A 128216-nucleotide genomic window follows, 5' to 3' on the forward strand; every position below is an offset into this window, starting at 1 on the left:
CCTCTGAGTGACAATGGTCAATGAAATTCAATGACAGTGAACTTAAAGCATTCATTCATCTGATCCTCTACAGAGGAATTCACCATCCTGGAAACCTGACATTTAGCTGGAGGTTTTGGCTATTTATTGTAGTGGAATCACACTGTGGACATTAAAGTGCTAGGACAGAAACAGCTTACCAGGGAAGCACCTGAATTCATTTCTTTCCAGACAGTTTCCTCTTCTAATGTAAAATTAAAGGCAACTTCCTTTAAGGAACCACATGCATGTACTTGAAGGTATTTCTTTTTTTTTTTTTTTAAACAAGGGGAGTTCAGCTCTTTTTTTTAAGATTTTATTTATTTATTTATTTATTTATTTATTTTAGAGAGGGAAGGGAGGGAGGGAGGGAGAGAGAGAGAGAGGGAGGGGGGAGAGAGAGAGAGAAACATCAATGTGCGGTTGCTGGGGGTTATGGCCTGCAACCCAGGAATGTACCCTGGCTGGGAATCGAACCTGGGACACTTTGGTTCCCAGCCCGCGCTCAATGCACTGAGCTACGCCAGCCGGGGGGAAGGTATTTCTTTACATCCAAAGCTGGGTCACCTCGGCACTGTTCATCAGCTGGTGCAAAAGCTTATGCATGTTGTTTTAGGGGGCGCCACCCGTGGGGGCAGCCAGCAGGGTTGTTGTAGCCTAAAGGCAGGCTAAGCTACTGCCAACAGCAGCAGGAGACATTTGGTTCCATTTCTATTCTCTGTACACCCTGAATTTGATGTCTTCTGCTTGGCATTTCCATTAGGTTTATTAGAAACTGGAAGTTACAGATGAAATATCCTCCAGTGGAAGAAATAGCATTTTTCACTTAAATTGGTAAGACATTCTCATTTTCAAAGCAGTGGGGAATCATTGCAAACTTGACTATTGCTTTGACCTTCAGTCAGAAGCAACAACTCCCTTCCTGTTGTCTGGTGACTCACAAGCTAGCACGACCATGTTGGTCAAGCAGCCAGCCCAGCCTGGATGTGCTGATGACCCTATGGGGGGTCATGTCTGTGGCCAGGCGAGTCGCACTCCTCTGAAGTGGGCATCTGCCCGCAGAGCTCGGTGAGAGAGGGACTATACCCAGACCCAGCAAGCGGGCTGGCTGGGGTCATGCTCCCACGCAGGCCAAGAAATCCATCCCTCTTCAGATGGACTGCAGGGGAGTAATTAGACCAGGGTACAAAGACCACTTCTTGTCAGCTCCACACCCCAATGATCAGTGGGAACTTCAGTGGCCCCAAAGGCCACAGAGCCAAACTCATGCGCCCTTCCCATCAGCCCCAAACTCCTCTCCATCTAATGGTTTTCCTGGCCTAACTGCCCTTGTTTCCAGGTGCCCACCCCTCTCCCACTGCAGACCAAGAGCTGTGGATGAGACCTACACATGGTTATGGCTTTCTGGAAGATCAAGATTACTTCGGGCTTAGGAAGTTCTGTGTGAACAGCAAAGTTATTGCTCAGTTCCACACACGCGTTTATCCACTAACATGCACATACTCTCGAGAAGATTCACAACCTCTACAATCCATTTCTAAAAAAGAAAGATTTAGGCCCAAATTTTTCTGCTCCCAAGTTCACTCCATCTATTAAATGTCAACCTTATTTTTTTTAAAGGGAAATCTGTGGACGAGTGAAAAAAGACCCTGGATAGAAAGCCAACTGCATACTTTACCTGCTTGAGAACTCAGTTCCCTCTACTATAAACTCCTACAAAACTGCTGTAAGAATTGACCACATTATGAGGGAAAGTGCTTGGCAAACCCAAAATTATCATGTGGACTTTACATGTCATTTTTACTATTACTGGAAAAGTTATATTTTAACTGGCTTTCATTAGAACGCACTTGGTTAAAGGCTCAGACTGAACAATTATAATGACCTTGTAGTCATGTATTGACTTTCTATCTCCAATCCCCAACTTTGCGTCAATGAACCAAACTTACTGACCTTCCCTCCACTCCCTCAGATATAGGGAATGCAGGAGTGTGAGACTCGTCTCCTTTCATACAGGAACTCAGAAGACAAGGAAAGTGCACAGAAACCAGCAACAACTGAGTGGAGACCAAAGACATCTAAATGCTAAACTGCAGGGCAGACATTGTATAACCAGAAGATTCCTAACTGATAACCAGGGAAATTTTTACAGCGTAAGTCAGGTTTGAGCTACAGTTGGGCAAGAGGAAAGGACAGGTATAGAAATGGGGGAGGGCTGAGGTCCCTGAATAGAGGGCATGGTCTCTGTCCATACTGGCCATTGAGGGAGAAGTGGGCAGTTCCTTGCCACTTCTCACCTGCAGAGACCCTGCCTGTGGATATGCAGGATGCAGTCCAGCTTCACAGCCTAACATGGCAATAGGGCTGGCCCCTTACCTAAGAATTATATCCCAGTGTTTTATCTGAACAACATGCAGAATCTAAATAGAATTTGCTGTCTGGAGAAGTAGAACTGGCTTGCTAGTTCAGAGAAAGGCAGAATCATCGGGAGGCCACTTAGTCTGGACTTCAGACACTCTACAGTGGAGGAAATAAGCTAAGAGAGGTTGAGTGGTTTTTCCAAAGTCAGCTGGAGGAACAAGCCAAGTCCTCTCTCTTGCTGGTGCTGTTTGATCTTCCATGATACCACCCATGAACCATTCAGCAATTCCCATGGTCCACATCCTTAGCCCAGGGCTGAGTTAGTGGAGCCACAAGTCTTCCAAGCTGGCTGGGAAACACCCAAAGTGATCCATTATGTGTAGAAAGCAAGTTGGTGCAAAGAGCAGAGCTTCCACTCCTGACTGCTTCGGGAAAGCTGTGGTGAGGGACTTAAACCTCAGCCCATGGGATCACAGTCAGTATTTGTTTTTTCCCCCAAAGTCATTAAGATAATATACAGCTTTGTTCCTTGGCTTTATGCTGTGTTCTACCTTATCATTCTGATTTTGGCAGGCTCTAGTTTACATAGTATTGAGTATCACTCAGTCCCAGGGCCCACCTGACCTGCAGAATGTAGTCAACAGACTGAACAGGCCAAATAAACATGGTTGACATCCAGGAAGGCAATGAGCAATGTTAGCCTCTTTCCAGAGGAAGCACAGGAGCGAAGTGTCCTGGCCAAAGAGACGTAATCAAAGCAGAGTGTGTGAATGGAATATAAATCCAAAGGGAAGCAAGATTTTATTTCAAGGTCCTAACAGGGCTAGACAAATAGAATGAATTGGGGGAGCCAGCTTCCAGGGTCATCCCCTTGGGTCACTACGGTAGTATGTGGTGAAGGAATGAATACCTGCACTGCCTCCCACCACTGATTAACTCTGACACTTCCCTCTTCCTCTACTGGAGGCAAATTAAGTGGCTGTCCTCCTCTGTAGACAGGCAATCACTTTGCACCGGTATATCTCCGGCAACTCTGGTGATCACACTCATTGAGCTAAAATAGAGCTGCCGTAACTTGATGTTCTAGGTTTTGTTCCTGCGTGCCTCCCCGACTGATGTGACTTTATGCCATGAACATTGTCGCCATATCACCATGGTAGACTGCTGATCTACATACTGTGGGCTACTATAAACTTTCTGACTCTCACCACAATTGTGGCTTTGGTGTACACCTTTTCCAAAGCTGTCCTATTCTGTGGTCCTCAGGAGGGAAAGGGGAAAATTGCAGGTGCCATGAAGTAAATAGGAAAGAAATGTCAATTATTGGAAGAGGGTGAATGCAGGAGTCAAGTAGTCTAGAGACACTGTCCTAATTGGAAAGACAAGGATTCTCAAAACAAAGACTTTAAAACCAATAAATGTCTTTCCATGCAATGTTTGTTGTGCCCTTGCATGCTTTATGTGCAGTATCTGTTGGAATTCCTTATGGTTTCCGTGTGCATTATCCTCTGTGAGTGGCTTTATATCACGCGGTGCCCTCTGACCTTTTGTGCTTTGATTTATTTGTGTTTTAAAGCATGCCATGAATATTTTCCATAAAAGTCAATGAAATGTAACTGACCTGAATCTAATTAAGCATTAGTGTGATTTAGAAGATTTCTCCTTCAGCCTCCATTTGCATTATAAAGATTTATTAATCTGTTTGCCAAAGATCCCCATTAAAGTTTCTCAATGTAATTGAAACTGTGTGCTTAGCACAACACTGTAGCCTAAACTAATAAGGTTTACAGAGATACTTCTCTGTAAATTGCCATAAAGCAGTAATTCTGCAAAGTGACAATTTTACATCCCTAAGCTCAACCTACTTAAAGGGTACCTCAGCTAACTTTTTATATGAATATAGAAGCTGGCTTTCAGTTTTATTTTAAACTGTTTATCAGAGGAATTTCTCCACCCTTCTGTCAATACTTGGGATTATTTTCCAACCAAGAGCCCATTTTTTATTTAAAATCTGAGACTGTGATGATTTTCCTATTGAATAGACATAGGGTTTGAAATCACCAGCCTTGAATTCCCTCTGCCTCTTATCACCTGCAGATAAGAAACCGAGGCTCCAAGACATTTAGTTTTCACTTTCCAGACTAAACTTATGAAGCCAATGTCTACTGTTGAGGGTTTCTGTGACAAGACAGGCAATGTGTGGGAATCGTGAAGCCCCACGTGGGGCATGTAACTGATACTCAACTACTCAACACATGATTTGGGAAATAACAGTGAGAGTGGTCTGGCACCGGCAAGTGGACAGCTGGAGCTGCCGTTCAGCTCTGCTTCAGGTTGTTCATTTCATACGCAGCGGATCTGCATCCTTTTCTTTGGTTGAAGACACGGCAGATCCACCACCAACAGGGCGCTGGCTCTGAATTTCTCTTGGGCGACAGAGATGGATGAGTGACTCACTCCCCCCAGGTCATGTCCAGCCCTAGCTGGAGGTGACTGCACTGGCTTGGGCTTGGTTAATCTATGTTCAGGACCATAGTTTTCTTTTTTAAAAGATTTAATTTATTTACTCCTAGCAAGAGAGGTGGGGATGGAGAAAGAGAGGGGGAGAAACCCATAACCCAGACATGTGTCCCTGCCAGGAATCAAACCAGCAAACTTTCGCTTTACAGAACAATGCCCAACCAACTAAGCCGCACTGGTCACAGCCAGAGACATAGTTTCTTAAGGCAAAAGTAAAAGAGCCAACAGGATTGCACCTGGATCCTAAAGCTGAGAATTCAAGGTGTGGTCTCTGCATCATCGCTAGACTAGCGACTGGTCAAAACTACAGAAAATGCATACTGGTGAGCTCTGCCTGTCATTCCATATTTGTCTTAATAAATTTTATTTCTATGCCAGAATAAGAGCTAAATATTAAACACAGGGAAATAATAGGGCTATTGAGGTAGTTGGATATACAATCTGTTGGCACAAATGAAGTTAAAGTTGACCTGTTCAGCCTTCTGTAGAGACCGTGTATAAGAGTACATGGGTTGGCCAGGAGCGAAGCAACAGGGTCAGGATTCAGTGACTTTAAAATACAACTATTTTTGTTTGAACATATGCCAGAGCATTTTTAAAAGGTTTTTTTTTTTTTTTGGTCATGAAAGATTTTCTTACAAATAATTTTGAAGGTTAAATACAATCAAATAATTCTAAACAACATTCCCATGGAAAACCACTCCTGTTTTGTTTTCTTTTTCTACATTTGTGAAGTTTGAAATTTCTCAAAGCCCTTTTAGAGCATAGGCAATGCTCCCAGGTAGAGCACTATGCCAAGCTTGTAGAGAGGAAACAGGCATTTAAAGCATAATTGATTTTTCTAATGTGATTTTCTTCCACATGGTCAATTACTTTCCTGTCACCAAAGCCACTTTGAAACCTCTGACTACAGGGAATATTTGCAGTGACAACTTTTTAGACTTCATCCCTTTTAAATACTGAAGATCATTTTGCATTCGACAGTACTTCGAGAGCAAATTCTGTGCATCTACACACACACACACACACACACACACACACACGCAGCCCATTTAACTACTCTTATTCTCATTGTTTCAAGGATTTTCTTCTCACTTTACTCTAGTTTCTACATTTTACAGTGTTGCTTTTCCATGAAATATAGTTTCTGGAACAACACACCGTTCCATGCAATGCTGCCTCCTCTGTCCTCCTCTCGTCCATGACCCAGAGCTTCTAGGGGGTCTCCGTTCTCACCTGCCAGGGGCTTGTGCCCTGTCAGCTGCCCCCAGAGTCCTGGACTTCATGGCATCCAGTGTCCCCAACCTTCCCACAACATTTAAATGGTGGGACTACACGCTGCTTTTGGCAAATGATAGCTTGGAGCTTGCTAAAATGTACTTTAGAAAGTTAATGTGGGAAACAAGAGCAAAGGCTCTGACTTCCCGTCTCCGTGCCAATTATTTATTTAATAAATGAGCTGGAAAGGGCCTCAGAGGTCAGTGGAAATGACCCTGCCATTTAATTTGGTTCAGACTGCCTCAGGCTGAGAGTCCCAAACTCAGAGCCTGTTCAAACATGCTTTCTTCCCGTCACATAGAAGGTTTTAAAACTCTCCTGTTCCATTGACTTCTAACAGTGAAAGGATTCTTTGTGACAAGGGAACTGTAACCTCGAGATCTCATTTTTTCATAAGGGTGTTTTAAAGTACAGGAAATTAAATTCGGGAGCCAGGGGCCTCATCTAATCTATTATAAACCTGGGACCAGAAATGGGGACCTTGTCTCTTTCAGTCACGTGGCCTTAGAGTAGAAAGTATATCTACACACACAAATTCATGTGATGCCTTTCAGAACTGGGCACTATCTTGGAACATGGAGAGAGAAAGAATACATGTATATAGTACTGGGTTGAATAGCGGTGCCCAAAAATTATGTCTTTGCCCTAACTCCAGGAGCATGTAAATGTGAAGCCATTTTTTAAGAGTCTTTACAGATGAAATTAAGTTAGGGATCTCAAGATGGGGTCCTTTGGGATTTAAGCTGGGTCCTGATTTCTATGACAAGAGTGCTTGTGAGAGAGAGGCCAAGGGAGACTTGAAAACAGAAGCACAGGGCAATGCTGATGGGAATGCAGAAGCAGGGATTAGAATGATGAGTCTACAAGCCCACTAGGCATCATTGTCAACATGGAAATTTGTACGCACACCGAAATCACAGCGCTTTCTGCCATGGGCTCCACAGCAAAGCCTTTCCCTCCTCCCTGATCTATAGATCCTTCTCTCCAGGGAGTTCTGTCCATGTTGGCTTCTCCACAAGCATTGGACCTGGAAGCCGAGGTCCCTCTTCTCAGCATCCCAGCGCTGGGGTGGGGGATGGGGTGCAGGACTGGCAGTGCCTCTCCCCACTCACCTGGGTCAGTTCACCCAAGGCCCTGCAATAGGAGGGACACTGGGCCCACAGCTTCTCCAGTGGAGGCTGTGAGGAGAAAGCAGGAGGCACAGCCAGCATGATTCCGCCCCGTGATAAGCCCTCTCCAGATCCGCTCACATCTGCTGGAGTCCCCACGATGACTCCTTTGGGGAGTGAATCACCACCTACCCGGGGCACCTTTCCCTTAACTATATCTCCCTCTGTCACATTTGCTCTCAGTAACAAACACCTGGCAGGAGGTATGTGCTAACTCACCAGCAATGGGGTCCTGCAGATACCTCCTCCCAGTCCTGACTCATCACCCTCCCTCCTACCACCCTCCTAGCTATGAGCACACATCTTCTGGGGCAATTAGAGCATCGGGAGGAAGAGAAAGGAACGTTCAATTTTGGTGTAAAAAGGTGGATCTTCTCTGGGAAGGGAAACCGCCAGCCCTGTAAATCCATCACCAACAACTAGGAGGACATATATCGCTACCCACTGAGGAAAAAAAAAACACCCTAACTGCCCTTCTGCCCACAGCAGACCCACCGCTGGGGCCTAAACACACTGAGAAAAAGGCTGCTCCCTTCCGCAGGGTCTCCTGGCCACCTGGGGTACTTGCCCCTCTCTCTCTCCACCAGCAGAAGGTTTGATCTCCCAAAATGAATCTGTGCAGGATTTGTTCCCGCCACTACATAACCCTAATGTTTGTCATTCTCCTAGCCACTGCCGGTTCTCACCTGCCTGCCAGGATTCAGTCCCACCCACAGTTCTGCCTGACTTGTGTGTAGCAGGTGCTGTAAGGCCTGGTGAAGGGTTAACTAGAAAGAGAACATTTTAATTAGAGGCAGACAGGGACTAGGAACCAGGAAAGAGGGAGGCTCGGCTCCAGCCACTTTCTAAGCTGGCAGCTTCTGAACGGTGTGTGCCGATGTGTGGGTGGTTCTGGAAAAGGTTAATTACTTTTCTTCCCAAAGTCGATCCAGGCAGGGACTACAGGAGCCTGGGGTGAGGGGTGTGAAATCATCAAGCTGCAGTGGGATTGGCTTCTGCCACCAAGATAAGGAGGGGCAGACGTGCCTCCTGACTTGGACCTGGTTCTCATGGTTCCCATGGGAGGGTGGTCCCAGAGACCTCGCTGCTCAGAGCCCTGGGGCTGGCCAGGTCAGGGTTCTGCTGCTGGGCGCGGCCCGCGGGAGGACACGTTCCTTCTGATTCCCAGCCTAAAACAGAAGACAGCACTTCTCACCGCAAACAGTACACGAGCCAGCCACACAATCAGGACCTGGGCAAAAATATCCGTCTAGAGCTCACCCTGTAATTTACTTTCCCTCTCATATGGAGAACTATATATTTTTTCTTTTCAAAGCTTCCTTTCCTCCCCTGCAATTCTGAACATTGGGCGGAAGTAGGAGATGCATCAATTAAAGGTTCCTGTCCTGCTCCAGGTGCCTGGTAGAGATGTGCATTTCCAGGGGACCCAGCGGGGCCATCGGGACAAAGAGCTGGGAGCGAGGCTGCGTGGGCCCTGAAACTGCAAAATTCGCACAGAATGGGCCCAAATTGACCACTTGAGCTTTCTAACGTTCCATTTGTGCGGGTTCTCTTTTTTATTTCTTTCCATTTCAGGAGGGGAAAAGATACATATTTCCCGTAAATTTTTACTTAAAAAAAAAAAGTGGCCAGGGAGCCATGAGAAAACAGAAAAGGAAACTGTGCAGTCATGAGCCTCCAGAGACTGTCCGTGCGAGCAAGGCCCACGGGGTGGGGTGGGGTGGGGCAATGGGGGAACTAAAACACTGAGGATGCTGTTGCTCTGTCAGGCCAATAAAGAGGCGTGAGGGATGGGAGACTCCAGATTTACGTTGAGGCTGGTAAAGGGGGGTGCGAGGAACAAGGGAATAAAGGAAGGCTCCAAAAGTTTCCAGCAAAATCATTCCTCCAATTTCCCCAGGGGCCTCTGCAGGAAGCACATCAGCTCCACCAGTGCACTTGGCAGGGGTTGGAGTCAGCCTCAGGCAAGCTCCTGACATCCCTGACAGAGGGTGGGGCTGGCCTGGAGGCCGCAGGTCACAGCACCTCACTTAGCCAGGAGCTGCCATTCTTCAGGGGACTCAGGAGAAGAATTCTCAGCTATGAGGATGAATTTGAAAAGACAGCTTACACACCGGGATTGGGCTCATGTTGGGGTGGAGGAGCGGGGGAAGAGGACACACCTGTACCACATGCAGGCACTACCTGCCCACGGGTGGATACTCACGAGGGTCAGTGAAAACAGAGGCCTGACTGAGTGTGGAGGGCAGGCTCATGGCCCCAAAAGGCTAGAACCTGGGACACTGCTGTCTTTACTGCCCATTAGGTCTTCTAATGCAGGGCTGCTGGCCCCACAGTCCAGCCTTCATTAAGACCTCCACTGTACCTATTAACATCTCAGTTTTTACTTGGCATCCAGAGCTGTCTACCCAGTGCCTTATAAATCCCCTACAGGGACTCACTCTCTTCATCCCACCTCCGATCACCCGGGTCCTCCATTTCTCCACTGCCCCCGTTGAAATGCTGTAGGATCCACCAAATGAGAGATTCTCCTTTCTCTGGGACAGCCTGAACTTAGAGCTGTGGTCACCACAATGATGGACGATTTGGAGGATACCAAGAGGCAAAGACCAGTCCAGTGGTCCTCTTTACCCTGGACCTATTCCTACAGAATTCTGTGTACAGCGACACCTGGTTATGGCTGGCTGTGCTCCTGCCCTGTGCCCAAAGGTGCAGATTCTCAGTCCTAGAGCTGTCCGGGGCCTCTAAACGAGCTCTGTCACTCAGCCTTTGGGGGAAAGTGACAAATGGCCCCCAGGCCATGGCTGAGCCTCTGCTGGTGTCACCAGGTGGCAATTCCACAGGGTTAGCATTCTGCTCTTTCCCTGCTCTCCAACCTTCCAATCCAGAGCTGGCTTAATGAGGGTGGGCAATCACCATGGGCATATTTTTTTTCCTGTTCTTTAAAAACAAAAACACAATGCTTCCTGGTCTAATTTCTAGGCAAGCAGGATTCTTGATGGAAATTTATAAATGTGAATTATCCCCTTCCCTGTGCAGCATTTATTATTTATATTCTCCAGGGAGGAACATGTTGGACCTTGCAGATTTTTGGTAACTCTTCTGGAGTGACTTTTTTCTTTGAACTAAACTGGACGTGTGCAGCAGGGGAGGAGCAGATAGCTGCCCAGCTATTCTGAGACTGCTGACACAGCAGTTCTGCCCAGGGTTCCTCTGAGGACTGGCCCTGGGACTGTGTGATTTTCTACTTCCCAGCAGGGACACACTTCCTGGGGAGGTGATGACAGGGACCTGTGCTCCTCTGCCAGGGCTGTAAAGGGGAGACAGCTGGGGGTGACCACCACGACGTGCTCAGAAGACGCTGGATAAACACTACTTGTCAATTTCACTTTCTGCCAACCAGCGAATGAAAATTCATTGAATAAATAAGTTTATTTCTCTCTTGCCAGACAAGATCAGCTGTTTCAGGAACCTGTTTATTTTCCAGATTAAAAGTTAAGAAAAGTGTCCAGGTGTCGAGTTAAAGGGACCCTGGGGCTCATCTAGCCTGTGGTTCCCTGCCCCGGCTGCACAGGGGAGCCTTTGAAATGCTGATGCCCAGGCCTTACCAGGCCCAAGACATAACGTTCTCAGGTAAGGGTGGGAAGGGTGGGGTGTATCATCTAAAGGCTCCCGGGTGGCTCTAAGGTGCAATGCCAACACCATCCACCATAAAGAGGGAGGAAGTGGGGCCCAGACAGGACAAGGACTTGCTGATGGGCAGCTGGGATGGGGTCTCCGGTCTTGACTTCCTGTCCAGTGGTCCTCCTAACTCAGTTGGTGCAGAGACAAGGGGGCTACATAGATGCCACCCATGAGGCAGTGAGCCACAATCTACTCTCCCAGTCAACCTTCATGGCCTCTTCACACAGAATGTGCTGTGCCCCCGGGGGCAGGAGCCAAGGCAGCTGAAACCTCAGCCCCTTTGTTCCTCGGGACTCTGCAAAGAGCCACCACACACAACCACCAACAAACAATCCAAAATCCATGGATCTCAGGAGCACAGAACATCGGGCAGACACAGCCCTGGGTAGTCCGGGCATTTACAGAAGCAGCCCAGGAACAAGGAAGCAGCGGTGCCAGACCATTGCTCTCCCAGGACGGCAAGGCCAGAGTGCCAGACAAAAGAGGTGTCTGCCCACCGCAGCTTGCATTAACCCATGGCAGAGTGTCTACTTTTAACCGACGATGAAATGGAAGTGCACTGTGGGTGCAGAGCTGGAACCTGGCCCAGCGCTCTGGATGGGCAACCGCACAGCGTTGGCTGGGGCCAACATGAAGAAGAGGGATGGCTTCTTGAGTCCCTTCCACTTTTTATGCTGAGACTGAGGGTGTGAACAAGAAAGCAGGTGGCAGAGGTGACGTGGGGAGGAGGAAGCCTGGCAAGGCGGACCACCGGGCTTTGCATTTGACTCCACTGCCACTTGCTGTGTGACCTACTGAAGCATCTACACCCCCTGTGTCTTAGTTTCTTTATTTGTCAAAGGAGGCTGAGGTAAGTTCTGCCAAAGGCTACTCTCCATGTCAAATAATCGAATTTGCATGAAGTGGGTAAAGCAGTGCTTGGCACCTGGGTGACCTTGAATGTCAGCTGTGACCAGGAAACCCTCCCTTTTCTGCTTCACTTCCTCTTGTTTCCAGCAGTTCAAATCTCTGCAGCACTGTAGTTGGCTTCCTTCACAGAATCATTTATTTGTCCCAGAGCATATCTGACCCTGCTAGGTGCAGGTGCTGGGGGTGCTGTGGGTGCAGTGGTGAGCAGGACACACAGAACAGGGAAATCTGTAGAGACAAAAGTATATTGGTGTGGCTCAGGCAGGCCCAGGGGGCAGGCAGGTGCTCACTAAAGGCTATGGGCTTCTTTCTGAAGTGATGAAATGTTCTAAAACTTACCGTGGTCGCACATATCTGAATATATTGAAACTAATGGAGTTTACACTTTAAAAGGTGAATTGTAGGGTATGTGAGTCATAGCTCAATAAAATTGCTTTAAAATGTCATTTCAATAGAAGCATTATTAGAGTCATGTGAAAAACTGGATACAGGAAATAAATGAAAAAAATGAAAGACTAATCCCACTGGGATGTAGGTGCAGCACCTTGGTCGCAGGAATTTGCTGTGTTCTGTGCCTACTCTCCTCCATTCCTGGGCCTTGTCAGCCTCCCCGGCTCCAAAGTACCCCACACTCAGGGTGGGAGGAGAGAGCTCGGAGCACCTGGACCCCTCCCCCCACAAACACAGCCAGGAAACACGTAACAATGAACTTGCTGAAAGGGAATTGCAAGCCTGAGGCTTTAAAAGCAGAATTTAAGCATTTTAAAAGCTAGAGTGAGAAAAAAATTCATCTTCAACTCTGAGTGTATATCTCCAGGTCTCTCCATTCGTCTGAGATGTTTTCCAGATTTGGGCAGAATGGCAAGAAGATTTATGAGCCTGAGCGGGATGGAGCCCGCGTGCAGCCATGTCACCACTCGCTGTCAACCGGAAACAAGCGATTCTGGCTCCCACCACATCCTTCTCAGCTTCGAAGTGAAGGTCACAGACACAGATATTTAGAAACTTGTTTCTGCTAAAATGCAATAAAAAGTTATTGTAAAGCATTTATATCTGTCAAGTCTGTGAAAACTGCTGAGTGCCCATAAAACAGCCATGGCAAGGTTAGGGTGGCCCCTCTGCGACGATGCCTTTTCCAGGCCAGCCCAGCAGGGAAAAGCACAGAAAACGTTATAAAAAACTGGACATGGGCAGGCATGGAATTTCCCCCCAGCATTTTCCAAATTGCAAAGTTTCCTTTTCTATTGCAGCGATTGAACAAAGCTTAGTTAGTCAAGTGAAGAGTGTTTGTTCCTGGGAAAACAGCTTTCTCTCCATGTTCTTACTATTTCTGTACACCCTCCTTTGATGCGGACAGAGGGAAACGCCCAGCAGTGATGGACATCTTCGTGATCCCGCATGCGACCCTGATGACAGACGGAGACCAGCAGGAGACAGAGAAGCAGACACCCCCACCCATCTCCCCAGTTTTCTCCCCACGTATCTAGGGAAGAGGGGCCAGCTAGTCCAGGGTATGCACATGGTGAGTGCTTGAGGCCTTGCTTGCAGGCCAGCTCCCCATCTATTTCTAACCTGACAAATAAAAACAAGAGAAGTGAGATGCAAGAAAGGATGCAAGGGAGGGTGTGGAGAAGAGAATTGTTGTGAACAGCTGATGGGAATGTAAATTGGCTCAGCCACTGCAGAAAACAGTGTGGAGATTCCTCAAAAAACTAAAAATAGATCTACCATGTGATCCAGCAATCCCACTTCTGGCTATTTATCTGAAGGAAATAAAAATACTACCCGGGACTTCATGGGCCTCCCCTGAGTCCTTGGCATCCAGTGCTGCAAGCCGACCCTACCACAGGGACAAACCCGTGTGCCTGGGGCGCATGCTGTCCCAGCTGTGACTCAGCTGTTAGTCAACTCTACCCCAGTGGGCAGTCCTTGGGTGACAGTGATGAGGCTTCAAATTCCAAATTGCAAATGTCCCCATCCAGGTAGCTCTCTGCCTTGGCCTGCTAGGATATTGTGGGTTCCCTTAGGAATAGTCAGCCCCAGGAAGGGGGATGGGGTTCCCTCCCCACTTCCCTGCAGGCCATAAAGAAGCTGCCTGCAGCCTCCCACTGTGGCCAGCCCGGAGGGAGGAGGACTGTTTCTGGGCAAGGTGCGGGGGTCAGGTGAGGCCCTAGCTGAGCATAGCATGGGGCAGCCGGGGAACTGAGGAGATGATAAGATCTCAGCCCCCAGCACCCATTTTTGCCTCCTCTGCTGTCTGAGTCTCCCAAAGCCACAGAATGACCGTTTCCTACATTCACCTCTCCCTGGGGGAGCCAGACTTCGAGCCCAGAGGGCTCCTGGAAACGCCTGCACTGACTGAACCCCAAGTGAGCCATGGTGTCCAGGGGCTTCCCGCTAACACGGGGAGTCTGAGCCCTCACCAGCGTGGGCTGGTCTCCCGCAGACATGGATGGAGAATGCCCCTCCCTGGGAGAGGAGGCAGCCCTCCAGGATGCCTATCCCAGCCTGGAGGGTTCGGGGCGAGTCAGCATGGAGAGCTCTGTGACCAAACCTGTCTGCCACCTCCCGAGTTCCACTTGATGCAGGCCCTGGGGCTTGGCAAGCTGGCCGTCTAGACGCCAGGGCTCTGGCCAAGATGAGCTGTTTTTCCAAAAGAGCTTGTGGCATTCTTGGCAGAGATGACAGAGAATGGCCTTCTCAGCACGGCTGGCCCATAACACTCTGAAGAGTAATGACGCTGAAACTAACTTGCAGGGTTTTCCTCCAGCAAAGCCTTTCGGAAGCCCAGTGGCCCTGGGAGTGGTGCCTTGGCTCAGACAGTCCGTGAGGCAACAAACTGAAGCAGTGAAACCTGAACAGTCACCAAACCCCTGCAGGGACCTTGTCACTTTCCCTCTGATTGGTGCCTCGTATGATGGATGGACAGGGGTGTCTGCAAAAAAGCCCTTGGGCTGAAGCCCCTGGTGGCTGAAAGCTTAGCCCCTCCTTCAAAAAATACTCCATAGCTTTTGAGGGAGGAATCCAGGGGCCTTGCTCCTTTTCCATGGGACAGCATGGGGGTGATCAGCATCCCTCCCACCTTAGCTTCAGGGAGCACCGGGAACATTCATTTTTCCAAGGAACATAGTGTTGCCTCAGATAAAACTGGGTTTCCGTTGGTAAGGAAGGGGGATGAACTCTGGACAGGCAAGCAGCAGCATCTGGCCCAAACACAGAGAGAGGTCCATTTCAGGGAAATGGGTGACTCAGTGACCCCAGGGCAGTGAAGGGGCAGGGATGCCAGGCTCCCGGGCTGAGCAGTGAACAGGTGAGCTAAGGGCAGGCGGTAGGTATAGGCTACATTCTCAGGTTGCAAAGGGACAGAGAGAAAGAAGTTTTTAAGTTTTCCTTCCTCCAGCTAAGAGGAATGTATAGTCACAGCATGAAGGAGCTGGGGTAAATTAAGGGATGGGGAGGTGATAAATTGATGAGTAACATCCCAAGGACAGAGTCCTGTGGAGCCCACTCCGCAAGGGAGGTCAGGAGATGGAGCCTGGAGAGGAGGCAGGAGCATCTGCTGGTGACCCCATGTGTGATCTCACAAGCCCAACCACAGGAGGCTGTGATGGGCTATGGGCGAGCTGCCCCCGCCAGACTTGGTGGATAGTAAGTGCATCATAGTTCTCTGGAGGGAGCCACAGCTAGGATTGAAGCCCCGAAACCAGCCAGGCTCACACACATGCTTGTGTGTTCACATGCCATGCATGGAGCCACAGTGTGACCCTGGTGCCAGTTTCCAAGCCCAGGCCTTGAGAAAGAGGAAGCTTCCCCTTCCTATATCCTGTGGCTCAGTCTTACCCAGCCGCCATGCTGGGAGGAAGCCCAGGCCGCATGGAATGTCCTGGCTAACAGCCCAGCTGAGGTTCGAGCTAACAACCAGCACCAGCCACCAGACGTGTGAGTGAGGACAGCTTTGAGGGACACTTGTCCCGATCACCACCTGAGTGCCATCATGTGAGAGAACCCAAGGACAACCCAGCTGAGCCCAGTCAACCCCCAAAAGGAGGAGAAGAGAAAACAATATGAATTTGAAAGTAATAAAGTCATTGTTTTTGCTTTAAGCCACTAAGTTTTAGGATGATTAGATATTTGGCAGTAACTGGAACAAGTAGTAACTAATAAGCATTGTTGAGATTGTAGCAATTGCTATCACCTCTCTATCCTAGAGCACGAGCACTCAGGTGTTCTACTTTCCTTTCCTTTATCACTGTGAATTTCTTCTGAGAGGCAGGCATCACCAGCCCTGTGTGGCACAGCAGAGAGAAGCTAGATCACTGAAGAGGTCCTTAAATTTTAAACCGTCCGCTTGCAACACATAACTCCTAAGAGACCTCAGCGGGGCTGCTCAGTTGGTTCATTAATACAGTACTTTCTGGCGGGTTCTCTCTTTGACTAACATAAAATTGTTTGCTCAAGAACCCAGTATTTGAGCATGAACACATTTCTTTAATAATTGATAATTAAGTAACTTCCATATAGAATAAGTTCAAGTAAAACAGAAGAGAAATGCGTGAGTGAAAATGAACTGGGTTAATAGCATCTCTGTAGAAAAGACCTCCTAAGGCCCAGCAGGTTGATGTTTGCTCAAAAAGAAAAGCCAAAAGTCACAGCAGGTCAGCCAAGGGCAGGAACAGGTAGGGGCCAGTTTAATGTCTGGGATGGAAGTTCTTTGAATGTCAACAGAGACTTCTTCAAGGAGTGTGTACAGAGCAGACTCTGGGCCTCATCTACAACAAGCTCTAGGGAACATAATGCTACTTTCCTGTCTACTGGGGAAGGAAACAGAAAAAAACAATGGATAACAGTGACTGCCTCCAGGGAGGGGATCTAGGTGGGCCGAGGCCAAGGTGAGGATAGAGATGTTGAGTATTAGACTACAGGAGTGCAGGACCCATTCAATAAATGAGTATGTGACGTAAAACATGTGCTGAAGTGAGACCACAGAGCACAGCTCCCCGTGGACACCCATGACCTCTGGATGATACCTGTTTTATATCAGTAAATGCAGACCTTTCCTCAGAGCACTTCTCAGGAAACGGCACTCTGGTCTGTCCTTCTGTCCCTGCTTATGATGCCTTTGGCAAATGGTGAGCAGCTTGGTGTGGAGGGTAGGAGCCTGGCCCCTGGAGCCCACAGTTCACATTGCGTCCTGGTTCTGCTGTCTGGTGGCAGCCTTCCTAAATGACCCCCAGTGATCCCCACCACCATGGAGTCAAGCCCTTGGGTATTCTCTGTGTGTGTGTATGTGTGTGTGTGTGCGTGCACTCGTGGGTGGACTGGACCTAGCAACTTGCTTCCAAGGCACAGATGGCTGCAAATGTACTTCCAAGATAAGGTTATAGAAGACGGTGACTTCTGTCTTGCTGGGTCAGGTGTCCCTGACCATCCCTAGGTTTGATAGTTCCTTAGAAGAACTCAGATTAGACTTGGACTCACGGCTCTGACTTATTAGAGTGAATGTATTACAAACTCACAAAAAAGTAAAAGGCACAGGGGGAGACATCCAGAGGAAAGTAGGCTTGACCTTCCAAGAGGCCTCTCGCAGAGGTGCTGCACAGGAGGCACCTGATTCACCCAGTGAGTTGTAACAACACGTGAGAAATGTTGCCCACTGGGATGCTCAGTAGAGACTCAGCACCCAGGGTTTTTACTGGGGCTGGTCACATAGTGGCCCTCCGTGATTTGAGACTTCCACAAGGGAAGCAGGTATTCAGTTCATCGGTTGCATAAACCATTTGGTGCAGTGAACCCTCCTTAACAGTTAAGGTGGGGGGAACACTCCCAAAATCCCAGTTTCAAGAAGCCAGCCAGTGGCCTACCTGCGCTCATCTCAGGCCTGTTGTGTTAACTCTTCCCTGTACCCCTGCTGCCCTGGCTTAGTCACTTCCGGGAGACGTGAATTCTGTGTTGGAGAAGCCAGGAGCTGAGGGCCACTCAGTATATCAACTCCCCCAGAACTGACTCCTATTAACCATGTAAGCAAGCTTGGAAACTGACTTCTCCTTCCTGCCTCAAGGTGTCAGATCCGATTCAGAAAATGCTCTCGAGGCGTCTACCCTGTGGGTGATTCCCCACTTGAATCCCCCACTTGAATCCCCCCATCGCCTCCTTAGCCAATATCCACTGAGCGTCTGCTGTCTCATCTCAACATGGACACGTGCTATGAAGTGGCCATCGTTAGCTATACCCACGTTTGAGGACAAGGAAGCAGGAGGAAACTTCAAAAGGTTTGCTCATGGCGGGCTATCGCTGGGTTTCTCTCCTGCCTTCCAAAGACAGCATTAGGGGGAGCAGGGACACTCCCTGTGGAGTCTTGTGGGGATGTAGTTTTAAAAGCATACTTATTCAGCATTATGAATGCATAATTTATATTTGGAAGTTTACACTAAGAACATTTTAAAAATATTAATTGCGGAAAATTAAGCTCATCAGGATCTTCTTGGCAGGTTGAGCTATATATTGTAGAAGACACTCTTCCCGGCCTGGGTCACCCCACTCACACAAGGGGTGGACCAACATCCCTGGGAAGTGGGTGTGGAGGGAGAGATGCTAACTTTCATGGAAAGGGTTTTACAAGGTCTGGGAACACCTCTGAGCTGGAGGACAGGAAGGCCAGCTGGGGTTTTGCAAGCAGGCCCGGTGGGTCTCAGAGGCTCTCACTACTGACTCTTTGTCATCTGGAAGGGGCAAATGGGGGATGTGCAAATGCCCCCACATCTGGTGTGCCTGCTGGGGGTTGCTACCTATAACTAACGTCCAAAGCCCGCTGCTTTTCCCCTCGACCCGGCACTCTTGTGCAGTTGTCAGCAGTAGGCTTTGAAACCTGAGTCTCTGGGGACAAAGGACAATGTACCAACCACAGGAACTGCAGAAGCACATAAAACCACAGTCCACTGGGACCCCTCTGCCTGGATCCTGTCCCTGTTCCCATGGGTCCCTGCAGCTGCGAGCTTGGCTTTACCTGACTGGCCACTCTCCGGCTCTCAGCCCAGGAGACAGCAGGTGGCAGTTCAGAATCTTGACGAGATGAGCTGGATTGGAGGAGGGACCCACTCGCCAGGTACCCTGGGCTACTTTTTAGAGAGAGAGGTGCCAGGCAAGCCAGGAGCTGGATGGTTGCCTATTCATGGGCTGCAGCAGTGGTGGGGGTAAAGGGTGAGCTCCTGGTGCCTGGGAAGGTGAGATCCTGGCAGGGGTGGTGGGGACTGTGCACCCCCAGCTTAGGAGGCCACATGGGTATGTGTTCTTGTATGGGGCTAACTCTAGCCACAGGCCACATGGCACCCTGGTGTATGGTGAATAACAGAGACCAGACCCCAGAGGGGGTTGATATGCCCTCTGACCAAACCCTCCCCTTCCCCACATACTGCTCCCACCCCCTCACCCCTTCAGTCTGCCTTCCCACTTCCATCTTCGCCTGGTGGGAGCAGAGCCATGGAGAATCACAAAAGATGCCTCTCTCCAAGGCCTGACTGCCCCCCCACCTGATTCACAATGGCTGGCTCCCTGCTGTGGGTGGTGGCTTTGCCCTCCCCTAAATGGAGCTGGGGTGCTGTGCCCATGCTCTGAGTCCTGGGCCCCAAGGACTTACAGTGTGAGTGGAAGGCCACGTGGATCTGTTTGAGATCATGGACCAGGTGGTTAAAAAACACAGCTTTTTGATTTAGAGGCATTGGGAGGCGATTTGCCCCATGAGATGGGTAATGAATGACTCCAGTTCACAGAGAGGAGGAAGGAAAAGCTTGCCAGCAAGGCAGCCACCTTCCAACCCCGGTCCAGGGGCTTCTCTAAGATCAAAGTTGGGTGACAGGTGGGCTGGGTTCCACTGAACTGCCAACCAGCAATTAACATCCCAATGTCCAAAAAGAGCTTCAAAGGCCACTGTCCCTCCATTCTCACCCCCAGTTCCTGCTGCCAACTGGTCAGGCACCCAGGTATCTCCCACCGGGTTCTCCCCAAGGGGTGGCAGGCACAGTGTGGCCCCTCTTCTCTAAGCTCTTAATCCTGTGTCACTCTCCCAGGGAAGCCCACAGCTAGAATGAGCTGTTGCAAAAACTTGTTTCTTTTTAATCCCCCTGAAAAAGAATTGGCAGGAAAAGAATTTCTCTTCTTTGTTCCCTGGAATTCCATCTGTATCTCAAAATTCCTGCCAAATCCCACCACTTAAGGCATTGCTTTATTTTAAAATCAATTGAATTTCAACTTGAAGCTGTATGTGAAGATTACAAAGTAGAAGCCATAGTTCAGCTCATCTCCTGCATTCCCCGGAGACAGCAGGTATGGGGGTGATGAGGGCTGCGCAGAATTCAGAGGACAGAAGGCGGCTTCCTTGTGGCCTGTGCTCACATAGCCACATGGCCAGCTACCTATGTGATGTCAGGTGATAACTGTCACTTCACGCATCTTGGTTATCTCACTGCTAAAACAAGAGGCTCCATATGATGATCTTTGATCTCCCTTCCAGCTCAGAAGCTCACTAATTGTATGAGTGAATATTGAGTAATGTAACTGTGGTAGAGTTACATTTAATACATACAGTGTGTGCGGGCATGTGTGTATGGACAGGGGTATAAAGTCAGCTGATTTTTAGTCTTGGACTGGGGAAGGTTATTTCAAATACGACCTCAAATTCATGAACCCAAAAGAAAAGATTCATAAATCCAGCTACATAAAAACTCTTGTATGAAAAAAAGCAATAAAATAGTTAAGGTGATAGACAAATTGAAAGGCTTGCCAAATCAAATGGCTCAGTTCTCTGATAAATAGTGCTGCCAAATCACAAAGTAAAAGATTAGCAAGCAGAGAAATAGGAAAAACTATGCAAATACTAATAGCCAATAAACATGTGAAGCATGCTCTATCTCACGAGAGAATGCAAATTTAAGCGGTGAACTACAATTCATCTTTCCCTCTGCAGCATGGTACTGGTAAGGCCCCCTGGCACACTGCTGATGGGGGTCCACACAGACCTCACTCTCTGGCCAGTGACAGTTGGACAATGCCCATCAAACTTAAAGTGCCATATACTTTCACTGCACAAACCCTGGAATTATACTTCCAGTGACTTATCCAACAGATAGTTTGGTGAGCGTAAAAGGATGTGAGCAATGTCCATCGCCTCAGGAAGGTAAGAGCAGAAGATCGGAAACCACCAGCTAACAGGGAATTGATGCAACAGATCACCACGTGTCCCTGATGAAGCACTACTATGCAGTCGCTAAAAGGATGAGGCAGCTCTGTATTTACCGATGCGGGCCTTCAACATATGCTGGTCAGTTCAAAAAAGCAAGGTGAAGAATGGCTCAGATAGCCTGCCAGCATTTGCATTTTGACACGGATACCTCTGGAAGGAGAGATATCCGTGGAACTTGTCATGGCTCTTGTCCCCTGGAGGAGCCTGGGCATCTCGGGGGACAGGAATCATAGAGGAAAGTGTTGTATATCTTTACATTTTTTTCTGCTGCATGTATTACTTGTTAGGAATAAATAGAATACTTAGAAATAATAATGTTACTGTGGACTGAATGTTTATATCCTCCCATAATTCATGGGTTGAAACCTTACTCCCCAGTGTGATGGTGTCAGGAGATAAGGACTTTGGGAGGTAATTAGGTTAGGAGGTGGGGCCCCCCCGTGAGGGATTAGAGCCTTTCCAGGAGAGACTAGAGAGAGCTTGCTTCCTCTCTGCTCTCTGTCATGTGAAAATACAGCTGGAAGGTGGCTGCCTGTGCGTCAGGAAAAGAGCTAGAACCGAACCATGCCAGCACCCTAGTCTTGGACTTCCAGCCCCCAAAACTCAGAGGAATTAATGTCTGCTATTTAAGTCACCCTGTCTATGATATTCTGTTATAGCAACCTAAGCAGACTGAGACAAAAGTTCTCATATGCAAACCATTTTATGGGACCAACATGACATATGCCAGGGAAGGCGCAGTGTAGGAGATGGAACAGATCACTTCTTCAGCTGAGCCTCAGATGAAGGAGCTGGCTTAGGGGTTAAAAAAAACCAATATGTCTTCAAACTCTAGAACAATCTCCCAGGCAGCTTGATGTCCATGTAGGCACTGGGACTCGTTCTGCTTTCCCGTGCCACGCTCACACCAAGTGCCTGCTCCAGAGTCCCACGGTGGGTGACATTGCTGTGCACTGTTGAACTGGCTCCTCTGCCTCTTAGAGAGATGTTGGCAAATTCCTGTAGTGCATATGCTCACCCCGCAGTCCTGTGCCTTGTCAACCTCCTGGCCACCTGTGCCTGGCCTGGGATGGGCTGCCTGGCCCACCACAGGCACCAGACTCGCCCGTGGCCCGGATCACTGGTAACAGACACAACATAAAATATGAGTGGAAGACACTGAAGAACCGCAGGACCCCTGAGCCACAGTCCTTCCCTCACTGGCTGACCCGCCGCACCACCTGTTTCCACCCAAATCCAAGACACCCATTAACCTCACTCTGGTGATGAACACCAGCTGCTGTGCAAGGCCCCTCCTTGTGCTGGGACTGGCATGCACTATGGCTGAGGGAGAGCTTCCTGTTTTGTGGAAGATAACTTTGTTTTTGCTGGATCTTGCCTTTCTTCTAAGGATAAGCCCATGCTGACATTCCAGCAGCTTCCAGAACATGTGTGACTTGATCTCTTGGACTGGATCTCTTGGAGCCACATGGACCAATCTCTTTTGTAACAAGTATGGTGGTTTGAGAAGTACTTGCAGACATTTGAAATGCTTTAAGCTGAGTCCACTCAGTGCCCCACTTCCCCATCACAGCATCCGAGGGACAGGAGGTGACTTGGAGGGCCTTGTAACCTTGACCTTCTTCTCCCCCCAGCCCCTACATTGCTGTGTGTCTTCAGAACCCCTGCCGGGGGCATCACCCACAGCAGAGAACCCTCAAACTGACCCTGACTGTAACTGAAGCTCCGTCACCCAGGTGACCAGGAGAGGCAGGCACACACAACACCGGCATTTGCTGCAGTGCACTCCTAGACGTGCTTTGAAAAGCAGGCAGCACTTGCCTAAAGGAACAATGGGAATAACAGATAGTGCAACATTACTGGGAGTTGCCTATTACAGCAGGGACTTTGCATCAAACAAATCATAGCTAACACCAAAAAGATGTCATGAAAACAAAAATATGACAACTATAAACCTCTGTAATTACAGGAGAGAATATCATCCACCAAGACACAGAATTTCAAAGCTTTCTTATCCCTCCTTCCTCGTCTGTAGGCAAGGCAATGACATTCTGGGGAGATAAGGGCATTCATTCAAAGTCACAGAGATGGATGACGGGGTGGGAGCCCAGGACACGCAGGTCTCCTCCACACTCACAGCCATTTCCACGTGGCACCTGGCCTTCCAGTGAAAGGGTGCTGGGCACACGTGCAGGGGAGCCCATCTACCACAAACCCATCTTCTCCCCTCCCTCCTTCTCTCTCTCCCTGCCTTCATTCCTTTCACAATGTACCACCCAGCGTGGTGAGGCCTGCTCTGCCCTGTGGAGTTCACCTCTCAGCAAAGACTTTTAGTATGCCTCCCACAAGGCTCGCCCCGATTTCCAAACCCATTTGTCTTCTGCAGGGTGCCCTATGGAGAAACAGACAGTCACTGTGCTCATCCAGACTGTCACAGACTTCGGCACTCATGCTGTTTGTCTTTGCCCCAAGGCTAAGACCTATTTTCCTCAATATTGTGACCCCCTCGGCTATGTTTACATCCTCCAGAAACGGGGATCCCCAAATTGGAAGGGTTTTCCACAAGGACCTGATCAGACCTAGTAGGAGAAGAAAAAAATTGAATTCTTGTATTGGTTCATTTCAGTTCTATCAATATCCATTGATTTTCAGGCACTTCTCTGTGCCAGAGGACGTGCCGAGCACTGGGGATGCAAAGAGGACCGCACTCTGACCCTCCACCCTGTGAGCACTTGTCGGAGGGGTGGCCCACAGCTGAAGGGGTGATCCCTGTGTCAAGAGCCACTGGGTCGTGGCAGCTCCGAGGTGGGGACAGGGCTCCCAGCGCAACGTGGATTTCATATTTGTGTCAAGTAATAATGCCCAGCGGTTAGAGCTCAGCATTGCTGAGGGTCTTCTTGTACAGCAGCAATCCTCTGCCCCGCTTTGACCTCAGCTTTTTCCTTTTTTAATTTTTGATACATGATCAAACCAACAGTTTTCCCTTGTCTCTTGATTTGTAGATTCAATTTTAAATTTTTATTATAAAATACTTCAAACCTACAAAAGTGGGGAGAACAGTACAATGAACCCTCCTCACACAGCCATCACTTAACTCCAATAAGAAACACAGACTCTTTCCCGACACACTCTCTTTCTCTCTCTCTCTCTCACACACACACTCCAGATTATTTTAAAGCTACTGCAAGTTGCTCTACCATTTCATTCATAAATTTCTAAGCGAAGAAGAGATGTGCTTTCCCTTAACACACCGTGATCTGATTTTCTCACCTCAGAAGTGTAAGACACAGAGTTGAACGCCGTTGTGCTTCAGTTAAGAAAAAAAAAAAGCCAGGATCTTAGCAGCTTTAAGGACACATCATGTTGCTACTGCGCGTCCCCAGGGGGACCTCAGCTCCACCAGGCCCCGTCAATCTGGGGCACAACTGGCTGTGTCTCCACCGCCTGCGCTGGGGGAGCTCCGTAAATCCTCGCGGAACGACTGCGGGAATAACTGTGAATGTGCCGCAACAAGCCGCTTCCTCCCCGTTTGCAGGGAACCAATTTCTCTCCAGGCTGCGCTCCCACCCCCCGCGGGGTTCCACTTCTTGCTCTAATAAGCTAAATATCCCTGCAATAAAATCGGCTTGCATCCTAATTTTTATCTTATTAGAAGTTGTTCCCCAAATGATTATCCAGCCTAGTGGTTCTCCACGCTGGCCACCCATTTGAATCCCCAGAGCAGCTCTGAGAACACCCGGGGGCCCAGCGGAGAGAGTGGGAGGGTCTGAGTGGGTGGGGCCCAGGCGCTGAGGCTTCTTCAGGGTCTCCAGTGGTTCCAGCGAGCAGCCTGGGTGGAGACCACTGTCCGGCCATCCTCCTAGCACGGACAGTGGCCAGAGCACAGACACAATGATCAGCAGAAATACTAACTACTCCGGATTCTCCAAATCATTTGTTTGACCCAGTTTTTTTTTTTTCTTTCAAGTCGAGGCAACAGCTGGAGCCAGACTATTAAGCCAGCAAGCGCAGCTAATTGGAAACCACGAGGGGCTCTCTTTCCCAGGGTGATGGAGCGGCTCGCACTGGCCCTTCAGGTCACCCGTGTTTTGCAAATGTTGCTCCTGAGGTCTTCAATGCCGGCTGGGCCCTTCGGAAGGGTAAAGACTCATTTTTATCCCTTTTCTCTCCTGCAGTAAAACCTTTCCCAGGAGGTTCTACAAGCCAAGTGGAGAACTCAGTGGGCAACCACTGGTTATTGCAGGTTAAATCTGATGCAGTGAGACTTGCTAATATACACAGGAAGCTGTGGTAGGCAGAATTTGAGGTGACCCCCCCAGATTCCCATCCCCTAAAGTACATGCCCCTTATAACCCCATCACAGGACAGCAGGCAGAGCCTGTGACTGATGGGACATCAAGCTTTTGAGGAGGTTATGCCTATCCCGGTTTATGTCTGAGTCCATCCTCCATATCTCCTCCGGCCATAAAATCCAGGCTTGTGGTGACAGATCAGTGATGGCAAAGGCGTAGGGGTGGCCACTGCCCTTTGCAGCCTCATGCCCAGGAAGGGCTTTGGGTCCTGCTCCTCCCACCCCCAGCTCTTCTGCTTCATTTCCAGGAGCCATCCTGCCAGCTGCCCCCTCTCCACTGAGCTTCAGCCTCCCTCCGCGCTGGCTCTCCTGGACAGACAGTGTCGGTCCCTCCTGTTGTGGCCCCCCAGAGTGTCCACTTTCCCCTCTTCCCACTGGGAAATGCTCAGGCTTAACTGCACTTCTTCAGTGATTAATAACACATTTTATAGTGAACACTTGCCAAACATTTTGATGCAATAGGTACTTTGCTAGAGATTTTATTCTCAAGTATTTAAAGTCTTTCTACTAGACCCCCACTTACAAATGACAAACTAAGTCTTAGGGAGGTTTAGCAACTTGCCTCGAGGGACCACGTTGGATTCCAAAGATCATGTGGTCATGACTTATGTGTGAGGCCCTGCCTGGGAAACTACGCACTTGGGCAGACTGAACTTTGGGGAGACTCAGGCAGGAGAGGCAGGTCCTCAGAGAGACAGAGACAGGAGCCCAGAGAAGGGCTCCCCCTGAATTTCCAGGTCCTCCTTTCGCGCTGGTTTGACTGAATTCAGTTCCTGATATCTGTGCAAATCCAAAGAAAATCCTGCTCCCTAACACTAGAGATAAAATGAGCAAATGTGGGGTTTTTTTGTAAGAAAAGTGCCTTGAATAAAATAAGCTACTATTTAAGTATCTTATTATATTTTGCATATTTTTGTATAAGCAATTCCTATGCATTTCAAACAGGCTAGGGGGGAAACCCATAAAGGCAAATTAAAACACTTTCTACTTTCAACACAAAGCAGTAAACATGGTTGCTGCTTACCTATGCAACTTCATTCTCTATCTAAACACAGTACTTTATGAAATGTTATAATCAGCACCTACTGTTATGTCATCTGCATAAGCTCTAGATCACTCACGTCTTTATTGAACTTGTTTTTGGTGGCTGCTTACATTTCACAGAATAAATGAGCCACAGTTCATTTGACTGTATATTGTTGAGCGTGTGTGTTGTTTTTGCTGTGATCAGCACTAGGGTGACCACATAGGAATAAGTCAGCAGTTGGCAAATACTCACTGGTTGATAAATTGACAGTCCAGTCCATTAATAAGATGAAGATCTGTGAGACTGCTTCATGGGAAAAAAAACTTAGATTCTTATGTGCCAGTTTTTTAAATCCTGGCTGCAGATTAGATGAACTCAGGGGGCTTTTAATAAATACAATGGCTGGGCCCACCCTGGAGATTCGAATTTAATTGGCCTGCGAGTGACTTTCATAAGCACTTTTTTTTAAAGCTCTCCATGTGATTCTAATTTTCAGCCAGGGTTGAAAAGCACTGAAATAGGACTCTACGAAACAGGTGTTTATATTTTAATATCTTATAAAGATCCCTCTTGCTTCTTTCTGAACTCCTTCCTATCTTGCTTATGGAGGTGGCCAGGTTAACTTGAGTAGGCCAGTCAGTGGACACAGAAAAGTAATTTATTTGAGACCTAGGCTTTGCTCCTCTTGTGCGGTAGGAATAGCCTTGAAACCCAAACTAAACCAGGAGTACCAGAAAACCAAACTGCAGGCCCATATTACTTATGAAGATGAAATATTACCAAACTGGATGCCAGACTGTGTAAAAATGACAATAATCAACACCTAGGAACTGCCTAGGAATGTAAGATTTAATATTAGAAAATCTGAACATTGTCATTGTGTTGAAAGAGAAAGTCATCTAAGTAGATGTAGAAATAGTTCTGATAAAATGAACCATTCGTGATGAAAAATAAAACTTTTCTTATTACAAGAAGATAACAGTAACGTTCTTAACTGACAAAGAACACCTGAAAATAACAAATCATTCGAATGGTGAAACATTGTGAGCATCGCTTTAAGATCAGCAACAATACTAGATTGTCTCATACCTCTGTGCTTTTTGACATTATATGTAAGGAAAAGATGTGATAGAAAATGAGGGAAATTTGTCTCTTTTTTGCAGATGGTATTATTATCTACTGAGATAACACTAAAGTCTATAATCATTAGAAAAAATAGGTGTTCAGTAAAGTGGCTGGATATATAAAGCTGACATACAAAAGTTAGTATCTAAAAATGTATAACAGGAAAAAATCTGTAAGTTACTTTGGAACACATCTAAGAAATCATTTGTAAAACCCATACACAGAAATCCTGCATCCACAGAGACATTAAAGAAAGACCAAATACATTGATGGATATCCTGTGTTCATGAATAAGGCAACCTAATTGCTTGGAAATACAAATCCTTTCCAAATAGATCTCTAGATTTCGTGTAGTTCCCTTCAGAATTACAGCAAGGTTTTCACGAACTTGACCTGAATTCTAACATACAGGGGGAAAATCAAAGGACCGAGAGTATCTGTGAATATTCTGAAGATGAACAAGGGGGAGGAAGATTTACCTGCAGATGTCGTCTTATCATGAAACTGTGGTAATTAAGACTGTGCGGTGATGGAAGGAGCCTCGACTTGAGAAGCTCCGGAGCCAGTGTGCTGTTTATCAATCTTGTGGCCTGGTCTCAGCTTCCAAATCTCTCCTCCAAGATTGACAGACACTCCGGATTCAAGAGGTACATCGTGTAGGACTGAAAGCTCTTAAAATATGGTGCTATTAGGTGTTTCAGGCTCTCTGGGTTATCCCCACTCTGAGCAAATACAGTTTTTTCTGTGCTGCTGTGGAATCTGGGTACAGAGGCTGAAGGGGCCTGTCAGCAATTTCCTGGGTGGACACTGAGGGTCTCCCCAGTGCTCTGCTAGATAAACAATGTTGCACCAAAAGATGTTGTAGACACACATTATATACCTCAGCCACTCTAGGAAGTGGACTTGCTAGGCCCAAGGGATGTATATTTGCCATACTTTTTCAGAAAATTTATTTTATTCATTTTTCTCAATAGGTATTTCAAAGTCCAAAGGAAGCAGAGGGTTTTAGGTGAAAAATGTCTCCCTTATTGCTCACCCACCACGAGGTAACTGGTCAGTGGGTCTGCTTCAGAGATGGGCCTGCAATTGGGTGGGAAGCCCTTCTTCAACCAAAGCTGTGTTTTCTTGCCCAGTAGCTTCATTTCAGAGCAGAGACCCCTTGTCAAGATGTTGACTAAAATTGTAGAAAAGAACTTGCAGTGTAATTGTTCATGTTTGGAACTTTTTTTTCTTTTTGGTTTTTAAAAATTGTCTCATCAGGCTTAGCTACACACCATTGTCATCTAGCTTATGTTTACTAAGAGGGATTTTCAAGTTTCCTCCCTGTGCAGCCTGTGCTTCCTCCTAGCTGCTTTTTCCTGTTTGCGCTGATCCCTGTCTTCAATGCCAGAGGCTGCTTTCAGATGCCTGGCAATCCTAGCTTTTCTTCTCTTAAGCCAGTGCTGCAAGGCAGGTTGGCAGCACCATCATCTCTGAGGCGGGTGTGAGTGGGCCATTTCTTGGGAGCCCTGAGGCCGTGAGCTTTATTTAGATCTTTGTTCTGGACCTGCACAAGTTCCCCAGCGAAGTGTCTTCTAATGAACTCCTTCTGGAGACCAAGGTCTGGCTGCCCCAAGCATTCCGGGAGCCGAGGAAAGGGCAGGGTGTGGGCAGTCCTAACCCACCTTGAACAAGTTAACCACCTGTGTGGCATCCAAACGTTCCACCGTGCTCAGCGCCCTGGTCTGGCAGCTCGGGTGAGGGAAACCTGGGATTTAGCTGCTTCTCGGACCACTTCAACAATCCCGATTCAGCCAGGGGGCTGCACTTGTAAGAATTCTGTGGAGCACAATGCGCTGCTTGTCGGCTGTTCTCGCCGCTGGCTTAGGGTTTTGCTCTCCTGGTTCTATTGTTACCACCTGTCCACTGGCCTTCCAGCCGTCAAATCATGCTGCTTCTGTACTCCCTTTCCTTCTGTTTTTGTCTGTTAAAACACTGTTAGTGTTGGTTTACCAGGGGCTGGGAAACTGTGAAGTGCGGTGTATGGATTCAATCCATAGCTCAATCCACACAGGCCCTCCTGATTACCCTCACTGTAAGAAAAGTTCCTAAGTGTACATTTAAAAAAAAAAGAAAGCTTATAGGCTTTAAATACTGTTAATTTTAAAAGAAGCAAGAAAACATACACTCAAATACCATATTTGTTCCTCTGGAGTCTCACTCGTTTCCTGAAATTTGGAAAAGCTGCTAAAATCATGAGAATGAGTCACTGAAAAGCAGCTGCTGCACTGCAAGCGCCGGATGGGGGGACGGTGTCCCGGGGCAGAGCCTCCCACGCACCATGAACTCCAGGCTCTGCTCCTGCGGGCCAGGACTTCTGAACAAGGGAATCCTGGCTTTGTCACTTCCTCTGTGATGTCTACTTACTTCCTGTTTGCTTCGTTTTTCTTATCTTTAAGTGTGGGTAGTAATGGCTCCCCTCCACTGGGTTAAATGAGTCACCTGTCAGTTATCAATTTACTGTCTCGTGGGTCCACATTCATCTGTCATTACCCTCTCGGCCAGAACGGATCTGGGCCCTTGGACAACCTTTTGCCCGCTGGCACCATGCTATGCGTATGTGGGTGGAGGGCACTAGAGTCAAGGGAAGACGTGGTTTTCCTTCTTGGTGCTTGGTGCCCATTCCCCAGGCTACTTCACTCTATGCGGCTTCCCAGGGCTGGGCTCTTGTAGCACTCCAGCTAGCGGCACCCAGCGGCCAGCGGCCACCCACCGTGCCCCCTGATGCTCTCATAGCAGTGTCTCTGCTGAGGTACCTCTCCATAAAAACATCCCCCCAGCACCCTGGAAGGTGGGTTTCCGGCAAGTTCAGCCCATGCAGCACCACAGCAACATCTGTCATTCACTGAGTGGTGGTCAGACCCACCCCAACACTTCCCAGGATGGGGGTGGCAAGTTCCTCCAGAGGTGCTCTACTGCAACCCTGGGGTCATGGCTGGTTTTCTATCTGTTGTGCCTACATCCTTCAGCATTCTCTTCTTTTTTACTGGCCAAGCCCTTGTTACTCCAACCCCACTTAAACTGGTATCCTGTTCAATTTTCCCTGTTCAAATTGTGTGGTTTCTCCTGATCAGACCCTGACTGATAGGAGTCAATATAAGTAAATCACTTAATTCAATATCCTTTGCAATGCCAGATGTCCTGTTAGATGTCTGTTGTTATCTAGGCCCGGTTTGCTGGTATGTCAAATTGGGATGAGATCTGTCTGAATACACAAGCGTATTTTGTTGTCCAAATGAGCCCACGGTAATTAGGATGCAGTGTGGACATTCCTGGATTTGAATCCTGGCTCTGCTCTGAGGCATTTGGTCTTGACAATCTGACCATGGCTACAGTTAGATTAGAACTACACAAAATGATGTTTGTAAGGCATCTCAACCCAACAAACATTAGCCATCCTTACTAGAAAATAAGCACCAAGGGTTATAATTTGCCATTACAGATGATCCAGTTATTTAAATCAAAGGTCCCACAACCTGGATGGATACACATCAGAACCACATGGGGTGTACACTCCAGCCCAGCCATACAAAATAGGATCTTCAAGGAGTAGGGCCAGAGATCCCATTTTAAAGATGCCCTGGAGAAACTTGAACTAAGAACTTTTTTTTTTTTTAGATTCTACATGTGATACCACGCAGTACTCTCTCTCTGGCCTACATCACTTAGCATTAACACCCTCAAGGTCCTTCCGTGCTGCACTAATTTACAATCCCACCAACAGTGCACCAGGGTTCTCTTCTCCCACACTCACCAACCTTTGTTTATTGGTGGTGGCTGTTCGGTCAGGTGTGAGGTGGTATCTTATTGTGGTTTTGCATTTCCCTGATCAGTGATGTTGAGTATCTTTTCATGTTGTATCTGTTGGCTATCTGTCCTCTTTGGAAAAATACCTATTCAGATCCTCTGCTCATTTTTAACTGTTTTGTTTTTCCTTGTATTGTATGAGTTCCCTGCATTATATTGGGTATCAGCCCCTTATCAGATACTGTATTTTTCGGACCATAAGACACACCTAGGTTTTAGAGGAAAATAGAAAAATTTTGAAGCAAAAAATGTGGTAAAATATTTAAAACATGAGCCCTGGCTGGCGTAGCTCAGTGGATTGAGCGTGGGCTGTGAACCAAAGTGTCGCAGGTTCGATTCCCAGTTAGGGTACATGCCTGGGTTGCAGGTCATACCCCCAGCAACCGCACATTGATGTTTCTCTCTCTCTCTCTCTTTATCCCTCCCTTCTCTCTCTAAAAAAGTAAATAAATCTTTAAAAAATATTTAAAACATAAATAATATTTCACCAATGTAAATGTAAACAGAACTCAACAGCAGCATTAACAACCATTATTCCTCCCAAATTTGGGGGGTGGGGATGGGAAGGTGCATCTTATAGTCCAAAAATACGGTGTGTGGTTTGCAAATATTTTCTCCCAAGTTGCCCTTTCATTTTGTTGGTTTCCTTTGCTAAGCAGCTTTTAATTTTTAGTGTGGACACTATTGCAGATGTGCCATTCCTCCCACCCTCTGTGGAGCAGCTTTTTAACCTCACAGAGCCCCGCTTATTTTTGTTCATGTGTATGAAATCCAGGAAAGTCATTGCCAAGGAGCTTACCCACTATGTTTCCTTCTAGTCTGATATCAGGTCTTACACCTAAGTCTTTAATCCATTTTGAGTTTTTCTGTATACGCCGTTAAGTCAGAGACTGCTTTATTCTTTTGCACGTGGCTATCCAGCTTTCCCAACACCACTGAAGAGACTCTCCTTTTCCATCGTATATTCCTGGCTCACTTGTTGACAACTGACCATACAGGCACGGGTGTGTGCCTGAGCGAGCTGTTCTCTACCACTGGTGTGTGCTGGTTTTATGCCAGCAGCACACTGCTCTGTTCACCACAGCTTTCTAAGAAAATACAGTTTGAGCCAGGAAATATGATGCCTCTAGCTTTATTCTCTTTTCAGGATTACTTTGGCTATTAGGAATCTGTGGTTTTTAAGGTTCTTTTTTTCTATTTCTTTGAAAACCACCCCCTGGAATTTTTATCGGTATTGCGTTGACTCTGTGGATCACATTGGGTAGCACGGACATTTTAACAATATTAATTCTTCCAGCCTATGAGCACAGAGTACTTTTCCATCTAATTGTCTTCAACATTTTCATCCACGTTTCATAATTTTCAGTGGATAGATCAGGGGAGTCAAACTCCTATTCACCAGGGGCCACATCAGCCTCGCAGTTGCCTTCAAAGGGCAGAATGTAATTCTAGGACCATATAAATGTAACTACTCCTCAACTAGGGGCAAGGAGCTCGGCACTGCTGCCGGGTAGAAACAAGGTGCCAGGCCGGATAAAACGAGGTGGAGGGTCGGATTCAGCCCGCGGGCCTTGTGTTTGCCACCTGTGGTATAGATAGTTCATGTAAGCTATTTAATATTAAGAAACTGTTATTTGGCGTAAAGTTGCTAGGTTATTTTTTTTTTTGTCATTATCTTTTGAAATGTTTATTAGATACAATACACTATAAAACAGTACAAATAGGTGGATGGGGTGGAGAAATAAGGAGCAGAATTTAATAAAACAAGATTCTGTTAATAAGTATGAAAGAAAGTGAAAGGGACATGAAGGTCCACCATACTAGATTCTTCTTTTTCAAAAGTTTGAAATGGTCTGTGTTGATCAGCTGCCCAGAACCCTGGCTGGCACACAACAGGAACTGAATCAGTAAGTGATAAACTGAAATGGTCGTGCACCTTGGGCCTGATTAACATCACTTGCGGGTTCTCCAACAGTGCCCAAGGGAGTCCGTTCAAATTGCTAAGCGACCCCTGATCTGCCCAGATCGGTCTCACTATAGCTTAGCTGCTGCACTGATACCACCCTCTAGCAGGGGTATCCACCCTGCAGCCCACAGGCCACATGCAGCCCAGGGTGGGTACGAATGCAGCCCAACACAAAATCGTAGATTAAAACACCAGGAGGTTTTGTCTGTGATTTCATGTCACAATGTGTTTAATGTGTGGCCAAAGACAAAAGGTGGACAGGGACCCCTGCCTAGAGGATACAAGGTCAGCCACACAGGGAAGACCTTCAGGAACTTCCACACAGAACCACTCATGTTACTCAAAGGCAGTCTTCCCATTAACACCCCTTCTACTGGCAAAGGTACGGATGCTGTAATTCTAACATTTCCACTCAACCCAAAATAAGTCTGTTCCTTCTGCTTCATGAAGGATAAAGTCAAACACACGTATATGTTTATTAATAATTATTTATTTGAACGTTTCAAGGATCCCAAACACCATTTAAAATTAAAATTGCAAAGCATTCCATTCAATAAAAGCACATAAAACCCTCATAACGAGTATCACAATTCATGATATAGCTTTTACTCTGACAAAATTTATTTTACCCTTTATTACAAAGGCACAGAAATCATCTGAGACCTCAGATATTTACTCTGCTGCATATTAATGCTGCACTGCTATTGTGCAACTTAATACAATTATTAAAGCTCAGGGTACAGTTTTCCAATGTCTCATCAGGAGATAAAGACTCTATAAATAATTAAAAGAAACAGTGGACTTTAAGAGCAATATAGGTATAACAAAAGGGACGTGAAAACTTCTGCAAGGGCAGCTGTGTTTCTTGATGGAGGTTAAGACTTTAACTGTGAAAGTCTACTACCTGCAACAGGCACACTGGACTCAGCTTTGCCAAAGAGCAAAGTAAAATGAGCGACTTCTAACAAACTAAAAACAAACTTTAGTAAGCTCGTATGAAATCAGTACTGAGATCATTCATAGATGCTCCCATCATTCCGTCAGTGGCCAGTCTTTAAAAACACATACCTTACAGGTCATTTCTGGATTCACTTGTAGACACCAAGGTGGCAGCCCCTGCAGTGCTGCCGGCCCCAGAGTCTCCCTGGGTCTCCTTGCCGGGCAGTGGGGCCCCGGCCGAGTCACTGCCTGTGCTGGCGGCATCCGGACTGGCAGTCTGTTCTGCTCCCTGGTCAGCATTCACCTCGTCTTCTGGCAGTCCCGAGCTGGCTGCGCTCTCGTCGCTCTCATTTGTCCCGGCAGTCCTCTCTTTCCTCTTTTCTGCCAACACCTCCAGCCCCATCATCCTGAGATAATGCAGCCTTTCGTTCTTGGGCACAAAAGTTCGAATTGAGGCCTTTCCCCGCCACCCACATAACACAATGGGACACTGCAGGGTATCTGGTTTCCTACAAACAAAATAGCTTTGTGTAAATATTAGAAGTCCTCATAATTGCCTCTAAAGAGGTATTAATATGCAAACTCTCTCAAAATCATACCACTGAACCACTGGGAAGCACTTCAGTCTGTTATCCTATGAAGGGTGTTCTCAAAGGAAGATCAGCTTCCTCCTTCGTGCCCTGAATATTATCAACACCCTCAGCTTGGCCAGTTTTTCCTTCTAAATGCTCACAGTGGAATGGCCCCCAAATCTGCAGATTTCACATTTTCAGTGTCACAATTCCATACATATTTACTCTCCTCAAATTTGAAGACCTATCTGTGAAGCCTCATCCTACCCACCACCAGACATCTCCGTCCCCTTACTGCACGGCCCCTCACACGTCGCCCTCCATTTTCACAAACGGAGGCTCCCTGAGGCTGGATAACTTCACCCAAAGAAACAGCGCCAGCAGACTGGGGAACCAGCACTGCGACCCAGGACGGTCCATGGGTTTTGAGACTCAGTGCTTCACATAACTTGGTCCGAGTGACCTAAGTCTTCTTGGTTCCACACCCACGCAACAGTACAACTTCCTGGGGAACAGCGCCCGTTCCCAGCAGGCAGCGTTGCCTAGGTCCAGAGCACTCCCGTCTGCCCCAGCCTGCGCAATCCCTCACAGATGTGCCCTCTGCTCGCCAGGCAGCATCAGCTCTCTTTCCTGAACTGAGAGGGCAGTTACTGTTTCCATCACTCGTGCACCACTTATCAAGTACTATGAACATTACTTACTACACGTATCATACAATTCCCTTCAGAGTCAGAAGTGACTCTGGTGTACTTTTTAGGCTTCTAAAGGCTCCATATAATTAAGTGTATGTCCCAAACCTACTTGATGCCAGAAATTAGTGACACAGGCTGAGAAAGAACAAATACAGAAGGTGGGGGATGGGGGGGGCTCAGTTATGTCTTTAAAAAACAAACAGAAAAGGAGAAGGGCCTGAACTAAGAGAAATAAACATTAAAAAGAAGGAAACACATCAGCACCTTTTCATTTTCCCTAGGGTAAAGCATGGACAGTAAATTGATAAAAAATGAGAGAAAAACACAAGCTTCCCAACTTCCACTTTCAACTATTAGAAACTAGCACAAAATATCCTAAGGTTTTCTATGTGAGCCACATAGTACCATGATTTTCAAATTACCATTTCTAGGTCACTGTCCCCATGGTTTTGTAAAACCCTCACGTTCCCGACACACTGGCAGTCCTTCCTTGTTTTCCTATCAGCAGGAAGCACACCCCAACACCTTCCACTTTAAAGCTTCTCTTGACCCGTCCACTGGCCCTAGGAAGCCCCATGCACTGTGCTTCACAGCAAGCATCTCGAAATGAACTCTCCACTGTGCTGTCCCAGCTGCCATGCCCAGTCCCGCCACCATCACCCAGCCAATGCCAAGAGCCTTCACCAGAAACACCCTCTTTCCTCCCAGCTGAGTTCCCACAGCCCCCTTCCCCTGGCTTCTGCAGTATTCTCTCTCCTGCTTCATCTGCCACCTCCCCCGCAGCTCCCACTTACTGCTCCTCCAGGGCTGACACATTCCAGGGCAGGGTCCTGCAGACCCCTCTTCTCCACCTATAACTACTCAAGTCTATTTGATGTCCATTCCAGCACTTCAAATTCCTATGTTCGTGCTTCCCTCACTTCCCTCTTTAGGTGGCAACTGCTCAACACAAACACCCAAAAGCCAACACTGAGTGCTCCTGCCCCTTCCCTGCCCACAATCCATCTCGTCGGATCTACTCCAACACACCCCAGAGAGACCCCGTACACCACACTGCCCTCGTTTCCCTGCCGTCTTCCTCTTGCCCCACACCCCTTGCCCCGCCCCCCCCCCCAAACACAGACTGCTCTCCACAGCACCCAGAGACCGTGTGAAATCTGAAGCTGCGTGGGCCTGTCAGACCTGCAGGGTGCCTGGCCTGCCCTCCGCCAAGCTCCACAGACCGCCTTCCAGCTCCTCCTGCCCCAAGCCTGTGCTTCTCAGCTTCCTTCTCACCTTTCAGACTCAGGTTTAATGCTACCTTCCCAGACAACCTGCCATGGCTCCACCTAAACCCTTCCCCAAATTCTTCTGTAGTCTGTACTATTGCATTTTACTTCCTCCTCCCAGAAAGTAATTTCACAAAGACCGGACTCCTGGGAGCAAATGCTGATTCTGCCATGCACCAGCTGAGGCACTGTGGGCACCCACCTGAGTTCTCTGTCCCATTTCTGCAAAGTACTGACAATCTGGAACCTACTCCTGGCAGTATTCCTGTCAGACACTGTGGTTACACGAAAGCAGGGCTGGTCAATTGGTGGCTGTCAGTGTGAGCCACAGGGACCCTCATACCCAACCCTAGAAGACTGCCTGATGCCTAACTGGTAATCCTCACAGTGAACCAACAAAGCGAGACAGAGCTCAACCTCTCTTAACTGTTCAATCTTTACATTTATTCTGTTTAAGACAGACATTAGCATTAGATTCTAAAGCACACAAAACACATACTATGCATTTTATACTCTCAATAAAAATACATTTGGCCTGAGCTGAATGTTCTACTAAAAAATATCTTCATGGTGATACACAAGACTGGTATTTCAGTTCTAAATTCCCCATCACTGTTTTCAAGGAGAGTTAATAAAATAAAAGGTTTCTAAGGGCACCATGGCCCCCACCCCCACCCCACAAGAACACTGAGGCCCAATGGCAAGAGTGCCCTCACTTACGTAGGGTCCGGCTCATACTTCAGGACGACGCTCCCCTTGGCTAGAAGAAAAACAGATAAGCATTGGCCAAGCTTTCTGGTCAGGGAACACCTCTGTTGAGCAAATTTAATTGCCCAGAATTGTGGCAAGAGAGCAACACATAATCTACACTCTTGGATTCAAGGATATTGATGGAGAAAGACCTTTCTGAAAACATGAAGCCACCAGCCAGGCAAGCACCAAGCAGGGAGGGCCATCAGGACAGTGTGCGTGGTTCAGGACTACGTGGAAGAGGACCGAGTAGGACCATCAGGGATTTAGGCAAAGCCACTCAACAAGTCTCTCTCAGCGCAGGGAGGTGGGAACTGGCTTCTGGTTAATTCTCCAAACTCCCAGAAACAGCACATAAAAAAATCTCTAAAATTATACCACAATCATCTATGTGCAGGTTAAAACAGTATGTGTTATGTTCCTTAGGCCTACGGCTTTAGACATAAGACACACGATTAAACAACCACAATAACTAATTTGTTTGGTCCTTGTCAAATTGAGCCACAAATATCAAACAATGATGTAAAAACTGGTAAGAATGAAGGTAAAGAGATTAAGCAAATTAAAAACAACTCCCGGGGCGGAGGGGGGTGGGTGCGGGGGGGTGTTGGCTGGGATGGGAGTAAAAGACAGAAAACTATACTTGAACAATTAAATACAAATTAAAAGAAAAAAACAAACAACCCCCCCCCGCCCAGATAGGCAACAGTATGGTGATCACTAGAGGAAAAAGGGGTGGGGGAGGGGGTAAAGAGATTAATGGTAACAGAGGGAGACTGGACTTGCAGTGGTGAACGCACAATACCCAGATGATTACAGAACTGTACACCTAAAAACCTATGTAATTTTATTAACCAACATTACCCGAATAAATTCAATAAATAGTAAGAAATTTTTTGAAACTATATTTTGTTGATGCTACTAGTTGTCCTGATTTTTCCTTTGCCCGCCTCCACCCAGCACTCCTCACTCCCCGAGGCAACCCCCCCACCAGTGTTCATGTCCACGGGTCATGCGTGTAAGTTCTGTGGCAACTCCATTTCCTATCCTGATCTTTACATCCCCACGGCTATTCTGCAACTGTCTTCTGTACTTCTTAATCCCCTCACCTCTTCACTAATTCCCCGATACCTCCCTCCCATCTGGCCAACAAAATGCTCTCTGTATCCATGATTCTGTCTCCGGTCTTGTCTAGTTTGTTTTTTAGATTCAACTGTTGATAGATTTTTACTTTTTGCCATTTTATTGTTTATGGCTTTGATCTTTTTTAAAAAAAGATTTTATTTTTAGGGAGAGGGAGAGAAGATCAATGTGTGGTTCCCTCTCACAGATACCCACAACTGGAGACCTGGCCAGCAACGCAGGCATGTGCCCCGACTAGGAATCGACCTGCAACCCTTTGCTTCACAGGCTCGTGTTCAATCTGAGCTACACCAGCCAGAGCTGATCTTTTTTAAAAAGTAAATTCCTTTACCATTTCATGTAATAATGGTATTTTGACAATGAACTTTAGTTTTTTGTCTGGGGAGCTTTTCATCTGCCCTTCCATTCTAAATGACAGCTTTGTTGGGTAGAGCAATCTTGGCTGTAGGTCCCTGCTTTTCATGACTTTGAGTACTTCTTACCAATCCCTTCTAGTCTGCAAAGTTTGAGAACTCAGCAGAGTTATGGGGATTCCCCTATAGGTAACTAACTTCTTTTCTCTTGCTGCTTTTAAGATCCTCTTTATCTTTAACCTTTGAGCTTTTAATTATGATGTGTCTTGGCGTGGGCCTCTTTGCATCCATCTGGTTTAGGACTCTGTGTTTAGGACCTTTCACCAAATTATGGAAGTTTTCTTTTATTATTTTTTCAAACAGATTTCCAATTTCTTGCTCTTTTTCTTCTCCTTCGGGCACCCCTATGATGCAAATGTTGGACCTCTGGAGGTTGTCCTAGAGGCTGCTTATACTGTCCTCAATTTTTGGCTGTTTTTCCTTGTTCTGATTGTTTTGCTTCCTTATGTTCCAAATCACTTTTTGAACCTTGGCTTCATCCACTCCACTGTTGATTCCCTATAAATTATTTCAGTTAGTATATCCTTTGTTTCTGACTGGATCTTTTTTATGCTGCTGAGGTCCTTACTAAGTTCCTTGAGCATCCTTATAACCAGTGTTTCCAATTCAGCATCTGATAGATTGCTTATCTCCATTTCATTTAGCTTTTTCCCTGGAGTTTTGATCTTTCATTTGGGCCACACTCTTGTCTCATTTTGGCAGTTTCTGTGTTTCTATGTATTAGGTAGAGTTGCTTTAGTTCCATGTCTTGGTAGTGTGGCCTAATGTAATAGGTGTTCCCCAGAGGGCATAGCCGCCCCTATCACCCAAACTAGGTATTTTGTGTGGACCGAGTACACCCTCCTCTTATAGTTGAGCCTTGGTTGCTGTCGGCAGGTCAATGGGAGGGATTTACCCAGGCCAGTCAGCTGCGAGTATTGGCTGTTTACCACCAACCTCCACCCTCCGTGGAGGATCGGCTATGCAGGAGCAAAGTGGTGGTGCTTCAACACCGTCTGTGGTTGTCTACTGGTTGCGCTGACCCTGGGGTTTCCTGGGTGATGCAGGCCAAGGTCAGCCCTAACCTGTTTTGCCTGCGGCCACCCTTCCTGAGCTATAAGGCAATCTGAGATGGCTGCTGCTTGTGCTGGGCTTATAAATTACCAAGCAAGCCAAGCTGTGAGCCAGTGCAGTGCCCAGGTCTCACTGAGGCAAGATATTGCTTATTTGAAAGGATTTAAAAAGTCGTGAGGCATGACCCAAGACCAGTTGTTCATGTGGAAAAACATCTTCAGTCATTTAGGAAACGAGAAATAAGGGGTCTGGGTGGGACCTTAATTGGGAATCTCCAGGCAGAACAGAGAGTTTGGTCTCATGTTCTCTTCCTTATTCACTAAATCTTTGCATGTATTCATCAGAGCAGGCATTTAACATTGTCTTGTGGATAACTAGCCCTTTAAATACGTTTGTAAAACTGTCTCTTCAAACATCTCTAAAGCAGTGTTCTCAACTCCCTATCCATGCAGTAGCTGTTGAGGGACAGGCCCGTAAGTTGTGTGGGACAGAGTCTCTGGGGATCTCCAAGGTAGGTCAAACAGTGTTAGCCAGGCTGATGGAGTCTCAGATATGGCACCAGCTTGCCGATCTGTCGGGGGAGGGTTTAGAAAAGAGACAACAGCCTCTGTTTGCCTCGATACTAGATACTTCAGTTTCTCCCTGTATGCCACTGGTGCCTTTTGAGCTGCTACCCTGGTGCTGCAGCTCAGAGCGTGTGAGTCTGAGTAGATGAGTCCGTGTGTGGGTTCTTTAAGAGGAACTGCTTGGGACTCCTGAACTTTCTTCTACTAACAATCCTGGCTGGTTTTTGCCGCCAGAAGTTTTAGGGACTTATCTTCCTGGCACTGGAACCTTGGGCTGTGGGGCCTAGTATGGGGCTGGGACTCCTGAGATAACCCTCCCAAATTTTTATCCACCACACGTGGATGAAGGACTAGCCTGTTCCCCATCTGCGTCCCTCCTACCAGTCTCAATGATTGTGGTTTCTTTCGTTCTGTAGCTGTCAGACTTCCATTCAACTTGATTTCTGATGGCTCTGAGTGATGGTTGTTCTGTACTTTAGTTTTAATTTTGATGTGGTTGTGCAAGGAAGCAAGCTCTGTCTGCCTATGCTACCATCTTGACCAGAAGTCAAAAAACCAGCATTCTTAGTACAATTATTTTTATCCTTAGATAAAAACATCACTAGAATGATTTGAAGTGGAGATTTATGAAATATAAAATCAACAATATGACCAAGAATCTATGCCGATGAGAATCTCTCTTGGCTGGCTAGCAAAACCGTCGCAACTGGTGGCAAGGCTGCATATTCTGCTTTAACAGCATTGATCAAAATGCCAAACCACCCAACAACCTGTGCTAGCTGGTGTCCTGCACCTCCTGACGCAAGCAAACTCAAGCCCCTCACTCTCTTTACTTCCACACATGTCCCTTTCCTGGCTGGCTGCTCGGTGGTGGGCAGGGGAAATGGAGCTCTGGCTGGTTGGCTGGCCAGGTTCTAACACCTGCTGACCACTGGTGGGAGCTGGGAGATACAGGGTCTCTACCAGGGTCTGGGTAGTAGGGCAACCCCAGGAGTGCATCTGATTCTCAAAACACTGAGACATATCTTATGTCCCCACAAAACCCTCTGGAAACGGACAGTCAGTAAAAGAAAGCCAGAATGTACTGAACGTAAGATTGAGAAAGATCCTGTAAGAGGGAACATCCACAGCTGTACTGTCTCTGTAAGAACTAGTTATGCCTCTATGCAAGTCAGACTGCTTACCCAGGTCCTTGGCTTGGCTGTAAGTCTCACTACTAAGTTTTCTGAAAAATGGATTTTCCTGGGTTAATAGAATTTTAACATCTTCCAATGATACACTGATAATTCTTGAATTAATAAATGGATACAATGTATAGATTCCCTGTGGGAACAAAGAAAGGTCACAGTTACGAACAGTAAAGTGAGAGCCCTGCCCTCAGGGCTTTCCCAGTCCCCATGTCAAGCCCTCCCCCAACCATAGGTCCCAGGCAGGTGCAGCACCCCACCTGGAAACTGTATTAATCTGTAAGCAAATACTCCCCGAGCAGAAAACCAGCCTTGGAGAGCTCAACAACGGTGAGGGTCGAAGGGCTGGTAGGTGCCAGTCCAGCTCTGAGCTGTCCAGACCTGTCGGGCTGGCTCGGAAGCTCCTACTTGTGCCCAGCTACTTCCCACTTATTTGCGGCCAGTGCTATCCAAGTCCGTTCCCCAAATTACCTCCTGTGCTAACCGGAAAGCACAGTCAAACTCTTCTCCGCTGTTATTTCGACACCAGACTTTTATCCCGGTGTTAATAACCTAGAAGGGAAAAAATAAAGTCAGGATAAGCACTTAAAATAATCCCTTCTACTTTGAGGAGGCTGAGCTGTAACTGATGAAAAGAAGGAAAAGAGAAATGGAAAACCTTTGAAGAGTCATCTGACTAAAACTGGGTTGAACAGCAGTTCTCAAAGCCCAACTGATGGGCTCCTCTTTTCAAATGGCTTTGGTTGATGTGGCTTATACTGACTAATAACACGAAACCAGCAATCTTCGCAAATACAAGAATATGCCAGCACATTCCACAGACCATCAGGAGCAAGGGTGCTGTCGCCCTGGAAACCACTGTGGACACCCACTATGGAGATAATGTTCTAATACTGTCAGGAAAATACTTTGACCTCATGGACCTCTAGGTAAACATGCAAAAGGAAAAACAAGCTGGGAAAACAGTAAAGCAAATGAAAACAGGGCCTTAAAATAGGAAAACTGTATAGAAAATGGAAATGACAAATAACACCAAGCCACAGCAGCAGTACCCAATGTCTCCAAACCCATAGCACCTTCCTCCTATGATACACACAGTGTGAGGGACAGTGGAACAGAAGGGACAGAGGCCACACAGCATGGGCCTGCTAAGGACTCTGACAGCACACAGCAGGCTCAGGGACCTCACCTTGGCCCACACTAGACACACGAGAGCCAGCGCCAGGATCTGTTTCTTCCAGGGAAACCTGAGCAGGGGCCCTCTATTATGCATTAGTCCCCAACTGTGACCTATACCTTCATCCGCTCACTGTTGTTCAGCAGCACGTTTCTCAGCTCCTTGGAAACCATGTAGAGTTGTCTTTTCTTCCCTTCTGTAGTTCGAGTTAATAAATTCATCCTTGGGAATGAAGGATCTAGAGCATAAAATTTCCTATAAATAGGAGCAAGGTGTTTATAAGAGTACATATAGTTCAAAACTTAACAGACTGTCCTTAAGCACCCTATTCTTTCCTACAGAACTGCATTTCTCAAACTCAGTGTGGTTTAAGGGCACTCAAACTCTAAGCTCCGTCTATTTCACATGAAACCTCCAGCAATGTTTATTGAAGGCACAACCAGAACAAGGCCCTACACTAACATGGGCAATTTCTCTCCCTCAATGGCGACTCTATGGACAAGGACTTGAGAACACCGCCTTAGGGGGTTTTACAAACGTATTCAAAGGGCTAGTTATCCGCAAGACAATGTTAAGTGCCCACTCCAATGAATTCATACAAAGATTTAATGAATAAGGAAGAGAACATGAGACCAGACTCTCTGTTCTGCCTGGAGATTCCCAATTAAGGTCCCACCCAGACCCCTTATTTCTCATTTCCTAAAGCAGAACTGAGTAACACAGTTCTGTCCATTTATCTTGTAACTCAACTAAGTAAGTTATACTCAGGACCAGAGTCCAGAGCTGTTCCATCTCTTAACCAATGTCTTTATCTTGTGCAGCTTATTTTGTCTGATTACTGCTCACTTTAAATTGAAGGGTTCAGAAAACACACTCTAAAGTTTCACCCAGCTCTAACATGCAATTAAAGAGGAAAAATGCTATACAGAGCTAAATAAAAAACTATGGTTAAATGTGACCAGTTATGCTTTTATAACCCTACAGGAAGTTCCTTTAAAGAATTAAAAAAGGTTGAATTAATCCTTACTGGATAGGTGGAAATAAAGGGTCATCTTCAGGAATAAAGACAAATGGATCTTCTTTAAACCCAAATAACTTCATTTTCTTCGATGGAGGAGGACTAAGAAGGAATTGGGATGGAATCAGTCAGTCTGGAACCTGAGGAATATTGCTAATTACCAACAGCACACTCTCCCCTGCCCACTCAACCCTCACCCCAACTCTGTGCATCACGGGGTTTTTTATACATGTAGCCTCTTCAGGCCTTAAATCTCTCTCTTCAGACAACAGACAGCAGCACTCGCACTGCAAGTTCATTACACTGAACCGAGCACTCAGCCAGCCAAAGGTGTTTTCACACTGCCTGCTGGAAAACCACTACAGGAAAGGCTCTGGGGTCCCAGCCCATCTACACTGCTGGGAAGACACTGGGAATGTCGTCGTTATGCTCAAAACATAACTGTGTTTCTTACCCACACACGCCATCTTTCTTATTTCCATTTTTCTCTAAATCCTCAGTCCTTTCTATTATTTCTGCATCACCAATTCCAGGAACCAGCTTCCTTTCTAGCTCTGAGGGACTTGCAGCTTTCTCTCCCGTGGGACCTGCAGGGCTGGACTGCACAGGGTCTCTTGGCTTTGCAGACTCCCCCTGCAGCTGTCAGAGGGAATAACAAGTCCACTTACACTCAAAGCATAACCTGCTTTGCACTGCTACAAAACAAAACAAAACTGAGAACACTGAGCTCACAAAATCAATCTTAACTAATTTTCTATAGCATTTAATATATAAAAGACAATAGAGTTTTTCAAAACCAGTATTTTAAGTATTCTTGCTATTATATACAGAATTCATGGACACTTTCTTTGAAGTTAAAATCAATTCTACTGTAACCCTATACAAAGCATAGACATCGGGCGTACAATGCCAGCCTGTCTTTGAATGCTACTGGCATCCACTATTGCACAATGAGGCATGCAAGCAAGTCAACACCATCCCTAAAATTGTAAGGAGGGCTGAAAAGGCAAGTACGGGAATAAGCACAACATAGGAAAGGATAGTAACACAGTTCCAGGGCACCTGGAGAAACTGCTGTGGAAATCAGAAGACTGTGCCTCCAGGACCCAAGGAAATAACAGCTGAATAATAAACTGGGGCAATGGTACAAATGAAGTTTTGACAAGCAAACTTTTATATATTTTTTATGACATAAAACCTTATATAAAAAATTATTTAAAACTACATGTCCTCTCTAATGAACTTCCAAGACTGGTAAAAGTAGTAATGCCCAGTCCCTATGAAGTGAGTTTACAAATTGGTCCCTTGAGCACAGAGAAGTTAGGCATGTCCCGCAGCTCATGAAGCTGTCAAGGGGACGAGCTGGTGAAATGCTAAAGCTGTTAACATTATCCAACACTGCCTCCTACAGAATACAGTTTATTTAAATGTAGAAAATAGCAAAAAACAAACACCACCATCTAAAACCTCTTGACGAGGCCAGCGATGGAATGTGTCTCTTCCTACCCCCTTCTCTGCTTCCTGAAACGCTGCCCTCTTTTTCAGACTCCATCTCCAATGTCCCTTTCTCCAGGAAGTGTTCTTCGCTCCATCACAATCACCTAATCTTGCCTTCCCCCAAATACCAGCCGCACTGTGTCAGTGTGGCTTTCGCTGACTCAAATTCTGATCAGAGTCTACGTGCCTTCACCTCCACCAGATTCCGGCCTCCTGAAGACAAAGAATCTCAGGATGGGCCTAGCAGAACAGGCAACCAAGATATACTGGCTCAACGAAATGAGTAACAAACTGATATAACGATAGAAAAGTGGAGCAGTAATATTTAAATAACACACAGTTGTTCTAAAAAGCATGACGCCACCTCAAAGGAGGCAAACTTAAGGAAAAGTTCAAAACCCACTTACATAGGTGGTTATGTGACAAAGTATCAACATAACCCCAAAGCCAAGTGAATCTAAAGTATGCTTGTAGGTAACTGGCTCTCAACCTGCGCCATACGGTACAGTAGCCACCAGCCATGTGCTTTCTGACCCCTGCAAAAGTGACTAGGTAGGTAAAGGTATATCCTAGAGTGTAAAATTGACACTATTTTTAAAAAACAGTATGAAAGCATATACAATACCCCAATAACTTATTTTGATTACATGGAAACAACATTTTAAGTATACCGGGATTAAAAAAAAAGTTTTACTTTTCTTTTTTTTTACCTTCTAAAGATGACTGCAAAAACCCTCAAATCACCCGTGTCTGGGGCTCCATTTGTTAGCAGTGCTCTGAGCAGCCACAGCTCTGCTCCCGATCAGGGAGTCAGGATCCACTCGAGTAAAAAATACCATGTAGAGACTTTCGCTCTCTAAGCGAAGCACTCTCCAGCCTAACACCAAGACCACGGTGACTGCCCAGAAAAGCCAGCGTCAGTCCTGGGCTAGTTTGAGGTTGTACACTCATATGTATGTCTGGATTAGCCATATCCCAGAAAATGTTTACTTACTATTTCTCCAAAGTCGAAGCATTATCTGTCCTAATTTTTTTTAAGCATGCATCTGAAAGAAACACAGACCTTCAGACTGTGACTCCAGGCCATGTTCTATGCTTACGGAAGGCTGATGCACACACTAACAAAACACCACCACATTGATGAGGAGGACAGCACGCATTAGAGCACAGCTTTGTGTTGAGTTTCCAAAGGCAGCCCTCTTTCCCAACCGCTCTGCTCCACGGCCGCCCTTACAGCGACCCAGGAGGGAGTTTAGATTCACTACAACAGATCAGGGCTTATTTATTCATTTCCTTCCAGCTAGGTTTGGACAAATTCTGCAACTGTCCCTCACAGCCAAGGTGAAGACAGGTTTGACATCAGCAGAGTTCCATCAACCTGAAATAGGCTAAACTGAACCAACCCACAGAGAACTGGAGTTCAGAGCCAGTGTGGGGTAGGGTGAAGTCAGGGGAGGTTTTAATTTTGAGCCACAGAACCATCTTCATGTTCTTCCAATTCTTATTAATGAACTAGGTATGAGATGTAGAAGAAATGCATTCTCCAGAGTCTACCTTTTCCAATCACCTATCTAAGGAACTGCTTTTTGTTTAGAAAACTCAAATTTAAATGAATCCCTACACATATCATCAGGCTCAACCACCCTCCACCCCCCAAAAAAGTTCCACTGACCTCTGTCAGCTTCTGCTTTTAATGCACAAAGAGATCACATGGTATGCTGTGGTATTTTGGAAGATGTTTACCTTTGGATGACGCTTATTCCATGGCATTGAAGACTTTTTCACTAATACTGCCACAAAGAACCCTCCAGTATTTTGATGATGTGGTAATATTCTAAGACTAAAAAAAACACAATTCTCACGTTTTAAGTGATCCAAAATACATTCTTTTAGTATTAAATATTAAAACAAATACCACAAAGTCAACCTGTGACAGAGAAGTCATGTCTTCTAAGTATTCACACAGCCCTCATTCAGGAAATGGCCAATGTGTGATGTGTAGAAAGTTAATGCAGTATCCAATGTATTAACATTAGGTTCTAACCACCTTCATTATTCACAAAGGCTTGATGCCAGCAACTAACAGGTAAGAAGTTCTCATGTGCTGAAAAGCTCGCATACCTGACGTCAGCCATGGGCACAGCCCAGGCCTCACAGGAGTGCCCAAGGGCCCAACCTCCCCACCATCCCCTAACTCTGACAGTTCCAGAAACCTACCACCGCTCCAGACGCATCGCCTGTAACTTCTCCGGGTCCTTTGGTGGGAACATGGTCGGCCGAATCTGGGTATGTCTGCTGTGAGGAACCTCATCCCACTCTGCAAACCACTGTCCATCTTTCGTCATTACCTGCCAAGCAAGAGGAGAAGGTTCTGAATCACCAGCACTAATAAGAAAGATCACAGGGTGCCGGTGTACAGGTCTCAAACCCGATAAATGGCGATTCGCATTTCTCTCCAAAGAGAGGAAGACTATTTGCAGAGATAAAAATTCCATAAAACAGGAGAGTTATTTTATAAAGCACTTTCCATTTGGGAATTTAAAAAAAAGCCTCAGACTGTTTCTAGTTTAAAACTAAAAAAATTATTCTTTCATATTAGAAGTGGAGATTGAATCCCAGCCAATAAAAAAAATAAAGCAAAGTTGTACTTATATAGATGAGAATAAGCAAAGCTGATGTCTAATTGGACAACAAAGGCAGGAAAAAGTTTTTCACTGCCAGAGAAAAATGTTTGTATAATCATACCATTTAATAAGTACAATTGTGACACTGATTTTAAACTTCATAACCAAATGCAGTATTATTCAAGTTACCCAAATGTGGATGCTTTAAAACCGTCACAACAGCCAGGTATGTTGTGCCAGCTCTTTTGAGCCAGGGTCCTCACAGAAATTTTACCTTCCACTGTGTGAGTCCAGGCATCCACTTCAGGCCTGGCAATTCAGAAGACACATCAGCCAGCTCCAAAGCACCTATGTACCAAAAATTAAAAAAAAGTAAAAATCCTTTTCCACAACATGCCCACGAAAGAAAGAAGATGCAAAAGATCACATACTGTGTTACTCTACACATTAGAAATGTCTGAGAAAGGAAGAACCACACAGACAGACAGACAGAAGGCACGTTCCTGGTTCCCAGGTGAGGGTGGGAACAGGGAATACCAGCCAAAGGGCAGAAGGGTTCCGCTTGGTCTAAAACTGGACTATGGTTAGGGCTATGCAGAGTGTGGTAAGTACAAAAAAATCACTAAACCATACACCTAAACCAAGTGAGCGTTATGGTGTTAGCTGGAGCTCACTCCAGCTCCTGGAGGAGGAAGAGCTGCAGAGTCCTGGGATGAGCCGAGTCTGACTCCATGACCAAACTTACCTTGAAGGCAACTCCGGGCGAGAACTCAGAAGTCTGCCCCTGGTTTTTAGACACATGCCAGTCTTTTCCATGCCTTTATGGCTAACAAACATCCCAGAACTAAAAAGCAACATTTTAAAGGAAACTATGGGGACTTTTAAACATTCAGTTTTAGGCCCAAGTTAGTTTCTAGAACTGCACATCTGGACAACAGTCTGGTTTTAAAAACAACACGTCTACAGCAGCAGTATTACCCAAAGCTGTGGGATGGGCCAGGAAACCCTTCACATAAACCACCACTCACAGGTCCCAGATACAAGTCTGACGGCCTCACAGAAGGGGAAACACCTACAAAACCCCATAGAAGCCATGAAACCCCACAGACAATCACGACAACAAAATAAGAGACTCCACAAGGGGGGATCTAGCAGTGAGACACCTTTGGCAAAAACTGACCTCCACTAGTATATCTGAGCCATCTTACTTTCAAAAGTGAACACCAAATAACAGTGTTTCCAGAACCTGGTTTTCTCAAATACTGCTCAGCGTGCCTTCCTGCCCGCATCTGGATCAGAAGCTGCCAACCACGGCCTAGGGTCTGCAGACTGAATCTTCGTTTTCAGCTGCCATTCCTCCAGCTAAGTCTCCGGGTGCTTTCAGGTGGGGATCACACCCCATCCAGTCCAAGTCGCCAGCAACTGTCAAGCACAAAGCTCGGCAAGAGTCTGAGCTCCCGTGAAGCCATGTCTGCAGAGGGAGCCTGCGCCGGAGCACTGAGACGAGGAGTCCACAGTGAGGTCTCAAACACCCACATGCAGAATGGTGGCTGTGAAAGCAAAATCTAGACTGGAAACCCAGCTGCCTACTGGGAAATCATCACCCAGTGGGACGCCCAGTTCATTTACTATTCAGTTACATCACCCATAATCCTCCTTTTCACATGCCTTCTGAGACAAAGTACCACCAAAACTGTGAACATGTGACCATGCAAAAAAACACCATCCAGAAAGCACCCTTTCTATAGACCACCGTGAGTACAGAAAAAATTAAACAAATCCATCAAATTCAGACCTAAAGGACAACGATGAGGGCTGACTACACGGCACAGGCCATCCAGCCACTCAGAAAGCCCCTGGAAGCCCAGATGGTTGCGGACACCACCTCAGGAAATGCGCACTTGTCTTAACTTACTTCACAAACACTCAGGCAGTAAATTTGGTGGTGTTCTACTCTGAAGGTCGAAATTTCTCATGATTTGTTTTAAGGAAACTATGACGGGAAAGGTTATCATTTCAGTGAAAACATGAAAAAAAGTAACACTTTACACCAAAATATTATGGAAATTGCTGTTTCAAAACATTTCATTGAACAGAGCTGTAAGATCTCACGCCCTTTAGAACGGATACCCTCAGAAACACAGGAAATAACAAGTACTGGCAAGGACACAGACGGCTGGAACCCTGGGTAGTGCTGGTGGAACTGTAAAATGGTGCAGCCACTGTGGAAAACAGCACGGCAGGCCCTGAAACAGAATGATCACATCACGCCAAAGAACTGAAAGCAGGGCTTCAAAGTTACTGCCCACCACGGCGGCGGCAGCATTATAATGAAGAAGCAACCCAAGTGTCCATCGATGGATGACTGGATAAACATGACGTGGTCTACAGTGGAATGCCACTCAGCCTGGAAAAGGAAGGAGACTGACACCTGCTGCAACATTGACAAACCTTGAATACATTATTATAAGTGAGGTAAGCCAGTCGCAAAAAGACAAGCGCTGTGGTTCCACTCACAGGGGACACCTAGACCGGTCAAACTCACAGAGACAGAGAACACAGTAGCGGGAGGGGACAATGGGGAGTCATTTAACGGGTTCAGAATTCAGTTTGCAGAAGGAAGAACTCTGGAGACTGGCTACACGACAATGTGAATGTACTTAACACTACTGAACTGTGTATTTAAATACCATTAAACGATAAATATTAAGTTATGTGTGTTTTACCACATTTACATTTTAAAAAATTGTGATAGGATCTAACTGTTCACACTTGATAAACAAAGTGGGCAGAAAGCTTGCAGTTCATGAAAGAACAACAGATCCACTACATAAACTTGTTTTCCATTAAAGATATCTCATTTTAGGGTTTACAGGCTAGAAATATAAGCAAGTACCCAGGCAAAAAATCTAAAGGAGCAATTTTCAACCTCTTTCATCTCATGACCCACATAAATTAATTACTAAAATTGTGTGCCACACCAAAAATTACATTTTTTGCCTAACAAAAAAAGGTGTAATTTTGATTCATTCTTACCAGATGACTATTGTTGTGTCGTCTGTTTTCAAGTTTTGGACACTCTAAGGGAAAAAGGATCAGTGTCCCCGACTAAGTTAGTCAGGCACAAGAGCTGAAAATCACTGCACTGCAGCAATGAAGATTCTGAAAAGTACATACTTTCATTAAAAGACTAATCCAGCATGCTTACCTTCACTTTTTTCCAGTAGAGATGCTATGACTGCTTCATCTTCAATGGGGTTCAGGGAACATGTGGAATACACCATCCTACCGCCCTCCACCAGCTGCTCGGCACCCCGCGTGGCAATCCGCAGCTGTAAGCTAAGGGTTGGACACACTCAGTCGGAGACCTAACACGGCCAGACAGCACACACTTCAGAAGCACCCACTGTATCACGTACTTATCACAGGTTTTTAGGACAGACTTAAATGACTCTAAGTAAAATACATAATCCCCATAAAACAAAACAAAACAAAAAACCCTTACGGTTCTAAGTGAAGTTAGGAAAAACCTAAAAAAGATGTGTCATGTAAATAAAAAAGCACCCAGAGTTCTATAAAACTTGTTTGGATGTTCTGTGTACCTTTCCCAGCATCTCATCAAGAAAGCATAAACTGATTAACTTAATTCAACATCAAATTTCACTATTAAAAAGCCTCCATACTTATATACAAATACCTGATTTTTCTTTCCATGAACATCTTGTATCCCTTAATATATTCCAATCCTAATGCCTGTTTCACAAAAACAGTGGTAGTATTTAACAGAGAAATAAAATCTCATGAAGTTATTAATGGTGAATATTCATTAATACACTTACACTTAATCATGCATTGCTCTTTTAAGAATACATAATTTTGCCCTGGCTGGCGTAGCTCAGTGGATTGAGCGCGGGCTGCGAACCAAAGTGTTGTAGGTTCGATTCCCAGCCAGGGTACATGCCTGGGTTGCAGGCCATAACCCCCAGCAACCACACATTGATGTTTCTCTCTCTCTCTCTCCCCTTCCCTTCCCTCTCTAAAAATAAAAATAAATAAAATCTTAAAAAAATACATAATTTTAATTTAAAATAAAAAAAATACAAAGCTCTACAGATCATACAATCAAAACTGTACAAAACCTGTACTTAAGAAACCCAGAGGCCCCGAAAACTACTGTAATGCACTAGACATGACAGAGGTTATCTTTGAGGTACGAGATTCTTTTCCCTTTTAAGAATTCTCAAAAAATCTTTAAAAGACAGTAAAATATTTCTGAGATCAAAATACTGAACAAAATAATTCAACACAAAAGAACAAAACAGGAAAAAGGTAAGACAGTAAGGTAAATGTTCATTTCATAAAAAAATGTTTGAAATGACAGGAAATTCTTACAAAAGGCATTTTAAATCGATATTTATCTAATATGTGTACAATCTTCAGTTTTAAAAGCAACTACATCTGACGCTTGAGCAAGCTCCCATGAAGGTGACCCTCACTGATGCTTGCTTAAGAGTTGGTCAAAGACCTGGGCGCTCAGTTAGGTGATTCAACAATAAACCCTGACCAACCTACTTGTCTAACAGTGCTGTCAGCTACAAAGGTTTACCTACCCATGCAGCTGCAAGCTATTTAGGGTGGTCCACTTTTTCCAAACATCAATGTTTTTTCTCATAGTGCCATCTCCACTGAAAAGAAAGATATTAAAAAACTTAAAACTCTCTACAGGTAGAATCAGAGTTTAACAAATATGTCACATTCAAGCAAAATTATAAACAGCTATTGTTATTATTATCATACACACCAACTAGAAAACAATCTAAATTCTTACAAACTACAATCACCTTCCTATTTGTTTGGGGGACATTCTAGTACATTAAGTTCTTTAATTACACTTCAATTTTCAATTCAGTAAGAAAATAAAAACTTCTTCCAACACTTACAGAGACAGTAATTTGGTTCCATTTGACAGACATACTAGCAAAATTTATTTTCAATCCTGGGACAGAAGCAGGAATACACATACGATATTTTGGTCTTGTTACTTAGAAATTTGGTGAGTCAAGAGTGGTATTTTCATCAGAATTACATGAATATGTAAACTTACACTCATAAAGGACTTTCCACAGCAAATTAATTTAATTTCTTTACCAAGATTTTTCCATGTATCAGTTAAACATTTCTGATTCCCTACTTTATTCAATGAAAATTATTTCACAAACTTTATAACACAGACTTGATTCATTAATCTTTCTGTCCATGTCCAATTTTATCCACCCAGTTTTTCTTTATTAATTCCTGCATCTGCTGCTTTCTCTGTAAAGTTTAATTCTTCTTGTGGTCTCATCGCATGTCCTTGAGACACAGGGTCTGCAGGATGGAAATGTCCTGTGACACGTAATGGCTATCAAATGATGTCCCTCACTTGTATGGTGGTGGCTTAAAATTCTGCCATAATTTTAGGAATTTTTTTCTCAGCTTACAACTTAGTGCTCATAAGATCACTTCATCCTCACAATATATGGAAACAAGAAACAAGTGATACTTCTGATCAAAAGATCAAGGGTAGGAAAATATCTGATCCAAAGGAAAATTAGAAAATTGTAACCCAGAAAAAAAAGGAATGCACTTCATGATCGATTTTAAATTTTACTTTAAAAGGGAATTGTTCCAGGTATTTAAAAACTCAGCCATACTCAGTACTACTGGCTACAAACTGAGTTCTGCTCCTAGCGGTAAATCTGCCACCTGTTTAAACACGATGAATTTAATATGGATGTATCAGAGTTAAGCACTGTTCAGTGCTAACAAGACTTTGTGGAAGTTTTTGTATTCTAGTCTCACCAAATTCATGAGTTCAAACGGTACTAAATAAACCTTTGTGACCATTACCTATGTCACCACCTCTGGGAACTTAACGACCATCTTTAGTTTGAGTCACATCTTTTTGGAAAAACTCATCCAGTTGTGTCATGAAATTCTCTTAAAGGTAAACTATAAAATTAATTTCTCTAAAGTCTGAACTCCTACACTGTGCTAAACAATGTAAGACTCAAAATGGAAACCTGATGTGATTATCTGATGACTGTTTTACATACTCACTGAAGTACAAACATAAAACACTTGGATGAGCAACTCATGCCAAGTGATCACATTTCGAAATGTATGAGTTTACGATGCTTCTTTCCTCTCAGGTATTTTCTTCATCTCTTTAGACTAGCAGAACCACTCCTTTCCTTATCTGTGTTCCACATGCTCAGTCCGCTGCACCACTAAAATTCTGTGCCTATCTTCTACCTTAGGTCACAATGTCCCTCTTCACATCAGTTTACACAAGAATCATATGTACCATTGTGTGTTCATGTGCACCTTCATTTTAGTCTGTATGTGATTTACTTCCTTAGTGGATTCTGGGCTTTCTGGCTTCTTGATAATACAAATACCTGCAAGGGACATCACATAAGATACGATCGTAGAAGAGAACCTCTTTCCTTCCGTTCACATCGATCGTGAGTCTTGGTATGCTGGATGCATCGTGGTTGACCACCATGATGCAGGGACTGCTCAACCTTTTGGCCTGATGAACAAGCAGATAGCAGCGCTTGTTGTCCACGTCATTCGCGATGACGAATCCCTCTGGGAACATAAAATTGTAGTGTGGGGTGACATGCAGCACAAGTAACCTCCTGAAATACATGACCTGCAGCCTGGCCTGTGAGAAGCGAGGCTCCACCAACCTTCTGAGTGTGAGATTGGATAGGACGACAAAAATGGTCCCCAAAAAAGAGATCTAGTGGCTCAGCATGATTTCATAGTCACTAAAAATTCTGAAACTTCAGGATTCACTTGTTCAACAATTATTCACTTTGTATCAATTATTATGCAAAAAATGTCTTTCCTATTAGTTAACTATTAACTAAAAAAGGAGGATGAAGGCAGAGAGAAAGGTGTAGAAAACAAGAGAATCACCCAACAAATGTTTAAAACGCTGCATTTGTGCTGGACCACATTCTAGGCTCTGTGAATCAGACTCCTGGGGTGGGGTCTAATGCTCCTGAAGATTCCCTGGGAGGTTCTGAGCTGAACCACAGTTAAGAACCCGGTGGAAACTTTCCTGGGTGCCACCTGCTCTCACTCTGCTTCCTCTCTCATCTCCAGCAAAATGGCAAATATGCCTAGGAACATTTTATGGTCAATATCACTCTCTCTTAAAGGAAGTAAAGGAGATAAGGGTACAGTAAAACTAACAAACGCTATGAACAGTATTTTCATATCTTTATAAAATCCCTATAAAGGAGCATCAGTGATACTATAATAGCTCCCATTTTCTGAGCACTTTGCAATCTCCTATCACATCCTCCAGTTCAGAACGGATGGCTCCTTTCATTCGTGATGACTAGTAATGTCACCTAACTCGCTTCATCAATGTGGTGCTGGGATATGAACCTGGATAGTTGGACAGCAGCTCTTAACATAATTCCAAACTAAAGGCTGGTTGGAAAACTAATCAATGATGGTGGTGTGAAAACGCCCTATTCTCTTTTCAGGGAGGCTTCGGGCAATGTTCTAATCTTTTCCTGGCTACAACCCACCAAAGTAGCATTTCTACCCCCAAACCCCCAGTCCAAAGCATACCTGGGAAAGGGACATTCATGTCGGCATGGAGCATTTCAATTAATTGTGTGGTCTTTGATCCAGGTGCTGCACACATATCTAAGATCTATTAAAAAGCAAGAAAATGTTTGAGACTTTTAAGAAATCAAACAATCTACATTAATTTAAAAGTTCAAGTCCTTCTAGTATTTTGATTTCTATTCAAAAACCTAAATATATTTCCTTATAGAATGAATTTACACATATTTAACTGATGGGGAGCTCATAATATAGAACGCCCACAAATCACAGTGATAAAGACACTCTCTCCACAGGGAACGGGAACAGATGGCACTGGAAACAGTAAGGCAATACACTTAGGGACGAATGAGTACAGATACTAAATGCAAGAGCACTGTAATATTCTGCTCAGGAGAGAGCTACCTGGACTCAAATCTCACAGCTTGGCCAATGACTGACTAGTCCTCTGACCTTGGGCCAGTTACTTGAACTTTTCCTTGTCTCCTTTCCTCATCTGGGGACAGCGGCAGCATCTACTCCCCCAGAGATGTGGGGACAACAAAATGAATTAATTCATGAAAACAATGCAGAACAATGGTTGGCATATAGCCACCTCTCAGTACATGTTCATTGTAATTTTCAATCTAATTTAGTCAATTGAGACCACTGAAGATAATCTGTATAGTAAGTAAACAATTTAAGAAACAAACTAAAAGGAAAGAAAATAGTTAAGTGATTTATAAAAATTAAATAGGACAAAAATGCAAAAAAGAACCCAGAAGGAAATATATCCCTTTCTACTTTATCCAAAGTGACAGAAAACAAAAATTCATTATATTAAGAAAAAAGGTCTCACCAAAACAGAGCACAACACACACAGGCAGCACCCTGCCCACCACAACATTCTGTACAATACACAATACCTTATGGTGAGGCTGAGCATTAAGCAACAATGGTGGAATCATACTAACAGCTTCTTGCCGACTGATATTTCCCTTGGAAAATAAAATTAACAAAATGTCAAGGATAACACTGAAAAGGCAGAAAATTTCAAATGCAACAGGAAAATATCATATAATCAACTGTACACAGAACAAGAGTTGGGACTATCACCCAAACATTATAGGCTAGATTTTCATACTACTGGATAAATGGTTACTGCTTGAGGGCTAAGTGAGGATGAGCATTCACACCAAAACCCACTGTTAGAAAAACACTGAATTTTAAAATTTCATAAAGGGGGTTGTAAGCTGACATAGCCCCTACTCCCCACTCTCAGAACATCCAGAAGCTGGATGGGCATGTCTCAAAGGCAGAAAGGCCACTTAGATACCTTCCACAACAGGAGCAATCAAAGGGAGCACAGGACAAACTCATAGTTAGTAAGCTTTTCCCTCTCAGCTAAAACTGTAACTTCTATTTCTCAGTTCCCATTTTCAGGTACAGCCCATGTCTGCTTTCTATTCCAGAGAACTGCCTCTGACAAAGATGCACACATCAACCACTGCTCCCTTCTTTCCTTCTCCAAGATAAACTATCTAAAATTCCTCACTAAATTGCCCTCAAGATCTTCACTAGTGGGCCAGGGCATCTGTTAAAATGTACAGCTGTTCAGATTCAAACAAAAGTTTCTTTTTTCTTACCTTTTTTAAAATTTAATTTTATTTTAATTGTTGTTCAAGGACAGTTTTCTGTCTTTTACTCCCATCCCAGCCCACCGCCCCACCTCCCTCCCATTTCCACCCCACCCTAGTTTTTGTCCAGGTGTCCTTTATACTAGTTCCTGTGAACCCTTCCCCTTTTCCCCTGAAATTCCCTCCCCTCTCCCCTCTGAACACTGTCAGCCTATTCTCTATTTCAGTGCCTTTGGTTATATTTTGCTCAAACAAAAAGTTTCTTGATGAAATCCAGCACTTGCCTCAATCACAACTCTACCTTAACAGCCTGAAGAATGAACGCCTACAAAGGAGGGAGCTGGCTACCAAACGCTGGCCACCAGGAGGCTTCGGCCCCATTTCAACAAGGGTCTTTTGTACTTGAACAACCATCACTCATCTTATGCACCTGTCTGTCAGAATCTAAACATAGACTTGTACGTTCATACCCGCTAATTTTCATCTTACGGGTTTCAGGCCAGCAATGAGTCTGTGAAGACTGAATCTTTGACGAGCTCACTAGGCACACTAACTCCAAGCTTTGTGATTCTGATAAGCCTGCCTTCTGCTTTCATCCTAGTTTTCAATTAAAGCATTAGAGTGGGGAAACTCTAATTAGAGTGGCCCTTGACTACAGACATCCTGGCAATTAGTCTTGTTTCCTAAACACATCCTAAAGAGGTTTGACAGCCACCTTTAAATAATCCAGAGAGCATCTCATCCTGCTCACTTCTGATAAAAAACTGGACCGTTTCCCTATAATACATGCTACCGACATTAAACTCCCATAACCTCCGCCTTCCTAAGCTGCCAAAATCTGGCTCTTTACAACCTGTCCACCTGTTATCACTCCATTCTCCACAAACCCTCTGCTTGTAACAAGGTGTAACTTGCTCTTTGGCAGTTAGTTGATATTCATCTGACCTTGCTTCTCAATGGAAGTTGACTTAGAGAACGCTTCTTAATACAGACCCAAGTACAGAATCATAAACGAGGCGGTACTCAGTTCTGTATATTCCTAATAGTAGGAGGTGGGGTGGGAAGCCAGGCAAACAGGAGCCCAGTTTACCAGGTTACCTAAGTGAGCACCAAGCCACAATGGTAGGAAACAGCTGTGAGACAAGGCAAGGTTAGAACTGGGTGAGGTGAAGGATTTTTCTGCATTGGTTGTGGCTCTGGGGGAAAAACCATGAAAACCATGTTAACTCTGTTGAGAGAATACATAAAGGAGAAAAAGAAGTACTAGCGCCTGTTGACACACAGGTGTCTCCTTGGCTAGATTAGAAAACAGGAAGGGAGAAATCCTGATTGAAAATGTGAGACTGTTAAGAATTCCAGAAGAATAAAAACGGAACAGCAAAGCTTACAATATCAAAAGTTTATGAGCATTTATTTAATCATGTATTGTGTGAGAAAAATAGCTATTTTGTTAGGAAAAGTTGGATGCTAAAGGTAAAAAGTTCAGTGACCATAATGATAAATGTTCTCTGTAATCAGGAATCTGGGATGGCATAGAAACCAAGAAGGTGAAGACAGTGTCATTCAAGAACTAAAGCTGTCCTATTTAGGTTGTTTTTTTGATTACTGTTGTTATGTATGCATGTTTGTTACGGCAAAGGTGGAGTATAGACAGGAACAAGAAAGAAACAGAAATGGTAACAAGTGAGTTTAAAAGTCTGTTTTAGTAAAATAAGTAACACAGCCATAAAAACAAGAGACTTTCTCAGTGCAAGCACCCAGCATGTGCACCTAAGAAAGAGGAGGGAGTGGGCTGAGTGGCTGCCTCCCGAATAGCACGCTGTATGGCAGAATGCCGTGTGCACCTCAGTTCCGTAGCCATCCAAACCCAGCAGTAGCAAGACACAACCAAACTGACAGCTGTGATAATATCGCTCTTCAAGTTCATGGTTAGTACAACCAAACAAGGTAATAGCTATATAATTATGAATTACAGGTGGAATATACAGTTAAATGAGTCTTTCTTACATGCTTTGCCCACTTGATTGTTCCCAGTGACAAGCATGGTTAAAAATATAACTAATGTGTATTTAAAGCTTTAACTAAACTTGTCTTAAATTTATCCTCTACATAAATTCATCTAAAGAACTCTACTCACAGATTCCGTTTCGCTAACCAGAAACTGGTGAAACTTTTCCAGTTGTGGAGACTTTCTCAAGATTTTTCGGCTCAAATTTGTGTGCCAGGCAAGTTCTTCAGGATACCTGACCAAAAAGAAAGCAAAACATTTATGGATTGTATGTATACATTCAAGTGCTCCCTGAACAACTTCTTGCTTATCCAGATCATAGAGCCAACGAAACACCCCATTTTTTTCACCTGTTCATGGGTAAACCTCTCCAGCACACTCAGCCAGCACTGCATGATGTCCCCCAGGACACGGGAACACAGTTCTAACTGGATCATGTCCCAGCAGAAACTGGGGAGCCTCAGGGGTCACGGGAGACACGTGCATGTGACAGCACAGTAAAACCATGACGACGAATGTGTAAGATCTGATGAAAAACTGGAGAGTTCTCTGCTCTTCACTATGTATGCTAAGTTAACAGTGCAAAGGTCATCAGAAAAAAGACCTAACAAATTTCTTAAATTTAAAGAAGTGCGTATCACACAAAAATCAAAATAATGTAGTAGGGCAGGTATCAAAATATTTGGCAAACAATTTATTACAATTTTGTTACTACATTTTTCCCTATTTCTAAAACAAGCCAGTCTAATAATGTACTGAAATGCTTTACATATCTAAAATCCTTGGAAATTACCAATGCATTAATTTGAACTCCCAGCTTGTTATTTATTCAGAGTTAAGAATGAAACATCTCCATAAATATGTATATTTGAACTTTCTATAAATGATAACATCACTGATGAGGAATTGTTATTTTTTAACTCTGCTTGCACCTTTCCACTGATGACCGATTGCATAAGTCAGAACACTGATGACACACTGACTGTACCATGTTCACTTCACCCAATGCCATCCTAAGCATAACATGGCATTCAGTGATAAAATTTTATTTCCATTTTAGTACTTTTATTAAGTCTCAGGTGCAATAATGAGCTCAATTTAACAATACAAGGTCACGATGTTTCCATGCCTCAAATGCAGCTCAGGTAACAGCCATGAAAATGGAATCGGAAAGTCTGAAAAAGAATGCATTTGACTGCTTTGAAACATTGAGCGATTATTTGACAGAAACAACCTCAGGCATTAAGATACTAAGAGTTCTCTCTACCAAAGAAAGAAGTTAAAAATTAAACTGGCTATATCTGTTCACAGCCACCCTACAAATGCCCCCAGCACTTTGGATCTATGCCTGTTTCCTTCTTTAACACTCAACCCGCTTCAAAAATATAAAATCAAAATACAATCCTACTTATCAGGCAATTTTTAAAAAAAGACTTTAATTTTAAATACTCCCTTTGGTCTCATTAGAGATGAAATGGTAGGAAAACATTCAAATTTGCCTTATCTGCGTACTATTCCACAAAATCTGCCACCCCCTTGCAGCCTTCACCAAGTTGAATACCTAAATGTTACTTCTGTGTAACTTGTGGCAAGGCTGGAATAGCTGCGATCAATGACAGATGTGTTACCGGGCGCACCAAATCACCAACACCATGAATTTGAACTCTGCACATCACTGCAGATTTTCAAATATAAATAAGCAGTTTAGCTATAACTTGAGCAAACATTCCCTTGTGTGCCTTATGGATTGAATTTCTTAATAGGAAAAAATGTAAATTTATTATAGGACCAAAATTCTACTCTAAGTAATGATGGTTGTAAAAGCTGTTAATCTTATGAAAGAGTGTATTTTAAAGTGTTCAAATAATTAAACACAAAAACAGTCTGTTAAAAAATATTTCCAATACAGCTTTAGAAACAACTTTTTTGAGCCAACAAATATTAATTAAACTCAACAAAATAGTCACAAAGAACTATATTTTTTAGTTACATAATTCAAATTTAGTTCACAAGACTCTAAAGTCTGTTTTGACTTTGAGGATCAATTTAAAGCACCACTGTCACCTTTACACCTCAAAAATTGTTAAGGGGAAAAAAATCTAAGTATATACAACATCCATGGGAAAATCATCTTCAATCCACACATGAAAAAGAACAAAAAGAATGATAATGGGGTGTTCTCTACAACTGTCAAAATGACTTCCATAGAAAACTCTTTAGAAAAATTTCTTATAGTCCTGAGACTGTGAAAAGAAAAAAAATGAAATCCACACAAGATATAAGACCAATATTTAAAATTCCTAACAGCAGGGTTCCCACAAACTAACATATACTTTATTCCACTATGTACCAAAAGGTTAAAAAGATTATATATTTCTGCATTATGAGCAATACAGAAAACCATCAGACATCTTGGTAAGTTTCTGCTTTGCTTGCTGAGATGTAGGGTATCCCACACCTGACCAGGGAATTTGATTAAATAAACATTTATACAGTGAAACTGTCATGCAGTTATCACTAGTAATGAAAAAGACTAAGTATTAGGGACTCAAATCTTATACCATATGTTGTTCACACACTTCAGCTGCTGCGTTCAGAAAATCAAAGCAAACAATAATGTGAAGAGAATGGTTGGCTATGATTATTAGACAGTGATTCACTTTTATTCTCCAATTAACCTCGGCTGTATATTGACTTTAGCAGTGGCCATTCATCCTTCATTAGAAATTCGTATGCTGTGTACATCTGTGATGTGGACACTGAAATTTCAAATGGCAATGAAAGAAAAGCAAGCACACCTACAGCTCAAATGAATGAAAACCTGACCCTGGAGGGTATCTAAAAAGGAGAAGTAACATCATTCACTTGAATAGTCAAACTGCCAAATAATGTCAGTTAAGTTCATCTTTTTATAGCAATCATTAAAAAATTTTTTTTTGGTTTTGTGAGAATTTTAACTGCCTCAAAGTTGACAGTCTAAAACGTAGATCTATAACAATTTATTTTAACAACTCCCCAGTGTTTGGCTCTATGGTTTGTGCTTGAATACTCAAGGCATTTTTAAGACAAGACTAAAAATTAGGTTGTCAACATAAGGGATCATCTTTAGACAACTAAGAGTTGAACTGGGCCATGAAACAAGTAACCTACAGAACAGGTTAAAAAAAGGGGGGGGGGTGCTTAGCAAGTAGGGCAGGAGTGTGCTGGGGTACCAGAGACAGTAAACACAAAATCAGCTGGAACAGTCTGTTGCACATTTGCCCGGCTAAGTCATTTTTCTGAAAGTAGGGAAGCCACTCAGCAAGTTTTGAAGTCAGAAAACAGGGGGCTTAAGTGGAAATGGTAGAAGTGGTAACATCAAGGAAGCAAAGGGGTTGAATTCACTGGGAAACATTAATTGAACTCAATGACTCAGACAAAGAGAGCTGCAAATCATACATGAAAACTTGCACACCAGTGTAAAGTAATCATTAGGTAAAAAACATGAAGATGTCTCAGAAGTACATTCAGGTTCTTTTGTGCTAATAACAGATGCATTACTAAGGGGTACACTCAAGTGACAAAAAATTAAAATCCCAAAGACACATCCAACAACATGATGCCTTGTACCTACCAACTCAGGGGTTGTGGAACTTCAACTTTCTGACCATCCACCTCCAGGTTCTCCAATTCCTTGAAATACTTGTTCTTTAAGCAATGTAAAATTTCTTTTGCATGGCTATTAGAAAAAATAAGCAAGTTTCAAAACAACTTCAAAGGCTACTAATAACTTATCTTTTTACGAATTTAAGATTTTAAGTGATTTAAAACAAAACCATACTTATATGGAGAGAAAACATTCTTTAATCACTGTCTTTTCACTCTTCTTTCAAAGCTTAAACAATCCTGTTTAATCACTAAAGGATGATAAACTAATGCAATATTACTGCATTCCTTCCCTTCTAAATATTCCTACAGTTCCATTTTTACTTGCAACTCATCTTGGGAAGATATAACTACAAATGTACAAAAGGAAAGAACCAGAAGCTTTACCCAAACTCGGTAATGTCACAAATTTTCATGTGTTCCAAAGGATAGGCGTCCTCGAAGACCCACCCACCCTTTCTCAGACTGCGTTTTCCTGTATTTTAGCTTCCCACTGACCTGTTCCACTGGACCCAGTGCTCTCTCCTGTACATTTCCAGGCTCTAGGATGCACACCGCTGACCTGTAGCGGTTCTGTAGCACTGTAACACCTCTCAGGCAAAACACCCTCGTTACTCTCAACTCGAGAGAAAATATATGCAAGGCCTCTTACCTTTTATAACCAGTAATTCTTAAAGTGGCCGGGAGGGGCTCCCTGAGCGCTTCCATGAACTGATCCCACTCGCCCTCCGGTACAATCTTGAGCTCCTGGTAGTACTGCTCAAAGAGCTTGTTCTCCTTGACGATCTCGGGGTACCCGCCTTCCCAGCCCTGAGGAACAAAAGGGGAATCTGCTCAGGACTCAAGGAGCTGTCCCTCCCCGCCCCGCAGGTCTCGGGGTCCGGGAGGCCCTCTCGGAGAGCCGGCCCGCCCTCGCTCCAGCTCCTACCGTGTCATTACGCTTCCCGCAGCCCTCGGCTCCGTCCTCCGAGTCCTCGGGCCGCCGCTGTTGCGGCTGCTGGAGCCGCCGGGCCCGCGCTCGCCGCCCCATGGTCCACGCGGTTGCACACGCCGTCCGCAACAACCGAGCCGCCACCTTCGGCTGCGCGCACTTCCGTGCTGCCGCTCGAGGACCCCGTAAGTCCGCGCCCCCACTTCTCCTGGACCTGTAAGGACCTGCAAGAGGTAAGAGGACCTGCGGCGGCCGGTACTCCCAGAAAACAGCGGCCAACGAGATCCGCTGACAACCTGAGTGGGCAAGTGGCAACAGAAAGCAGCCGCAGAGGCGTCTCCGCGTGGACTGCCAGGGTTTCCCGCGCGACTTCAGGCAAAGCCGGGGACAACCCGCGATCGCGCACGCGCAGAATGGGGCGGGCGCGGCAGGCTCCGGGTGGAGTTCCGTTGCGTGGGTGGAGTGGAGGAATTGCACACCCGCCTCCCGCCGCGCCGCCGGCGTAAGACGCGGGCGCTAGTGACTGGTGCAACTCGTCCGAGGGGTGTACGTGCGGCCTCGGAACCGCTCCAAAAGAACCGATCAGGGCTTGTGCGCTGGCTGCCCACGCCTGACTCTGGGAACCCCGCCTCGCGCCCTCTCACTGTATGGGGCGTCACGGCCGCCGGGCGATGGGGCGCGCCTGCAGTCTTCCGCAATGGAGCTGGCGGAGCCGTCCCTGCTGGACGCGCTCTCCTACTTGGAGTGTGCCCTAGGCATCCTGACCTTCGTGCTGCTCAAACTGGTGGGCTCGCCTTATGGGCGCTACGCGTCGCAGCACTCAGCCTGGCGACTGGCGGCTCCCACCGCCTGGGCGTTGCAGGAGCTGCCCTCCTTGGCCGTGCCGCTCTTTTTGTGCGCTGGCACACCTGCCGAGCGCTTACGCTGGTGGCCCAACCGCATCCTCCTGGCTATGTTCATCGTCCACTATGTGCAACGGTAAGGAGCCGCGGTCCCACGCCCCTCTCTGCGCCCCCAGCCCGGCTCCTTTTGCCTGCGTCCCCTCGGCTTGCTGCTCTTTCCCGGCTATGAGAGTCCCCTCCCTCCTTGCTAGCCCCTTCCCACCCATTCATCCTTGGCGCCTCTACTCTGCGCTCTCCTCCGCCCGCCCCCACCCGCCAGGCACCCTCTCCCTGCTGACCCTTTCCTGGCATCCTTTCCCTGAGGGATCCCCACTCCTCATTCCTGTTGTCCTCTCCCTACACATCCTGCCCTCCCCCTACCCGCCCCCCCCCACCCCCGGCGCGGGGAATTAGCTTAGAAATAAGAATTAGTCTGGAAAAGTAGGGAAGAGAGAGAGGACTTAAAGGGTGGGGGTAATAGAAGAGAGTTCTTTGTAAAATTTCGGCCTAGAATGTATTAGCTATACAATAATACTGGACTTTGTTGAAGACTAGAGTGGCCAAAGGTAAAACTCCTACACAATATGTGTCTGACTCCTTTTCTACCTTTTCCTTTTGGTGTTCTTGCCAGTGGGGTGGTTTTCTGCTGGCTAGGAGATCACCTGGAAAGCTGCTTTTCTGAAAGTACTTTGTGAATTCCCCTGTACAATATCCATGGCCAGAAATTGGTCACTTCTGAGACTTTCACCTCCACATTATGCATGGTGCCAATGACTGGGAGTGGCTTTCCAAGCAATGACTATTTTAAACACAGATAAAATCTTAAAGATGATTCCCAAATTGTTTGGCTTTTGATAAGAATTTTGTGGGTTTTTTTAATACTTTGTTTATTTACTTTTAGAGAGGGGAAGGGAGGGGGAAAGACAGGGAGAGAAACATCTGATGTATGGTTGCCTGTCACATGCCCCCCTGCCCCCAGCTGAGGACTAGACCCCAGGCATGGGCTCTAGGTTGGGAATGGAACTGGCGGCCCTTTGGTTCTTAGGCCTGCACTGAGCCACACCAGCTGGGGCTTGAGGAGAATTTTTTAGTGGCTGTGTCTGAGATTTTCAGGTTCTTCTGATAAGTTGGGCTCTCTCCAGTTCTTAGGCTTTGGTTTTTACAGTTAAGACAAATGGCTGAATAAAAGCTGGAAATAAAAATTTTTATTCAGATTTCAGAAGGCTGTATAGTTAAAAAGAAAGCTCTCTGCATCAGGAGAGCTGGTCTAAATTATTCTGTAACTGTGGGCAGGTTACTGAACCTTTCTGATTTCAGGTGCCACCTTACCACCCCCACTGCCTAAAGAGGTAGGAAGAAGTAAGCATACTTGCACATGTGTGTGTTTGTCTGTCTGTGAGCCTCTCTTTGGTATGATTATTAGGACACAGGAGTCCTGCCTGGTTCAATGGGTCCTCACTTGCTTTTATGCGGGCACTTAAAATAGCCAGAATCCATGTTCAATGAAGCATTTCTGAGACCGATGCTCCTGACACTCCAAGAATATTTCATTAAGCAAAGTTTCTGTCATTATGCTGGATTTTTTAGTAATGGGGTTGAGCATCACCAAATTTGTGGATGCAATTTGAATATCAGTAGCTCTCTCATGTCTGTATATATTTACTCATACATATACCAGAACCTGTGTCTGACCATCTGTCTGTTTCTCTAGTGGCTAAGAGCAAGCTTTGGAGTTGTATTGCCAGGTGTTACCTAACCCCCATCACTTGGGACTTGAGATAAGTTACTAAGCTTCTCTCCATCATGTTTCCCCATCTATGAACCAGCCACAGTGCCGATACCAGCTCATGGGACTGGCATTAAAGGAGGCTCCGTTAAATGCTTTCAAGGTGTTGGCAAATCTCAGTGCTTAATACATGATAAATAATACCGTTTTAGATTGCCACACAAGTGGACAGATCCACGTCCATACTCTGTGTGTCTTCCACACACACTGCTTCCAGCTTCAAGTGCCAATCAAGAACTTTTGAAGAAATGGCATTGGAAATGAAGAGAACGCTTTACAGAGTTTTGCTTGAAAGCCTGGAACAGAAGATTTTGAACTTAAGGCATGATGTTAAAGCCTTTCTAGGCCCACTCTAGTGAAAGAACGAACGCAGCCTTCCAAAGGGCCAGAGTCACTTGTGGGGTTTCCCACAAGGCCGTTGGACTAGAGACTGCAGGGACTACAACCCTTGGTGCCTAGACAAGTGGCTTTAGAAACTCTGCCCTTGAGGATTTGCCCAGTCAGGTGCAGTTTTTGAACTGCTGGGTTGTTTTTTATTTTTTAAGTCACACGTATTACTGTACACATAGCCTGTCCAGTTTGAGGACATTGAAGATTTCCAAATAGAAAAGAAACATTTTCCATTCTACCCAAGCAACTAATTTATTAAACAGTCATCTGACCTAAGTCGGTGAGCACTTGGAAGAGAACAGAAGCACCAGCTGCATTTAGTACTTGTTACAAACCATACGGCCAAACTGGGAAACAGTTGATGGAGTCCCTCGTTTATATGGGACAATGCAGGTGTTACAGGCCTGAATAAGAGCGGAGACTGTAGGAATGAAGCTGGAATTGGGCTGGTGGCAGAAGAAGCATGAACCAGGTGGTGTTTTCCAAAGAGAGACTCTGACCAGGACCAAGTGGGGGCAACTTGACAGAGTTTGGCAAATGTCTGTGCGGGCCCAGGTGCTAAACTCAGAGGAGGGTGGCCAGGCCCTGCCCTAGGTGAGCTTTAGCTTCTTGAGAGAGTTGGGGAGGACTGAAGCCAGATGGAGGGGCTTCTCACAGTCAGTAGAAGGGGTATTTGCTTAAAGGAGAGGGGAGACCTAGAGGTCTTTATGTATTCATCCAGAAAACATTTACTGAGGATTGATTCGTGTACCTGGCACTGTACACAGTATTAGGGATAAGAAGACAGTTGTCCATAAGGAGTCAAGGAGTGGGAGACAAACCGCAGAGAATATGTGGGATCTTTTTGGCAGAAGAGCCAGGGAGGGAAGAAAAGTCCTGACTAGAAAGGGAAGAGGAGACGGTTGTGGGAAAGAATGCCCCACAACTGACCAGTTTCCTGGTGGATAGGGAAGCACATCTGTGCGAACGTTTTGATCCACGACAAGCAACGATGTCCCACTTAAGCATATGCTGTCACTGTCTTTACCATGACCAGTTGGGATCTACAGAGGGAGAGTATTGAATGGCTGCCAGATTGCAGACTTTCAAAAGCCCACAAGGCCTCCTCACAGCTGCTCCGAAGTGTGTGCTCAGCAGAGCCACGACCTGGTGGGATTCCTCATTATGATGCCTCAGAGAACCTCACCTACTTCACATGCATGTTTCTCCTGCTCAATTCTATTAATGGCCCCTTGGGGAGAGCCTGGTCCAGCCTCACTTTTAAATGTGTCATGTGGCAGGTATAAAGTTAAAAGACAGAGACCTGGAGGGAGTGAAGGGCACACTGATCCATGGCCCATGCTTTGTGGATTCAAATAATCTGAGGAAGGAAAAACTTGTGTGCAAAAGTGTAGAATGACAGTGAAATATCCGTTGAGATCCTAACCTTGCCTTGAAAATGCAAAATACTTATTTACCTATGTAGCATTATTGGGAACTGTGTAATTTGGTCATCATTGCAAAAGAGTGTTTTATAGAAGGAAAGATGAGAAAAAGGAACTGACCCAAATCTAGGAAGTAGTGTACATTTCAGTGATCTCAAATTGTTGATTAAAAAGTCAAAATCATTTATTAAAATTATTTTCAGTTGTGAAAATTTAAAAATAGCATATGATTGCATCTGCTATTATCCATATTATTCCCAAGTCATCAAATTAGATATTTCCTTGTTTCCCAAATTTGGGTGTCCAGTGTTGTGTTGTCCTGGAAGGTAATGTCCAGTTTCTTTTTGATGCAGACACTGGCCCGCAGTGTCTATGTCATTATGGATGAAATGATACATTCACAAGGACTGCCAAGTCCAGTGGAGGAAAAGGGACAGCATGGCTTTTCTCTCAAGGGGAGCAAAAACCTTGGCCCTTGCTGTGACCGGCCTTTATTGGGTTTCCTGGCACATGATGGTCCTCATTTACTATGCACAGGTTCCCTTTAGGTGGTTCCTTGGAAGGTTTAGCATGGATTTTAGGGAGTTACTTTGCAGTAAATGTCCTCATTTCAGGGTGAGGGAGTTTTTTAGCAAGAGCAAGACTCATAGCAGCCTAGGTACATTGCAGGCCTGGTTCCCCACAGAAGAATCTATCCATGGGCATGGGTCCTGTGCATCTCCAAGTGGGAGCTGGGCCCACGCCACGCAGAACAGTCTCCTACATCTTTTATTTTGAGAATTAACTCATTTGCTGGATGAATGCCCTATTTTCTCTCTGGCAGAAAACTGGGGTATTATTCCAGTTTGTTGGGGAAACATTTCAAGAGATGATTCTTATAGTTTACTCTGTGACTTAAGCAGACATTGAACTTATTTCTGGGATTATGAAATCTGACTTGAAATGTTTAAGGAATAGTTATTCCAAGTGGTTGGCTGCATTCGACCTCTGAAAGGAATGCTTTCCCTCAAGTCTCTGCCCTTTAAGCAGATCACCTCCAGAAGGCAGGCACAGTGTTTGTTAACCAGCTAGGTGGTTTCATGTAGGTGTTGCTCCTGGTTCCTTGCAAAGTCAGAGAAACCACTCATTACTGCCCAGGAGGCTGAGATGGAGGCCGAGAACTCCAGGCGTCACTCTGCAGTGAGAACAGACACGGAGTCCAGCTTTGGTGACTTCCGTTCTTTCAGTGATTCGCTCGCTGTCCTTTCTGGGCGCTCATAGGATACTTTTTTTCCTCTTAAAATTCACAGATGTCCCCACAAATATTCTCTGTGTTTGCTTACTACTTAATTTTGCCAGAGTCTCTCTAAGCCCTTCCATTAAGCAACTGCAGGTCTTCAGCCCAGGGAATCCCATTCCTCCCTCTTGCTCACCTGGTCTGCGCCAAATGTGGTAGGTCAGCACTGACTTAAAGGATTGGTCAGTGTTGTGTGTAAACAAACCTATGGTTGAAACAAACCTATGGTGCATGCTCGCTGTAGAAAACTTAGAAAATGCAGAGTGATTCAGGAAAGAAAATGAAAACCACCTAAAATTCCATTACTGAAAGGTAACGATGACAGTGTTTTGGGTGTACCTCATTCCCGTCTCTCCTTGTTCTTAATAAATGTTTTATTTTTTCTAAGCAGTAAAGATACACAAACATAAAAATATGCAAAATCTCCTATCCCACTTTTGTCATTTAATATAGTTAGTATTTTTCTGGCTTAGCAGAGACACTTAATAAAAGTGACTCCTAACAACTATTTAATATGTCATGGCGTGGATAGACAGTGCCAGCTCTGCCCCCGTCCTACTTCTCACCGGGTCCTTGTGATGTGACTACCTGGGAAGGTGGCCTTGCCTTCAAGCCTGCCACATCTGTCTCCAATGCCAGTGCCTCCATGTTCCTCAGAACCTCCAGGTCCTGATCTGTTAAATAGGGTAGTAGTAATAGTTTTGAACTGTGGGAAAAGGCATGAAGTGTGAGATTAGAAATTATTGGAAACATTGTAATCAGGAACTACGGAGAAGCACTTTTTCGACATGCCTAACCTTGTAAACTCACCCCAAAGGAGACACGCAGCAAACTGCTCTGGCCATCAAAGCTCCACAGAGATTCAGGCTTCTGGAAGCCCTTGGTTCACCCCTTCATCAAACGTGTTCCACATTCCCCATTGCCTTGCAGATACAAAGACGCGCACGTTTCCATGAGTAATTAAAAATAACTTGGTGAAAAGTAAATCTGTTTGTTTACCTGGAACAGAAGGAAAGCAAAATGGGAACACTGCAGCATGATGGAGGACGAGTGTTGACTTCCATCCCACACCCAGCCTGATGAGTAGTTCCCTGGGACCTGGCTGACACTGTGTAGGCTTCAGCTCACTGTCAGCGACCAAGATGGATGTATGACACATTACCCAAATAAACTGCTTTCAAGTCCAAGTGCTTCATAGTTACTTTTAAAGCTGGTTTCCACGTGAAGGGACTTTCAGCTTCTGACTTAACTCCTTTTCTGAAAGGGGAAATGCACGTTTCCCATAGTTCCTAGATGAAAGGGTGGCTGTGAGTGCAGATGAGACAACTTGTGAGAAAAGGCTTGTGAATATCCAGACCCGCTGTAACTGAGACACCCTGGTCCCTGCACCATGGATTGTGACAGGTATGTTAGTCCAGCAGGTGTGCCACCTTTTTTACTATCTAAGCCTGATCCTGCATCCCCAAGTGACTCTTCACCATGTGATATTACTTGGCATCCACTTTGATCCTTGAGCTGCTGCTGTCCCTCTGTCTACCTGAAGTCTCAGATAAAAGCCATGTCTGGAAGCCACCCTCTCTACCTCCATTCTGGCTCCTAATTGGCCCAAGTCAAAGGAAAACCTTTCTGATAACAGCTGCATGGACTTCCAAGGAAAAGCACTAAAATCAAAGGTAGTGACACAAAGGGAGAAAAACCAATCTGAAAGCCGCAGAGAGTAAGCAGAGTGCTCCCCTCTGGAAGGCGTGCTGCATCTGGATGTCTGTCTGCTTGAAGACCTGGCCTCGTGTGTCGTCAGAGCCAGGAGTACTTGGTCTACCTGGGGTGCTCACACCTGGAGAGGGACAGGATGGGGTGGAGTACCTTCTCTCCCTCCTGGAGCTCTGAAGGCATAGGCAACATTGCTGGAGCCCGCCTTTTCTCCACCTGACCTTGACGATGGCATCAGGGCCACCACTATCCTCTTCACAGTTAGATGTTAGAGAGCAGTACAAAACACCTGTGTCACCCTTTATGAAGGCATTTCAGTTCATGGTCACTTTTCTGGCATTTACATGAGAGCAAAGAGAGATGAATCTTCTTTCCTGGTTCTTCATGAATGTCTTTTCCAGGTCCCCCCAGGATGTACGCTGGGGCAGAAGGCAGACAACTCTGTGTAGCTGAGGACATTGATGCACATGGGTGCGTGGTCTCTACCACAAGCACCAACAAGTCCCAGGCTGCAGCATCTGCCTGCAACCCAAGTGGAGGGTCCTGAGCAAGAGTATTTTTCTAAGAAAGTCAAAGTGATGTTTCCAGAACATAACTGTTTTATTCTAGGCTGAGAATGGGCAAACTTTTTAAAGAAAGCGGCCAGATAGTGCATATTATAAGCTTTGTGGGCCAACAGGCAAAACAGGGGCTATTGCATAGGTATTTATAACAAAAGAGAAAACAAATGGTCACAAAATTTTTATTGACAAAATTCAAAATATAATATCTCAGACAGTTTTGTCATGCAGGTGTAATGAGAAGGATGGAATTTTCCTTTTGGTGGGGGATGACATGTTACTTCATTGGGCTTCAGAGTTAGTGTTCCCTATTCCCTAGATCTCAGAGTTAGTGTTCCCTATTCCCTAAATCTGTTGTAAGTGTTCACCTGTTGGTGCTGATCTGCAATGAGATTTTATCTCAGAGAATGTCTTTTCACACAGATAGGCATTGCCAAATACGGATGTCAGCCCATGAGTTTATGACTTTAATTGAGCTCATTCATTGCTCCAGAGACATTTATCAAGTTCTATTAGATGCTCCTCTTGGTATTTTCCTTTTAGGTGTCATTGTTTTTTAGATTAATATCTTCCAATTGAAGATTAGGTGGCAGCTTCCCAATTATACAGTTAAATGACTTTTGAAATATGGAAATCATGGTTGAAAAAAACTGTAGCTTGAGCTTAGAAATTATATCCACTGCTAATTTCTGTAAGAATGGAGACCTTACCCCTTCTTTTAACTTGAACAGCGTAGAAAGGAAATAAAGCTGTTTGACATGACTTGTGATTCAAACAATGTCAGTTGCCATTGAAATGCCTTTAGTACAGTATAAGTTTTGCACATAAGTGTTTTTTTACCTTATAATTTTGGGTTGAATTCACTAAGAAACATTATCGAGTCCACAGCAAAAGCTAATTTCCAAAGCCCTTCAGAACAGGAATAGTGGATGAGGACAATTTTTCTCATTGAGAGTTTTTGTTTCAGTTCTGAGCTCAAAATAGGGTGAAGTCTAGAGGAAGTGTCAAATTCTCTGTTAACCCTGGTGGTTCAGTCACACACCCTAGAGTGTTCTGGAAAGTACCATATGATACAGGGAGCAGCATTAAACACCTTACATCTTTACAAGTTTTGTACATTTGTAATGGGTCTGTTTTTCTCTTCTATACATTTTTACCATCAGTTGTCACATCTTAGCAGGTTCCACTTTGGGTTGTACAGAATTTGTGTTTTCTCAACTTCTTTGGAAATACTCTCACCTTCAGTTGTTCCATGCAGACTATTTTGAGCCTCATTTCTCAGTCACGTCAACCTTGGCATTGAGTCCTTGAATAAACAACTAAGCAGTATCAGTGACATCCGCGGACCCAACGAGCCAAGGAAGACTGCTTGCTCGATCTCATGCCCTGTTTTTTAACTGACTGTTGGCGTTGCTTCTGGTGCCCCAAGTCCAGTAGCTGCCCTCACTGAAAGGCTGGTTGTGCCAAACAAGTTTGTATCATCCGGACATGTTCCTGTGCTTGCTGCTGCAGCTAATTAATTCCCCACTGGCGTGCGGCTTTCCTTGCTTGCCTGACTGATGAACCACTTCTCGCTGCCTGTGGTTGTGGTCTCATTTTCACTTTTCATGTGTAAAAAAATTCTGTGATGAGATTCTGTTTCAGATTCTCGATTTTTTTTACCTTTCCTGTGAGTTGGGGATACCATGATGAGCACGTAATGCGGTCTGGTAATGCCAACCTCTAGTGTGTTCTTTTGGCACAGCTGTCATGCCATTGCGGACCAAAGAATGCTTTGTCTCCTGCAGTAACTCTCACACTCCACTGTGCCGTCAGGCCGTGAAGAGTTAGCTCACTTGTTTTGACACAATAGGTACCAGTGATACTAAAATTAATTAAATGTGTGCTACAAGGATATGCCTGGCACTCAAAACACAGTGTCACGGCGGTTTGCAGCGCACCGAGCAGCCATGCAGAGGGATGAATTTGCTGCTCCAGGCTCTGTCGCAGGCACTCAAGTCTGCAGGGGCAGCTGCAGAGCAGCCGCAGGCAGTGTATAAACAGGTGACCAGATCGTGTTCCAATACCACTTTATTTACGGACACTGAAACTTGAATTTCATATGATTTTCATGTGTCATAAAATAGTCTTTTGATTTTTTTGCTCCTACTATTTAAAAAATATAAAAACCATCCTTAGCTCACATGCTGTACAAAAACAGGTGGTAAACTGGATTTGCTGATCTGAACTCAGGTCACTACACAGCACAGGACACTTGTGACAGAGGAGGAAAGGGGCGTGAGGGAGACACAAGGGAGGTTTGGGTTTCACCTTTAAAAGCTGCCAACAGATGTTTACCAGCATGCAGAATTCAGCCCTGGACTTGAAACTGAATTGGGAGAACTGCCAAACTGTAGCCACCCTACGTGATTCTCATATCCTGGAGGGAAATGCTGCTTTTGCAGAATGTGTCCTCAAAGTCACTTCTTGAACACTTCATTCGTCTGTAATTTAGAAACATGTGCGTCCTCTTTTCTTCATAAGTTTGTGATTTATTGTTCTTCTATTTTCTCTCTTTAAACTTGTAGTAGTATGCACCTAAGCCACTGTGGTATAGCAGAAGAACATAATCTTTGAATTACCAGATTGACACTTAGATATGTGGCCACTCACTAACCCTGTGACCTTGACCAGATTACTTAGCTGCTCAGAGTCATAATCTCATCCTCTGTGGAGTGTGTATGAAGTGTCTGCTATGCAGGTAGCTGTGAGGCCTTATAGGTGCTTAGTCACTGAGAGCCATTTGTGACAGTGATGGGTGGTAAAGTGGTGTCCCCCAAATTGTATTGCTCATACTAGAAGGAGCTGTGGGTTTTAGGATAGTGAAGATCTTGAGAGTTTCTTGAAACATTGTTTTCTCTCATTTGATGTGCCTGTTTCACAGTCCGTATAATGAGAATCCTGAGTTTGTGCACCAGGGTGTATGTTATTGAAACATGGTTAATTTTTTAAATCTAGAAATTGTGCCTTTAACAGATAGAGTAAATCAGTATGAGTGTTACTGAGAATGATTTTTGTGCAAGGAAGCAAGATTTTAACCCCCAGAAACTTAAAACAGAATTGTAGGAATATATTCTTTATTATTCTTTTTAATTTGTTTCTATTTCTTGTTTCCTAAGGTCCTTGATTTTTCCATTCCTGATCCGAGGAGGGAAGCCTACACCACTGTACTCATGTGTAATTGCGTTCGTGTTCTGTACCTATAATGGCTACGTGCAAAGCAGATACTTAAGCCAATATGCAGAGTATGCTGATGACTGGGTCACTGACCCCCGATTCCTAACAGGTGAATGACCTCAGTGTTGTTTTGGTCATTTTTCAGTTAGAAAGCCCGTACTTCTTGAAAGAGGGAAAAGTCTGAAGATCCATGACCCAGCTGCCAGGGGACTGGAACTGGAGTGCTGAGGATGGAGTCCTGCCCTCCCACCGCACCTGCGCCCACTCAGACACTGAAAGCACAAATACCTGTTCTTGAGGCAAACCTGAGTATAGTAACAAGCTCCAGCAGCTTGAGCAGCTGGGAGACTTGTGGAGAGTCGGGCACAGATTGGCCATGTTGTCTCAGTCAGCCGTGCACCTCCTGCAGTGTCTTCTGGATCGTGAGGAAAAATCAGACAGGGGCATCTTCCAACAAAGCAATTAGATATTTACGATTATACTAAGTTAAACTTTTACCTTTGGGAAGTTCTGGAACTTTTAAATTTTTATCAATTACTGTAAATTAATGTACCTTTTCAAGTTCTAATTATAACTTAAGTTCTGAGCAAAAAGGAAAATAAAACATTAGCCATCAAAAATATTTGCAAGAGTGGTAAACATACATGATCTTAGGGCTCATTTTTAAAGACAATTCTTGTAGATGTTTATGTTGTTTATCCTCCTGGCATTTAGAAATTCTAGCACATTAAGGTGGAACTTGCCCCTATGACTGCATACTAAGAGGTATGAAATTATCCCTCACATTTTTAAGCTACCCCACAGCCTTTTACCCTGAACTCCATAAAGTTACCTTATATTTCATTTGGCTTTTTCTCTGAATAAATTCATAGTAGCAGTAAAAACGAACATTTAATAGTACTTTGTTGTTGACAGAGTGCTCTTCCATTTCTCAGTCATGGGTTTTTTTTTTTCTGTAAATTAAAGTTTTATTCCCAGGGCAGTGCCCTGTCATCCCGGAGAATTCTTACCAGGAGGGATCTGCTGCTTCACCTTCAAAGGAAGGGTGGACAAGGAGGTTCTTTAAGACCCTTTTCTAGATCCACAAATCAGTGCCTGCATGAAACACTAGACTAAATTATGTTGTCTGTATACTACCCCCAAATATCTTCTCGTTGTACCTGATTTTCTTCTGCCCCACCCATCAGAAGCAGCGGAAAGAACAGCCTGGCCATCAGCCAGGAGCTGCACACGTACGCGCCTTATGTTTCCGCAATATCCTAAGGAGGTAGAAATTAGGTCCTTTCACAGGAGAAAGGGAGGCTCACAGGGTTAAGCAGCTGGTTCATCTAAATTGAGTAAATAGCAGAGCAGGGGTTTAAACCTGCTCACCACACTGGAAGTGGACAGAGGGACAAGAGAAAAGGGATTTTTTAATCTAAAAGGTCAGGGTTTTAATGTTTGTGATTCTCACAGGACTCATTTCTGTGATGAACTGTTTGAATAATTTTGATGAACAATAAAACAAAAGAATCATTTTGGTCTGTGCATGCGAATGCTATTTAAAGTAGCACTACAGACAGACCAAATCACCTGCAGATACTTGGAAGCTGGTGTAAAATTTAAGACACCAATAAATTGTATATAAACCTCTTGGTTCTTTGTGGTTGAACGGAAGGAATCAAAAGTGAAAAAAAATGCCAATTGAGAAACAAACTAGGTCACTCTTTTTGCATTATGTTTATTTCATAGAGTTTATAGTTTTTGTAAGGAGACAAACATGAAATTACTTGAATAATTAATTGATTACATTTATAATACTTAAGAGCTAAGCATATAATGATGATGATATGTTAACAAAAAGTTTTCCAGAGCAGTAGAACTTGTTAGTCTAAAAGATTTTATACAAAAATTTTAAAATCCCCAGAAATGGAATTAAAGGTTTAGCTAGATGAGCACAAATACTAGTTTTCCTGCCAATCTAGGCTATAAAGGGAGCTTGTCTCTCAAAAGAGGAATGAAGTAAGCATGAAATTTTGAGAACATTCTTTCTGGAACCTCACACTGGGGACCACATCACTTAGAGGAGACAACTGAAATGCAAAAAAGGTGGTGGATCAGCCATAAATTTATGGATTCGATAAATGACTTATAAAACATTAAAGAATGTGGTGTGACCTGTTTAGAAGGAAGGCAGCCTACAGTGGTAAAATCAGGAGGAGGAGCTCTTGAGACCCTTACCGGAGACCAGGGTGCTTCATGTGACCCTCCTTCCTGGAGAAACTACTTAATGCCATCAGGATGACTGCTGAGTAATTGATAATGTTACTCCAAGTGTACATTGCTTTCCTGTTGAATGAAATGCCACCATAAAGCAGCATCTGCCTTTTACATTTTTAAATATCTCAGAATAACAACTCTTTTTTTTTTAATCAAAATCAAGTTATTTTGTAAAACACTATTTTGGCATTTTGCCTTTTCTTGTTGGCACTAATTGATGTCATACTGATACATCTCCTGTAAGTGATGTATCACTTACAGAATGGGAGAGACAGCCTTCAGGGAGCTAGGGAGTGTCTAGAAGAACATGCAGCGGCCTTGGAAGGTTTTGTTGGGAGCTGAGGCAGGCGAACAGACCTAGGAATGCTGACTGAAGGGTGACAGGACACCAGTGGTGGGGAAAGCTGTGGATGTGCATGGAAATACTCCAGCAGGGTTATAAAGAGAGAAGGACCAGAGGTTAGATCCTGGGAGCCAGCACCCCTCAAAGCCCTGTGTGCATCGGGACGGAGCACGCCCTGAGACGTCCCCTCTCCTCTGCCAAAAGGAGGGGGCGGCCATGCCTCACATGGTGGTTATGACGGAAGTCATGTTTCTTAATCATACCAGTCATTCTAAAAAACAGATTGTGCTATTAGGTCAAAGTATCTTGACTAGATCAGATAATTAATATTATTAGAAAAACAAAGGCTTATTGAGTATATCTGAGAGCAGTAATTATCCCTGTAAATAAAGGACAATATGTATTATATTGGTTTTTACTATCTATTATGGCTTATGTGTCATATTAATACAATATAAAGAATTAGTGATACTGTTCATTCAAGCATGGGTTTGTAAATTTTGTAGTTTCTCAGTTAATACTCTTGTGTATTTTTTTTTCTTCAGGTTTTGCCCTGTGGTTAGCAGGCATGCTGATCAACATTCACTCAGATCACATCCTAAGGAATCTCAGGCAGCCAGGGGAGACTGGATACAAAATTCCAAGGGGTATGTACTGAAAATGGAGAATTAATTCCAAAATTGCATTGCATGATGCCTTGCTGTTTTAAACTAAAGTGTAACATGTATTAGCCGTAATTTTGTTTGTTTGGTTTTAATCCTCACCCAAGGACATGCTCATTGATTTTTAGAGAGAGGGGGATGGAAGAAGAGAAACATGAATATGAGAGAGAAACATTGATTGGTTGCCTCTCGTACACATCCGCACCAGGGACTGAACCCACAACCTAGGTGTGTGCCCTGATGGAGAATTGAACTTACAGCGTTGTGGCACATGGGACAACGCTCAAACCAACCAAGCCCCACTGGCCAGGACTCAGCTATAGTTTTTAATATGAGTCACTATTATTAATAGCAATCATTATGATTATTATTTTATTAAAATGATAAAGTTTGGCTAACTAAATGCTTATTAACCAAAAAGGAAACTCTACTTATCTCAGGAAAGAGAGAGTATGAGGAAGAATTTATGGTTTACAAGGGGTATCTTATACTTCATTTTTAAAAGTATTATAGGATAGATACCTCGACTGACCCTCCCTCTGAAAACAATTAAAAATGTTGGATGAAATTTGGGAGGGGGGTGGCTCAAGTTTTTATACATGAAATGGAGATAATAAAATCTGCTTTCTTAGGTTAGTTGAGAGCTATTATTATTGCTCATAACATATAAAGGGTTAAATTAAATCAACAAGAAAAAGGCAAGCGAACCAGTAGATGCTCAACATCAATAAAAACCTGACTGCCCTTTTCATCTTATTTTCAGCTATTTCTTGGCACATTTTCAATATACCAAGTTTCTTAGTCCATATTATCTGTAAATTGGCTTTACAGATAATATTTACAGTCCTGTATTTCTTTACTCCATGCTTTGCTGTCCCTGGTTGAATTTTTAAAAGGTCTTTTTTAATGTATTAGTGTGGTATCAGAGAAGGAAGTCATCCTCAGAGGGCAAAGTCCGAGTCCTAGCATCCAGAGCACAACTGTGGGAATCTGGCCACCAGCTGCGCTCATGCCACTTTGCAGCCCAAATTCACACCGCTTGGAGGGTCAGGAAAACCTCAAGCCATGAATTACGATCCACACGGTCCTGGTGAGTGGGGCCCTCATACGTGGGCCAGGGCACACCCAGATCCCCAAAGGGACCTGCCATCTACTAAGGCCTGAGAGAGCCCCACAAACCATGTGCCATGGAGTAAGAGCCATACTCAAAGGTTGCAGACCATTGAAGAAATCCAGTGCCACGAGTTGTAGCACAATTAACCATGAGAGACCTCAGGCCTTAGCATTAATAGGACAGATTATACAGTGAATACTTAAATGTTTAAAAAAATAAAAAAGGATTGAAATTATGAGTAAAAAAAGTATATACTATAAAAAGGACTAAACAAATATGTTAGAAACCAGTAGAGCTTCTAAAAAAGAAATCAAGTAGGTAAAACTAAAACCTCAATAGAGCTGGGAAGTACGCAGCCATACTTAGTTTGGAACCCTTCTACTTACCTATCCAGAAACTATACGAGGAGAATAGCAACCTAAGGAACAAATGACAAAAAATTTTTACAAATCTGCCCTCTGGCCTCAGGGCCTTTGCTTTTCCTGCCTGGAGGGCTCCCACCCCCACAACTGTAGCCCGACCCTCCCAGGAAGTCTGAGATCAACCTCATCTGCCGAGGGGGGGCCAGGGGGAGGGGGCCTGTTCCTAGGCACTGTTTGTGACCATGACCTCCCTCTACTCCCAGCTCAACTTCTGGGCCCTCCTGCCCTGCTCTGCTCCCCAGAGGACTCCACACCCTCTGCCATACTCTGTGCTGTCCTTGTTTAGTACACTGAGATTTAAAGTTCCAGATTTGGGGGGCGGGGGGCATCTAATCCACAGTACAACCCAAGTGCCTCTACCATAATCTGTCCTATAATGTAGACTTGACGATTGGTACGGATTTGATGAGTGGTGAATAAATGAATGAGTGAGTGAATGAATGAAGAACCTGTCCTTGAAAATTAACATTGTCTTCAATTCTTAGTCTAGAGTTTTATACACATCCATTTTATTGAGCTAGTTCATTAATTGTTTTTGTATATTCTCTGTCCTTGCTCAGATTTTCTCAGTTTGATACATTAACTAATGAAATGGTATATATTGAAGCATATGAAAACTGTAGCATTTTCTATTCAGATAAATAGGTAGATATTAGTACAGGTAGATAGTTACTACCAGAAATTGTGATATGAAATAGTAAAACTAGAAATATTGGATGTGCTTCATTGATTACTGTTCTGTAAAAGTTGTATTTTCCCATAATTGAATTTATGTTCCCCAAGTAGGTATTCACCCTTATCTCTTAAGTCAGGTGTTTTCTGGGCATCACTTTGTAGTCACTGCACCACTGGGTCTGTGCTTTCTTCTAGGAGGCTTATTTGAATACGTAAGTGCAGCCAACTACTTCGGAGAACTGGTTGAGTGGTGTGGCTATGGCCTGGCCAGCTGGTCCGTTCAAGGCGGGGCTTTCGCTCTGTTTACCTTTTGTGTTTTACTCCCCAGAGCACAAGAGCACCACCAGTAAGTTTCAAAACACTTTACAATATTTTAAATTTGTTTTCTGACCTTATTATACCTGTGTTAAGGTTAGATTTTTGAAATGTTAATATTAATTTGAATTGCAGAATCTCATTTTATGTCATGCTTTGGCTAAAAAGCTCAAAACCACACAAACATCTGAAGAATAACTCAGCTATAAGTGATCATGAGATACATGTCAGCTTACTTTGTTCACCTTGTTCTGATCCTCCTTGAATTTCTGTGCTAGACTCTGGACTCAATGGTCAAATTCAATGTCAAGCAGGGCTAACCAGCAATGTGCTACTTACAAGGAGGAATGCTGACTGCGCAGTAACGGGAGCCCAGAAGGCCCACAGCTGAAGGGAAGGGCCAGTGCATCAGCCCTCACGGAGCCCTTTCACCCAGGCACCCCCCACCGTGCTGACCTGGGGCCTGTGCACCCCCCACGTCACGTTCATATGCCTTCCTTAGAAGCAGGAAGATTCATACTCTAAGCAGGCTTGGCTGAAATAACGTGTCAGCACTTCAGACTATATACACGTTACAAAGTCCTAGAAAATGAATAAAAACCGAAGCCAGATTTCGGGCATCAACAATGACGACCACAGCCCGCTGATCTCAGCCCAGCAGGAGTCCCTGCCTGTCAGAGAATCTGCGCTCCCCCTCCTCCTGCTTGACCACCTTCTCCTGGCTGCCGTGGCCTCTGGGGGAAGGTGCTACTCCTGGGCATTTGTCGTGTTACATTTTAAGAAGCAAGTATTGGCTAGCTTCTAGTAATGAAAACAAACAAGTTGATGCTGATATTTTAAGAAACTGGATCAGGGGAAGATAGAACAAGAGCATGCAAGGCCACTTGTAAAGATCTTTCCTCAAATGAAAATGGAACAGGAAAATCCCTCACAACATCTGAATATGAAACATCTGAAATTAGAAAACACATAATTCCATTTTTTGAGATATTCTTTGCATTAAGATTCATGAATTGAAAGGGCTCTTTGTTATTTGTTGTTTAAATTAATGGTGCAAAACCAATTTTAATTGCTGAATAGTGGATCAATTCAGTTTAATGGAAGTATGTTTACAAATGTTGGTTTTACAAGCTGAAGACAAAATGAAAGCTATTTTTTTAAATAATCCAATGAACCCAACTAATTAGCCCACCAGATACACTGATTCCAAGAGAAAACAGTCCATGGGGCTCATCCTGCAGCAGAGCAGCATTTTTTTTTACAAAAGATTTTTGTCTGTAACTGCCTGATGCAAAGTATTTAATTCACAAACGATTGTCTTGATCATTGAGCCCCAAGTTGGACACACTGGGTCAGCTGTGCTGGGTGCTAACAGATATTCTGGTGGGAGGGCAACATTTCCAGGAGTTGTGAGAGGCCTTTTTTAGCAGGGTTTCCTTCCCGCCAGCCTTGGGCAGCACACTCATGCACTGGACCAGACAGACCGTGGCCGCATACACTTCTGCAGCTGCTAGGTGACAGGCCGAGTACAGGCATGGACTTGTCACGTCCCAGAGCTGCACCTTGGGTCCTGGCCAGCGAGCACAGCCTCTGAGAAGGGCCTCTGTTGCAATAAAGAATGATCCCATGCTTACCTATTCATTAAGTTTAGTGTCACTGAAAAAATGAATTCAAAGTGTCTTTAAGGCGCTCTGATGGGTAGTGTAATGATTTAAAGAATAAGGACACGCAGGAATATGTTTATGAAGCGCTGCCTTGGTTTCACAGCCCCATTCCTCAGTGTCAGACACAAAGAGCATGACTTGTGAGCACTTGCAAATGTGTATTCAGCTGTCACTGACCTGTCCCCACCAGAGCAAGACTTCCACGAGAGAGATTTGGGAACACGAAGCTGTTGGTGAGCCAGAAACACAGGAACCGCTTTGAAGAATAACTTGAAGAATTATCTCAGATTTAGCATAACCTGAATGTGATGAAGTGGGTGGTCCTTGGCTAGGGTTCATTTCATGGTTAACCAGAAGGCAAGGGGGCGTTAGGTCAGGCCCTACAATAAAAAAAGACAAAAAATTGACATCCAGCTGTGATCTTTGTCACATAAGTGACAGCTTTTTGATTCTAGACATAGAAAAAAATGAGAGAAAAATCATAGAAATCACGCTGCTTATTCCCTTTTTAAAATATTTACACATCTACCCACAATTGTAAATCTTTAAATATAACTTCCTAATCTCAGTGATTAAATAATTGAGAAAATTTTACTCTTAGTCATATAGCAAAGTATATTTTATTTCTGTAAGATAATTTCTGTGAAATAAGTTTAACATATTTGACAAACATAGCCTCACTAGGTGAGAAAGCTCTGCTCCAGTAAAGGCTCTTTGCAGCAGCACAGGGAATCCAGCCTGCTGTACAGCAAGCACATCATCACTGCATGGCTGTCTCGGGTCCCCTGATACCCTCCTGCAGGTGCATGTGGGTGTGGCTGTCCTGCTTTTTTGAGTTTTAAGCTGTCCTTTGCTACCTCTCTTGCCATTTTGAGGCTAATGTGTCCCTTTTCAATGGGCAGTTTCTAGGAGCTCACCTCCTGCCTCTCCCAACACCATGCCCAGTGCTGTTGACTCATGGGGAAGCTCTTAGAAACTTGCTCATGGTCCCTGTCGTAGGTCCGCAACAGGCTGTCTTAGCCCATTCAGGCTGCTGTAACAAAAAGCACTGTAAAGTAGGTGCATTAAGCCCCTCTTCTGGGTTGCAGAGAGTACCTTCTCCTTGTGTCCTTATGTGGCAGGAGCAAGGAGCTCTTTGGGCCTCTCATCAGGGCACTAATCCCATCATGTGACTCCAGCCTCAGAACCTAATCACCTCCCAAATCCTCACCTCCGGATACCCATCACCTTGGGGTTAGGTTTTTTTAACATAAGATTTGGGGTGAGTACACATTATACAGTTCACAGACCTATAAAAACTTTCGGTGGCTAATGAGTCAATATGTGTATTATGCATGTTTACATATTTTGCACTGCTATTGTCTGTGGCCGCATCTGCCACAGCATGCTTGTCTGCAGCATGTCACTCTGCTGGAAAAGGCTGTCATTGCTGTGACTGATCCGCAGGTTCACTGCCCAGCTTCTCAGGACTATTCTCATCTCGTGTCCTTTTGGGTGTACAGACAGCTTCTGAAAGTAACACGGTGGTCTCTCATAGTCCTCTGTTTGGGGATTATAGCATTAATAAGCCTCTCCAAGATCTAAGATCGACAGGACTTTGTTCACTCACTTTGTGTCCTGTTGTCAGGTATTGCTGCCATGTTAACAGGTAGCTAATCATTTTCTGTCATGGCTTTTATTCTGTTTAACCTTCTTTTGTGCTTATGGAAATTCCATTTTTCTACTTCTTCATCTTGTCAAAATATTTAAAATTGTTACTCTATCCACTTAGTTTCCACCCTTCCCAAATAGCTGTTATCCAAAAACAAATGAATATACCTTTGTTGATGTAATTTATATCAAAATGGAAAATACCTGTTTGTTCTCAGTACAGGGCCCAACTGTGAATGACCCCATGTTGCATTTTCTCAGGTCGGTTTGACAGTCAGCTGGTTGGGTGCCCTTCCCACAGACCCACCGACCCTGGGTCTGAGGCAGTGGTTCTCTCCTGGGCTCTGGAGAGAACTGCCAGAGTCACCAGGAGATAATTAAGACACACCTACGGGTTCCTCTCCTGTCCCCTCGTCTGCATGCTTCCTGGGTCTGGGAAGATGGCTCCACCGAATGCTCTTCAGCATCTTTATCACACGTCAGTAATTATTCTTGCCAACTAGGGGTGAATTATATGGGCCACTTCTTGTGAATCACACTTTATAATCACTAATTATTTAGTTATTCATGATACAGACAAAATCAACCTATGTATCGGAAATGTCAAAGTTTTTATGACTACTTTTTAAAACTCTCTGTGCCTTTATGATAAAAAATATTGTTCCTTTTGTTAGTGTTTTGTTACATGTTTAAGTCACAAAATTATTTTCTTTTTTAATGTATTTTTTCTTATTGTAGGTGGTACCTTCAGAAATTTGAAGATTATCCGAAATTCAGAAAAATTCTAATTCCATTTTTGTTTTAAGTCCATTGGCAGTGGAATTATCTTTGACTTGAAGCATTTTGATTATGTTTCTTTAGGGATTGTATAAATGAATTCTTTGTGATTTTCCTGCTACTGCATCTTTTTCAAGATTGGCCCTAAGAATTGTTTTCCTAGTAAATTTGTAAGCTACTAACTGATCAAACTGAAATACAGGTTGAAGTATTCTACTGCATACCAGAGCGGGGATCTGGAGCTATGGGCAGTTACTGCCGATCATGTCTCTGATTTTGGACTTACTCCTGTTGGTTCTGTCCAGTGAAGTGTGCACAACACCGGGATGTACATGCCGTATTTGAAGACCACTCTGGATCAAAACCTTCCACTACCCCTAGAACAGTTCTTTCAAGGTGAAAGGCAATGTTGTCTCTTCCCGCCACAGAGGCATGATCTGTCTTCTTGGTCCCTCCCCTTCCACCGGGTCAGAGAGGTCTGGGGTACCACAGTGTGGTCAGGAACTCGGGGAAACACGTGGGCTCTCCCCGTGGGGTACCGTGTAGGCAGAGGTTTTCGGGATGGAGAAAGGAGATGCAGGAGGCCCAGGTGAGGCCTGGACAAAAGGCCTGCTCCAGCCTGGCCCACCAGGTGATGATACGGGTAGGGCAGAGCCAGACACGGGGGCATTTACAAGGAGCAAGCTGTTCTGTTGCCCACAAAAGGGATTTTGTGGAGGCCAGCGGGTGGGAGCAGGCAGGTGGAGCACAGCAGTCTGCACCCCCTCCAGCTACCTGCTGTGCCCCGCCCCCAGTCTCAGGTCACTCACCATAAGCCATCACTGTTCCCTGATCAGAGATGCTCTTTTTCCCTTTCTTCTAACTTCTGGGTAGAACTACGAATTTTGAAGGCACTTTTTTAAGTACCTCTCAAGCATTGCAAAATGATATCTTGAAGCAGAATTTCTTGCTTTAGATGCACTTGAAAGATCCTCTAAGATAAATGGCAGTGATAAAATTTACTACCCATGGCCTGATATTTAAAAGAAACCACCAATTGAGAAGGCTGTTGACTCTAGGCGCTCTGTTCAAATCTAATAACCTCATGGTAAAGGTCCCCTCCCTCTTCACTTGGGACAGTGCTGCCTCCACAGTTGCCGCCAGCTTTGCAGACATGGAGACTGGAAGAGAAGTTGAAGAGACTATTCACTTCCGATCCACTGACAGTACTAGGTTGCAGGAGTCCTCCACAACACACCAGAGGTGATGTCCTGTCGGTATACTCATTGCTACCTTGGGGCTGGAAGCAGGCCCTCGGCCCCCCAGCTCTCCAGGCCCCCAGCCCCCCAGCTCTCCAGGCCCCAGCACCATCCCATCAGCTCCCCCACCCTTCTCGAGGATACCTCCCTCCTGAACTGTCACACAGGAACTCGGCTCTCTGTGGGTTCCTCAGGGATGTGGAATTACACAGGATGCTGCTGTGCTTCATTTTAACTGAAAACGGGATGTTTTTGCAGAGAAATTTTACTACTAAATGAACTTTGGCCCTTTTTCTGACCAAACAATTACTTGAAGCCTTAAAGCAATAAATGGGATCTCAGGAACACTCCAACGGCTTAGACAGCCTTGATGGGTTTGGGCCCCTCCCCGAGTTCCAGGCTGTGTGCCTGGCCAGAAGGATGTGTCTGAGAGCCAGAGGAGCTCACTGTTGAATGTTACTTCTAGAAGTGCTGCTGTTGGGAATGGCCCATGTATACAGAAGTTTGGGTTAACCCAAGATCTGATGCAGGGTTTCAGCTCTCCCCACACACAGTGGATGGATTACTAATGTGGGAAGAAATCCTCTTCTGTCTTGTCTCTCTACCCTTTGTTTCCTTATGGCTTAGTAAATTGTCTTCAGTTGTGTTAATTATACTAAGGAGATTAATAAAAATTGTCAGAAGTCCACTCATTTTTACTGTAGTCTTCATTGTTACTCTACTACACTGACACTTCTTCACTCTAGTTCAGACAGTAACATTTTTAGCCCTGAAAACTTCCCACCTACATTAACATGTCATAATATCAAATATTCTTACCTGTCTCGGTGGAACTGGGTAACGTTCTTTCTATAAATCTTGTGCACTTCTGTTAAAATTATTTTTAGATGTTTGACATTTTGTTTGCTGTGAATGACAGTGTGTCTCCCAGTGCTTTTTATAACTAGGGTAAATTAAAGCTATTAAGGTTCGTATGTCATATCTAGCCATGGTCCTGAAATTACTTGATAAATTCCAACTCTTGTTAATCTTAAATTCTCTAGCTTCGCAGTCATATCATTTGCAAATATCTCAAGTTCTTGTTTTGCAACATTTGAACATTGCCACATTTGCAATGTTCCTTTTTTTTGCTCCTTATATTAGCAAAAAATTGAAGTACCCTTGGAGAAATAGAGGTAATCATCAGGATTCTTGTGTGACTTGAACAGGAATGCCTTTTTTTGAGATTACTATTGAGTGTTCTTTTTTTTTTTTTTTTTTACATGGCTATTGGTTTGTTTTCTGCTTTAGCCACTGGGTTTATTTCTTTGCTTTTTTTTATATGTTCTGTATTTCTCTTGAGATTTTCAAATGTACTTAATGCAGACCAGAAAATGAGCATGTTTGCCAACAGGCATAGTGGAGACGCCAAGCTGTAGGGACTCGTCCTTGTTGACATTCTAACCCTGGGGGCTATTCATTAGATACCCAGGCTTTTCTGTTGTTTTCCTCTCAGCTTTTAATATGGTAATTTCCTCTGTACTTCCTAATTTATTATTATCTGCTTTATCTTATTCTCACTGTGTAATTCGGGGGAGACATGTTCATTACTGCCTAGAAGGAATGCTTCATGCATTGATTTTCTCAGCAAGCGTTTCTTCAGCTTGTAAGGCTGTGTTTTTCGGCTAAGTAATTCTGACCACATTTCCTTCAGTTTAATGTTTCTATCATTATAACCCAGATGGTCTCCAGCTGTACTTCTTAGGTTTGTTTTGACCTAAATATTTTTAGGAAATTAATATCTGTTTGAAGTAATGCTTTTTACTTTTCAGCCATTTGGAGATTTTATTTAAAGGGTTTTTTGGTTCATTTTCGCATGTGTGGAGAGAGATTATTTATGTGGAATTTTCCTTTGTGGATAGAGAGTTTTCCTGTGTAGCCTCAAGCTTTTTATAATAAGAACATTTTTATAGTTTATGCTCTTTGTTATTCAGATATACTAATTACATTGTTGAAATTCTCTGCAAGCTTATTGTTCTTTCAAATTTTCCTTGTATTTCTACTTGTGTTTGCTTTATGTTTTAATGTTTTAGCAGAACTTTCCACCTTACATTCTGTACCCATTACCAAGATAAGAATCTCGCTGCATCTTGCTTTGAATTCTACTTTGATAAGAATATTGCCACACTGCATTTTTTGTTGATAAATTTATCTGGTATTTCTCTGCCTATCCTCTCATTCCAAATTTTTAAATGTTAACTTGTTTTGTTTTTTTAAAGACTTTATTTATTTTTAAAGAGAGGGGAAGGGAGGGAGGAAGAGAGGGAAAGAAACATTGATGTGAGAGAAAAACATCAATCAGCCACCTTCAGAATGCTCCCCAACCAGGGACCGAACCCACAACCCAGGCATGTGCCCCAAATCAAACTGGCGACCCTTCACTGTGTAGGTCAACACTAACCAACTGAGCCATACCAGTCAGGGCTAAATGTTATTTGTTTTGTCTTGAACAACATAATAAATAGACTTTGCCATTTAATAAGTTAGTTCACATTATCTTACTAATTACTACACTGAAATGTTCTATATTATATTTTCATTTGCAAGCTTCCTTTGTTTACTGACTGTAGTGATTTGGAAAGGACATTTCCTTTTTTAAAAAAACATTAGGAATAGTTTTTATGTTTTTTAAGGTGTACACTTAAAAAGTTTACAGTTACATATGATCAATGGAACATATGTTTTTACTTCTCGTGACCCCTCTTGCCGTAGCTCTGGTGTGGGAGGGAATGGCCCCATTGAGAGGATGAGAGCGAGTTATTGCATCAAACCGCAGCACAGGTGGGAGTGGGGACAAGAGGTGCTGTTCAGACGGTAAATGTGCCCGTGCTGTGCCCTGCTCCGATGGTAAATCCTAAATGCCAGGGCTGATGGCAGGGGGGAGTGCATGTGCACCACACGGTGACATCCAACGGGAAGTCTGTGCACGGGGCAGGCAGCAGGGTACCCTCCATTCCTGCTGCTGCGGACAGTGCATAAAGCCCAGAAATGAGCTATATACCCATTCCCAGGGAAAAGCAGCGTGGGGGTGGGGAAAGGGGCAGTGAGGACCTCATAAATTTAAGAAATGAGGTATTGGGAGGACCAGAGCACCTAGATATTGGCATCTCAGAAAAGAACAGTTCTACATATTTTGGTCTTTAAAGGTCTTCCAGCACGACGGTTTGTCGCCTGCCCAAAGAATGGACCCCACAGTTGCAGGCTCCTCTTGAAGCATTGCTGGTGTTCTTGGTTTTTTTGTTTTCATGTGAAATGACAACCAAGAATAACTGGATACTTAGGAAAGACTACATGTTTAAAAAAATGAATGCCTATGAAAAAAACCATTCCAGAAGCAAAGGGAAATATTTTTAAAAATTGTCTCTCCCTGAGATGTTTTGTGCAAGGTGAGTGGACAAACTATGGGACATTGTGCACTGGAATAAAACAGCAGTGAAGGCTTGGACTAGTGATGTAGATTTACAAACATCATATCTGATTAAGGCTTTATATCCAAATATGTGAAGAACTTACATTTCAGTGATAAAGTATTTTAAGGCAATTTTAATAAGCAAAAGATTTAAACATGTCACCAAAGAATACATACAAATGGCAAATAAGCACATGCAAAGATGCTCACCTCTTTGTCATCAGAACTGCCAATCAAATTACAGTGAGATATCATTACCCATCTCTTAGAGTAACTAAAATTAAAGAGAATGACCAGCACTTTGGATTGTGCTTTTCGTTCATGATTAATTCCTTGTGGGGGGCTGCCCACAACACATGGTCATTTCAATACAAAGTGCATGGAGGATTGGAGAAAAAGCAATAAGCACAGGTATGCTGAGGGGCTACCAGCCAGAAGCTACAGAGACGCTCCTCAAACTACACAGCACTCACTGGGGAAACAGGTGTCCAGGTGCTGGGCACAGACTGACACAGAACTCACATGACCCTGAGCTGGAGGACAACCACAGGTGTAAAGTCAGAGTCATGGAAAATCTGCACACTGAGTGTACATAGCCTCCTTCCCCACTCCACTCCCCCCAAATTCAAGTAGCCAGCACAACACACACACACACACACACACACACACACACGGACAGGAAATTAGTGGAATCTTCTGGAGAAACAGCTCCAAGGGAAAAAATAAAAGACTTACAAATGACAGTGGTTTCTTAATAAAAAAAAAATTTTCAAAGAATTACAAAGGCATGGCAAGGATGTAGAGGTTCTGAAACTCCCATATTGCTAGTGGGAGTGTGAAATGATTCCACCACTTTGGAAAGCACTGATATTTTCCTAAAAACTTGAACACAGACTTACTATATGATCCAAACATTTCACTCCTAGGTAATCACCCAAGAGGAAGGAAAGCATATACCTGTACAAAGACTTTTACATGAAATGTTTACAGCAGATTTATTTTTAATAGAAACTAGAAACCAATTATACATCAACAAGTAAATGACTGAATACATCCTGGTATATCCAGACAATGGAATTCTACTCTGCACCATAAACACCAGCAACAATGTGACTGTATCTCAAAAATCATCATGCTGACTAAAAGAAGCCATACAAAGTACATGCTATATTGTGTACAGATGAGCGCTTGCTTGAAGCTGGCGCGAAGGGGAGGTTACAAAAAGGCATGAGAAAACATTTGGGGTTAAATTTCATTATCTCGGCTGTGTGTGAAGTTTTGACGGTTGTAGGAATCCAATTATACACTTCAAATATATGTAGCTCATTGTCCATTATACAGCAGTAAAGCTAATCTTTAAAAATGCATGTTATTACAGAACTACAGGATGCTATCAATACAAAATTATCTATGAGAAATGAATCTAGGAAGTTAGAAAAGAATTTGGTATAAGAGGTAGAAGGTAAAATCAAGGCTATCTTAGAAAATATAACAAAAAACCAAGAATCAAGAAACACAGGATCACCCAGGAGGTCCAGTGTTTGAGTCATGGGAGTCACAGAAAAGCCCTCTCTCCAACCCCTCTGTTACCTGGATGATTCCCAGTTCTTCTCCACAAACGCTGATCAAAAGTTTGCTTCTAGGGAACCCTTGAAACAAGGCTCCAGCTAGAACAGGAAGACCTTGTTGTCTTTTTTTTAGATTTTATTTATTTTTTTGTTTCTAGAGAGAGGGGAAGGGAGAGAAAAAGAGAGGTAGAGAAACATCAATGTGTGGTTGCCTCTGGCATGCCATGTACTGGGGGCCTGGCCCTCAACTCAGGCATGAGCCCTGACTGGGAATTGAATCGACCCTTTGGTTCACAGGCCGGCACTCAGTCCACTGAGCCAGGGCCTTTGTTGTCTTTGTAATCAAGGAAGGAAGCAAGTAGCAGGACAAGTCATTGGACAATAGTAGTGTTTGCATTTTAAAAGGGAAACAAAACAATAATATCTATGGAGATGTGAAGTAAAAGTATAAGAAGATGAACTGGATGCACATAAATTCCTGAGTGTGGTTTGCTTTGAAGATGGGAGGAGCCTGGAACAGAGGAGGTGAATGCAGGTGACTTCAGCGTTCAGTGATGGGTATTTTTTTTTCTGTCATGTGTTTGTTTTAAGGATCTAAAGCAAAAGAAATATATAAAGACCTGAAGCAAATGTATCAAATCTGCTTTTCAAATATTAGTATTTTTGCTGCCTGATTATGTTATACTCTGTGGTTTTATGTATTTTTTAAATTTTAATTTCAAAAAAGGATACAGAGATGAGCCATGAAGTGCAGATTTGTGAGGAAAGTGAAGCCAGGATCTTGTAAATCAAACAGGAGTAAATGGACAATGAGGAAGGCCTGTGTCTGGAATCCCAGCACTGTACACAGAAACTCTCGCAGCACCATGGAGAGCTCCACGCAGGGCCCTAGGGCAGCCACCATGGGCTCAGTGCTGAGGGTCTTCCACACTGCTGTGTCAGCGTTGTGGTTGGTGGGGGATGGGAAGCTGCACAAGGAGTTCCTGAAGCCCGCTGAGATCTGATGACAGTGTTTGCACACTGAATGGGGAAGCTTAACAGAGAACAAGGAGGTACTAAATCCTGAATAGCCTTATCTCAAGGGAGAAAGCTGGGTTAGGGGACACTCAGTACATCTCCGGAGTGGCCAGACACAAGGGGAATAAAAGACCAAATACAGTCTTGTCCTCAGTAGAGCTGTGATCTAGTGTGGCGATAGCTGTACAAACAAGGAAAATACAATATGTTGTTTACATTATAGAAAATTAAGAGGACAGAGGGCCCACAAGTCCACTTTGGAAATAACTTGGGTAGAGGCCACTCATCCCTGTAAGGCCACGGGAGTGAAAGAACAAGGAAGCTTCCTGGTTTTGCATTTAATATCGTGTTGATGAAGAACAAACAAAGGGAACAAAAGAGGCAGTGGGAGAGCCTAGGGTAAAACAGATAGGTGAGAGGCACATAAAGAAGACAGCCATGTGGCGCTGGTGGAGGATGGAAAGAACCTTCCATTCAGGGCCCACTGCTGAAGGCTGCGCAGGAGAATGACCGCACCAGCCTATCTGTCTGGACGTGGAATGACGTCTCCGGCAGTGCTGTGGAAGGTGCAGGGGCGGTGGCAGGATAAGGCGCTGGGAGACAGGGAGTCTAGATCAGAAGAAGTGAGGGTCTGAACTAGAGAAGTGTGGGAGACAGCGGGGAAGGAGGTGGATATGAAAACTACGTAGGAGTGGAAGTTGAAGGCTATATATTCAAATGAGCAAAGATCTGAAGACACTCCACTAAAGACATACCTGTGGCAAATAAGCACATGAAAAGATGTTTGCCATCTTTAGTCACTAGGAAAATGCAAAGTAAAACCGTAAGCATAGCATCACGCATGTGATGGAATGGTTCCAGTTACAAAACCCAAGTGTTGGTGAGGACGTGAAGCAACCGAAACAGTCACACATACACCACTGGCGGGAGTGTAAAACACAAGACCACTTTGGGAAAGTGGCAATTTCCTTCCCTTCTTCCTCTTTCCCTTTCTCTCTCCTCCTTCCTTCCCGCCTTCCTTTTTTTCTTTATTTTTTCTCTTATCTTCTTTTTATTGAATTGTCAAATATTAAATGCTAATTAAAGGCCAAATAATGCATGCTCTTGCATTTTTACCACCATTTGATCATAAACAGCAAACACCATTGGTCTACAACTTATACACAAGAGTACCATAACATTTTCTTAATCTCTTAATTCTAGTTTGTAAATTTATGTCAATTTCTGCTGGAACTTGGGAAATTTTAACTATAAACAACGCTCGAATTTAACTTTTGGCTTGTTCTTTGAAGACCATTCACAGTGTGAATTTAACAAGTAAGTGCACCATTGTAAATTTTAGAAATTATATTCCTAGCACTCATCTTTTCTGCACTTACAGTTAGTGAAAGCTTTCCTTCACTGTCAAAGCTCAGCAGTGTTTCTCACATGGCATACTGAGCTACAAATGTGTTATTTGGGGATTTGGAAACATTTTATCACAACACTAAATAGAGACCATAATGCCATGAGAGATTCCCGTTTAAGTTGGCAGGCCAGACATAATTTAGACTTAAAGTGCTGTATTTAAAAAAGAAAATAAATTTTCAATTTGGATAAATAAAAATCTTTCCTTTTTCAAAGGCTTGGCACTGCAGAGAATGGAATGCCCACGCAGGAATTATTACTGCATGGCTGTCCTGCTCTTCTACAGACTTGCGGCTGGTCAAGAAATGATAACACATTTAATGGTTTATGTAACGCAGCAGTTCCCAGGCTCCCTACATCAGTCCACTTTTCTCGCAGCTCTCCCACCTTGAATGTTGAAGTCTATAGACATTCATTCTCTAATTGCTAGTCCCCCAATTACGAACATCGTCCCATTTACACTCACAGGTCATAAGCGATTTACTTCCCTGCATTAAATATTGTTACATTTATTTCAAATAGTTTAAAAACTACAGGTTTCCACACAGTGGAGTTTCTGCAGAGACAGGGAAAACTGGTTTGACGAGAAGAAACTAACTAATAACACAATTTTTATTAACAAAACTTTAACCCTAATTTTTCATTTAAAAAAAAAACTAGTCCAAAAATGGCCTCATCCTATAAAGATGTATCTTTTCCAAACCACAGAGGTTTCTCTTTTATTTTCTACTGTGTGCCTTAGAATTCCTCACAAAATCACTCTGGCCCACCGGAACAGCATTTCCAGAATGTGCTATGAAGATGGCAGTGTATGAGGCTGTCAGGCATTTATTCAACAAAACCAGGAGGCTTATTGTTAATATATTACATTGTTCAGATAGTAAATAGTTATATGCTACTTATTTACATAGAACATTGATTCACTAACATAAAAAATAAATAAGAGCAGCCAGGAGACTACATCATTCAATACGCAGGGAGTTAACTGTTTTTTCCACTTTCTGCAGGCAAGTCCTCCTACAGACAGAAATCCTATGGCCACGAAACTCGGGCATGTTCCTAAGTTATTGCCTCAACAGAATGCTAGCCTCTGTCGTAATCAGTAGACTTTAGCCTCGGAGGCTCCCGTCACCCGTTTGATCAGTGCCCAGGAGGCTGGCTGCCAAGGATTAGCGGTGAACACGGCGTAGTCTTCAGGGCTCACGCTGCACCCCACAGGACAGTGCTTCCCCGGGCGCTGGGCTGTCGGAGAGCAGCAGTCCCCTCTGGGCTGTCCTCCCCAGTCTACCCACAGACCCGGTGAAGGATCTGGGGCTTAGGGCTCAAAACACACTTGTTAAATTAAAAAAAATAAATAAAGATTCCTGCTTTGCTTCTAACTCCAACAAAACCACAGCAGAAAAGCTCCAAACCTTGTTGAAAGCCTGGGAGGGGCAAGGTCGCCGGAGGGCCTGGATCCTGAACTGGATCCTGAACTGGATCCTGAACTGGATCCTGGGGAGAGGGGGTGGCTTTTGAGAAAGCAGTCTGGACAAGTGTTATGCCTGCGACTACCTTTGGCTAAATGTCATTCAGGTCTATATTGCCAAACACGACTGGCCTCTGTGTTTTCAGACCCATAATAGTCTTGGGACCCTGACTACTTGGAAGCAAATTAGTGGGTGCACAAGGTGACTTGTGGGTCTGTCCTCTCAGGGGCCTTCTTGGGCAGAAGCAGCTGCCAGAAGTCAAAGCCCCTGCCTGGGCCAGTTTGCCACCCCACCCCCACCAGCACCCCCACCCCCACCAGCACCCCCACCCCCACCAGCACCCCATCCATGTTTGCCTCTGCACTCTGCTACTTGACCTCATTCTCAAAGAGCTGACTCAGTTCTGACAAGCTTCACCAAGGAAGAGACAGGGGGTATCCCTAGGCTGTGATGAAATCTGAGATTGCCAAATAAATCATGACTTAAGAACCTGTCTCTTAAGCTGATTCAATGGTCCCTGGTCCCTCTAGCCTCCTTCTATGCCCTTGGGGAGGGCCCACTGTTTCTTTTCCCATTCTGAACATGTGTCACTCATCTGCTCTGGGACCAGATCTCAGCTAGGATACAACATGGGACCCTGGCAGTGACCCCCAGTCCCAGGCAAGAGGCTATCCCTCAGGAAAATGGCCCTTTTGCTGCTGGGGGCTGCAACGTTTCTCAGGGACCCTGGGTCAAGCCTTTCTCTCTGGTCAGGACCCGTGGCCACTAGCTTGCTGTGCTCATCCATAGCTGTGCGTGGTGCAGAAATCTGGGGACACCAGGTACATCTAGGCACCCAGCCAACAGCCCTTTACCCAACAAATAGAGGCCCTGGCCACCCTGCCCATAGCCCTGCTTTCTTCTGGGCCACCCTCAGAGCCTGCAGGCTGCTATGAGCCTGCTTCTTCCCCACACCTGGCCTCCTCTGCCAAAGTTACTCTGCTGTGGCCAAAAGCCCTTTCCCATTATGTTCTCCTGGTTCATCTGACCCTCACCCTGCCCCCTTTGCCAAGGTCCAGAGAGCATCTCCTTCTCCCTTTCAATGACCCCAGGCTTCTGTGCAGGTTCTCTGTTGCCTGCTGGGCCTTCTTTCTAACCTCAACCTGTGGTTACACTTTAATGTTGCACAAGGCACAGGACAGAGAGAGGACATGGCTTAGCACCAAGGGGGCAAAGTCAGCTGGTGTTCCATGAGTTGTCATCTTGTTACAGCCGCCAGCTGCCTTGTTTGTTTTAACCCCAAGTGATTTTCCATGAGCCCACCAGTCCCTTTCCATTACTGACCCAGAACCCCGGGCTTCTCCCTGCTTGACCTAACAGCATTTGGCCCTCTTCCTGGCAGGAGCTGCTCACCTTACCTTTTACCTGCCTCTCACCCAAAGTACCTGCATCACAGGCTCCTCTTCAGAGAGGGTACTGGGCATGACCAGGACATCAGTCACCTACTGTGTGCTATCTGCTCATTTTGCCTCTACCTGAGGCAAAATCACACCCACCATTGTCTTGGCCAAAGCTGAAATCCAACAAGAAAGAAAACTTACTGTACCTCTGTGCTCCCTTCTCCAGGGCCAGAAGTACAATCAACACTGTTTACTGAGCACTTTGTGTGTGCTGAGCACAGTCAGAGGAGCTGGGGCAGAAGGCAGATGAAACACTCCTTGTCTAGGCACAATGACAGGCAAGAAACAACCACTAAAATGAGGGCTGATAGGGAAACGTGGCAAAAATAAACACAAGGCCCAGTTAAAAGATTAGGAACTCCCGTGGTGTCTGAATCTCTGCCCCAGGCCACTGTGGTGATCAAACCCTGCCCACACCTCTTCAGAGACTGACCAGTGTACTCCAGGCCCTGTTGGGCCTCTTAGATATGCAGAAAGCACCTCCACTTCCATGTCCCCTTGTCCACGGGCAGCATACACAGGCGTCATCACAATTCATCCTTCCTCAGACTCCTCCAGCCACTTCCACCTCTGTTGCATCCAAGGGGATTTCTGCTTTGGGTTCTAAAGCACTGCAGTTTGGACAACTCTCTTCCACTGATTCCATCTCTAGACCCCCCTGTCATGTTGGAAGGACCCCTCGACATTACAGCTCCAAGAAGAGAAATGCCAGAGAGGCTGGATACCTGATGGGCCAGCTCATGTGGGGGAGCCATCCCCAGTGGCAGCCTCCCTCCCCTGGCCAGGCTGGAGGGGACGGGGTTACTGTGGATCAAAGCCACCTCTGAGGCATGCCTGCCACCTGTGTTCTGAGATTTGCAGTTACTGCTGGGAGTCAGAGAGGATTTTTGGCTTTAAAAAACCCATTTGAATCAAGTTTTCACAAATTTTTAAAAAGTTTTATTTTATTGTTTATGCTATTATGGTTGTCTCACTTTTTCCTCCTTTGCCCACCCCCACTCCACCAGTCCTCTCTCCACTTCCATAATTGGTCCCCTCACTGTCGTCCATGTCCATGGGTCCTTCATTTATGTTCTTTGACTAATTCCTTCACCTTCTTCCATTTCCATTCAGTCTGTAAGAGGGGAGAATCTTAGAGCTGTCAGTCTGTTCCGTGATCCTATGCTTCTGGTTCTATTTTGCTCATTAGTTTATTTTGTTCATTAGATTCCTCTTATAAGTGAGATCATATGGTATTTGCCTTTCACCACCTGGCTTATTTCACTTAGCATAATAGTCTCTAGTTCCATCCATGCTGTCACAAAATGTAGGAATCCCTTCTTTCTTTCTGCTGTGTAGTATTCCATTGTGTAAATGTACCACAGTTTTTTAATCTACTCATCTACTAATGGTCACTTAGGCTGTTTCCAACTCTTTGCTATTCTAAATAATGCTTCTGTAATGCTTCTGTGAACATAAGTTCTTTAGAATTGGTGTTTCAAGATTCTTAGGCTATATTCCCAGCAGTGGAATTGCTGGGTGAAAAAGCAGTTCCATCTTTAGTTTTTTGAGGAAATTCCATACTGTTTTCCACAGTGGCTGCACCAGTCTGCATTCCCACAAACAGTGCGCTAAGGTTCTCTTTTCTCCATATCTCACCAGCATTTGTTGTTTGTTGATTTATTAACGATAGCTATTTTGGCAGGTGTGAAGTAATAACTCATTGGGGTTTTAATTTGCATCTCTCTGATGGCTAGTGGTGTTGAACATTTTTTCATAAATCTATGGGCCATCTGTATGTCCTCCTTGGAGAAGTGTCTATTCAGGTCCTTTGCCCATTTTTAATTGGATTATTTGTCTTCCTGGTGTCAAGTCCTATGAGTTCTTTATATATTTTGGAGATTAAACCCTTGTCTGACATATCATTGACAAATATATTCTCCCATACAATCAGTTTCCTTTTCATTTTGACAATAGTTTCTTTAGATGTGCAGAAGTTTTTTAATTTGATGTAGTCATATTTGTTTAGTTTTTCCTTAGGAGATATATTGGCAAAAATATTGCTATTCAAGATATCTGAAAATTTTCTGTCTATATTTTTTGCTAGAATTTTCATGGTATCACAACTTACACTTGCCTTTTATCCATTTTGAGTTTATTCTTGTGTATGGTATCATATGGTGGTCTAGTTTCATTTTTTTGCATGTACCAGTTCAGTTCTCCTAACACCATTATTGAAGAAACTGTCTTTACTTCATTGCATGTTCTTGCCCCATTTGTCAAATATTAATTGACCATAAAGACATGGGTTTATTTCTGGGCTCTCTGTTCTGTTCCATTGATCTGTGTCTGTTCTTATGCCAGTGCCAGACTGTTTTGATTATAGTGGCCCTGCAGTATAGTCTGATATCAGGTATTGTGATCCCTCCAACTTTGTTTTTCTTTCTCAAGATTGCCGAGGCTATTTGGGGTCTTTTCTGGTTAGGGGTAGGTAATCAAATGGTAAGAGTAAAATAAGAGATATGAAAGAAAAAAGAAAGTAATAAAAATAGAAGAAAAAGAAAAACTAATAAAAAGGCTATGAAAAAGAAAAAATAACAAAAATAATGAAAAAGAACAAGGTGGAATTCATCTCAGCAGAGTTTAGTGCTTGCTTGCTGGGCTCTCACTTTGGATACGGCTCTGCTATTGTCTGAGGCTGGTGTAATACAACGTCAGATGCTGTCCACGTCCAGCCCTCAGCAGCCTATTCAAAGCTACAAGTGATCCACAGTTTGTGGCTGATTCCTCCCAGCTTGGCTGCACCCATAGTGGGCCCAGCGGCTCTGCCAAGCTGGGTTTTATCAGTCTTGGGCCCAGAGGTGTGTGAGAAAACATCCCCCGTCACTACAGGATCTGCCTTTGCCTGTCTCTGCCTGCTGGCTGGCTGTCAATTTTATACTGGTTGCAGACCCAGCTGTTTCTGAGAGGCCTTCTGGCAGAATGCAGGGGTGTGGGGTGTGGGGAGGGTGGTTGGGACTTCTGGACCTCCTGTGGCAGGTGACTTTCAGGCTTCAGAGAAGGTGGTAGGTGTGTTGTCCTGCCTACAAGCCACTAGTCTGAGTTTGTCCAGCATTTTTTCCCCTGTACTCCACAGGGTGGGGCCCCCAGTAAGCTAATGGGTGGGGTCTCCAGAGCCTAGATTTTGGATCTGTTTGAGGACAGTGTTTCTATGGCTCTCTCATCACTGGCAAGAGCCAATCTATCTCCTGGGAAAGTGTATGGTGTGGCTGCACCCTACAGCCCATCTCTGACACTCCCTGAATCTGCGTATGTTGCTGTCACCTCAGCAGGGATTAAGGTTCAGGATGGGAGAAAAGAAAGAAGAAAATAAAATAAGATAAAACCCAGAAAAAAAAACAGAAAGAAAGAAAGAAACAAAAAAGATATAGGGTGGGGAGAGCAGGATTGCAAAGGTTGGAGGGAGTAGTATCCCACAGGGTAAGGTAATTGCTTTTCTCCTGGGAGGGGCTTGCTCTTCTCAAGAATGAAGGCTGTTGCGGAATCGAGGTACATCCCAGCACAGAAAACCCCACAGCCGCTCCCCCATTTCTCTCCCCAGTGTCTCCCACTCTAGGCTCTCCTTGCACGCTGCAGTCCACGCCTCCCTCCAGTCACTTGGGCCCAAGGTGATTGGTTGCGAACAAAACCTGTGCCTTGGCCCCTTTAAGAATTAAGAAGGAAAAAGAAAAAAGTAGTGGCTTTATCTCCAGTGGGTCTCATCTCTGCCCAGCAGAGACAAACCACGTGGCCTTTCATTGCTGGGAACTCGGTGGTCTGCTGATCCTGGCACTGGCGCTCTGTGCTTGGGAGCCTGGTTTGTGGTCCCAGCTTCTGTCCTTTGAAGGGGAAGGTCCCACAGCCTCTTGGGTGCATTGGGATCCTTGAAGTTCTCTTTTGTTTCCCCTTTAGGAGAGATAAAAGTTTTCATTTTGTTTTCATAATGGGTCTTATCTGCCTTTGCCATGTCTTCACATTTTCCTTTCTCTTTAGCAGACATGGTCTTCCACCTCTCTGAGCACTTCTTAGGAAATGCTGAGAAGCTGACAGAAGCACACAGATGCTTCTCCTTGTGCTCCTCCTGGCAAGTCTTCACAAAGAAAGCATGTGAGGACATTTAGCATCTTGGCTTCTTAGGACCTCCTTTGTTCACGTTTAACTACTTTTTCTTACCCAGCACAGTTGCCCAGTGCCCACACAGTTCACACTTGCCCAGGTGCTGTCTCCACGGAGCTCAGCGTACTGCAAAGACTTTCGATTCTTTTTTTAAGTCTATGAGCGCCTTCTTGTCTTGTGGTCCCTAAGTGACAATTTTCTATATATAAGTACAAGATTTAATAACTTAATAAGGTGTGTTACTGTAGCAGAATAAATCTACAGTGGCCCCGTGATCCCTACCTCCTGGTGTTCACAATCTTGTGTGATTTCCCTTCTGGTTTTGTCAGGGTGATACAGAGAGATCTGATCAGATCATTGGGGAGAAGTAGGAGGGGCCATGGGAGGGGGTTGCCGAGGTAATGGTTAACACTCTAGGGTGGGATTGGCTGAGAAGCTGAATACCTCCAGAGCACATGGAACATGGGCAAGACAATTTGAAATAAAAGGAGAGCTCTCCAACAGGTGGGCGGGCGCTGGCTCTCTCTGGCTCTCAAGCTCTTCTTCCTTGAGGATGCCTGGATGATCGAGCTGCAGCTGCCTGCATCCCAACAGACAGTGTTGTGGATGGGGAGAAACTCTGGGTGCCGCCTAGGGTCAGGCTGGCCTGGCAGAAGGTGGCAGGGTTATTCTTCTTCGGGTGTTCTACAGGGGATGACCTCTGAGGCAAAAGCCTGCCATTCTTCCAAAATTGTGTATCTTTTGTATCTTTTGTTGTTTTAGTTTGTAAACGGACCCTATAGAAATAAGACAAAACTAACAGGGAGAATGATGGGAGAACTTAGGTGTTAAGAGTTCAGCCTTAATTGATAGCTTTAAGTGATTAAAGCTGTTAACTAAAGAGTTAAAGTGTTTAGCCTTAATTGATAAGCTTAAGTGATTAAATGCACGTGGAAAGTTGCCATTCCTAAATTGCAATGCTTTTGAATAGACTCCTTTCCTTTATCACCGAAACTTTGCCTCTGGAATTTTTGCCTTGAGGGTGGTGGTGGGAAGCAGGACCTCATTTGCAGTTTGGTAAAAAGGATTCTCCAGAGAAACAGAACCAATCCAACAGGATACATATAGCCAATTGGATATTAGGATTGGAGGTTATCCAATCTAATATATTAGGGGGTACACACACACACACACACACACACACACACACACATTCATTACAAGGAATTAGCTTACACAATCATGGAGACGGAACAGTCTAGTCTACTGCAGGCAATGAATTTCACTTCAGTTTCATTGAATTAAAACAAGCTGCTTCTCTCAATGAGATAACAATTTCCTTTCTCTCTTAGAATCTAGCCTGTCTAGTCTAAAATATACACGTGGGAGGCAGGATTGTGGAAATATCTCAAATTAATTAGTGTCTAGCTCTTTGCACAGTATTCAAGAGTCTGGATTGGGTGCTTCGCCCCACTGCAAAGTGACAGAATCTGGTCTCAAAGTTTCCCCGGGGTTGGGGGTGGGGGGCATTAATCACTCCCTATTGTTTTTAGTTCTGATTGTGCTAATTTGAAAGCATCTAAAAAAGGAAATGTTACTTGCCATTAGTGCTGTTCCCTATTACTTTTGAAAACATGTTAAGGGAATGTTTGGCCCATCAGTCTAGAAATATTTGGTCCAGCAGTCTAGAAACATTGGCTCATAGCGATAAGCCAATTCTTTCTGCTTTGAATTGGAAATATCTCTATTAGGCTTATGGGGTGGGGGGAGGGGGCAACCCAACTGAGCGACAAGCATTTAAAAGAATGCTCAATGTCATACATCGTCAGGGAACTACAAACTAAAGCAACACTGATATATCATGGTGCACCTATTAGAAGGGTCAAAATTCAAAACACTGATCATATTAAATGCTGGTGAGAATGTGAAGCAGAAGGAATTCTCTTCATTGCTCCTGGGAATGCAAAATGGTGCAGCTATTTTTGGACGAAAAGTTTGGCAGTTTCTGACAAACTAAATGTACTCTTACCATAAAATCCAGCAATCATGTGCCTAGGTGTTTACTTATGTAAACTTATGTTTAGCTAAGTCAGTACAATAACTTTTAATGCAATATGGGGGGTACTGTGATGAAAATTATGTATAAGACACATATAAGTGGAGGGGGAAATACCTGATTCTGCAAAGACATCAAGTGACATTTCAGATTGGTCTTTTGGCAGAAACAGTTATAATTATTGTCAACCATTTAATTATCTTTCTGGGCACCAAGGATAATGGTTTAACCAACCCCTGATGCTTGGGTGTGTTCATAAAACTAATTCTGCTGAAATGTGGACAGATGTGATGTATTGATATGATACTTTCAGGCTAGCGCATTAAAATATCTTGCACACCTCATTCCTTGTCTCTTCTGTGGCAAATTTGGAGCCACATGTTCGAGGGGGAAGCATTCCAAATTGGAAGGTGTCTCCAAGATCTCTGACTCACTGCCTGAGAGACTGTGCTAACTGGAAAATCCTCATTAAACATTGGGTAGATGAGAAATAAACATATATTTTGTTGAGCCACTGAAACATGGGGGTCATTTGCAACAACAAGAATGATTTGTTTAATACCATGGAAATTGGTACCTTGCAGTCAGTTGGTGCTGTGGCAAAAAATAAAGTGTGGCTATTTTCTCAGCAGCTTGGCAAGACATGGGTAAGAAACATAGCGTGATGCTGGATGGCTGGACATCTGTGCTTTGCTGTAAAAAACCTTGTGGCAAAACAGTCACCTACAGAGAAAACTTGGAAGGCAGACCCCATGACCATGTGCTCATAGGAGGGGTCACTGGAACATGGAGTGTTAGAAATTTGTCTTAACTGGAATTGGCTCTGTTTGGAAAGGCAGAACAAGGAAGAAATGAACTCAAAAAATAATTGGCTGTTTCGTAAGCAGAAAATGAAAGGTAATAGAGAGTTCAACAATTCAGGGCCTTGTGGCCTTGTGGGGTTGTAATAAGTAACTGCTTCTAGTCTCCAAACAGCAAAATATGGGCAATAAAAAGAATTTGAGCTGACAAAGTTCTGGTGAACTTTCTGAGTAAAGGAAAATGTCTCAGGTAAAGGTGTAAGCGGGTAGACTTTTCACTCAAGCCCAGTGTCCTCAAAGAGGCTGCCATTATGTTGAGCGAGAATCATAGGGGTGAGGAGGCAAGGAAACATCAGCAATTCCAGAATGATGTCTGAGAAAGGTCTTGGGATGGGGTTATTTGTACATGGAACTGACTGCAGGCAAATAGATCAGAAGTCTAAGTTTCTGAGATGACTGTGCTACTGAGAATACCATGAGTATAATCAAAATATTCTTTGATTGTTTGGGCCTTCAAAACAATCTTTGAGTCCTCAAATGTTTCCTAAACAGGACGTGAGCTTCCAAAACTGTACTGTTCCAACAAGAACTCACTATGCAAAGTTCACTGTTGTGTGGCTGTGGATAATAATGAACAAGGAGGAGCCCCCAGAGGGTGAAATCTGGGGGCTTGCCCACATGATCCCAGAGAGCAAATGCAGGGTCTAATCAGAGTTTCCCCAGCATCCAGAGCAGGGAAATATCACCACACCTGTCCTGCAAGAGTTAGGTACACCTATGGGCCAGTGATGGCTATGAGACTTTCATTCTTCCTTTCTCCAAATGGGAGAGTTTCATGCAGGTTTCCTGTCCTGATCCACTGTTGTATTTTGGAGATCAGGAAAGTGGGGTGGCAGATCTTATCTGTCAGATAACAGAAGACCAGACCAAAAGAACAGCTGCTGTTCCCATGGAGAGGCCTGAACCATGCAGAGATCCTGGGCTGATTTCCATACAATAACTGGATATGTGTTTGAGTTCTCCCACTTGGGAAGAGGGTAAGCAAGTTGTATTATGTGGGGAGGAGGGCAGATAAAGCAATTTGGTGACTAGAGGGTGGACAGTGGCAGAGAAATGCCATAACTTTATTAAACTGGAATCTGGAAACTACATTTCCTAATCTGTTGCATATGACCACATGATTACTTTCGACCAATGCAATATGGGAAGAAATGATGTGAACTGTACTGGCTTGTGCCATATCACAAACTTGCACATGTACTTCTTTTTCTTCCCTTCCATGGTGACCTTAGAAGCTATTTGTTTAAGATGGCAGTGCCCTGAAATGTTTCCACTACTTGGAGGAGAGCTTCCCAGGAGAACCACCCAACCAGGGATATCCACATGAGAACTTGAGTGAATGAGAAATGAACTGTTATTATGTTCAGTCACTAAGATGTGGGGGCTTTGTAGCTTCTAGCTTTACTTGCCTGAATAATAGTGTCTTGAATAATACTAAGAGTTCACATGATGGATAAAGGAGAAGAAAAAATAGATTTTTCGTGGAGTTAGGATGAAGATGCTGGAGCATATTTATTAGAAGGGCTTCAGGATGGCTGCAGAAGTGAGAGATTCCAAAGGACATAAAGAAGACGAAATGACAGATCAAACGATCAAGAGTCCATTTGTCCAGATGGGAAGTTTAAGGTATTATTCTGTAAGTGATATGGGAATAGACAGGAATTTTAAGCTAGACATAATATGACGCAATATTACCTCTTAAAATACTTCATGTGAAATATATTGAGAGACATTCTGAAATGCCTAACATATTCTCCAAATATGTCCGGGCCATGAAAGACAAGTAAAGACTGAAGTACTGTCATAGACTGAAGAAGGCTGAAAAGACAACACAACTAAATAAGAGGTGGAATCCTGGATTGCATATGGGGAGAGTGAAAGGACATTCATGGGGAAAAAACAATGGAATTTCAACAAGACCAATGGTTTAGTGAAGTGAGCTCTACCATTGTTAGTTTCCCAGTTTGATAATTGCAAGAATACATGTGAACTTTCTACTGTTTTGTAACTTTTCTGTCATTATCTAAACCCATTACAAAGTAAAAGAACTGAAAAATATGTTGCAAAGTATGGTATCAAATTGCATATCTAAGCAGGTATCAGGAAATTCTGTCAAAAGGCCTCTGGCAAGAGGTGGGGCAGATGCTGATGAATGGATGGAAAGAGGCAAGTGGGATCTTAGCCAGCAAATTACCTTCTAGTCAAGGCCTCAAACTCTAAGGCACCAGATGCCCATGAACTTATATGGGGCCTGAGTGCAGAGTCAGATGGATGTCAAGGATGACTTGTTATTCAGTCTCAGAGAGTGGGCTTGTGCTTCTTCAATCCTTTTGGTATTCATCCAAGATTCATCCTTAAAGCCGAGACTTGGGTAAGCCCAGAGGTGAAGACCATTGAGGTGAGTAGGGGAAAAAAGATTGTCTTCACCAAAAGAGGTTTAGAGATGGACAAGATTTAGTAATATGGCTACCTAAGATCTGGTCCCATCAAGTTGTCACCAATGGGAAGACCCAGGAAGACAGATGCACCCTTGGTTACTGGGCACTCTTTTATGACCAGTCTTGATGAGCTTTGGTTCCAAACCTATGTGTGAACTGGACCCAGAGCTGAGTGTGTTCCTTTCCCACAACCTTTCCTGGTTCATTCATTCGGAAAGTACTCATGTGCTGCCTCCGTGTCAGGCACTGTGCTTGGTTCTGGGAATATGAAGGAAGCCGAGCAACATGACACCTATGTTGATGAAGTTAGAGTCCACGGGAGTGCCATCACTAAACAAATAATTGTACAACTGGAGACTCTAAGACTTTGCTACAAGCACATTCCGTAAATCACCCTCGAAGCCTTCCCCAGAAGGACCAGCATCCATTCAGTAGGCTGGAAATGCAGTGGAGAAGGGGCAAATCTTAGATTTTGGTAAGTTACCAGACACTGACTCTGAATTGATGCTAATTTGTGAAAATGATGCCACCGAGTTTCACCAAAGTAAAGAATTAAGTTGGTCAAATAATAAATGGGGTGTAGTCCAAATCCCAGAGTGGGTCCAGTTGGCTCATGGACCCACTTTGTTGTTATTTTTCCAGTGCCTGCCAGTAGTGATTGGAATACATGCTGAAACACTCGGCACATTGGGTCTCTCGTGCTTGGATAGTAGGAAGCAACAAGTGAAAGTACCTTGAACTTTTCATTTCTTCTAGGACAATAAGCAAACACACAAAATACCATGTCTCTGAGTGGATTGCAGAGATTAGTGTGATCATCAAAGACTTGAAAAATTCAGCAGATGTGACTTTATAATATTTCTATAGTAAGTGTTGAACAGGTTATTCTTTTGGGGTAACTCAAAAGAGTATTGCATTACTATGTAACTTACTTCTTGGGCCTGCTCAGGAGGTAATGGGACTATGGACACCATACATTTAACTACATGGTGACTCCAGTAGCAGCTGCTCTTCCAGATGTGGTATCTTTACTGGAATATATCAACATATATCCTGGCATTTGATCATTTGGTATGTAGCTATTAATCTAACAAATATATTCCCTCCCTTCCCTCCCTCCCACTTCCCTTCCTCCCTCCCTTCCTTTTCTAACTTGTAATCACCCAAACAAGTCTGCTCTCCTTTGTCAGGGCCAACATATTCCTTCAGAACCTTGCCTCAGAGTTACATGTACCCTTCTTCTCTGCCATAATTCAGTCTGTGGAGAACTTGATTATTTTGATATCCTACAAAATATTACACTGACCCTCTACATTCCTGGAATTATTCAGATTGAATCTGATGATTGGGAGGTAACAAGTACCTTAGATGCTGTCTTAGCTTGTGCTGCCATTACTAAATACCACACTAGGTGGGTTAAACAACAGAAATTTATTTTTTCACAGTTTTAGAGGTTAGAAGTTCAAGTTTAAAGTGCCAGTAGTGTTCATTTCTGGCAAGACTTCTTTTCCTGGTTTGTAGTTGGCTGCCTTCTTTCTGTGTCCTCATACGGCCTTTTCTTTGTGCACTGTATGGAGAGAGTTTTAATATCTCTTCCACTTCTTACGAGGACACTAGTCCTATAAGATTAGGGTCCCACCTTATGACCTTACTTACCCTTAATGACATCTTTAGAGGCCCTCTCTTCAAATATAGTCATATTGGAGGTTAGAGCATCAATACAGAAATTGGGATGGGAAGACAAACACAACTCAGTCCACAATAGATGCCTTACTAAGATCCATGACAGCCAGAGGACAAGAGATAAATGACAGGACAATTCATGGGACCACAACCTGAATAAACTTCCTGAGAATCTAGTAGTCTGGAACATGTCAGAATATTCTTTTCCAGGATAAAGAAAAGTTGCTGTGTGTTGTTCCACCCACAAATAAAAAGATGTTCCACACTTAGGGGCTTCCTGATTTTGGAGACTACATTTATCACATTTGAGTGTGCTTCTCCAACCTATTTACTGAATAACCTGAAAGGCTACCAGTTTTCAGTGGGGTTTCAGAGCAAAAGAAGATTCTGTAGCAAGTGTAGGTTGCAATGCAAATTGCACTGTCACTTGAGCCTTGTGACAGAGCAGATCAAATGATACTTCGAGTGGCACCTCTGGCAAGCCCCAACAATAGAACCATAGCACAGGGCCAGAATTTTGCAGTAAAGGCCTCTCTTCTGCAGAGCAATATTTTTCCATTTTGAATAAAAGTATTTTGATTGTTACTTGGCCCTGAAAAATACCAAATTTCTGACCATAGTATCAATGTTCATGAGACCAGACTTTCCATAACCGAACTAGGTGCTATCTGACCAAGAAATTTTGGATGAGCACAGCAGCATTTTGTCAGCAGGTGGATGTTACATCCACATACTTGGCCTCCAGCAGGTACAGGAGGCACAAGTAAGTTGCATAAGCATGTGTTTCAGACTGACATTTGTCCCTGCTGCATGGCCTCCTTTTCTTTATGGAGTTCCTTATGTGTAGTTGACTAGGGAGTAAAAGCCCTCCTGCCTGCCTTATGGTTGTTTCTCCACCACATGGGGGAACCAACCAGAACAGTTTCAGTGTGTCAACCCAATCAGAAAGTCCCAGGAAGACTGGGCTGGAGGGAGATCTCCTCAAAGTGCAGAACGTTAGGCAGTTCGTTTGCTTGTCTACTTTGTCCAGATAGAATGACCAGATGGACAGATCTGCACTCATTTGTGGATGTCCACTACTGATTTGTGTAGATGCTCAGAGACTTATAAGGCAAAATACTGGGAGACTGGTCACAAGGAGTTGTGAGAGAGAATTATATGCCTGATCCTCTCAAAATTTTATATGAAATCTTCGGATTTTTAAATGTGAGCAACTAATTTAAAAGTATCAAAACAATGCACAGGCCAAAAGATGTCCTTGGGCCTAACTTGGGCTTTGGGAGAGTTGTAGATTATAAAAACAAAATTAAGCAAAGCATAAATTAGTATTACAGAGCTGCCATGTGCCCAAGCCTATCGACATTCAGGACAAACAAATAAAAGAGATAAAAAGGTAAATGTGTGAATCTCTTCACCTTGGGCTCCAAAGATTGAGCCTGGGAATTTGGATGGACAGGGAATGCTATGGAAAGGCTATGACCCCCTCTATGGCATGATACACATCATATTTGTATGAAATTATATCCAGTCAGCTTTCTTACTCACATTCGTGATATTCTATAAAGCTTCCACAAACACCAAATTAGTGAATAGTGAACCATTGTCCCTAAAGGAAATGCAGTTAGGTTCCTATGAGCTTCTGGTCACTACATTTTTATCAGCCAATCAATGCATAACTTTATTATTAATTAATTGTTTATTAAAGACATTGTTTAATATATATTGTTGATCAATTAACATTGAATTCATAGTGCATAGCACCATAAATTATGCCTGGATAAAGCTTATGTAACATACAAATTTGGTTTTCCATCCTTTTACATTCAGCCTGTGTCCTGAACTAAAGGCTATCTCTTGTACACAGCACATAATTGGATTTTATTTATTTTTTAATTATATTTTATTGATTATGCTATTACAGTTGTCCTAATTTTTCCACTTTTGCCCATTTCCACCTACCTCCCACTCCCTCAGGCAATCTCCCCACCATTGTTCATGTCCATGGGTCGTGAATATAAGTTCTTTGGCTACTACATTTCTTATACTGTACTCTACACCCCCATGGCTATTCTGTAATTACTGATTTGTACTTCTTAATCCCCTCACCTCTTCACCCATTTCCCCATACCACCCTCCCATCTGACAACCACCAAAATGCACTCTGTATCCACGATTCTGTCTCTGTTCTTCTGTTTGCTTAGTTTGTTTTTTAGATTAAGTTGTTGATAGAGATGTACTTATTTCCATGTTATTGTTCATAGTTTTGATCTTTTTCTTCAATAAATCCCTTTAACATTTCATATGATAATGGTTTGGTAATGATGAACTCTTTCAGTTTTTTCTTATCTGGGAAGATCTTTATCTGCCCTTCAATTCTAAATGATAGTTTTGCTGGGTAGAGCAACTCTGGCTGTAGGGGTCCACTTTCCAGGATTTTGAATATTTCTTGCCCATCTCTTCTAACCTGCAAAGTTTCTTTTGAGAAATCAGTTGATGGTCTACAGAAACTCACCTGTAGGTGAATAACTTCTTTTGCCTTGCAGCTTTTAAGATTCTCTCTTTTGCCCTGGCTGGTGTGGCTCAGTGGGTTGAGTGCCAGCCTGTGAACTGAAAGGTAGCTGGTTCAATTTCCAGTCAGGGCACATGCCTAGGTTGTGGGCCAGGTCCCCATTTCGGGGCATGCAAGAGGCAACCAATCAACGTATCCCTCACATATCAATGTTTCTCTCCCTCTCTCCTTGCCTTCTCTCTCTCTAAAGAGTAAGTAAATAAAATCTAGGGGGAAAAAAAGAGTCTCTCTTTATCTTTAAACTTAGGCATTTTAATTATAATGTGTCTTGAGGTGGGCCTCTTTGCATGCATCTTATTTGGGACTTTATGCTTCCTGGACTTGCAGGTTTATTTCCTTGACCAAATTAGGAAAGTTTTCTTTCATTGTTTTTTAAAATAGTTTGCTAATTTCTTGCTCTTTCTCTTTTTCTGGCAATCTTAGGATGCAAGTGTCAGAACACTTGAAGTTATCCCAGAAACTCCATATACTATCCTTGTTTTGGGGGGCGGCAGGGGGACTCTTTTTTCTTCTTGTTATTCCGATTGGTTGTTTTTTGCTTCCTTATGTTCCAAATTATTGATCTGATTCTCAGCTACATCCACTCTACTGTTGATTCCCTGTAAATTGTTATTTATTTTCAATTAGTGTATCCTTTATTTCTGACTGGGTCTTTTTTATGCTGTTGAGGTCCTCACTAAGTTCCTTGAACATCCTTATAACCAGTGTTTTGAACTCCGCATCTGAAAGACTGCTTATCTCCATTTTGTTTAGTTCTTTTCCTGGTGTTTTGATCTGTTCTTTCATTTGGGCCACATTTCTTTGTCTCCTCATTTTGGCAGCCTCCCTGTATTTGTTTCTATGTATTAGGTAGAGCTTCTATGACTCCCTGTCTTGGGAGCATGGCCTAATGTAGTAGGTCTCCATTAGAGTCTAGTGGCACAACCTGCTGTATCACCCAAGGTTGGTACTTGAGGTGCAGACTTGGTGTGGGCTGAGTACAGTCTCCACTTGTAGGTGATCCTTGATTGCTGTTGACAGATCAATGGGAGGGATTCACCTAGGACAGTTAGCTGCAAGGACTGGCTGTGACCACTAACCACCAATCTCTGCCCTTTGTGGAGGATCAGCGGTATAGGGATAGAGTGGTGGTGCTCCAATGTGGTTTGTAGCTGTCCACTGGGTATGCAGGCCCTGGGGTTTCCTGGAAGGTCCAGGCCAAGGTCAGCTCCCACCTGTGTTCTGCCCAGAGCCACCCTGCATGAGCTACAAAGCTATTTGAAGATGGCTGCTACTAGGAATGAACCTGGGCTGGCTGCCGCCAGTGCCAGGTCTGGGGCCACTTAGCAAGAGCTATGGGGACTGGAGCTTGCTGAGGGCAACTGTTGCTTGTTTGAGATAATTTAGGAAGTTGCGAAGCAGGGGCCAAGACCAGCCATTATATGGAAAAGCCACTGTTAACAGGTTGGGTGAACACATATGTTGGGTATGGCAGACTCTCAGTGTATCTCCAGGGTGGGGCAAACAGTGTTAGCCAGGTTGATGGAGTCTCAGATATGGCAAGCACCTGCCAACTCTGTGGCTCTGTTGGGGGAAGGTTCAGAAAGGGAACAATGGCCTCTTCCCACAGATCTGTTTGGGGAAAAAGCTATCCCTCAGCTCTTACCCTGATGTCAGGCACTTCAGTTCCTCCTCATATGCCACTGGTGCCTGGAGCTCAGAGGGAGTGAGTCTGAGTAAGTCCACATGTGGGTTCTTTAAGAGAAACTGCTTGGGACTTCAGAAGTTTCTTCCACCAACTCATTTCCTACTGGATTTGCAGATAGAAGTTATGGGGACTTATCTTCCTGGCACTGGAACCCTGGGCTTGGGGGCCTGGTGTGGGGCTGACACTCCTCACTCTCGAGATATCCCTTCTGTATTTTTATCCACTACACATGTATGTGGAATCAGTTCATTTCATGTCTCTATGTCTCTACCCTTCCTACCACTCTGGGTAGATGTGGTTTCTTTAATTTCATAGTTGTCAGACTTCCATTGAACTCAATTTCTGACAGTTCTGAGTGATGGTTGTAGTCTAGTTTAAATGTAATTTTGATGTGGTTGTGTAAGGAGGTGAGCCATATTTACTTATACCTCCATCTTGACCAGAAGTCTTACACATCATTGGATTTTTTGGAGTCAGATGGGCTGCCATTATGCCTCGAGGTTACTTCCATTGGATTTTAACAGCTTTGACTAATAGTCTTAATCTTTTTCATGAAATATTTAGACCATTTATATTTAATGTAATTACTGATATAGTTGTATTTATAACTACCATCTTATTATTTGCTTGTTGTTTTCCTTTTTTCTCTTTTCATAACTTATGAATTAATTGAATATTTGCAACATTTTATTTCTCCTATATTTACATGTTGGCTACACATTCTTCTACTATTCATATAGTGGTTATCTCCAGAACTTACTATTTTGAAATCATAAAAAACTATTAAACAAGTATCAAAGTATGCCCTAAGAAATATTGGGAAAATATATCAAAATAAAAGTAGCAATTACAAATTAATATTAAACAAAATATAATGTAATATGTTGGCTTAAGTTGTATGAACTTGGTGAAGGCTATGAACTGCATTTTCTAGAATCCCCTCCTCTGTGTGGTTCTGGTTAGAGTTGAGCAAAGAAGAAATGCACAAATTTGGAAGGTGGAAAACATTAACCTTAAAAGTACAAATCACTGATCTTACAAGGTTACTGTGGTCAGATATAATAACAGACAAATGCAGAAGCAACTGGTCAACCCTTGTTTCTCTTTACTCTCTCTTGCTCTGGATCTAACTCATCTTCATGACTTCTGGCCCTATTGACCAACTGTATCCCTGGGCCACCACAGACACTTGGTTGTGAGCTTGCATAGGTAGTCATTAATCAGGGACAGCATTTTCCTTGAGGCAGAAGTTCATCTAGACCCTGCCATAGGTTCACCCTTTGTGGTCCCAGTTCAGAGGCTAGATCTGCTCCCTTTTTGTCTACCTCCTCTGATGCTTCAGGTGAGCTGGTGAGTGACTGTTTCTCTGATCTTCTACCTCTATTTTCAGACCTCTACTCCCTCGCTCCTCCCACAACTATAAGCCCTAATTCCTGGAAGTCTCTTATGTTAATAACACTAATAGTGGCTCGATTTTTCTAAAAGAATGCTATCTCACATCCAAGACAAAAAGAATTGAAAGAACAGGAGGTCATTTTGTATTGTTAGATCGTACAATTCAGAGTCAATATATAGCTTTAATGAATCATCAGTTACCAAGCAACAGTGCTTAAAAACAGGCAAAAACAATTTAGAAATAAAAAAAAATTGGTAGAAAAGAAATTGATAGACAATTTTATGCTATATGTATAAAGTAGAAAACACCAGTGCTTTGCTAGAAAGGTGCACATAACTGAAATGGATGTGATAAGAATAGAAAACCAGAAGAGAGCTCTTGAAATCTTAAGTTTTCAAAATTCTGTCTTCAATAATGTTGCTGCACTCAGATTTTACAAATCATCACCATAAAATCTTTAAGAAAAAAGTGTCACTATTTGAACTACATAAGAGTCTCACAGATTCAAGCACTTCAATACAACATTCAGGTATTATCTAGTAGTTTGTTTCAGTGATAACCCACCATGTCTGAATATATTTTATTACTGAAGTGTAAGAATGATTTAATATAAATGAAGCTATTCTATATTTATTTTCTACATTATTTTTATTGTTTATTCCATTACAGTTGTTCCAATTTTTCTCCCTTTTCCTCTCTTACACCCAGCTTACCCCTCTTGCCTGTAGTCAATCCCTTCTCTGTTTTCCATGTCCATGGGTCATTCATACATGTTCTTTGACTAATCCCTTCCCCTTCCTTCCACTATTTCCCCTTCCCTCCTCCCTTCCTACAGCTACCACTTTGTTCCATGTTTCCCTGTCTCTGGTCCTATTTTTCTTATTAGTTTATTTTGTTCATTAGGTTCTAGTTATAAGTGAGGCCATATGGTATTTGTCTTTTGCCAACTTGCTTATTTCACTTCACATTAATAATCTCCAGTTCCATCCATTTTGTTGTAAAATGGTAGGAATTTCTTCTTTCCTCCTGTTGCACAGTATTCCATTGTGTAAATGTACCACAGATTTTTAATTCACTCATCTACTGACAGATACTTGGGCTGTTTCCAACACTTGGCTATTGTAAATAACACTGCTATGGGAGTGCATAAATTCTTCTGAATTGGTATTTTAAGATTCTTAGGGTATATATCCAGTAGTGGAGTTGCTAGGTCAAAAGGCAGTTTCAATTGAACTTTTTAAAACTTTTTAAAAAATGTTTTCCACAGTGGCTGCACCAGTCTGCATTGCCACCAACAGTGCACTAGGGTCCCCTTTGTTGCACATCCTTGCCAGCATTTGTTGTTTGTTGATTTATTAATGATGGCCATTCTGATATGTGTGAAGTGATATCTCATTGTGGCTTTAATTTGCATCTTTCTAATGGCTAGTGATGCTGAGCGTCTTTTCCTATGTCTCTAGGCCCTCTGTATGTCCTCTTTGGAGAAGTGTCTATTCAGATCCTTTGCCCATTTTTAATCATGTTGTTTGTCTTCCTGGTGTCAAGTCATTTAAGTTCTTTATATATTTTGGAGATTAAACCCACAAAAAAGTGTTTGATAATATTCACTTCTGAATTATAAAAAAGCTTCTAAAACTAGGGATAGAATGTCATTTTCTTAATAATATAATAACCTATTGCCAACCTGCATTAAAGTATATTTAGCAATGAAAAACTATGGGCACTCCCATTAAAATCAAGAAAAAGAAAATGCCCACAATCACTGGTACCATTCATCATTGATGTGAAAATTTTAGACAGTGAAAGAAGATGAGAGAAACAGGAGCTACTTGCTGCAAAGTAGGAGACAATAAACATCTGTCTTTAAGGCAATTTGATGGTCTACCTGAAAACTCAAGGGAGTCAACTTATTAAAACTACTTTAATTGAATGGTTGGTTCACAATCTAATATACAGAAATCAATATCTGTCTGGCAAAGCAGCAATATCCAGTCAAGTTAAAAAAATCATGTAAATAAGCCCCTTTCAGGCCCTCTTTACCAGCTCTCTTTCCTTAAGTCTGTCTGGCATAATTAATTGTTGTTCTCTGAGCCTCTGTTCTCAGGACTGGGAAGATTACTAAAAGCATTCCCCATGTAGGTGTTCTAAAACTTTTACAAACAGGACATACCAAACTGGAGCACCTAGACCTGGAACCCAAAGATAAGAACAACTGAAAGCCTGCATTACAAGCCTGCAAAACAAACTGAAGCCTGCATTATCAGCCTGAAAACCATGATTTGCAACTAATTGCCATGACTACCCAGCTATAACCCATCCCCCTTTCTGATCCAATAAAAACTCAAAGCCCTACCCCTCAGGACTGGTGCATTTCTTGGCACCTAGCCCTTTCCCCCTCTTGGGACAGTGAAAATAAAACCTCTCCCTGCAAAATGATAATAATAATAATAATAATAATAATAATAATAATAATAATAATAATAACAACAACAAAATGAAATAAAAATCATGTAAATATTTATAATAAAAGATAAAGATACTAGCAATAAACTTTAAAAAAATGTGCAGAATCACTGGTAAGTCACTAATAACTCTTTACTTCGAGACATAAAATTCTAGAATAAATGAAGAGACCATTCCTTTGGGTAGGAAGACTCACATTAATTCTTATTATATGTAATACAGACAATAAACACACCAATTTAAAATCTATTAATTAAGAGGGTATTTTTCTGGTCCAGGATATCAGCCTTATAAACTTTAGAAATACACTCAAGTGTTTGTAAGAATTTAGTATGTCATAATCTCAATAATTAGAAAAATAATATATTGGGCCAAATAACTAATTATTTGAAAATATAAATTAGATTTTCTAACTCACATTTTATACAAGTTCAATTAAAATGCATTACATTTTTTTTAAAGATTTTATTTATTTCCAGAGAGAGGGGAAGGGAGAGAGAAAGAGAGTGAGAGAAACATCCATGTGAGAGAGAAACACTGAGAAACATCAGTTGGCTGCCTTGTGCATGCCCCTAACCAGGGACCTGGCCTGCAACCCAGGCAGGTGTCCTGACTGGGAATTGAACCAGCAACCTCACAGTTCACAGGTTAGCACTCAATTCACTGAGCCACACCAGCCAGGGCCAAAATGCATTACATTTTAAATGTAAATTATAAAAGCAGATGGTGGAAATAAATATGCATATTTGATTGGGTAAAGAAATTTGTTTTTTTATGCTACCCAGCAAGGCTATAATTTATTTTTGTTTATTTTTAACCTTCATTTTTATTGGTGGCACTATTAGAAATGCCCCCACTTCCCCATCCTTTGTCTCCCTTCACCCAGTCCTCACACCCTCTTCACTCCAGCCATCTCCACACTGTATCTGTGTCCATGAGCCATGCAGGTATGTTCTTTGACTAATCCTTTCACCTTCTTTCATCCAGTCCCTCCTCCCCTCTCCCCTCTGACAGCTGTTAGCCTGTTGCATATATCCATGCCTCTGTCTCTATTTTATTTGTCAATTTACTTTGTTTATTAGATTCCACATATACATGATATCATATGGTATTTGTCTTTCTTTGACTGGCTTATTTCACTTAGTGTCATAATCTCCAGGACAATCCATGCTATGGCAAAAGGTAAGAGTTCCTTGTTTTTTACAGCCACACAGTATTTCATTGTGTAAATATACCACAGCTAACTCTACCCCAAAATGAACTAGAAAAAGAAAAACCCACAGTAAGTAGAAAGAAGAAAATAATAAATATCAAAGTGGGAATAAATGACATGGAGACTAAAAAAATACAAAATATCAATTAAACCAAGAGGTGGTTCTTTAAAAAGATAAACAAGATTTGAAAAACCTCTAACCAGACTCATCAAGAAAAAAGAGAGAGGGCCCAATTAATAAAATCCTAAATGAAAGAGCAGAAGTAACAGCTGACACCACAGAAATGCAAAGGATTGTAAGACAATACTATGAATAACCATATACTAACAAATTGGACAACCTGGGAGAAATTGATAAATTCCCAGAAACATGCAATCTTCCAAAACTTAATGAAGAAAAAGTAGAAAACCAGAGTAGATCAATTACAACTAAGGAAACTGAAGTGGTAATAAAAAACTCCCAACAAACAAAAGTCCTGGAATGAATGACTTCACAAATTTTACCAAACTCGCAACGAAGAACTAACACCCATCCTTCTCAAACTATTCCAAAAAATTCAAGAGCAGGGAAAACTTCCAAGATCTTTTTATGAGGCCAACATTATCCTAATTCCAAAACCAGATGAAACATTACAAAAAAAGAAAACTATAGGACAATACCCCTAATGAACATCAATGTTAAAATCTTCAACAAAATATTGGCAAATCAGACCCAGGAATACATTTGAAACAGTCATATACCATGATCAAGTGGGATTTATTCCCAGGATGCAAGGATGGTACAATATTCACAAAGCAATAAATGTGATACATCACATAAACAAAATGAAAGATCAAAATTATATGATCCTATCAATAGATGCAGAAAAAGCATTTAATAAAATCCAGGACCCACTGATGATAAAAGCTCTCAACAAAGTGGGAATAGAGAGATCACACCAACAACATAATAAAGGCCATATGTGACAAACCCATATCCAACATCATGCTCAATAGGCAAAAACTAAAAGTGTTTCCTTTAAGATGAGAAACAAGACAGGGATATCTGCTTTTACCACTCTTAGTTGTCATAGTACTGAAAATACTAGTCACAGCAATCAGACAAGAAGAAGAAATAAAAGGCATCCAAATTTAAAAAGAAGACATAAAACTGTCATTATTTGCAGATGACATGATATTGTACATAGAAAACCCCAAGGACTCCAAAAACTACTAGAGGTGATAGATGAATTGTGCAAAGTAGCAGGATATAAAATTAATATTTAGAAATGGGCAAGGAAATTTTAAACGTGACTCACAGCCAGAAAAAGTATTCTAAGAGTAGTTCTCTTTACTTTGGTTCATTATTCTTAAAATATTATACTAACCCATTGAGCCTTTGTTCATGATCTACCAGGTGAAAACAGTATACATGTTTTCCCCTCAAATTATTCTCTCATTCAATTAACTCATGGATATAGAAGGTATTTTTCCAGTGTTGGGCTTACATTTACCATAAATTTTTCCTCATGAATTTATATGTCATGTGTTAGACATGAAGAGACTGGGTCTTAAGTGGTATCAATTTGAATTTAAACTTGTCTAGTTTTTAAAAGCTTTAACTAGCAAATTACAAATAATGTGCCAGTATTGTCAATGATGGTTCACAGCTATTTTAATATTTTGAATTCTGGAAATGCCTTTGCCTCCACAGCAGGTTCAGTTCACTTTAGTTACTTTGCAAATAAGAAGCTCTTGAAACAGAACTTTCTATCTCACCCCGAAATTATCTGAGAAACAAATCCATGATTTGTCTTTGTCGTTTTATTGTTTAGACATGAAATAGAGATGTGTCTGTCACTAATTAAGCCTTTATTAGCTAATAATAAAACTATAGCATTTATGCATATATGTCCTACAACACTTCAAATTTCACAAACTCATTTTTAGAAATTCATGGTAAAAGAACGAAGTCAAAGATCCACCCCTCCCACCACAGCTGTGTGTCCTGTATAAAGTGTACTATGATCTGTGTCTCTAAAATATACTTGTACGTTGCCCTGAAAAGAGCTGGCTTCTTTTAGGAGAAATAAGAAATAAAAAGCCTGAGCCAAGATCACTTTCTCTTACTTTATGATAAAGTGTAGTGATCTAATAAGAGAGCATATGCTCTATTTGAAAAGAAATGAAAATGAATTTTAGAAATACTTGATTGAGCCAAAGATGAAGACAAAATAAATTGAATACCTTCTTTTACTCTAAGTGACATTTTCTTTGTAGGTTTTGGCACTCAGATGTCAGCAATTATATTGAATTCATAAATAGTACATGACTAATATAATTAAGTAACTCATTTCAATCTTTTAATTTTTACTTAATAAGTACTTACATTTTCAAACCAGTGTGAAAAACCTCTTTCTCTCTTGCTCTCTCTCTAGTTCCCGAAGTTGAGGTCACCTGGAAGGTTAGCTGGTTCAGAGTCTGGCACCCTTGGAATGGAGTAGTTATTCTTTAAATATTACAGATTCAAATGTGTGTCTGCCCCAGATTCTTCCTTTTGCTGTCTGGAGCATTTAGAGGTGAACAGTTTCTGTCTTACGTTAGTTTGGGTCTTCTATAATTCCTTTAAAGATCTGTACCAATTGTTATTAGGCACGTTTATTCTCCCTTGATTCTGGGGTTGTTTGTTGCAGTGCCAGGACCACCCTCCCCAGCCCTGCCTGGTGAATGACAAAGGAGCAGAGAAGCAGGCAGGCAAATGCAAGCGGCACCCACTGGTATGGAGCGCCTCCTGCCTGCAGGCAGAGGGCAGGGGCCAGTCAAGGGCTCAGAAGGGTAAGACTCCTGCTATGCTACAGCCTGCAGTCCAGTTGGGACACTGAGTTAATGAGTGAAATTTTAAGCAGAGAAAGAGTTACCTAATTCCAGACAATGAGAGCAGCCCATCACTCATTTTCAGAATCAATATGACAATTTTTGTGCTGACTAAATCTCTATCTGTGGAAGATCTGTCCCATGACATGACTGCTGTCTGTCTTGGGAGCTAGACCCAGGCAAAAAAGAAGGTTGCTTTCCACAATGCCACCTTAGAGACTGTGAGATCATAACTGATGTTCCTTCTGACATAAATCAGCACCTCTGCACTGTCTACTGCTGTGTGCCAGTTCCTGAAACAGACTGTTATCCTGACCTAGACGAGAAGGTAAAGTAATTCCTGCCCCTGGTAGCATTCAGGTACTAGTATCCATGGCTGTCCCTTTCCTCGATGTAATTCTCTGATAACTGCCAAGCGGTGTGGGAAACTACTTCACCTTGCAGCTATCCAAGACATGCCTTGTATGTGACTTTCCTTTAATAAAGTCCATTAGTTCCCAGACTGGAGTGGCCACCCTCTTTCTTTGCTTTTTCCTTGCCTTCCCATACAGAGGTAGAGTTTCGGTTTCTGCATATATTAACACTACCTCCTAATTTTATCACTTTAGGTTGACATGGCCAAGAAAGCTGTACAAAGATTTTCATTGGTCCTGGGTCTGGAAGGTTTGTGCTACATTGGGAGAGGCAAAGACTATGTTGGGAAAACTTTCCAGAAAATTGGTGAGTTCTGAACCAAAGGTCAGAGACAGGAAAGCCAGTGGCTTGCTCTGGGGCCATAAGCAAAGAGATCTGAGGCTGGGGCTTCAGTAAACAATGAGCGGTTGGAAGGAAGGGTAGTCTGGAGATTGAGGTCAGGCTGGGAAGATCTTGAATGGCAATTCTTTTATTCAGCTGACACTGTATATAGGACACAGCTCTCAGCCAGGCCTTTGCTGAGCCCTGTCATATAAGAGTGGACAGGGCTGGCACTCTCCCTGACCCCAGTAGGGGGCCACTTTTGCAGGAACATATGTGTGTAAACCTGCAGTGGCCAGACACCCAAAATGAACAAAAAAACCTTGGCACAATGCAAATAACAGTGTGTGCCAAAGGTGTGTCTTCTCCACTCTTTCTATCCCTTAGAGGCTCTGTGACTTCTGAAAGATTGGTGGAAAACACACGCTTCGCTTCCCTGTGAGATGGCTCACACCCCATCCATCATGCACAATGTCAGTCACACAGACTTTCTTTACCCAGAATGTTTAGCACCTGCTCTGAAGGATTTGTCTTTTGCTCCTGGGGGTGGACAGAGATGGGTGTCCTGCTTCCATCCGGGTGACCTGAAACTCTTTCCATCACCACCGTCAGGCATCATCCACCTCCAAAGCGTTTGTGCAAGGACAGGTGAATGTAGCCCAGAAAGCTCCCAGGCAGGAGCAGACTTTCTTCAGTCCCTTTGTGTAGGAGAATCTGTCCACCTAGCCTGCCCACTTTGGGTGACAAACTCTTAAAATGTCATTGTCAACCGGAGTCCAGATCAGGAGCTAGGCTCTCAAACTCCATGGAGACCATATTCTCTAAGCTGCACTAAGGCCTTTAATGGCTGAAATTAAGCACTCCTCCCCTTCAAGAAAGTAAGTAAATGGAGAACAACAATTGAAAACATCCTCTCCTGTATTTTTTTCTTAAACATTGGTACTTGTCATGATTTCTTTGCTGGTGGTGAAAGCCATGCTTTTTTCACAACTAGTGTGATCTGTTAGGAAGCACTGTAGCATCATTTACTAGATTGAAACTTAGCAATGGACTCCTTCAATCACACATGCATTTTCAAGGGTGTTGCCCTGTGCTTTTACCACTTGCCATCTTGTTTCTGCTGTGGCTGCCTTACAGGATGGGGACCTCCAACCATCGTCCCTTCATGGTTTTGGATTCTGAGGGAAGGTGATATTATGATGAGCACTTTTCCTCCACAAATAACCAATTGGTGGACTAGTGGCAGCCCAGACATCGCCTACATCTGTTTTTCTGGCTGCACAGAATTCACTGGAAAGGTCTCTGCCAGCGAGTCTCTGTGTTCAGCCTCCGTCGGCACCTCCAAAGGGGCCTGCTCCTCCCAGGCTGCCTGACTGGGACTTGTAGGCTTTGCTGTCATGAGAAAAGAATCTACAGGTCTGTAAACTAACTATTTTTAGTCCTCAGTGGATTTGAGCCAGCTTCCCAAATGCAGTAATTACCCAAATATTTTATTGAATAGGGCCTTGAAAAATGACAACACACATCTTAAATCCACTCAGAAATTTAAACACGTTTAAATTGCTGTGCAGTTAATTCACAAATGACAAGCCTCCTGGTCCTGGTCCTGGTACCACCCACCCCTGTTCCTCTGCTCTAGCTGTCCCCCTGCCCACTGGGTGAGCTCACCCAGAGCTGCAGGTTACTTGCCAGCAGGAAACTGTTTACTTCCAGACATGCCTTTCCAGACCAACTCGCCTTCCAAACACAGGACTTGTGCATCCAACTGCCTCCAGGGTATCTCTCCAGGATGTGAAGGGATGTCTCAAACCTAATGTTTCCAAAAGGGACTGTTTCCCGCTCCCCCCAGCATGCTCCAACCTGGGGAAAGGAAGGCTTCCTTCAGTCTCTCAGGCCACCAACCAGGGACGAACCACCTTTTTCTTCCCTTTGCCTCACTCCTCATTTGATCCTGATGACTCTACCTTCAAATTCCAGGCTGAACCTACCTAATGGTCCCCCTCAACCCTTACCCTCTTCCCGCCCTCATACCAGTGCTTGTGTCTTTTCCTGTGAATGGCCCTGGGCCCAAACTGGCTTCCTGCCTCCCTTCTTCCCCTGCCTAGTTACCTTTCACATAGCACGCTAGTGATCTGTTTGAGAATGTAAATTCCACCTTGTCTGATGGGCTCAGAACCCTCCAGATTTTCATCTCTAGTCCTGGCCTGTGATGAAAGACACACATGTCTATGGATCTTGAGTGTGCTCTTGTCTCTGGTCGTCAAATGTCAGGTATAGAAAGAAGCTTATGACTTGAGTGATGGTTCAGCAAGATAAGAACTAGAGATGCCTCCAGCCTCCTCTCCATGCTCTGGTGTGCTCATCAGAATAAGACACTCCCAGGGGGTTCAGCTGAGAGTAGGGAATAGTTAGAGAAGTAGAAAAATTAATCAGCTCATTAGACCTGGGGAGAAGTAAGATATTCAATTCCATCAACATGGGAGCTGGAGCCTGACCAAGAGCAGCAGGAAGGGAGCAGTGCCCTCACTGTGTCTCCCCCTAATTAGAGGAGGAGATAAGCAGGAGACAAAAGATACAAAGAGAATTTTAGCTTCATTAAGAACCTCAGAGAAATAATATCAGAAACACACCTGTAGGACTCGTGGTGTGTGCCGGTCACTCCAGTAAGCCCCTCATGTCTTCACTCGGTGCTAAGCATAAATTAGAACTATTACCCCCATTCTGCAAAAAAGAAAACTGAGGCCTCTGAGGTTAATCAGCTTGCCCAAGACCTCACAGTCAGGAAATGACAGAGTGATTGTGACGTAAACTGGCTCTGAAGTCTCTGTTCTTAATCAAAGAAACAGATTTAAGTTTGGGAATGGGCTATGTGCCCTGATTCAAATCCTACAACAGACGGAAATTTTAGCAAACTCCATGAGACAGACAGTCACAGTTTGTTTACCTAGATCTGCTTCCCTATACAGAGCCATAGCTTACTTAACACCTTGGGCTCTGGCAACAAGGTTTGGAATGCCTGCTAATGACCGCAGTGGGAGTGGGTACAGCAGCCCAGGGATGTCTCCAGCTGTAGGCGGTGTCTGGGATGGCAGTGCCAGCTGAGGAGCTGGTGTATAAACAGTAAGTGCTTCTTGTTGTAAAGGTTAACATTAGGGTGCAAGGAAAAATCATGAGGTGAAGGGGTCTTCACTAGATAAGAATGAGAACTGAAAAATGAGAATTTTCCTGTTTCACAATGTCTTCTTGCATCATAGGTTTATATTCATTTATATGATACCATTGTATCTATGTAAATAAGATCCCTACCTTCAACCATGCCCTCCACAATTCCATCTGCTAAGGCATAGTAAGCTTCTCAAATATATATATGGAAGCATTTCTCCTATAAATGGAGTGCAGGTCACACAGTAAAACAGGCAGTAAATTCTAAGTGTTCTGTGGTGCTTTTAAAATACACCTACCGTCTTCTTTGCTAAGGCAGTGGCTCTTGTGTTGACCATTCAAGGTATCCTGCTCTAAGCTCTTTGGTGGAAACCTGGACACTCTCAGGATTCTCCCCTTCCTCCACGTGGAATCAATTACGGGGCCCTGATGATTTTACCTCCAAAACATTTTGCGGCAGAGTCAGTGTTGTGTTAGTCAGACCCATTTCCTTTCTGTCTGAGCTCTCAACTCAGCTACATTTGCTAGCTTCTCTCATTGGGTGGGGCCACGAGTCTGAGTTCTGACAGCCGGGTGTGGGATGGAGTTGTGTGTTGGCCTGTAAATCAGGGGAGCCCCAGATATCTGCATTTTAACTAACCAGCGTATCTAATTCTGGTGCAGACCATCCATGGCAGGCTGCACTTTGGAAAACATTTTTTGGTGAGAACAAACCATTAGAACCATAATGTAATCTCTACTATTATCCCTCCTCTAATATCAGGAGAGAGAGGAGTAGGTTTTGGCCCAAAATGGGAAATGCTGGGTGTGATGCACCCGTTCAAGGCCTGACAGGTTCATGGTATTTGGGCAGATGGAAGAATATTCGCAGAGCCATTGGGATGTCTGACATGCCTTTATTCAGGGGTGGGCGAGCGACGCATGCTGCAAGCCGAGTGCCACTCTGCATGTCTCCGCATGGCACAAGTTGTGGCCCTTGCTCCCCAGCGTGGCACAGGTGGTGGCACCCAGCAGGGAGTTCCTACCTGCTTAAAGTAGTAGAAGCAAAGTTGGCTCCCAGCCAGAAAATTATATAACAGTGTAATTCTGTGCATGCGAGCCTACTTCATGTTATGGGAACAGTTTATTGGGCCCAGTCTCAAGGCTATGAGAACACTGGTTATCAGGCCCATTCAAGGCTATGGGAACACTGCTTCCCTTAGTTACCCAGACAAGTGGGTGAGGAAGCCAGACTGCCTCCACTTACCCTGCACTGAGCTTATCTTTGAAACTAGGTAAGCAATGAGAAAGACCTCCCCTGCCTAGAGTCTCAGGGACTGAATTTTACTCTCAGTAGTGCTTCTTGATGTATGTCAAGAAACACATCACTTCTAATCTACATAGAAAGATTTATGGCCAAATATACAAATAACAAAATACTGGATCTAATTATAAGAAGTTGACTGGTGGCTCATGAATCAAACTAAGATCAGCTACAGGCAAACAGCAAAGATGGAACATGAGACCATAGGCCAAAAAGCTTAAAATGTTGAAAAGATGTAAACAATGACAATCCATGCAGTAGATCTGGAAGCTGGCAAGGCAAGTGCCTGTTTTTATTCCCATTGGATCAGCCAGCAGACTCTTTGTCACTCTACCAGTGTTCACTGAGGATGCATTTTCAGGCTGACCCACAGCAAGCAAAAGGACAAATAAAAATTCTTCTCTTTGTAGCTTACATTCTAATGGAGTGAGGTGACACAGATGATAGAAAAGATATATAAAATTTATATTAGATGGTGTAAAGGGGTTGAATTGTGTTTTCCAAAGAGATATGGTTGAGTACTCAACTTGGGTACCAGTAGAATGTAACCTCATTTATTTATTTTTAAAGATTTTTTAAAATTTTATTTTAATCGGCCCTGGCTGGCATAGCTCAGTGGATTGAGCACGAGCTGCGAACCAAAGTGTCGCAGGTTCAATTCCCAGTGAGAGCATATGCCTGGGTTGCAGGCCATGACCCCCAGCAACTGCACATTGATGTTTCTCTCTCTCTTTCTCTCTCCCTTCCCTCTCTAAAAATAAATAAATAAAATCTTTAAAAAATTTATTTTAATCATTGTTCAAGTATAGTTTTCTGTTCTTTACTCCCTATTTTTAAAGATTTTTTAAAATATTTAATTTTAGACAGAGGGGAAGGGAGGGAGAAAGAGAGGGAGAGAAATATCAATGTGTGGTTGCCTCTCACGTGCCCCCTCCTGGGGACCTGACCTGGCCAACAACCCAGGCCTGTGCCCTGACAGAATCAAACCAGTGACCCTTTGGTTTGCAGGCCTGCACTCAATCCACTGAGCCACACCAGCCAGGGCAGAATGTTACCTCATTTAGAAATAGGGTCTTTGCAGATGTAGTTGAGTTAAGGTGAGGCCACTAGGGAGTCCTAATCCAATATGACTGGTGTTCTCATACAAGAGGAGAAGATGCAGGCACAGGGAGAATTGCATGCACTGATGGAGGAGGCAGAGAATGGAGATTGGAGTGATGAACCTGTAAACCAAGGAATGCCAAGGATTGCCCCAACACCAGAAGCTAAGAGAAAGCAGGAACAGATTCTCCTCTACAGCCCTTAGAGACAGCATGGCCCTGCCAATAACTCAATTTCAGACTTTTAGCCTCTAGAACTGTGAATTTCTGTTGTTTTAAGCCACCCAACTTGTGGTATATTGTCATAGGGCCCCAGGAAAACTAATGGAGATAAATGCTAACAGAAGAATATAGCAAGGAAGGGAAGTAGAGAGTGTTGAGAATTAGGTTTGTAGTTTAAATACAGTCACTTGGAAATCCTCACCAAAACCTGAGATGTGGAGGCAGTGGGGTGGGGGGGGGGGGCATGTGGATGTCTCAGGGAGGAGTATCCCAAGTATGGGACAGTAAATGCGAAGACTCTGGGGAGGGAGTGTATCAGCTGTGCTGTGGCTGATGTTGCCTGGGTTAGGGAAAGACCTGGGAAAGGAGGTGGGTGGAAGAGGGAGGACCAGACAAGGTAGGGACTTGCAGGTCATAGTAAAGCTGAGTAAGAAAGAAAGCCACTGGAGAGGTTTGCACAAGAGTGAAATAATCTGAATTTTTAGAGTAACACCTTTTAAAAAAAGTATCCCTCAAGCTGCTGTTTTGAGAAAATGCCAAAAATGGGCAAGGATGGAATGTGGGAAACTAGCTAGGAGGCACTGTTTTAAAATAGGCTAGAAAAAGTGGTGGCTTGAAGAGGGTGTAAGTGGGGGAATGAAGGGGACAGCTGTTGGGTTTTGGCTGTTTCTTGCAGGTGGAGCCAAGAGGATGTGTTGGTATGGAGAGAGGGGAGCCTGGTATGACTACTAGGATTAGGGCCTGAGTCAACGGAAGCAGAGTTCTAGAATAATGACTGAACTTTGTGTGAGTTTCTGTAGTTTATTTAATGCACGCATTCTAATCATTGTTACAATTTTACATGTACAATATATAAGTACTGAAAAACATATGAACCAAAACATTCATTTTTTAAAATATTAACACCATTTGCTGAAAAACTATTGTATGCAACACAGGATCTTTCATGTCGGTACCATGTTTGAAGTGTCAAGCACTTAGCACATGTACTCACCTGGCAGAGGCAGGGGAGAGACGGGGAAGAGAGCATTTAAAATACAGCGCTGTTAAAAAGACCTTACTTAGGTTGTTTAAACGCAATGGTGCCCCGTGCTGCGGCGCTGTGGAGCAAGGCAAACAGTTTTAGGGAACTGGCTCTGGTTTCTTGAAGTTGGTTGCCAGAGAGTGCATTCATTGGGCTCTAGCCAGAAAGGGCGGGGTCACTATGTGGTTCGGGAGTCGGGTGGGGACGACGGTGTTCCTTCATACTCTCTGGGCTTTCATGGCATGTCCAGGTTTATATGAACTCTGGCGTTTGCTTTGGACTTCACAGAATGTGTGGTTAGCCTTGCCTTCCAAATAATACCATTGTCAAACCAGGCTCTCACAGCATCCTCTGGACACCGGGATCTCAAACAGCAGACAGCTGGGTGATTCTCTAATTAAAGTCCTGCCAA

The 128216-nt window shown here is 43.8% G+C and overlaps 2 protein-coding genes across 2 annotated transcripts; one reads left to right on the plus strand and one right to left on the minus strand.

Moving 5' to 3' along the window:
* Window positions 1-33959: 33959 nt before the first annotated feature.
* Window positions 33960-64624, minus strand: NSUN2 (NOP2/Sun RNA methyltransferase 2). Its single transcript, XM_045847866.1, has 19 exons — window positions 64215-64624; window positions 63939-64096; window positions 63255-63359; window positions 59771-59876; window positions 56923-56994; window positions 56021-56105; window positions 54829-55021; window positions 52999-53073; window positions 51597-51727; window positions 48663-48736; window positions 47982-48112; window positions 47508-47604; window positions 44722-44906; window positions 44277-44369; window positions 43369-43504; window positions 42544-42624; window positions 42070-42208; window positions 37681-37720; window positions 33960-34937 (listed from the first exon to the last, which is right to left on the minus strand). The coding sequence occupies exons 1-19, from the start codon at window positions 64314-64316 to the stop codon at window positions 34559-34561; spliced, it is 2382 nt and encodes a 793-aa protein (XP_045703822.1). The 5' UTR covers window positions 64317-64624; the 3' UTR covers window positions 33960-34558.
* On the plus strand, window positions 64625-87267 carry SRD5A1 (steroid 5 alpha-reductase 1). The gene is made up of 5 exons (XM_045847867.1): window positions 64625-65195; window positions 75403-75569; window positions 78608-78709; window positions 81131-81281; window positions 85303-87267. Exons 1-5 carry the CDS (start codon window positions 64915-64917, stop codon window positions 85367-85369), a joined length of 768 nt encoding a protein of 255 aa, XP_045703823.1. The 5' UTR covers window positions 64625-64914; the 3' UTR covers window positions 85370-87267.
* The last annotated feature ends 40949 nt before the right edge of the window (window positions 87268-128216 follow it).

This window comes from Phyllostomus hastatus, unplaced genomic scaffold (assembly GCF_019186645.2).
Source record: "Phyllostomus hastatus isolate PE091 unplaced genomic scaffold, TTU_PhHast_1.1 phas_contig_58, whole genome shotgun sequence".
NCBI classification, from domain to species: Eukaryota; Metazoa; Chordata; class Mammalia; order Chiroptera; family Phyllostomidae; genus Phyllostomus; species Phyllostomus hastatus.

What these genes read in the sequence shown, in the direction of transcription:
- SRD5A1 (XM_045847867.1), top strand. Translation starts at nt 64,915, where the DNA reads ATGGAGCTGGCGGAGCCGTCCCTGCTGGACGCGCTCTCCTACTTGGAG. An exon ending in ATCGTCCACTATGTGCAACG is followed by an intron (nt 65,196 to 75,402) that starts GTAAGGAGCCGC and finishes TTGTTTCCTAAG; the next exon opens with GTCCTTGATTTTTCCATTCC. An exon ending in TGACCCCCGATTCCTAACAG is followed by an intron (nt 75,570 to 78,607) that starts GTGAATGACCTC and finishes TTTTTTCTTCAG; the next exon opens with GTTTTGCCCTGTGGTTAGCA.
- NSUN2 (XM_045847866.1), bottom strand. Translation starts at nt 64,316, where the DNA reads ATGGGGCGGCGAGCGCGGGCCCGGCGGCTCCAGCAGCCGCAACAGCGG. An exon ending in GCGGGAAGCGTAATGACACG is followed by an intron (nt 64,097 to 64,214) that starts GTAGGAGCTGGA and finishes TTTGTTCCTCAG; the next exon opens with GGCTGGGAAGGCGGGTACCC. An exon ending in AATAGCTTGCAGCTGCATGG is followed by an intron (nt 51,728 to 52,998) that starts GTAGGTAAACCT and finishes TCCAACCCTTAG; the next exon opens with CTTACAGCTGCGGATTGCCA.